The following is a 144,179-nucleotide window of genomic DNA, read 5'->3' on the forward strand; positions in this document are numbered from 1 at the left end:
TATTAAGATACTGATGATTGTTATACACATCTTAGTAATTATAAAATTGAGTATGAGTATTTCGATTGATGTTCGTGTTAAAATTTCATTCAACGGTGCTTTTTGAGTACTTCTCTCCTCTTTTGGGTGAAGAAACCTCGTCAACAAAAGAAGTGGAACTAAATAGATATCTAAATAATGGCTTCAACTAAATTAAGATGGAGGGGACGCACTATTATTCACATAGTTCCACCATTGCCATCACTCAATGATGTTGAAGGAATTGAGAATACTGAAAACTATATGTTCATAGCCATTGCTTGCGTGTAGTAGTATGCATATAAGGAAAGGAAACAATAATCATGTGCTGAGATCCATGGTAAGCTAGATTAGGCTTATTGAGATTTATTGAGAGATCTTGAATTTTTATGGCCAGGTCTGATAATTAAAGCATCTGATGATATGGGTACCGTCATGTAAATGCTCCCACATGATGCTGGCTTGCTTAAGAAGCCAAGCCTATATATAATTGTTGTGTGAGGTACGCTATAGAAAACAATAGACAACATATAGACCTCTAAATTGGGGTGATGGTCCATATGATGGTTGGATTGACCTGTTTTTAGAGATTCCACTTTCATGGTGTAATGACCTTAAAGCACAAGTTAGATGTTGTACACACTTCAAAGGCCCCACACACAATCCTTAGAATAACTCTTGCTACACAAACTTATATAAGAGCTAGTCTTTGACTGCATAATCCATGATTCTACAAAAGAAATAAAGTTTGGAAGTAAAACCCCATGGAAAAGGTGACCTAGATCATTAAAACTGTGTGCCTTGCTATATATGGGCTGTAACTAAAAAAATCCAAAGTGATAAATCCTAAATGTTCATTATCATCCACAATGATCGTAAATAGATGGCTAAGAAGAAAAGATAGCAATGGTCCACTTTTAATAGAGAAGGACCAAATAATGGGTGGTTGTGGCTATATTAAGAAAGGGGACCGTTTCGTGAATCATCCATCTATGATGGGTCCCATCACACAAACAATAAGGGGTAACTGATACCTGAGAGCATGTGAATCTTGTCTAGCCTAGTGCATGTTTGGGACACCGAAGTTGTGCATTTGTGAGCCATTGGATGATCTAGGATGTTAGCTCAAAAGGTGAGCCACATGTAACATTTGTAGAATGAAATCTATACTTATCTATATTCATGAAACACGTCTTGGCTGACCGAAACTAGACTAGCCTGATTTTTGGGCCATGTCATCACCATGGTAATGCCACATATGCACGAAGAAAACAATGGGCAGTAATATTATTATAATTCTTCGTGCCCATTGTTTTACTAATTGAAATTGAATGTAAACAAAACGCTCAATCCAACTTTCTTGCTTCCTTATATCCGTTCATGTATGCCGCAGACCACCAAATTTACAACCCTAGTCATTTAATCCAAGTGTCGTGCTTGCAATAAATATAATTGAACTTCTCCTCTCCACATAGCGAGCTTAGCAAGCGTATTCTTCTCCATAAGATTTAGGTTGCTTAAGATGTGACCTTTTATTGTATGAAACTGAGAAATAAAACCAGATCCACTCATTAGGTGGGCCACACAGGCATATTGAATGTAACTTGTGGTAAGCTTTTCCACTGCCTATTTCATTAACAATTGTAAGCCGCCATACTAGTGCTCTTGGGAGTTGACGCGATTAAGTTTTTTTTTTTTTTTTGTAGGTTAGCATGTTAGTACACACCCCACTGTTAGCTGTGGGATCGAGCTGGTAGACTTACAATAAGGAAGATTCGACGTCTGCAAGCAACACGACATTTAAAGTAGATTTCTTTGTTTTCTAAATTCTTTGTGAGAAGTGATTTTAAATGCCTTGTGGGCTGGTAATGTGCTGCAGAGCGAGTCGTGGACAGTAATTCATGGCCTAGATGAAATAGAAAAGGCTTGATCGGAAGCAGAGGTGATCCGAACCGTCAGAACTTAAAATAGACATATCTCGCAAACTGGAATGAGCTATCGGATGTACCATATATGATTTTGGGGTAGGACGAATTACTTTAGCCACCTAGCTTGCTATGTCGGGTTGTCCATGCTAAATTTGCAAAATACAATCAGATCGATAGTCAAAATCCCATTTTATTTTTGTTTTTACTATTTTTAGTAAGTTTTAGTTTGAGTACGACTCTTCATCCGTTGGGCTTTAGGAGTTGCGCCCAACATGAAAAGTGCTTAGAATAATTAGGAGAATATCATGATTTAGCCAAATAAGACACTTACAATTTTTGGCCGAAAATCATGCACACTAGTAGACATCATGACCATCTATAAATAGTAAGTCTACTATTTATAGTAAGTCACGATTTCTGAGAGTTTTGCTTGTAGTTTGATTCCGAAACTTCTCCCATGACTTAGTATCCCTATTTAAAGGATTGTGAACTAGTTTATTTCATTCATCAATCAAATTACGAATTTTATAGAATTTATTTTTTATTTTCCTTGCTTTTTTTTTCCCCCTCTCATAGATTCAAGAAATCTCTATAAGGAGTCTAGAGAAGCTCCGTGGATTCGGAGTAGTTATCCTTGAGGAAGACCGTGATTGACCTCATCACGTTTATCCTTGTGTCATAATGTACTGCCTATTTGGGAGTGCGGATTTGAAATCCCTGTGTTCCAAACTCCCTCGATTTGAAACTTCTTGGATTTGAAATCCTTCCATTGCGTTTTGCAGCCTAGATTTAAAATCTCCTATAATCTAAAAGTAGATATGCATAGTATATTTATAGGGTTTGAATTTAATTACTAAATCAACTTTAATATCTCTAATTAGTGTACATATGTAATATTTGATACAATGGATGTAATAAGCCCATTGAAATATATACTTTGCCTGAAAATGATGAAATTTCAATCTCGAATGGGCCCACAAGCAAATGATCACGTCCAAGAGGCCAACCAATGATTTTTAACTGTTGATTTATATGGACAGTGTTTGGATGACACATATTATCCTATTAAAGTAACTACAGTGATGTAGTTGATAATTTGATTATTTTGGGATACCATCAGTGGACCATGTGCCCAATAAATTATTAGCTTAGTGACATATATGTTACACATGCAACTCTTGAAAGGATTTTAGATGTAATCCAAGCTTTCACTTTGGATTTCAAATCCCCTCAAATCCTCCAAAATCCATGGTGCAAAAGGACCTTTTAAGGTGGTGCAACCAACTCTGCCAAAGCATTTCTCTCTCCTCACCATAGCCTTGCACTACACGGCTAGTGTTGCCACCAGGATTAGGTGTGCACATATGCTAGGTCGACCCAATGGGACATTAGACCCATTTCAACAGTAGGTGGGTCTAGGTCTAAATTCTGGATGCATGGAAGGAGTATTAAGTTCAAAAGTTCAACTAAACTACTAGACAGGTCAGGCGTGGGACCTATCAAAATTAACTATAACCGTCTTGATTTTCAAATGAGTTTGATTTGGGCTGCCTTAAAGTGGACATGCCATGGACTCTACCAACCTTAGACTTGACTCAGACTTGGGAAAGTTCAGTTAATTAATATAAATATAAAGATGTTTAAACATTTGATTAATTAATTAATATTAAGTGAGAAACTTAAAATGCCCATGAGAGTCATTTGTGGATACTAAATCCAAGTGGGTTGGAAACTAGAAAAGTCATTTTCGTCATGGATTTTTTCGTACTCGCAACAAAATCCAAGTAGGAAGTAAGTAGGAAATTGGAATAGATGTTTTGTTCATAGATTTTATTATCATTAGTCATATAGTGGAATTAGTTCATCAAAGTTAATTTATACCTGATATTTTACTTTCCAGTTTAGTCTCAAAGTTTACTTAAGATAACATAAGACCCTTTGCTTTTAGAGTTCATTTATTCAAATCCTAGTAAAACTTATATATATATATATATATATATATATATATATAATATATATATATATATATATATATATATATATATATATATATATATATATGTTGGACTGTGGGAGTAGGTCAGGTGCGGCTAGGTTAAGAGGTGTACACGAGTCAAACCGAGTCGAGCTTGGCACAGCTCGACTTGGCTTGGCCACCAGCTGACCCCAGCTTGAACTCGGCTCGGCTCGGTCCTCGAGCCTGACTGACCAACTCGACTCGGTTTGGTCAGTAGCTCGGGCCAGTTCGAGCCAAGATCAAGCCTATGCGGTATTTTCAGAAACACATGGAGTGCACTTTCAATTTCTTATTGTATGTAAAACAACAATAACAACTATTTACATGTATTTCATCAAATACCTTATAGGCAACGTCAAAATCAAGAATAAAATGGTATTTGTTTCATATACATACCTTCCTTACAACTAGCTGACACTTTGTTCAATCATTTTATCAAACACTTGGTGAGCAACATCAATATCAAAGTAACTGAATCATAGAATTGGTTCGATCCGAGTTTGATTCAAGTTGAGGTTCATTCCGAGTTGCTCGAACTCAGTTCAAAATTTTTCCGAGCTCAAAAAATCAGCTCGACTTGGCTCGAACTCAGTTTTGAACCAAGTTGAGTCGAGCGAGCTAACTGAGCTAACTCGATTTGTTTACAGCCCTGGCTAGGCCTCCTCAGACATAGTGCAACCCTGATTGTGGGGCCCACCTTGATGTATGTGTAGTATATCTATGTTGTCCATATGTTTTAACAGCTCATTTCAGGGCATACCCTAGAGCACACTAAAGGAAACAATGGTGATTGAATTCCGACCATTAAAAAAATCTTAAAGCCCACTATAGTGTTTTTTTCCCATTAAACCAGTAGATGAGGCCAAACCGACCTAGATGAAGGGAAAAAAAAAATATATCAGCCTGATCTAAAACTTGTGTAGCTCACATTAAGTTTTTAATGGTCATTCACTGTTGTGTGGTCCACATGAGATTTGAATTTGCTTCAATTATTTATTTATTTATTTATTTATTATTATTATTATTATTTTTTGTCTCATTTCATAAATTATATAACATGAAAAATCAGATGAACAACATAGATATACAACACATACATCAAGGTGGGCCACACTATCAAGATACACTGTGTTGGTGAAGCCCGGGTGGGCACCTAATCCACACCCTTGAATTGTATACACTTGTTTCGGACTAGTCCCAAACCCGAACAACACACTACAAACATAGGACCCAGACCCAGCACACTAAGTAAATAGGTTAGTGGTTTTAAATTCTGACTCGATTGTTAAATCGTCCGGGCCCATGATTCCCTTAGACCCGACCCGACCGGATCTTACCCGACCAATACGGTATGTATGTATGGGACGCGGATTGCGTCCTATCCCCACCCGGCGGGGCTCTGTGGGGCCACCGTGATGTATGTTTTTTATCCACGCCGTTACTATCTTTTCTCCGATCATTGTAGGATATGAAACAAAAAATGAGGATTGGACTTCCACCATTAAAAACTTCTTGGGAGCTAAAGGAGTTTTAGATCAAGCTGATATTTGTGTTTTCACTTCATCCGCGTCTACATGACCTTATGAATAGGTTGGATGGTAAAAAAACGTCACGGTGGCCCTTAGAAAGGTTTCAATGGTGGGTGTCATTATCACTGCAGCTTCCTTTAGTGTGGTCCACTGGAGCTTTGGACTTGATTCATTTTTAGGAAAATACCTTAAAATGATATGAGAAAATCTATGAACGGCGTGGATAAAATACTTACATCACGGTGGGTCCCACAGAGCTCTGTCTGGACGGAATACCGTCCGGGTCGGGTGCAGGACGCAATCCGCGTCCGTACGTATCCACCCCCGGTTAGAATCTCGAAAGCGGATTCCGTACTGAGTATGCCATAACGCACCGAGCAAAGTCTGCGGGGTCACCTTGATGTACGTGTCTTATCCTCGCCGTTCATCCGTATTATCAGCTCATCTTAGAGATGAAACCAAAATTGGAGCATGTCCAAAGCTCAAGTGGACCACACCACGGGAAACAGTCCGATAATGACGTCCACCGTTGAAACCTTCCTTGGGCCTACAGTATTGTTTATTTGTCACCTGTTCATAACGCCACACGGACACTGATGAAGGGAAAATTGTCCCCATAAGTTTTCAATGGTAGACATTCAATTAACACTATTTCTTGTGGTGTGGTCCATTCAAGATTTGGATGTATTCCAATTTTTCGATTTTATCCATAAAATGATATATAAAAACGAATGGACGGCATGGATAAGAAGAAAAACATCAAAGGTGGGCCCCACAGAGTTTACTCAGTCAGTACGCAATCCGCTTCCTAGAATCTTAACCCCAAGTCCTAACTCCTAACCTCGCGAATGGCTTTCTTATTTCTTGTGTACTTTTCCGAGCTTAACCCTACTCGCGCGTGTAGCCATCGCCATTTCTCCCTCTCTTTTTTAATCATTCGGTGTCTTGGACGCTTCAAAAGCAGTAGCGAACTGTGTCGGCGATTCCGGTCCGAGTTCGTTGCTTGCTAGGGTTTTCCTTTTCTGCTCGAGACCAGAAAATGAGGTGAAATTTCTCAGATTTACATTTCCTCTTTTATCCAAACGATATTATTCCATTTTCATTTCTCACTGATTTTATTATTATTATTATTTTTTTATTAATCTGTTTTCATTCATTTATTTATTTTTATAGACAATGCATTACTTTAATTGTTAAAATGACTCTCTGATGCCTTGAATGCTCTTATCAATGTGTTTTTTTTTTTGGTGTATCAGAAATGCTGCTTTTGGGTGTGAATTGGAATGGTCACAGGATTAGAGCAAAAACATTTAGGGTCGTTTGGATGCCTGTAAATGGGGCTAACTGTAAATGATTTACAGGTAAATGGTTTTACAGTCTGTGTTTGGATGCTGAAAAATGCCTGTAAATGATTTAAAGGCTGTAAATCATTTACAGCTTTCAACCCCACTTGATTTACAGGCAAAAAGCTGGGATTTCATTTACAGGCTCTCCATTTACAGCCTAATGGCTATAAATGGAAAGACCGGCCCTCCATTTACATGACTTGAACAATTTACAGGCTATCCAAACATAGACAATCATTTACCCGTAAATCATTTACAGCTTACTGCCAAACAGGACATGCGTGTAAATGATTTACAAACCTGTAAATCATTTACCACAGTGTCAGTCATTTACAGGTGTAAATCATTTACCACTTAAACTGTTTATAGGCACGCAAACAACCCCTTTAGAACTGGTATTTGTTCCATTGCATCAGTCTTTGAGTGGGCCCCACTGTGTCAGTGGCCTGGACCTAGAATCAGGCGGAGTCCACTTATCAGCTCGGATGCATGTGCAGTGTGAATGTGGATTGTTTGGAGTTTGTTACGGAAGCGCCGATTGTCTTTGTACTTGCTTGCGGCCCACCTGATGAGTTGGCTGGGCTAGTCTTCGGGCTGGTTCATATGCATGGTGGGGTCCACCTCTTTTGTAGTGCATGTAGGAAATAGGAGTAGCAAAGTTCATCTTCTTATGGCCATTTGATGAGATGGGAGATGTTTGCAAGGTTGTGCCGTTAGGGGAGATATGTTCGCCCATGCAGCTTTTGCTTTGGATATCTTAAGAAAATGGTTTCCTACGAGCTGGCTGCCAGAATTTCTAAGGTATAATGGTAATTTCATCCATGCAGCTGTTGCTTCAGATGTCCCAAGGAAATACTTCCCTGTGGGCGGTTGCCGGAGGTTCTAAGGTAGGAATGGCAATTTCAGACATGTAGCTGTCATGTCTTGAGAAAATGGTTCCATATTAGCTTCTTGCTAGAAATTTGAAGGTGGAAATGGTAATTTCACTCAAGTAGGATATGGACTTCTCTCATATTCTAAGGTAGGAATGGTAATTTCAGACATGTAGCTGTCATGTCTTGAGAAAATGGTTCCATATTAGCTGCTTGCTAGAAATTTGAAGGTGGAAATGGTAATTTCACCGAAGTAGGATATGGACTTCTCTCATATTCAGACCCTTTTGTCAGCTTTCATCGGCGATAGACGAACATCAGAGACCGCAACTTGATGAATTCCTCAATTTTCAAATTCATTCTTAATACTACATTCCATAATATCGTATTGCCTGTAATATCTGCGCAATCTCTTACCAAAAAATGTTTCTCGTTTGCCAAGGTATCCTGTTACGGCAAAGGTGGCTGTAACGGCCATCACTGTTACCTTTACGATATGTGTCGTAATGGCTGTTATGACCCCCATAACGGCCGTTATGATCTCTCTCTCTCTCTCTCTCTCTCTCTCTCTCTCTTTTAATTGAAATAAAAAACTCCAAAAACCTATATTTGCCCTGTAACGTTGAAAAAAATATTCCGAAAAACTTGTATCTGCCCCGTAATAAACCATTACGGGGTTGTTATGGCCTTTAGAGGGAGTGTAATGGACCATTAACAGTGGTTATGGGTCTTGTTTTCTATAACGGTTGTTATGGCTGTTACGACCTCGTAATGTGTAACGCTTGCCACCATTACCTTTATGTAATGACCTTTACAACACACCATGTCCCTTGCTAACCTGTAAAGATGGGGGTACCTGGATGGAATACTTTGCTATGGTGTGGAAATGGTAACTTTGCACTTGTAGCTGTCATGCCTTGAGGAAATGGTTCCTTATTAGCTGATTGCCAGAAATTTGGAGGTGGAAATGGTTATTTCACCCAAGAAGTATGTGGACTTCTCTCATACTCAGACTCTTTTGTTAGCTTTCATCGGTGATAGACAAATATCTTGTAACATAGAGAGAAGAGACCGCAACTTGATGAATTCCTTATTTTTCAAATTTATTTTTAATACTATGTTCCATAATATCGTATTGCCTCTAATATCTGCACAATCTCTTACCAAAACATATTTCTCCCTTGCTAACCTGTAAAGATTGGGGTACCTGGAAGCTGGAGAACAATTACCAATCTGAATGACCTCCTAGAACAGAATAGTGTGTCCACTATTAGCTAAAAATTTAAATCCCTCCAATGATGATTTGCCCCAAGGCTTCGAACTATCCCTATTCTGCTGATGTCTTTCCACATTCTTGCGCCGGGGATGTACAGGAGAAAGCTGGATGCCAGTGCTGTTCGCAGCTCCATACTTTTCCGCTATGATTTGACACCATAGAGCATCCCTTTCTCTACTGAAGCACTGCTACCATTTGCTCAGCAGGCTTCAATTTCTCTCCCTCACCTTGCCTATGCCTGATCCACTTGCTTTCTTAGCCTTTTGCACCTCTTTGAAAATTTTTCTTCCTGAGGAACCCATAAAAATTGCCTCTAAAATTTTCAATTTTTGCTGCAACTGATGCTGTAATCTTAAACAAGGATACAAAACTCCCAACAATATGTATCTGCATTTCCACTTGCTAACTTCTTCTCTATCATTTCAATCACTGGGCCCACAGATCCACGTGGTCCCTTATGGCAGGCCCAAGTAAGAGAGGAATGTCAGTGATTCTGCATCCTGGCAGATTCACTAGGATATTGATTTTCGAGGGTGATTTTCATGGTGGTGCTTATCATTTTCATGGTTCTTAAGCTGTACATAGAGTCATTTTGGTCGGAAAGATGGTACGGTTCCGCACATTATGGTATCATTGTCTGTAGATGATCAGTTCTCTTGTTAATAATGTGCGGACCCATATTAAAAATCTTGAAACTGGAACAAGAGTCAGTCTGGTCCCAATGATCACCTGGCACAACCAGGCCTACCAATCAGTTCCAACCATGAAGATCACCTGACGCAAAAGTCAGGCTGGACCAATGATCAGGTGGACCAGACCAGTGGCATCAGTGGACAACTGACGGTCTGACTCAAAATTTAGGTGTGGACCACCTAGTGAGTGGATCAGAAGAGTGATTTTCATGGTGAGGCCTATCATTTTCATGGTACTAATGCCCTACAAAAGAGTCATTTTGGAAGGAAATATGGTATAGTGTACCACACATTGTGGTATTGCTGCCTGTAGATGACCAGTTCTCTTGTTAATAATGTGCAGACCGATCAAACCCGTAATAAAAATCTTGAAACTCGACAACATTTGGCTGAAGGTACAGCACTAGATAGGCATTTTGGTGACATATGATTTATAGAGCTGATCCAAATACCGGGGATGAGGCTGTGATGATGACAGTGACTGAATTTCAGCAAACACATGATTTCATTGCTGATATGTTTTTCAAGTAAACTTCCAAGAGGTGAAATTGGTTCATCAGATTTTACTTTTATGGCACCATTGCCTGAAAAATTGGGGGTCTGTGACGGTTTATGCTTCTCTCTAAAACAAATTGCGTGAAAACTCCATTCAAGCTTACTTTCTTTTCCATGTTTTTTTTTTTTGGTCTGACTGAAATGATTATTTATAATGCTTTTATTTTGCAGTCGTCATCCTGAAGTGAAGTGGGCACAGGGGGTTGACAAAGTTTATATTACAGTGCTATTACCTGATGCAAACAATGTTAAAGTCAATCTTGAACCTGATGGAGTTCTTAATTTCTCTGCTACTGCTGGAGCAGAAAACCATTCTTACGAGTTGAAGTTGAACCTTTATGATAAGGTGAATGTTGAGGTAAGGCTTATTCCTTGACATCAGTTATAGCTAACATGCATTTGCTTTGACTGGTTAAGATTGTGTTTGGGCATACTGCCTATCATGATTTATTGGGCTTCTGTGACGGAGAAAGTGTGCTTGGCAATTGGAAATTGGTGAAAACAGTACCCATGTTGATAAACTGGACCCACATCATTGGGGCTCCAGTTTACTGCCTTGCCCAAATTGCATATGAGCTGAGAAACAGGTCTCTTTCTTATCCCCTTTACAAAGTGAGTGTGGTGCATCCCATCTGCCTTGGAAAGTGGGAACACCGAGCAAACCCTAAAATGTTATTTATTTTCTTTTTCTGTTTTCTTCTATATTTGTTTCTGAATATCTGACTGTATCAGGAGAGCAAAATAAGTACTGGTGTTAGGAACATTTTCTGCATGGTGGAGAAAGCGGAGAAGGGGTGGTGGAAGAAGTTATTGCATGGTGATGATAAGACGCCGCACTACGTGAAAGTTGATTGGGACAAATGGGTGGATGAAGATGATGAGAGTGGTCCGTGATTCTTCTACATTTTCTTGTTATTGGCTTCATATATTTATGTGTACAGTTTGTTTGTAGTTATTGACTTTCGTTATTGCTTCTACAGGTCCTAATGATTTGGACTTTGGAGGGATGGATTTCTCGGTAGAAATATTTGATGGATGTGCTATGTTCTTTCCATGTCTCAATTATTCAAACTGATTGTTTAATTTCTGGATTGGCATGCAGAAATTCGGTAGTATGGAAGGCATGGGTGATGACTTTGATGACAATGATAATGATGAAGGTAAGCAATCCTTAAACTTATAGCAGAAGATGCATTAGTTTGTGTTCATGCATCTATGAACTTGGTAGTGCATATCTTACCTTTGTTATGTGTCATAATTTATAGAAACTGAAAGAGGGTATGGTCACATACATCTTTATAATTTTAGTATAGCCCTGAAACATTAGTTTGTACACAAGATTGGTTGGATCGGGTTTGGGGAGGTAGTAGTTTTGATGTTGAGGAGGAGGATGAGGAGGAGATCGAGTCGCAAGACGAGACTGCACCTGCAACAACATCAACATGAATGAGGTTATAAATTATTGTTAATATGTTGAAAGTGGTGTATTGTATACTTGAATGTATTACACATCTAAAAAAATGCAATGAATCTTATTTTATTTTCTTTATATTATGTTTGTCTGTGTGTCATCATAACATGTTTAATTGTTGCTTTTGTTTATCATATGGTATCATTTTGTTTAGCTTTTGCGTCAAGTTGTTCATTTTTAATTTTTGTTTAATTTCTAACTGTGCCAAAATACTAATTTTTCCAAAACATGAAGTGTAGATATGTCGTCATCTGACCCATCGACCGACGTTTGGGACTACGGTTCCCTAGTCCACTCCCCAATGTCTGGAAAAATGAAGATTATGTGTCGTTTGTGTGGGGCAAAGTTTTCTAACAAAACTAATCGGCTTAGGTTACACTTAGCATGTCGGGGTGGAGATGCAAAACCGTGTCCTAAAGCCCCAAAGGAGGTCCAACTTCTTTTTCAGGCCCTTCTAGATTCAAATAAGAAACCTTTCACCCCATCCAAACCTTCCACAAGAGTTGTAATTGGCGAAAGTTCTGATACACGGAGAATAAAGAGAACTAATAGAGAAGAGGAGGAAGTCAGATTATTAGCATTGGAAGAAGAACAATTACAACTTGCCTTGAAACGTAGTATGGAAGAGGCTTCTAGACATAAACGATGTCCTCCAAGACAAGATGATACCGAAGCAGAATCGAGCACAAGCAAAAAGAAGAAGAGTTACAAATCGTCCAAGTTTCTCTCCAGTCTCGGTGCATTTTACCGAGTGTTGGGTACTCCGTATAAATCTGCTCACAAAGAAAGCTTGAAAAATCTAATTCGAATTATACAAGAGCACGATGGGAAACTCTCTTCACCTTCTAATTCAGGAGAGGTGAATGAGTACCTATATGAAGATTTAGATAGCAGCTCAAGCTCGATAAACGATTCTCCTGTAGTAAAAAAAGACAGAAATGCATCTAAGGATGGATCAGATGGCGAAAGTGATGGATTCGGTTCAGACGCAGGAGGTAACTATCATGGGCATGGCTATGGTTATATGCCAAGAAAGCACTCCTCCTATGGAAGATATTAAGTTGATGTTGTGAACAAGGTAAGTTCTAAATATTTTCACATTTCCCTTTATAAGTCGACTTCGATTTTCACTTCTACATATATGATGTTGATGAATTGGATTTTATGCATTGGATTTCATGTACAAACTCGAACTCGAATATGAACTTGACTCGAAAGCTCGAACTCCAACTCGGCTCAAAAGCTCAAGCTCGAACTCGGCTCAAGCTGGCCCGAGCTTCTGATTGAACCGAGTTGAGCTAGCCACTATGGTTCGAGGATTGAGCTAAGCCAAACTCGAGCTGAGGTAGGCTGTTGGGCGAACCGAGCCAAGCTGTGCCAAGCTCGACTCGGCATCCAGCTCTACCCAAGATATGTTAAAGAGAGCAAGGAAACTCAACCGCACCCTTACAACAAAAGGACAATGAATGAAAAGGTGATTGATCGACATGGCATTGTTCAGGCATATCATGCATGAGCTTTTGGGGCGTGGTCCATCTAGTGTGGGGTGCCTAATATTGACAGTGTGGATCAAGGTATGGGTCCACTTTGACATGCTGAGAACGGGAGGATCCCATGCATAACCACTCGCGGAGGATCATGTTGTTCCTCTATCAAATATGATATGGATCACATGGATACTAGAATGGGGAATGATTTGGTAGAGCCGTCTTTGGCATAATATTGTAGGTGCATCCATTCACTGCCCATGCAGCAGGATAATTTGTAGATTGGGATTGTACAACTAGTAGACTCTACGAAGGGTGGCCCTTTTTTCCAAAATGGACCTTTCGAAATATTTGATTGGTGGCCTCCAAATCATGGTGTGCCGTAAAGGCCGTTATGTAAAGGTAATGGTGGCAACCGTTACATGTTACGGGGTCGTAACGGCCGTAACAACCGTTATGGAAAAAATGACCTGTAATTGCCATTAACAACACGTTATGTCCCCTATAAAGGTCATAATAGCCCCGTAATGGTCTATTACGGGACAGATACAGGTTTTTCATACTTTTTAATCAACATTACGTGGCAGATACAGGTTTTTCGAGGGTTTTAAAATAAATAAATAAATATATAAGAGAGACCGTAAGGGCTGTTACGGGGCCGTAACAGCCATTATGCCCCGTATCATAAAGGTAACGGTGGTGGCCGTTACGGCCACCGTTACCGTTACTGAACACCTTGCTCCAAATGCATGGTAGAACACAAAGTTAAATGGCATTCAAGGGGAAAAGGTGAGAGCAAGGGAGGGATGCCTAGGATTGTCCTGTTAGTGTTTTTTCGAACCATGGGTCATTGAAGTTGGAGGCCACTAGGTGGATGGTCCTTTCCATGCAGAAGGTCGGAGGAGGCCCTATGATATCGTGCTAAGGACAGTTCTATCATAGCAGTTCTGAGTTTACAAAGGGCACATGAAAATTCATATTCCCTGCCATGACTGTAATACCACAAAACCTCTCCTATACTTATGTGGGTTGCATAGTACAAATCTTGGGAATTTCTCAAGAGATTTCCAAAGTTTGAGGGTTTTCTCAGAATACTATTGGGAAAACTTGCTAATGATGAATATTTAAAGTATTATTGTGAATTAATAAAAATGTTAAAAATTAAATATATCATTATATAGTTAATAACTTCAATTTTTGAATGAGTTTTGCATCAATATTGGGATGAATCATGAAAATAAAAATATGTGATATCTTGAAATCCTGCGCTATTATCCCATAGTATCCTCTCACTTGACTTTTCATGAAATTATCGTAACATTCTCATAATCTCAGCAATATTTGTCACAGCAGTGGGGTGAATTTGCTGTTCTTTTGTGTAGATCAAGAAGTGGAAAAGACGGAAACAACTGAAGTAGCAGAGAAGACTGAAGCAGCTCCTGTAGAGGAAACAAAGGAAGCTCCACAAAGCACATGAAGGGTGGCCTGTGCATGATCGTTTTCCATTACAATGGCGTCAGGCATTTTTTATCTGGTATTTTCTGTTCCACTGGTGTGGTGGTTTGCCAGTTCATCTGGCTTAGGGATGGTTGAATTTCAGTTCCTTTTTTGGCTGGGCAGATGCATTTGAAATCAGGTTTCATGGATGAGTGCGAAGACATGTATGCTGTTACTCATCTCATGTATCTCTTTTTGTTTGTTTGTTTGTTTTTTTCCCTGATTAGATGCCTGTCTTTAAGCCTTTCACATTTCATGATATTGCTATTGTGCTGATGATTCTCGATTCTTGAGGCATCTGTTTGGAATGTAGTCACACCATGGGACAATTTTGCTAATAATGAGCAGAGATAGTCGCTGCTGAGTAAGAACTGTTGTGGGGGAAATCTGTTGTACGCCATACTGTGGTCCCCACTTTGTACGGGTGGGTGTCATGGTTTGATGATGCATGTAGACCATTGAGCTGATGAATCCTGTAGCAGGTGGACCACACCTCAGAAATATCTGAATTTTTAGAGATAATTGCTATACAATCAGGATGATTTTGGGGCATGGGTCGCCTTATCAAGGGTCTGGATAAACAGATGATGGGAAATTGTCGAGAACCCAAGATTGAATAGAGGTTGGTGCCATCCCTCTCTAGCGCTGACAGGGTTAATGGAGTTGCACAGCTGCTGGGCTTATCTCTCATTGATGTTGTGTGGGGCCAGCGATGATGAACGGCTTCGAATCTTCATTGGATCTTGCACAACTGAGTAAATTGTTGGGTCGGTTCAGTGCTTCAGGTAGAAGCTTGCTGTGGACACCAGAGGATGGAACTGTAAATTGCACCGTCTTTTGGCTGAGGATGTGTTCTGTTGAACTTGTTTTGCTAGCTGAATTTGGGTCATGGCCTGTTATTCCTGACTGTTTGTTGTAGTTGCAATGCACCATTACCCTAAATCTCTCCTGAAAGAAACTTATCCCAAAGTAATGGCATGCAAATAGAGAGTAAACAGTCCCCAAAAGCATCGACCTTTCTGCTACAGGATTGCATGGTCTCACATGAAAACAGCAGCACTTGTGGGTGGAGCATGCTATGATAATTGGCTTTGGCACAGTGTATATTTCACCATTGCACTTTCGGTCAATACTTTTAAACCTTGTGCAGGTGTCACACTGGCAGAGCACGTCATCATTCATCGTGCTTGTGCAGACATCCCATTATGCATTTGACATTCATTTCATCCAATCTAGGCTATCCAAAGTGGGGGCCAGTTATAGAAACGATCTCCCAGCAGCTGGGCAGATTCCAATAGTCAGATAAATGGGCATTTTAGTTATCCGTGGAAACAGGCCCACATTCGTAGCTATCCATGCCACCATCAAGATTGGATTGGGATGCAACACGAGCCATGTGGAGGGAGCCCAAAACATCCCAAGCTGGAAGACCCCCCGACCCTTTGATACTGGCCTAGCTTTCCTTGAATGTGCAGACTGGGTATCGGATTCTTAACCACCTATCTGTAGGCCGTTTAACATCCCCCGCCAACTGTCAGCCCATCAGATCAATGGTCTGAATCACCAAATAAAAGGTCCTAGTGCAAAGGACCCCACCCAGCAGCAAGCCGTACATTCTGTTGAGCACGACCTTATCATTCCTCAGACAGTACACTGAGTCAATGTTACCTTCATGGCCCAAGAACATGTTAAAATCCAGACCACCATTTACTACTAAAGACCCTAAATATCCATCAACCACAGATCCATTGATATACGGTTTCTGTTATATGTTGCAATACCTTAGTTTTAGAGAAGATGGACAATACCTTGCGCTGGAGGCTCCTCATTCCATCACCAAATACATGCATATGTACGTGTGCATGCATGCGTGTGCGGATGTATGTATATGTATCTTATAAGATGATCATGGTAAAACAAAAGCAAACAGAACAAATCATCATGAAAACACCAAAGCCAAAGTTGCTTTACTCTCCATTTTTTTTTTTTGGCTAACTGCACCCAGTCCTCTGAAGAAGGCTTCCTTCCCACCCACATTCCAACTGATCTTGCTCTGTGAAATCCCAAATACATTGCAAAAAGTGAGCAGATCTTACATTCATTCACATAGGTAGCGAGAGAACTGCCTCAAAAAATGGCACATGCTTGCTTCCTCCCAAATTGTATCATCCACGCCCACGCCCTCCACCTGTTATTGTTCCAAAGACATTGAAAGTAAACACATCAGCTGCTTTCACAAATGAGGGGACACTGCCGAAAAGTTCACCAGCGAGAAGTGCGCTCTTAGAGACAAAATAAGTGCTGGGAGAAGGTGCCTGGGTACCCCGATGGCCCCACATTGGTGGATTCTGAGTAGAAAGATGGTGCCGTACACGGTCCCCCAGCATGTGGGTTCCACCACCCATGTGAACCAGCTGAAGGTCATGCAGGCGCCTTTTTGATTGTGCACGTGGGACTAGCATTACTATGTATATTAATACTTAAATAAGGTCTCAAGTCCAACTGGTTGGACTACAAGGTATGGTCCAACGAGTGGATAACTTGCAACCTATTAAGCGAATGTGAATGCAACCCTTCCAGTAGGTTGACTCCATAAGGATCACTTGATGCAAAATTCAGCCCTATCTACTAGTCAAATGGGCCACACCATAGAAAATAATGTCTAGCCATTAATAAATAGCAAGATACAAGTGTTGTCCACTCGATGAGGAGATATGGCTGATTTTTGCACAAGGTGGTCCTCATGATAGGGTCAACCTACTGGATGGGTTGGATGTCATGCACATATGAACGAGTGGAAGTTTTTTTGCTGGGTGGCTGCAACTTATATAGTCCAACTGGTTGGACCTAAGACCTCACACACACACACCCGCACAAATATGAGGCACTCTCCAGTCCAACCAGTTGGACTATACCTTGGGTCCAACCAACTTAGGAAGTGAAAATTAATTAGTGATTAGTTAATACTAATAAATGCAAAGGGAGAGATGGCAATGCCCATTCGGGCGGTCCCCACCATAGTGTTTACGTGTAGTCCACCTCGATCATCAGGTGAGTCACCCCCATGTTAGAGCAAAGGCCAAAAACTCAGCCCCATCCGTGCTTCAGGGACGACACAATTGGAAATAGTATACAGGGCAATGGTTGCCCTCCAAATTGTTTCCCCTTTTTCTAGCCCACTTGAATCGGGGATGGGCCTGATATTTGGGCTCCATGTCTAAGTTTTGGTTTGGCATTAATGGTTGGAGTGGATTTCATATAATCATCACGGTGGGCCCTGTAAAAATCAAGGGTGGTCGTCTTTCTCCTAATTGTCTCCTTTGGTGTGGCCCACCTGAATCAGAGGTCGACCTTTTTTTTTTTTTTTGGCTTTGGGCATAACATGGGATTACACATTTAATGGTTGGAGTGGATCTCATACACACATCATCGCGGGCCCCATGAAAAATCAAGGGCCACAATTGGTAAAATTTGTTGCTGTTTTAGTGAGGAAGTCTTAGGTCCAAGGTGTCCAACATGTTGGACAATAGGTTGAGGTCCATCCAATAGATAACTTCCAAGTTTCATGTATATACGGCATCCAACCATCTAATAAGTTTGCCCCATTATGAAAATCACATCATGGAAAATTTCTCAACATCCACTCATTGAGTGGGCCACACTTGTTTTTGGTATTTATCAATGTCTGGTGGATATTTTACAAGGTGTGGGCCACTTAATTTGTAGATAATACTAACCATTGTACTAAGAAATCCTCATGGTGGGGCTAACATGTTGGAAGGTCTGGATGTCACATGCACCAAATACATCGGAACATATCACATGGATGAACTATAGCTTATGGTCCACTGGTTTGGACTTAAAATCTCCTAGTTACTTAGAAACTCCTTGGAAAGATATCACTTTTCCTTGATTAGTGATAGACGGAAGCCCATCCTCTAATTTTGCCGGGGCCCATAGTGATGTGTATGTGAGATCCACTCTAGCCATTAGATGTGTAATCCCACATTAGGGCCATGGACAAAAAATTAGGCTAACCTATGATTCAGGTGGGTCACACCAAGGGAAACGGTTTTGGAGAAAGATGGGCACTCTTGATTTTTACAGGGCTTACCATGATGATTACATGAAATCCACTCCAACCATTAGATGCAAGACCAAAACTTAGGCTTGGAGTCTAAAAATAAGGCCCATCTACAATTCAAGTGGACCACAAAAAGGGAAACAGTTTGGAGGGTGAGCATTTCCCCATACACTTTCCAATTGTGTGGTCCACCTGAATCACGGATGGGGCTGAGTTTTTGGCCCTAGATCTAACATGGGGTGACTCACCTGATGGTCGGGGTGATTTCACACAAACACCACGATGGGGCCACCTGAGCGGGCAACCCCTTTTCCTTTCTCTACCTTTACATTTGTTAGCATTAATATACATTAATTAATTTCCAATTGGACTTGAGAGTGCCTCTCTCTCTATATGTATATGTGCATGTGTGTGTGTGTGTGTGTGTGTGTGTGGTTTTTGTCACTTCTACTCATTTTCTTGTTAGTGGCTTGCCTTAAATACACATGGCAAATGTGTACAATATCCAAATCAATCATTACAAAGGCTTTATCTTGGGTGGGCATGCCAAAAAATATGGTCTGATAATTTGAACCATTTGGTTGAGTTTTGGGGAAAGGACAATAGATTGTTATTATAAAAAAGGTCAACCAAAGTTCTTTTGACTTCCATTTTTAAATCCTAAAAAGAACTTCCAAGCCAATGTTTGGGATTGGTTGAGATCCTGTACATATTTACCATCTGTACACAAACTTTATAAGAAGAGAGCCACAAACGACATTGGAGGGGAATAAACGTTCTTAATAATTTCAATGAAAGGGCCCACACAGAAGATGCGGTTCAGGAGTTGCTAAATATGGGACAGAAGAGGTGTATTCAATAGGTAAAAGAAGAGAGGATTTGATTTAGTATTGAGGAACAAAAGAATTTATGGCACAAAATACCAAATGAAACTAGATCGATTATTACTATTATTATTATTATTTTTCCATTCCTAAGACTAGAAGGGCATGCCTATCTTTCCACTTTTCTGTAATATAAGTAGGAAAATGCAGAAATGCATACCTCTGCTGCTTCCGCTGCCTTTACCGCTAGGTCCACCCCTGCCACGGCTGCCTCCAATTCCTCTACCACCATCATCTTGTCCACGCCCGATGCCTTTAGCAGGCCTGCCACTGCCAGCCTCCTCTCTACCTCTTCCCCTTCCACGGCCCACACCAGGGGGCCTTCTGTCTGAAGAAACCAAATGAACAACAAGATGCAATCAGGATTTAAAAGTTTAGTCACTCATACATTTTATTCTTAGCTTCCTCGTTCATGCTTTCCTTCTTCTTCTTCATTTTTATTTATTTATTTATTTATTTATTTTTTTTGTAGTTTGGCAAACAATTTTCTGGAGGACAAATTCAAATTACACTTGACCTGCAAAGATGGAACCTAGGCCATGACATCAACTAGCACCATGTCAGGATGTAAGCAGATGAATCACATAATTATTGTACAATACAACCAAGGAAGTGTAGAATTTACAAGACAATTAGTCAGTAAATAACTGACAATCAGTTGTGCAAGTTCATGCCATGGCCTTGGACTTGTTCTTTCTGGGGCTTGTATCATAGGTGTGCATCTTCCTCATTCCCAGCCGTTTGGCTTCTTTTCTGAGTACTTCACATTGAAATGTATGAGATAGCCAGAAAAGAAGTTAAAGCACCCTGGTTAAAATTGCTCAACCACAGTGCTTTAAATTCTTTAGAACAAAATAACCAATGCATGCACACCATTGAATTCTTTTGAAAGGTCATGTACACCATTGAATTCATCAGTCTCTTCACTAGAACCAAGGCAGGTTCACAAAATATACCTGAGCGGCTCTTGTTGGTTTCTTCCTGAACTTTGTCAATAACCTGGAAAACAAAACTATCAATACCACCTCTCATGTAGGTCAATCCGAAAGCAAAAAGAAACACATTCAATAATTATCCGAGATGAATCGTGCACTATGAGTTTACATGTGTGTGATCATAAATGGCAAGTCTGCAAAACTAGCAAATCGCCTAGCCTTCCAATATGATCCTGAGACAAGGGAATCCATGCAAACACAACAGGCATAGATCCCCTGAGATGGGAAATCTATGCCAATAGCAAGCATGGAAGATTTGACATGAGGTCGACAACAGAATTGCCTCAAGGAGCACTGACTAGAGTCAGAACACCTGATTTGGAACTCAAAGCGTTACACCACTATAAAAATAACCCACAATGCATTCGATGTATTCTTGCTATTAAGTCAGAAATACAGCAAAAAATTTGAAGGATAATGGGAGATATCATTTGATTTGAAAATTGCAATAAGCTTATACATTAACTTTTTTAGTGATAAGTACCTTCCCTTCAAAACTAAGGATAAATACCTATGGGAGAATTAAAGGGCCCATCCAGATGCCTTCAACAATCAAACAGATGAATTTCGCAAGAAGAGAAACAACATGAATTCGTATAAGTTTTCTGATAAAAGATATTACTTCAAAAATCACTGCCACAATAACCTAGCCCAATGTAGAAATGACTACCCATATCAAAACCAACCAGGAAGTACCCACTCCCTACCTGGTTATTCTGATGGCATGCCCCAATGCGGCAATGTAAAAAAGATATTGTGACAAGCAGCCAAAGGGTGAAAAGACCCAAAAGGGCATTAAAATGTTTAACAAAAAAGAAAAGAAAAAAAAGAAGAGGAAGCAATGAAAACTAGTGACTCCAATTCAAAATAGGTCTGAATTGGAAAGCATGGATTACATACTGATACAAATGAATATCAGGAATCCAAGAACATGTCTGGTCAGCGAGCAACCAATCTCAATGGTATCATCAGAGATATGGGGGCTTCCACTAGAGGGCTTCTCAATGTAAGCTCAACAGAGTGCTTGGCAAAGGTCACTAGGTGCTTCTACCAAAGCTCCCATGGTTGAAGCTTACACGAGAATGCCTCAAGGAGCACTCAAATGTCTGATTTGGCTAATAATGCATCATCCCAGAACAGACTTACTTCACGACCTGGACAGCATTCAAATAACTGTTTTCTGCAAAATTTCACTCTGAAGTTCATGTAGCTCGACAGCTAATTACAGGGGCGACATTGGATTTGACATCAAAGGGCTCATAATTGCTTAAAATTTTCTTTCTTGGGTCGGAACATATCTCAATAACAGCTTAAGCCCTAAATCGTGAGAAACAAACACAAACAAACCATCAGACAGCCAGGGAATATAAATGTTAAAAAAAGTGCTTTGAGTGTTGTGAGGTTATAAGATCAAAATATTTGGGTTGTCTGGTCAGAAAGGAATAACCGTTGCTTCCGGAATCTTCGGGCTTCCTCAGCGGGTGTTTTGAGCAGGGTTCTTTTGTATTTTAGAGATTGGGCGCCTTGACCTTTGTTGGGTTCCTTCATGGGTTCCCTAGGTTTGGGCCCGTTCGTTGTATTTTTAGTTTTAGTTTTAGTTTTTTTAGTCCCTTGTTTTAGTTTAGTTTTGTTCTTGGCTACTGTTTGGACTGTCTGGTTGGAGAAGAATAACCGTTGCTTCCAGAATCATCAGGTTTCCTCAACAGGGGTTTTTAGTAGGGTTCTTTTGTATTTTAGAGATTGGGTGCCTTGACCTTTGTTGGGTTCCTTCGTGGGTTCTCTAGGTTTGGGCCTAGTTGTTGTATTTTTAGTTTTCTAGTTTTTTTAGTCTCTTGTTTTGTTTTTACTTTTACTTTTATTTTTATTTTGTTCCCTGGGTTTCTTTCTGTTTGCTTCTGTTTTTTTGGCTTGGCCTAATAAATTGATTCATCTTTCCAAAAAAAAAAAGAGAAGAAGATAAAGACAATTGGACAAGCTAACATCGAAAGGTATCAATAGAAAAAAGAAAGGAGATCCCAAGGAATACCTCATCAGGAACTCGAAGATATTTTGTTGTATTTTTAGTTTTCTAGTTTTTTTAGTCTCTTGTTTTGTTTTTACTTTTACTTTTATTTTTATTTTGTTCCCTAGGTTTCTTTCTGTTTGCCTTTGTTTTTTGGCTCGGCCTAATAAATTGCTTCATCTTTCCAAAAGAAAAAAAAGAAAAAGAAAAGAAAAGATCAAAATACTTGGACAAGCTAACTTCGAAAGCTATCAATGGAAAAAAGAAAGGAGATCCCAAGGAATAATACCTCATCAGGAACTCGAAGATACTTTATTGTATTTCCACGAATATAGCATTCAGGCATTCGCCAAAACCTGTCTCCATCCTACAGAAAAATATCTACTTTCAGCCCCCAACACAAAAACAAAAGACAACCTTCTTAAGCAAACTCTAGAATTCCATAAGACGAAAAAAAAAGTTACCTTTGAAGTACAGATAACTTCACGGAGATGAATGTTCATCCAGGTATCACAATTCACCAAGTGACCATTATAAGTCTCCCCATTCTTCAGCTCCACTAACTGTAAACCACCGCCAAATCCAGGAAACAACTAAATATGTACCAAAATGCCAAAAGAAAAGAGGAGAGAAAATGAAGGGCACTCCCAATTTAGCTACTCAGCTTCGCTCCAATTTGTGGAAATAATCCCAAGTGTAGTATGGGACCCACCTTTTTCCACCAAAGGGGGGAGCCAATTTAATAGAAATCATGGAGCCTAATCTGTTTCATCAGTCAGATGGTACAGAGTTGCCGTCTCAAGTCTCAACAACTACAATATCAGCTGTTGACTGAAAATATGATCCTGCTTTTGGAAAGGCACCCCCATTTACATACAACCTTATTGATAGAGATGCCCTTTTCTTTCCATCTTTGTTAATACAGTATTACAAAAGGAAAAAAGGGAATTGTTTTCAATGAAGGATGATGCAGACACCGAAGATCATTCTTATTCAACTTCTGGTTAAATAAAATATATTGTTATATCATATCAGCATTATCGGGATATTTGGGCAGCTTTTCCCAAATTTATTGTTTTTCCTCAATCTTTCTAATTTACTTGCTTATTTCTTCTATTTTCATTTTCTTAAGGATTATTCATCAAGAGATTTTTCCTGCATTATAACAGGGAAGCCCAAAATTTTAAAAAGAAAAAGAAAAAGAAAACGGTAAGAAAAAAAAAACAGTGAAATATTCACATGTCGGAACACATTCACGAACAAGATTACTCACTTTGTTGTTGTTGTCATTTGCTCCCATAAAATTATAAATTATATATGTGGCACAATACTCCAGTTGCCAAAACTCTTTATTTGGTGGGACTACCAAGAATGGGCCACAGACCAAAGATCTCATCAATCAGACAACATTCATAGTCCAAGGGTTGACCCCTAAATAGGCAGTACAAAATACTGTCAAATGCCTGCATTCAATAGGAATAAATTGACTGATTGTGCGCTAGAATGGTCACATGGAACATCCATGGTGAGTTCCACTAGAAAAATGGTCCTAATAACCCCCAGACCAATATGCCATGTCTAAATTTTCATCGGAGCACATGCTAAGCAATGTGGGATACTTGGATGCCCGTAAGCACATGGAGTGAAATTCACTGATACTCTGAGAGTATGACAATCTGTCCACTGAAGGTACCTCACTCCAAACAGTTCAAATCACGGGCCACGCTACATATGGTTCAGAACCCAGCAAACACATTTAATGGTTAGATTAGTGGCCATAAAACGGACAGTAGAAATGAAAAATAGTAAATGGTCCAAATTCTACAAACAAATGTTCATTAATCAGAGGTTAGGATTGTCCAACCACTAAAGTTTTGAGTAGGGGTGGCAACCAGGTTCCGACCGGGCTTGGACTTATTTGCTTAGCCTGTGGGCTGGGCTTGGGCCTGGCGTGTACAGCCCAATCAATTTTCAGGCTAGGCGTGCGATCAAGTCATTTTAGCCCAATTAAACTTGGCCCGGCCTGGCCCAACTTCATATGCACATGCATTCTCTATCCTACAAACGTGTTGTTCCAGTCTTCGGTTAGGCAAACATATGCATCTTGCATATAGACTGTTGGTTTCATTTTGTCAAATGTCTGTCTTTGTCTGTGTGGAGCACATTTGATCAATGGATGGATTAGGAACATTCAAGTGGGTAATAGGGATTCAATCAATTCTCGGGCCAGGCCCGAGCCCAATCAAAATTTCAGACTCAGGCTGGAACCTTATAGTGTCAGCCCGGGCCTGGCCTGGCTGGCCAATTGCAACCCCTAATTTTGAGGCTATGCCCCATTTACCATGTAGCCAAGGGTTTGGTTTGATGCATGTCTATGCCATCATTTACAGTGGTTGTGTGCCCTGAGGTCATCATACTCTGGTGTTGGATCAAATAATCATGGTTTCAAGACTCGAACGAGTCCCCTGTGACTAGTTCATGTCAAAATCATACTACAGTGGATCCAATCAGGTTTGACATGACGAATCACCCCTGACTTGGACGAGTCGGGCAATCGACGTCTGAGCCGCTTGACTCACGATCGGACGATCATTCTGTGTCGCTGAGTCTTAAAACCAAGCAAATAACTATATTTCTCAAACAAGCAAAGTAAAACCATCTAAACAGAGCTTTTTATTTTTATTTTTCTTTCGGATAAATGAACAGAGGTTGAAATCTCTTACCATGGGATGCCCTTGCGCTGTCTTCAACAGTGAAAGGGGAAGCTGTGAAACACCGCAGAAATTAGAAGAAAAAAAAAACATTTTCTCCACAAAAATTCTACGGAAACTCCGAAACCCTATATCAATAACAAAACCTAATGAAACAAAACCCTAAAAGCAGCACTCTGCTTCTAATCGAACTGAGTTCGGATTAGCCCCACAAGAGACATACCATTTTCGCAAGCCGAAGACGGATCCAGCGACGAACAGCTGTAAATTATCAGAAGAAACACAAAAGAGATTCAAATACAATCCATCGGAGGAATGTACGAAGTAGGTTTTAAAAAAAAAAGAATTCGAGAAAACTGAGAGAAACAAACCCTAATTTATGGATTTATAGCATCCTCGAGAAATCAAATAAATTCGTGAGATTATTCGAGGAACTCAAAACATCAGCAATGAGAGAGAGAGAGAGAGACAAACCCTAATTTATGGATTTATAGTATCATCAAGAGAAATCAAAGAGATTCGTGAGATTATTCGAGGAAGTAACTCAAAACATCAGCAATGCGAGAGAGACGTTGGGCAATCGGTCGAAACCGGAATCCCCGGTACGTGTTTTAAATAGCGTGATAAACGAGAGCGTAGCGTACTGAGTAAACACCGTGGGGCCCAACCGTGATGTATGTATCTTATCCACGCCGTCCATCCGTTTTTCCAGATCATTTTAGACGGTGAAACAAAAATTGAAGCATATCTAAATCTCGAGCGGACCACACAACAGGAAACACTGGGGATAATGACATCCACCGTTGAAACTTTTCCTAAGGCCCAGATCTAACCTGTTCATGAGGTCACGCAGCCATGGATGAAGGGAAACCCAAATATCAGCTTGATCCAAAACTTCCGTGGCTTCAAGAGATTTTCACCCGTTCGCATTCAATTCCCAATGTTTCTGTGCTGTGGTCAACTTGAGATCTCCATATGCTTCGATTTTGGGCTGATGCCCTAAAATGAGATGGAAAAACGGATGGACGGCGTGGATGCGATAAATACATCACAGTGGGCCCACAGAGCTTACTCAATACGCTGAAGCCTAGTGAGTTACTCAGACCGTAGTCCGCCCTAGTCGAAAACACCCAAGCCCTTTGGGGCCCACCATGCTGTGGATGTAAAATCCACTCCGTCCATCAGATTATATGATCGATTCTATATCCGGGAGGAAAAAAATCAGCGAGATATACAACTCAGGTGGGCCACACACACAGGGAACAATGGAGATAGGGGATCCCGACCATAGGCTTATGTATGGGGCCACCATGCTGTTTACCTTTCATCGAACCCGTTAATCAAGTGTAACTTATCTGAAGACAGCTTGGTGGGCCACACCGTCCGAACCTACAGGTATAGGAGCGGTTTTACGCTGTTGCCATTGGTGTGGCCCACCAGATTTTTTTGATTATCAGGGTGATATTTTGAATCTAAGGTAAAAGTAATGGTTCTCACGATTAACGGAATGGATTTACACCTAAATTTCAAACCGTCCATCAGGCAGGTGAGAAACATTATTTTCCTAATGCATGCAAAAGATCACCAGATAAGATTAAAGGGCCAAAACAAAGTAATTTTACGCCTGAAACCTCTAAGGGGGTGTTTGGCTCATGGCATTGGGAAGGATTTGGTGGGATGGGATTTAAAAAACATAATTATTACACATGGTAGGGATTGTCCCTGATACCATGGTATAAGCTTAATTCTATGTTTCTAATATTATGGTACATTTAATGGATATACCCACCATCATTTGAAATTATTGAGAATAACATATGTTATATCAAAATCGTTTGTTTGTTTTGTAACCTCATTTTATGGCATGGGCCTAAAATTGAGGTAGATCCAAAACTTATGTGACCCCGAAGAAGTTTTCAATGGTAGGTATTCAATCCTTGTTACTTTCTATGGTGGGGTCCACTTGAGCTTTAGATCTACCTGATTTTTTGTCTCATGCTCTAAAATGATCTTGAAAAATGGGTGGACGGTATGGATATAGCCCATACATCATGGTGAGACCTACACAACTTGCTAACATTGAGGAGAATTGGCACAAGACCCAGTGCAATTCCATCTCATCTAATTCTAAGCTATTCCATTCTTCCCAAACAGTGAGAGAATTTGGCACGCGACCAAATGCAATTCCATCCCACCTAATCCCATCTAATGCCATGCGCCAAACGCCCCCCTAAGTTCAGCAGGTGTGGCCCTTCTGAGTTTTGAATCAGGCTAATTTTTATATTTTCCTTTCATCCTTGCGATTTGCTTCTAATGAACGGGTTTGATGAAAGATATGCATCATGGGCCCCACACACGAACCTATGATTGGGCTCCCATCTCCATTGCTCCACGTGGTGTGGCCCATCTGAGTGGTCGATCTGTCTGAATTTTGGTCTCAGTACCTAGCATGAAGGATGCACCTGATGGACGGAGCAGATGTCACGAAGATAGCATGGTTGGACCCATAGAGCTCTATTATTGCACGCACTGCGTAAAATGGATGCCAAAGGTTTTGGTCCACCGAGAACCGTCGATCTCCTTGGGTCTTGCTGACTCGTAGGTATTTGTGCATTTTGAGACTGAAGTTTGGTGATCCAAACCGTGGATCAGATGGGAGCCACAGGTGATGGACGGATCCCAGAAAATTGATCAGATTGAAAATTTCTTACCACCCGATTATTGGAATTCCTACATCGAGTCGGTGACCTATCAGATTAATGGTTTGGATCACATAATTACGCTCTAATGTAAAAAATAAAATAAAATCATGTGGGCGTTGCTGAAAGCAGGGCAAAGGTCGCAATGGCGGGTCGGGTCCAGTCAGGGCTAGCAGATGCGGATTGGCTGCGAGTGGCCAGCTATGTGGGGCTCACCATGATGTATGTGTTTCATCCATGCCGTACATATACAATTTTCCAGATTATTATGGTATGATCTCAAAAATAAGATAGATTCAAATCTCAAGTGTACCACATCACAGGAAATGGTGTTGATTGAACACCCACCGTTAAAAACTTCAGGAGGGCCACAAAATTTTTGGATCAGGCATATATTTGTTTTTCTGCATGACCTAATCAAGTAAACATGACCTTTGGCCTTGAGAGATTTTTAATGGTGGACATTCAATCACTACTGTTTTCCTATGGTGTGGTCCACCTTCAACTTAGATCTGCCTCATTTTTTAAATCTAACACTAAAATAATCTGGAGTAATGGATGAACAGCGTTGATAAAACACATACATCGTGATGGAGCCCATGAAGCACTGACTAGTAGGCAATAGAGGTGTCAATGGGCCGGACTCGGGCTTAAAAAATCAGTTTTTAAATAGGCCCATCCCTTAAATGTTCGAAATCCGGGCGGAGACCTACACCAGGCCCGGCCCATTAACAGCCTTAGTGGTCAGGCGCGTGACTAGCCAAACCGCGTGGGCGGGAATCCGGCTCAAGGTTCTTTTGGGAGGTATATTAATATATATGCATTGAATCCAGGTGAATTGAGATAGATGTGAATTAGAATCACAGGATCTTAATGTGGTGAGGTTCACTCGAGCTTTGGATTTGTCTCATTCTTTGGCTCATGTCCTAAAATGATCTTTTCAAATGGATGGACGGTGTGGATACAAAACATCCATAGCGCTACTCAATCTGTCAGTGGCTAATCTGTTTCACGCCGGGCCTATTTAAAATTCTGATTTTCAGGCCCGAACCGCCCATCTGCCAGCTAACTTGTGTCAAAGCTCTGTGGGCCTACCACAATGTATTTGTTTTATCCACGTCTATCTATTTTTCCAGCTCATTTAAAGGTATTTGACAAAAATGAGGTAGATCCAAATCTCAAGTGGACCACACCACAGAAAATAGTGGGAATTAGATGCTTAACATTGAAAACTTTTTTGGAGCCTCATAAGTTTTGAATTGAGCTCATATATAAGCATTGAAAACTTTATTGGAGCTGCATAAGTTTTAGATTGAGCTGATATTTGAATTTCCCTTCGTCTAGGTCCGTGCAACCTTGTCAACAGGTTGGATGGCAAATAAACATTACCGTGGGCCCTAAGAAGTTTTTAACAGTCGACGTTCAATCATTGTTGGACTTGTTCCCTAAAATAAATTGAAAAAATGGATCGATGGTGTGGATAAAACACATACATCATGGTGGGGCCAACAGAGCTTTGGCACCAGCTAGCTAGCTAGTCACTAGTTAAATCTGTCCACCTATCACAGGCGAAGCCGGGCTTGCGCTATATTTTTCTTTAGTAGGCAGCTAGGATAGACCTCGGGCTGGACAAGCCCAACATAACCAATTTAATTGTAATATTGTCAGGCTTGGAATGGAATGTAGGGCTTGAAAGTAAGCCATATCTTTCCTAACTAACTAATGGATATGTATAAACACATAGAAAAATGATTAAGATATTTCAAAAAGTTGAAATATTTAAAAGATACATAAAAGTTTTCAAAATTTTATTTGAAAGACTTTTATGTATCTTTCAAATATATAAAGGACTTGGTTGTGAATATTTGAAGGATGTGGAAGCATAAAATATTTCAAAGCTTCTAAATTTTAACATTAATTGAGGATCCACATCTAGATACAATTAAATTCCAAAAATACATAAAACTAATGACCAAGATATTAACTTATATTTGTGTTGTATGATTGCATGCAAGTTTGATATCGATCTTTCAACATATGAAATCTCTCAAAGATTGTGCACCGTAATTTAGGACTTAGATCATGCACCTGCAAGCCGTCCACAAGGTGAACCCACACATGAGAAGGTGTGAACAATGGAGGAGGTGGGAATTTTTTCTCTTCTTCTTTTCTTTCTCTACAGTAAACATAAAAAGTCCTTCTTAGAATAAAAAATACTTATAAGGAGTTTAGGTTTTAGAGGGTACTCTATTATGGTGCTCCTTACTAATACATACTTTGATATTGTTCATATCATTAAAAGCATATAGGCCTTCCTTATCTGTGGACCCAAATTAACTCAATTCCTCTACAGTCCAGTGCAATCTACTCTTAACCATTATTGCATACTGTTAGAGTAATAAAGTCCCTTGATATACAGTGATACACCACACTTTGACAGCTTAAGCTTTTGGAGTAAATAATTGTTTGACATGGTATCAAAGAGGAAGGTCCTATGTTCAAATCTCAAGAGTAGTAAATATACCTCGCTAATATTTTATTCTCTTACAGAGGTCAGGAAAAATCAGGTCTGGCCTAGGGACCGAGAAATCAAGACTGACCTATTTATGGTGTGAGAGTCCCTCCACCCTTCTCGGTATGTTCCCCTGCGGAGTTTCCACCCCGCATGTGCTGGGGGGTATTAGAGTAATAAAGTCCCTTGATAGACATTGATACACCACACTTTGACAGCTTAAGCTTTTGGAGTAAATGATTGTTTGACACATACTAGTCTAAATAGTGGACCATAAGGTCTCAATAATCAGATGTTCATCAAGCACAATAAAACACTTTTAATAGTCAAAACAAAAGATCAATTGTTAAAAACATTCAACTACACATTTAAAATCGTTTGAGTATCGAGACCTAATTAGGAATTTATTTAATAAATTGTTCAAATACTAAGATTTAAGCCACTAATAAGTTTCTGAAGGTAACAAGTAGATCTCATGTATGTTATAACATATGAATCATGACTACATCTTTAATACAAGTACCCAACGACACTTATATGTCAGCTACCAGTATAACCTTGTAGGATGGGCCAAAGTATAACACATCAAGAGCTTACACTTTCCCTATATATCATATTTAAGGATGAATCTAAGCCAATACAAGATAAGTAAATTCAATTTCTGCATAATGGAGTTTTTAGACTAAAGACTTGAAGTGATTCTTCATTGCAAGTGCTTAGACAGGCCTAAACATAAGGACTTTTATTTCATGAACATTCATATTCCCATGTGGGTTGGGGCTATTGCTCAACTATTCTAATGGTGGAGAGCTTACATCCCAATTCGTCAGTGGTTTCCTTGTTAATGTATAAGCCCAAAAGCACCCGTATGGATAGAGTCGATTTATATTTGAATGGTTTGAAATTTAAACTCAATCAAATATTGTTATAACGGTCTCATCTTTATTGCTTTTAATGTGTTTATATATCTCAATGAGACCCAAGGGTCAGTGAGGATCATTTCATACACTTTCAAACATCTTACATGGTATCAGGCTATTGAGAGAGTTTTCTCTCTTTCAATCCTATCATTGCTGGGTTGATCTTCACCGTCTGGATTATTCCTTCATTAAGCATTATTTGTCCTCTCATTTACTGGACTGATTTTCATTGTCACTAGTTTTGTTTCTATTAAGTTGGATCGTGACAACTACTTACTATGAAAAAGCTAGTTTGTTTCCATCCTTTTTACAAACAAACTGTTCAAATTTGTTGATAGAAGATTTATTTGCCTGGTACAATTTCTCTTAGATGACAAAGGCGGGACCACTAATGTTGTTGATCCTAAATATAAAGAATGGTTGGAGTATGATTTTCTTGTCTTATTTTGGATCAATGCCATACTTACATCACCGGTCCTTCAGTGTGTGGTTGGTCTTTAGACTGTTCGTGAGGTGTGGCTTCAATTAGAAAATCTTCATCTCATTCAATCATGGTTGCAGGTTTTACAATTGAAGCAACAATTTCATATCTTAAAAAAGGGGGTTATCAATTACTAAGTATCTTAATAAAATAAAGAATCTTGCTTATGCTCTTAAAGCTATTGGCCAACCGGTCTCCGACTATGACCTCTGTAATTAGGTCATGAATGACTTAGGCCAAGAATATGATTCAGTTCACGCATCTATTGCTAATCGTATTCATTCAATGGTTTTTGAGAATTATTTGGCCAACTTATTGCTTTTGAACTGCGTCTTAAATCGCATTACTTCGACTTGAATTGCATCACTATGGCTCTTGGGTAGAATAACTTGTTGGGGACACAACAAGCCCTAACACAACTTATTCGGTGTAAAAGCAACCTTAGATGGAATCACAAAATGCAATAGGGAAAGAAAATTTTAAGTAAACACGAAGAACACAAGTTTAATGTGGAAAAAACATTGTGGGAAAAAACCACGGCACCAAGCGATAAACAATCCATAATAATAAAAAAGTTACAAGAGATGAAATAACTTACAGATAAGAAACCCTATCTTCTTTCTCGAAATCCTTGAAAATGTGCTAAGCTCATTTCATTCTCTTAGAGTTACCCTAATCTTGTATTAACACGGTTTATATATAACCCCCATACAGAATTAGAAATAAAATTTCGCACTTATGCATTCCGTTTGGTTGCACTTTCGGTTGACTGAGACATCAACAAGTCTCTCAGTTTACTGAAATAAATCTCAGTTGACTGGAAACATCACGACATACTTCGGCCAACCCAAGAATTCTTCGGTCGATCGAAAAACACTGCACTGGATTAAAGACACTCTATTGTCTCTACTCTCCTTCATAGTAGTACTACTATCGTCACTTCTTGTGCACACTCCATGTTCATTTCTTCTTTGCTAAGCTCAAAGAAGTCAAGCAAAATTTGAACTTCTTTGCAGGAGCTACCTTTATAAGCATATCGGTAGGATTCTCACTTATGTGAATCTTCTTAAGAGTAACATCACATTCCTCTAGTATTTGTTAAATAAAATAATAACGAACATTAATATGTTTAGTCCGGAAATGGTACACCCAATTCTTTACCAAATTGATTGCACTTTCACTGTCACAATGCACATGCACACTTTATGATAAAACCCCAACTCACTCATCATTCCTTTCAACTAAATATTTTCCTTGAATGCCTTCGTCACTACCATATATTTTGCTTTGGTTGTAGAAAGTACAACCACAGGCTAAAGTTTTGACATCCAACTAATCGAACCACCCACTAACACAAATGAGTAATCGAAAGTCGACCTTTTATTATTCGTATTAACAGCATAATTCACATCCACATAACTTACTACTTTCTCCTTTATTTTTTCGAAGTCAACCGTACATCGTATGTAACGAAGTAACCATTTCAGCAGCTTTCCAATATTGCTTGCAGGGGTTTGACATGTATCTGCTCACAACACCCACCGCATGTGAAATATCTGATCTAGTATGGATCATGGCGTACATAAGATTGCCAACCATGTTCGAGTAGAGCACACGAGACATATACTGCTTTTCTTTATTTAATATACGACATTGCTCCAAAGAAAGCTGAAAGTGGGTAACGTGGGGTATGCTAACTGATTTAGCCTTTTTCAGTTCAAATTTGACAAAGACCTTCTCAAGATACTCCTCTTGAGACAATCATAACCTACTCCTTCCTCTGTCTCTGTGTAAGTCAATGTCGAGAATCCTTTTTTTAGCCTCCATATCTTTCATCTCGAATGTCTTGGATAGACATGCCTTCAATATGTTGATTTTAGACATATTATGGTTGATAATAAGCATATCATTGACATACAATACTGAAATAATGAATTTTCTATCATTCGGTGATCTAAAGTAGACGGAACAATCGAATTTACTTCTGATAAACCACTAGCTTAAAAATGAAGGAATCAAACTTTTTGTACTACTGCTTATCATACAACAACCTCCTTAAACCGCAAACTTTATTATTTGCTCTCTGCATCTCAAACCCTTCAGGTTACTTCATGTATATCTGCTCTTTTAATTTTCCGTGTAGAAATACAATCTTTACATCTAGTTGTTCTAATTCTATATTGTATTGGAAAACTAATGCTAATATGAATATAATAGATACTTGCTTGATAATGGGTACAAATATCTCACTGAAGTTGATGCATTCTTTTTTAACACAATCCTTCGCAACTAGTCTTACTTTGTACCTATCTGATTTCTTATGGAAAATTTACTTGCACCCAATCACTTTTCACTAAACAGGTAACTCGTCTAGTTCTCACGTTTCATTCTTGTACAAAGAATCTATCTTATCATGCATCGCTGCCATCCACTTCTCACCATGTATGTCATTTAATGCTTCTTGGAAGGTAGGTGGATCCTTCTCATCCGTAATGAGGAAAAACGCAATATTTGAGTCATCCTTATATCTTAACGGTACTTCATGATCCCTTAGTGGATTTCTCATGACAGGTGATACCACAACATCTTCTTGTACCTTTTCTTACGACTCAACTTTTTCAAGTGTTTCAACTTCATCTGTTTCAACGTCAACAACTAAATTTTTTGTTTCCTTGTGCTCATCCTTGTCAAAACAAAGAACTCTCATCAAACTTGATGACCCGGCTAAATATAATCTTACATGAAATCCGGTCATATAGTCTTCACTCTTTTACACCATTACCATAGATGACAAAAGTATACTTTTCCCTCACTGGTAAGTTCTCTCAACTGACGGTACATGAGAGTAAGCATCAGAACCAAATATGCTCAGCGCTGAGTAATCAACTTCATGACCACTCCATACTTTTATAATCAATCGGTATAAATAGAAATTGATTCACTAAATAGCGGGCCTTATTAATGGCCTCAACCCATAGCTCATTGCCTAACCTAATATTACTCTACATGCTTTGGACCATTTTCAAAAGAATTTGATTCGTACATTTAACAACACCATTCTGCTATGGTGTATGCCTTACTGTGTTGTGCTTCATTATCCTCTCATTCTTATAAAGTTAATTAAACTCCATATAATTAAATTCTCCATCGTTATCCATCCTTAGAATTTTTACCTTTTTTCCTGTCTTCTTTTTTACCATTGCCTTTCATGCCTTGAAAGTAGTGAAAACATCGTATTTATTTTTTTAAAAATAAGTCATGCCTTTCTAGTGAAGTTATCAATGAATATGACAAAGCATGACGACTCTCCTCCAGAAATAATGGGCGACAACCCTTACACATTCGAGTGCACATAATTAAGTTAACCTTTACTAATATGTTTTTCAATTTTTAAAGATAACCTTGATTATTTCCCATATATGTAATGCTCACATATATCTAAATCAAAATTTTTAAAGATATGAATCAAACCACAATCAAGAAGTACTTTTATACCGCGCTTGCTAATGTAACCTAAGCACGATGTGGCTTATGCACGCATGCCACACATATGCTGACGTGGATTCCATTACAGGCATTGTAGCTCCACTCGATATAGTACTCCTAATCAACTTGTAAAGGTTTCCGCTTCGCTGTATCTTCATAACAGTGAGTGTCCCTTTCGAAACTTTCAGGATACCTTCATAGCTGATGAATTTACATCTGAGTACCTTAAGACCTCATAGAGATATTATATTCTTCTTTAAGTCTAGAATATGTTTCACATCGGTCAGAGTACGCTCCACCCCATCATACATTTTAATGCAAACCGAACCAATTCCTATCATTTTATAGGCATGATTGGTGCCTATAAGAACCAGGTCACCATCATATTTATTGTATATAGTGAACCAACTCCAGTGATGACAAATGTGGTACGATGCCCCTGTATCTAAAATCGACTCATTATACAAGTATCCGACTTTGGACATAAACAATATATCACAACCACTCGTCCCCTCGCTGGATTTTGTTGAAGTGACCTCCTTAGGCGAATCATTTGACTTCTCATCATTCTAGGTTTTAATATTTGTATAGTCATTCATATGCCCCGTCTTGCCATGATTCCAATACTTCAACTTCCCTTTGCCCTTTGACTTGGACCTCGATCGTGACTTCTCCTATGGTGATTGTTATCTTTATCTCTTTGTACGTGTTCATATATAACAACGAAACCTGAGGGTCTGATGAGGATAATTTCATACACTTTCTAACATCTTACATTCCTCACACAGGATAACTTATTAACTTTTATGAATTGTCCAATACTGCTATTTTTACAAAATATAACTTTTCTCTGGCGACAAAGTCTAAATTCATGTTCCTTTAGAATAAATGGAGTAACATATTTCTAAACCATAAAATTATAGGTAATAAGAGACTTCCCATACTTCATTATATATGACATCCTTGGTGTAAACTAAATGCACACGGCTATAAATATAAACGGTTATAGCTATCATCATTGACTTTCCAAGGCACACCATACCAATAATATCTATTAGAGCTAAAAGTCGGGCGGGTTGGTACTCAACCCTAGCACAACCCAAGGTTCCTATACCCCAACCCAACCCAACCTAACCCAACCCAACCTCGGGTTGGGAATTCTCAACCCAAGCCCAACCCAAGCAGGCTCGGTCGGGTTGGCCGGGTACATATATGCTAATATTTTCGTTATTACATTAGTCTATTATATTTTCAATACACACCTTATTTTTTATACCCATAAATTTATTAATTATATATGTAGTTATTTATCGTAAAGAAGTTCATTTTTTCTAAACAAACAAGCTAAAATATAGGACAACTACTCCTTTAAAAGTCGTATTGTGTATCGAGCAATCTATTAGGGAGAGAGAAATCCAACGTATCTTGTTAGCTGGAGTCATCGGAAATGACGTGGACCAATGAAACCCGGCGACATTGGAATTTCCTAGCCTTCAACATAGACGATCTGCACTCAGTTATAATTAATTTATAAGGAACTTATATATCGATCGGGTTCGGGTTGGGTTGAGGAACCCGAGACCTCAACTCGAGTCCAATCCAAGTTTTATCGAGTTAGTGTTTGTATGGCCCAAGCCCGAGACCAAACCCGATCCATCCTGCCCAAGCCCAACCCAATGTCAGGTTGGTCAGGTTGAGCCCACCCAACTTTCAGCCTTTATATATATATATATATATATATATATATAGTATATTATCTATTAATTTGTTTTAGGTTCTAGGGTAAGCCAGGTTAGTCATTTCCATCAGCACGGGCGGATCAAGCTAGGTAAAGAAGGGTTCAACCTAAGTCCAACTCATTTACTAAAAATGAGCCATATATATATATATATATATATATATTCCTTGTTTACTCTTGTCCTCAGAGTGGATCCAGTCAATTTGGTCATGATCGACTGTTGTTTTTATTTATTTTTTATTTTTAACTTTGTAAGGCAATGTGGCCCGTTCTGCTCAATTTGGATCTTGGGAGACGTCTAATCATTGAAAAAAGTGGAACCCTTGTCCTCTTTTTCTTTTTTGCCATGGCAATGTGGACCGTTCTGGTTAATTTGGATTTTGGGACCAAAGTATCCCAAACAGTAGTGATTGAATGCCCCGCTATTAAAAACTTCCTACGGCCCACCGTAATGTTTCTTAAAGTTTATTGTGATCCAACCTGTTGATAAGGTCACACAAACCCGGATGAAGGTAAAATCAAATATCCCCTTCATCCAAAAACATTTGTGGCCCATTAATGGTCAATAACCACTGTTTACTTGAGAATTGGATCTGCTTCATTTTTTTTTCATGCACTAAAATGATATGCAAAAACGGTTTGACCGCATGGATATAGAATACACACATCATGGTAGGCCCAATGGTAAGGGCTGCACCATACTGGGAGAGGCGTGGGCTGCACCTAATCCACTCTCAGTATCATTAAAAAAGTAGACAGCGATGGTGTAATTGCTTATGTTAAAAAGCAAAAGAAAAAAAATAAAATCCATTGCTGGAACACACATCAAGGTGGGCCAATGTTGTGATTGCTTACGTTAAAAAGCAAAAGAAAAAAATATTCCATTGCCGGGATTTGAACCCGGGTCGCCTGGGTGAAAGCCAGGTATCCTAACCGGACTAGACGACAATGGAAGTTGTACTTAAATTTGAAAAATATATATTTAATCTAGTATGATTGTAGGGCAAGAAAATTTTTTTTGCATTAGCTTCTTATTGCCTGTAACTGAGAACGTCACAATATCAACATTAAATGGGAAAATATTCAACGCTTGTATGTTTCTAATCATGGCATCATGTGCTCCAATTTCAACAGAAATTCTAGGGAAAATATTGCATATTCTGGTGGAACAGTGAATTCACCAAACAGCTCTACTAGAGTGGCCTGTTCGAGTTGAGGTGACATCTGCTCGCCCTATTATTGCCATTTTTTTCTCTATACACCTACCCCTTCGCCGAAACTTGACTTTTGTTGCAAACTCTCACTCCGTTAATTACCAATGGACAGAAATCCAATGACAGTGGGAGATTCAGGAACAAAATTTCCTAGGTTACTGCATAGCCAACAAGGTCTTAAATCGGTGTATTGGGTATCGTATCATTCACCAGTGATACAGCTCCAGGTTACCCCTGCATTGAGCTGTTTCAGGCCAGCAGCATGTACCATATTGTTCATGGGCGATTTGGGACTATGCTTTAAACCTTGATTGCAAATCGTTCAAGATTATGAACCAGTTCGTAGTTTGGTTGCTTGAGGTGGTGCAATTCCTTGATATCAACTGATTTGATTGTGTAGGGTGTATTGTGATGCAGATATGACATCTAGGGCTGCAATTTGGGTTCAGGCCAACCCAAAACCTAATTGACCCAATCAAGTTTGGGTTAGGTTGTCAAGGTCTTCGAGTTGGGTTTTGGTTGAAAAACTGCCAGGTCAAAACCTAATTAACCCAACCAAGTTTGGGTTAGGTTGTCAAGGTCTTCGAGTTCAGTTTGGGCTGAAAAACAGCCAACCCAAAACCTAATTGACCCAACCAAGTTTGGGTTAGGTTGTCAAGGTCTTCGAGTTGGGTTTGGGTTGAAAAACAGCCAACTCAAAACCTAATTGACCCAACCAAGTTTGGGTTAGGTTGTCAAGGTCTTCGAGTTCAGTTTGGGCTGAAAAACAGCCAACCCAAAACCTAATTGACCCAACCAAGTTTGGGTTAGGTTGTCAAGGTCTTCGAGTTGGGTTTGGGTTGAAAAACCAGCCAACTCAAAACCTAATTGACCCAACCAAGTTTGGGTTAGGTTGTCAAGGTCTTCGAGTTCAGTTTGGGTTGAAAAACAGCCAACCCAAAACCTAATTGACCCAACCAAGTTTGGGTTAGGTTGTCAAGGTCTTCGAGTTGGGTTTGGGTTGAAAAACAGCCAACCCAATTTGAAATTGGGTTAGGTTCAGGTAAAGGAAATTTGGGTCGGATTAGGTGGGGTTGGTAATATTCACGTGTATTTTGGTTGGTTTGGGTTGAGATTGGGTGGGTTGTGCCAAGTTAAGAGAAATTTGGGTTTGGGTTGGGCACCTCAGGTTGGAATTCAGGTCAGGTCGGGTTGTGGGTTGGGTCCTCTAGTTTAGGAGGACCCTCAACCTGACCCGACACAGATGCAATCATTCCTCAACTTGTAATATCACCCTTGCATTCAAGGAAGGGAAATGGCAAGACAGTTGAAGATGATGTTGGCATTTAGAACCAGCCTTGAAGTGAATGAATTAGAAGGAACTAAGAAAAGTAAGGAAATGAGAAGTCACTGGGATGTCCATGGGTACCCAGCCCTTGGTACCCTATGGACCTTAAGCAATTTTTATGGGTTTAGATCTAAAAAGTCGGACCCATTGAGAAATTAGGACATGTTTGGGTCTCACCCTTTATGCCCCAGTTAGCATTCAGGTCTAGCTAGGTCCATCAACTTGCACTTGGTTAAACTCAGGTCTAGTCAGGTCCAGTTAGTTACAATAGAAATATTAAATATCAAATAACTATTATAGCAACGGAATACCGTTTCCAAAGGGCCTGTTTGGATACCACCAAATAAGTTATTATTATTATTTTTTACTTAAACTTATTTGAAATAAGTAATTTTGGTTTATGATCAATAATAAGCAGCTTTTTTACTTTTACTTAATCACTTTAGCTTAATAAGTAGAAACCAAGATAAGTTACTTGAGGCATAAGTAGCTTAGGTAACTTATGTTCCAAACGCCCCCTAAGTGACTTGCCTGTAAAAGAGCATGTTTACACACCAAACACAAGTAAAAGCAGCTCACATGTGTGATTTAATCCATCCATCAGGAGGACACAACCATGTAAATACTATTATTTGACCAGAATACAACTAGAAACCTTACAACTGTTGGGGGACCGCGAAAGCAAACTCTGAATTCGAATCAAATAAGCGAAAGATAAATGCAACAAATCATATGCATAGGGACACAAGATTTTACGTGAAAAATCCTTGTGGGAAAAAAACTATGGCACGAAGCGAAATCAAAATTCACTATAAATAACAAATTATAAGAGATTAATGAACTTACAAATGCAAAACCTTTTCGAAAACCCTAGGCCCCCTTCAAAACTCTCTTAGAAATGTTTAAGCCCTCTTAATCATGTCTTAATCCCATATTACACCCACACACACACACACACACACACACACACACATATATAGTGTTACACCCAGAATAGAAAACAAATCGTGCAATTACGCAGAATCGTGCACCCCATCGATTTAAGCATTGATCAATCAACATCGATCAAGCAACCCTTGATCAATCAACAAGCACACGTTCAATTACTCGAACATGCTTAAAAGGGTCTAGAGAGTTCACAAGTAATTTTCGAATTGTCTCGATTACTTGAATCTCCTAGGTTGATTAATCAATCATATCTAACACTGTCCAGAGACCAATTTGTATAATCCGAGGCTCACTCCATCAATCGATAAGCCTGGTTGATCGCTTGAGACCCTTGCTTCACGTACAGATTGAAGACATCCTCAAAAAATCTCCACCATGGCTTCAATCATCATGATTAACAACTCCAAGCTCCATCCATAAGCGCTACCATCATAGCTTCCTCATCGCCGCCGCTTTTTGTGCACACTCTATCTTCATCAAACCTTTGCCAGACCTAAAGTAGTCGAACATAATTTGAACTTCTCAACATGAACCATCTTTATAAGCATATCCATCGGATTCACACTCATGTGGATATTCTCAAGAGTAACAGTACATTCCTGTAGCATAAAATGATGATGAACATTAATATGTTTAGTTCTATAATTGTAAACCGATTTTTTTTTTTGCCAAGTTGATCGTGCCTTCGTTGTCGCAATTAATAAACACAACCTCCTGCTGAAGCCCCAACTCATTCATGATTCCACGCAACTAGACACTTTCCTTGAAAGCCTCCGGCATTGCTATATACTCAACTTCAATTATGGAAGGAGCAACCGTAGATAGAAGCTTCGACATTCAACTTGTTAGTACGCTGATTTATGCACCTTGTTTGTCAATCATGTGAGTTTGTGTGTCATGTAATCGGTTGAGCTCTTAAAAGTTGAAGACTGAACACACAAGAGGATGTGAAGTATCAAGAAGTAAAGAACAAGTATATGAGGTGCCTTGGTGACCCTAACCTTGACAAAAAAACAACCCTTAAACCTCAAAATGATCATGGTTTAATAGGTAAACATTGTTTGATCATCCATTAGCCTCATGAGCCTAATTGGAACATGATAAGGTTAGTAGATGTGCTAAGTTGTTGTGAAATCATATGCCTAAAATAACAGTTTTCGAGTGGTTCTCAATTCCTCGATAGGCTGTCGATAGGACTCGATGGAATCGAAGGACCACTCGATCTGATCGAAGAAATAGTCCAGCAACCAAACAGATAAAATCCTGAATTTTTTCAATGGGATCGATAAAGGGTTCGATCCTATCGACAAGCCATTTTATAACCATTATAAATCGATTTTTTTATAAAAGGGCATTTCGTTCTTGGACAAAAGGATAACTTTTTGGTGTAATAGAAGCTTAAGAGATTCCCCACTCATATCTCACATTCCCAGCCTATAAATCTAGGAGATCTAAGTCATCTTTCTTGAAAGATGATTCCAACCTTAATAAAGAAGATAAACTTGGTTTTCACATTGTTCTAAATATTAGACTTGAACCGATAGGTAAATACCTTGTCTAAATCCTCCAGGACACTCATCTAGGTAAATCCTCTAGGCACTACAACCTTCCCATGAGTTGTAGGAGATTCACCTAACCTCCCATCACCTTAAATGAGCATCGTATGCAAGGTGTTTGATCTTGGAGCTCAAGCATTGGCAACGCATTGACATCAACGATCGGGAGAGCAAAATGAAAGTTGATTGAAATATGGAAGAGCATCAATCAAGCAACCCGAGATGTCACATCAAAAGGGCTCGATTCAACAAGAGACAATTAGTGAGTCCATATTATCTTTCCTTGTGTAGGATTGGGGTAAGAGTTTGTAACTCAAACTCGATAGGTTCTTGTGTAGGACGTACGCTCTTCTATAGGATGAAATTCGCCGAATATGGGCATGTACGTGTTAGTCTTCATCAGAACCTCTAGCGGAAGTAAACATAGGTCCTCGGACTAGGCCCGAAGTTATTGGTTAGCCGATAGAAAACTAAATTAGGTTTATTGCGGGAGCCTCCAACGGGAGTGTATGCCATGTAAGTCCTTGTGTAAGCCACCGACACGGGTGAGTACATGGTAAGTCATTGTATAGATCACTGACACGGGTGAGTACGTGGTAGGTCCTTGTGTAGGGTTGTAAAGGTTAGAGGTAAACTTGATTTAAAACCTCCGATAATGGAATCCAATATACTCAGGGAGAGTGCGTCCGCCGGGAGTGGAGTAGGGAAACCGAATTACTATACATGCTTGCGTTTGAGATTGTCATTTGAGCACTTCTCTAATTATGCTTAATGTGATTATTTTGTTGGATTACACATGATTAGATGAATACTAGGAGTTGATAGTTAATACATCCTACACATACATATACATTATCATTTATAGACTAGTTGCTTAGTATATTATATCTATTATAGTTTATGTGATTGGACCCACCATTGGCTTAGAAGCCTTAATGTTAAATTGTTTTACTTAGTTTAAATTAGCATATTAGTTTAATTAAAAAATTGTGCATTAATTGACAAACTTTTATTTGGTCCTAAACATGCCCATCTAGGACAACTTTCATTTCTTAGCTCCGCTAAGCTTCTGCGCGTAGCCAAGGTATCCTATTCCACGTGCAATTTCACAAATGATTGCTCCACCCGCTAGTGCAAATGAGTAACCGAAAGTCGACATTTTTTTGTCCACATTCCCTGCGTATTCAACGTCCACATAGCCTACCAATTTTCCCTCTAAATTTTCAAATGTCAAGACGTAGTCTGCTGTACCTCATAGATAACAAAGTAGCCATTTAATTGCCTTTTAATGTTGCTTGCTGAAGTTTGACATGTACTTGCTCACAACACCGACTGCATGTGAAATATCCGGTCTCATAGAGACCATGTCATACATCAAACTACTAATTGCGCTTGAATAGGGTACACGAGATATAAACTACTTTTCTTCATCTGTAATGGGACATTGATTTGAAGAAAGCCGAAAGTGAGGAGCATCATGGGGTGTGTTAACTTATTTAGCCTTGTACATTCCAAACTTCATCAACACATTTTCAAGGTATTCTGCCTGAGATAACTGTAATATACTCATATCTCTATCTCTGTATATATTTATACTAAGAATTCTCTTTACAACCCTCAGATCTTTCATTTTGAATGTCCTTGATAACTAAGTGTTCAACATATCAATCTTAGACATATTATGGTTGACGATAAGCATGTCATCAACATATAATATGAGTACAATGAATTCTCCATCGCTCAGTGTCTTAAAATAGACAATGATCATATTCACTTCTGGTAAATCGTTGACTCACTATGAAAGTATCGAATTTCTTATACCACTGCCTAGGCGACTGTTTTAGCTCGTACAATGACTTCCTTAATATGCAAATCTTATTCTTTGACCCTTGTAGCTCGAACCTCTCTAGTTACTTCATGTAGATCTGCTCTTCCACCTCCCATGTAGGAAAGCAATCTTCACATCAATTTATTCTAGTTCCAGAATATATTGGGCAACTAGTGCCAACACAAATTTGATAGATACCTGTTGCACAACAGGCGTGAAGATTTTACTGAAGTCGATGCTTTTTTTATGAGCATACCTCTTTGCAACCAATCTCATCTTGTATTTGTCCTGTTTCTCCATGTAAATCCACTTACAACCGATTGTTTTACGCCCAACGAGAAGATCCACATGCTCTCACGTCCCATTCTTATACAAAGAGTCAATCTCGTCTTGCATCGCCACCTCTACTCAATATATGGGTCATCTAGTGCTTCCTTAAAGGTAAACAAACCCCCTCATCAGTAATGAAGGTGAATGTAATATTAGAGTCATATCTGCATCTCGTTGGAAATCTGCGATCTCTTGGTGGATTTCTCCTTACAGATGGCTGCTCCACCTACTCCTGTACCTCTTCCTAATGCTCGACTTCTTCCTGTGTCTCACCTTTTTTGAATTTGACATCAATAACCATTGATTTTTCTGTTTCCTTGTGTTCATTCTTACGGAACAATGAATCTTCATCAAACCTAACATCTTGACTAATCGTGATCTTCCGTGTGACCCAGCTATATAGCCTATATCTCTTCACACCATCACCATAGCCAACAAATATGCACTTCTTTGCCCTTTCGTCTAACTTATCACTCTTAACTGATGGTACATGAGAGTAAGCGTCACAACCAAATACTTGCACCCTAAGTAGTCTACATCATGACCACTCCACACTTCCTTTGGAATTTTACAATTTATCGGTGTGGATGGAGAAGTAATAAGCTATATTAACGGCCTCAGTTAATAACTCATTGCCTAACCCAGTATTGTTCAACATTCTTTGGGCTCTCTATAGGAGAGTTTGATTCATTCATTATGCCACACCATTCTGCTCTACTGTGTGCCTAACTGTGTTATGTCGTACGATCCTTTCATATTTATATAATTGATTAAATTCATTCAAAATGAAATTTTCACCATTGTCTGCCCTCAACATTTTTAACTTTCGCCCTGACTATTTTCCTACCATCACCTTCCACACCTTGAAGCTGGTGAAAATATCGGATTTATACTTCATAAAGTAAACCTACACCTTTACAGAGTAGTTATTTATAAATTGGATAAAAAATGATGACCCCCCTTTAAAAATAACGAGCGACAACTCTCATATGTTCGATACACATAATTTAGAATACCCTTACATGTTTTCTAGATTTAAAAGACAAGCGTGATTGTTTACCATATATACAATGCTCACGTATATTAAGATCCATACTTTTAAATGCAGGAATCAAGCAATGATCAGAAAATACTTTTATACCGTGCTCACTCATGTGGCCTAGACGCGCATGCCACAAACGTGCCGATGTGTATTTCGCTATAGACGCTGCAACTCCACTTAATACAGTATTCTTGATTAGCTTGTAAATGTTGCCTCTTCATTGTGCCTTCATCATTATGAGTGCCCCCTTTAAAACCTTTAGGACACGATCAAATTTGGTGAACTTGCACCCAAGTGCATCGAGAGTCTATAGAGAAATCAGATTCTTCCTCGGCTTACGAACGTGTCTCACATCCATTATGATGGGCTCCATTCCATCAAACATCTGATACGCACCGATTCGATTCCAAAAACCTTATAGGAAATGTCATTGCTCATAAACAATTGACCACCATCACACTCGATGTAACTGGTGAACCAATTCCGCTGAAAGTCATGTGTTATGAAGCCCCTGAATCCAAAATTCATTTATCGCCGAGATACCCGGATTTAAATGCAGTTAGAATGTCACCACCGTCCACCTCCTCAGTGAATTCCGCTACGTTGGTCTCCTTTAGCGTTTCATATGATTTTTCTCCCTTCTGGGCTTTAGGATTCCTAAAATCCTTCTTTATATACCCGTCTCCCACAATTTCAACACTTTATCTATTGCCTGCTCTTAGATTTGGATAAAGATCGTGAGTTTTCCTTCTCCTGCCTAGAATTTTCCTAGCTACCAACACATCCGTAGATAAACTACTGTTACCGTCTTTCTTTCTTAATTACTTCAATTGAAGGGATGCGATAATCGTTTTGACGTTAATGGTCTCTCTACTGTGTCACATAGTGTCTACGAGACTTTCGTAAGACTCTGAAAGATAATTCAACATAATTAGGGCTTAATCTTCCTCACCGATCATCACTTCCACACTCGTCAATTTGCAGAGTGACTGACTAAATGCACCGATGTGTTTATTAATATTAAACCCATTCGTCATCTTCAGATTATAGAACTGCTTCTTTAGATGTAGATGATTTGATAGAGATTTCGTCATGTACAAGCTTTGTAACTTCTTCCAAAGCCTTGCGGTGGTATTTTGATCAAGGACATTATAAAAGACTTTGTCGAATATGCATAATTGAATCAATATTCTCTCACATCTAGTTCTTCCCAATCTTAATTGCTCATAGTTGTGGGACACTTTGCTATACCAAGGAATGTCTGTTGCAATTATTACTGAATTAGAAGGCATCTTATCTTCATATTCCATGGTTCAAAATTATTTTTACTAGTGAACTTTTCAGTTTCGTACTTAATATTACATTCATCAACATGTATCATATTCAAACTCAAATCCCAATGTATAGCTCTTATACCACTTGTTGGGGAATAGTGGAAGCAAACCCCAAATTTAAATCAAACAAGCAAAAGATAAACGAAACAAAGCATGCATTTGAACACACCATTTTACGTGAAAAACCCTTACAAAAATAAACCACGGTATAAAACGACAGCAAAATCCATTATGAATAATGAATTACAAGAGATTGATGAACTTACGGATGTTAAGCCCTTTTATATATATATATATATATATATATAATGTTACACCCGAAATAAGAAACAAATCGTGTAATTACGCAAAATCGCACGTCGTCAATCTAAGCATTGATCGAGCAACCCTCGATCGATTAATAGCCACATGCTCGACCGCTTGAACATGCTCAAAAGAGTTCAAAAAGTTTACAAGTATTTTCTGAATTGTATCGATTTGCCCGAACCTCCCAGGTCGATTGATCGATCATGTCCAAAACTGTCCAGAGACCATTTTGTATATTCCAAAGCTCACTTGATTGATCAATTAGCCTAGTCGATTGCTCGAGACCCCTGTTTCATGTACAGATTGAAAACATCTAGACAACAACCACCATGTAAATATTGTTATCGGACAAAAATACAACTAGAAACCTCAATTTAAAGATCAGATGAGTACTTGAATGCAAATTGATAAGGGTTTGGGTCTTCAAAAACAAGACCCAAGACCAGACAGGTACTTGAACCCAAATGGATTAGGGTTTGGGTCTTCGAAAACAAGACCCAGGCCCGGAAGGGGCCAGAAAGACCCAAACCTGACCTTAACCACGCCACTGATATGTGAAACATAAAAGGAGGAGACCTTAGAGGACATCACAAAACAGTTCAGTTTGCACGGCAACTGTTTTTCTTCAGCTCTATTCATCTTTTGATTTCTTTATGGATCCACACCCACCTAAATAACTCCAAATGGTTTCTATATCGTCCTTTGATTTCTTTTTGGATTTATACCAACCTCATCAGTCAAAACATTTCACCACTTCAAGAAGAAATGAAAAAATACATAGGCTTTTTACATCAATTACCATCCAAATGACTAAAATTACCATATGATGAATACAATGATGATAAGCATTTCCAGATGCAATCCACAACACTTTCAGACATTCACAGAAAGTTGATGATTCAGCAAACCGGATGAGGAAGATCCGTGCTCCAATGGGATTCAAAGAGCCACGGAAGTAAAATGGCAGACAAGCCCAATACTCCAAACAGACACGTTGCAAGGTTTACCACACGTTAGGTGGTTTCCTTCCCATTTCCAATTCCTTTCACAAGGTCCCTATTCAGGCTGACTTGCAGAGTATTATGCCACGGGAATAGAGTTCGGGTGACTGGAAGCTTCCTCCGAAGGTCCTGATTCATAAGCAAAATCAAGTTCCATAGAGTAGGAAAAGAGCAGCAGAATTCTGACATGAAAGGAAATAGGCTGGATGCATGGACTGAATGACACATGAGTTTTGTAAGTGGCCAAAATCTTCATTGAGATTACAAAAAATACCATTGCCAACGGATTTCAAAAGTCTAAAATTTTTATGGGTTTTATTTGAGAGGTTTGCTAGCAAGGTTCCCCCAGTTTGCCTTCCCCGTTTTCCCAACCACATGATTATCCTGATGTTAAATCTAGAAGGTCCCACACTGTACGTCCCCGCAAATAAAAACCTCAGTATCTGAGATCCTCGCCATCCTTACGAATGTTAGGAACTGATTTCTGGACTTTTTGTTTCTAAAGTGACATTTTATGGACAATGGGACATCTGATGGTGTTTTTTTTTTTTTTCCTTCTCCATACGGACCATCTACAGAAGGGAATCTCTAGATGAAAGGTCTTGATTATCATGGGCTGAGCAGATTAGGCGAGTCTTGCAAGGAAACCACATTATTAGGAACTTCTCCTGATACTAAAAAATATCTAAGCAGTACCTTGAAAGTGGTGTCGGGCAAATTCAAGTAGGACACCTGCAAAAGATAAAGATTAGGAGAGAGAGAGAGAGAGAGAGAGAGAGAGAGAGAGAGAGAGAGAGAGAGAGAGTGCAGAACCTCAAGAGATGCCATGTACTCATTTTCGTGGTGGCGGATCATTGCTGTTATAGAAGTTGCACAATCTTCAGCTGACTGAAAATACAATGCATAGTGTGAGCAATATCAACACGAACATCTTCATGTATGTAACTACAACAATGTAAATGCATGTAACTTCAGCTACAGCCGACTTGCAAATATTAGCAGATGCAGACATTTAGGTGAAGCAAAGGATTCACAAAGCCACTGTGAAAACTGCATGATGAAGAGACATAAACGTATGAGCTAGCAGGCCTGTTAATATCATCATCATCACATCTAAGCCTTATCCCAACTAATTGAAATCGGCTACATGAATCCTTCTCCGCCATTCCACTCCATCAAAGGCCATAACTTGTCTTTCTCACTACCTCCACCCAATGTTGCCAAAATTGTATGATATGATTCAAATGGTACATTTTGAATCGTATTGTGTATGTACGATATGAATCGCATGGCCAAATTGCAATGTATGATTCCTAGTTGAATGGTACGATATTATCGTGTGAATCGTACAATTCAATAACCTGCACAAATAATTTTCTGGTAAAAATTCTTCTTCTTTTTTTTCTTTTTTTCTTTTTTTTTTTTTTTTTTTGCAAAAAATAAAAATAAAAATCAGGGCTTTTGTTTTTAAAACATTTTTAGGGCCCACCCAATGTTATCATGTGCAATCGCATATGCGCACACTCAGCTGGAAATCGCATATGCGATTGCATATTTGCCAACGGTCAGAAATCTGACCGTTTTCTAATTGTTGGGAATATACATACATATATATATATATATATATATATATATATATATATATATATATATATATATATATATATATATATAATCTGTATGAAACTGAATTAAAGGGCATTCAAAGCACTCCTACATGTACTCAAAGTTTAAACTCTCTCTATCTCTATTTTCTACTCTCTTACACTCTCATTCTCTCTTACATAATTTCAAGGCCCAAGCTCCATCCATATTTCTTTCAAGTTTGAAGTTTCAATCAAGGGACAATGATTCAAGAATCAAGAAAGTAAAGCAAGCAAGATTTAAGATTACATTGAAATTGAACTCTCTTTCTAGTTTCTTCTAAGTTTTAAATATCATAATCATATTCACACACCCACCACTCTCTCTTTTTATCTCTCTTTCTTTACATTCAAGAGTCAAGAGACTCAACTTACAAGTTGCAAGTTAGTTTGTTATAGTTTGAGTTTCTTTCAAGTTTTAAGTTCTAATATTTATTTCTTTTTTTAGTTTGTTACTTACAACACAACTTACAAGTTACAAGTTATTACAAGTTAGTTACAACTTATAAGAGTACAATACAAGTCTACAATATTCTCTCAAGACTCAAGATTCAATACTCAAGAGTCAAGACTCAAGCAAAAGTGAAGACATGAAGTGAAGAATTTGTGTTTTTGTAAATTTGTAATTGTGTGGAAATCTCTCTCTTCCCTCTTTTACTACAAGTGTAAGTGTGTAACTCTCTTTCTCTTTCTCATTTTCTTTTCCCTCCCTTTCTACTACTAGTGTAAGTGTAAGTGTAACTCTCTCTCTCTCTCTCTCTCTCTCTCTCTCTCTCTCTAGTTTCTACCACTACTCTCTCTCTCTCATCTCTTTAGTCTCTTGACTCTTTAGTATTTACTCTTTACTTTACTTTTTACTTTTTAGTACTAGTTTACAACTTACAATCAATACACACACCAACATAATGTCTTCTTCCCAATCTACCTTTTTAAAACCCAAGTCGAATGACCCAAGTTGGAAGTATGGGCACTATCGTAGCGCTTCGGATAAGACTCACATAGTATGTGAGTTATGTGGGTATGTTGGTTCCGGTAGCATTACACAGCACAAGCAACACCTTGCACATTTACCGGGTTCAAATGCAAAAGCATGCGACATAATTACTCCAAAAATCCAAAAGGAGATCATGGAGTATGTGGATAACAATCAAGAAAGAGATGCGATAGTGGCTTACGTCATGAGAAATATATAGAACAAGACGCATATGAAGATATAAACGTAATTAATGTAAATGAAGCTAGTCCCACTCCACCTACTTCAATAGGCCGGTCTAAACCACAACCACAACCAACGGTCTTGAAAAGAGCCCGAGGGCATGGGCCCCATGGATAGATAGTGTATAACACACCCCGAGGATGTGGTCAACCAAAGGGGTCAGGGCAAAGGGCCGGCTCAAGCAACTTTAGAAAAACGGAATAAACAAAAAGATAGGAAAACCACTATTCAATATATTACTAAGTGGTTTTACCAAACCGGCATTACTTTCAAAGCCGTTAAATCGAGAAGCTTCAAAGTTATGATTGAGGCAATGGATCAATTTGGACCTGGGCTTAAACATCCTTCATATCATGAAATGAGGGAGACATGCCTGAAAACCGAAGTTGATTATACACGATCATTTATAACTAAATATAAGGAATCATGGAAAACATATGGGTGTTCACTCATCTCCGATGGATGGACTAATAGATTCGGTCGGTCTCTCATCAACTTTTGGTAAATTTTCTAGCTGGGACAATGTTCTTAAAGTTCGTGAATGCATTGGGTCATTCACATATTGGAGAATACTTGTTTAACATACTAGATAATGTAGTTGAGGAAATAGGTGATGAATATGTTATACAAGTAATTACAGACAACGCATTCTTATATGTAATGGCCAGTCTTCTTATGGAGAAGAGGCATCGTTTATTTTGGATCCCCTGTGCGGCCCATTGTGTTGATCTTATATTAGAAGATACAGGTAGGTTATTTATAAATGTGATTGCAACGGCTAGAAGAATCATAATCTTTATGTACAAACACACTCTTCTTCTCAGTTGAATGAGAAAACACATTAAGGGTAACTTGCTACATCTAACAGTTAACCATTTCGCTACAACCTTTTTAACACTACAAAGATTACATGCAAAAAAATCAGAACTTAGAAGCTTTGTATTGTCGGCCGATTTTACAAGTGGGCTTTGGTCAAAGAAGGTTGAAGGGAAACATGTTCAACAAACAATCATTTCGTAAAGTTTTTGGATACGAGTGATAAAGGCACTAAAAGCATCTGAGCCCTTAATCACTGTGTTGCAATTGGTGGACGGGGATGAGAAGCCTGCAATGAGTTACATATATGATGTGATGGAGAGGGCAAGAAATAAGATCATGGACCATTTTAACAATAAAGACCGTGATTACAAGCCAATTATAGATATTATAGATACAAGATGGGGTAGCCAAATGTCATCTCCATTGTATTCGGCTGCTTACATCCTTAACCCAGACTGTTTATTCACTTCTGCTGATCCAGTAGAGGCACTTACTATGCATATGGTTGGATTTATTGATGTGTTAGAAAAAATGATTTCAAATAGAGATGAACAGGACAAGATTGCAAGATCCTCAACTTTACTGGACTTTTATACAAAGAGTGAGGGCATATTCTCAAGGGATATCGTCATCACGCATCGGGCAATAAAATTACCTAGTAAGTACTATGAATGTCAGTCTTACAAATATTATTTTTACTATGTAATCTACAAAGTGACTCTTAACTTACTTAAAAAACTGTTTTTTTCAGTTGACTGGTGGGTTGCCTATGGAGTGGACCCGAACAGGAAGGATCCAACTTTAAAGAAGTTGGCAATGAGGATTCTTGGACTCACGTGTTCTGCCAGTGGTTGTGAGCGCAACTGGAGCAAGTTCGAGGTGGTAAGTTTAGTAATTGTAAACTTCAATTTTTTAGCATAAGGCGTAAGCTAAATTAATTACTTAAATAGCTAATGCCAAATATGCTTTCTTTCATACAATTCATATCAAGAAAATGAATCGCCTTGAGCAAAAAAAAGCTCAAAGACTTAGTTTTCGTCCAATACAATAAAAAATTGCAAGAACGATTCTAAACTAGGAAAGAAAAACCTGGTTTCTTTGACCCTATCTGCTTAGATGAGTTGGATGCAGATAACGAGTGGCTCGCAGAGACGGATGGCCCAGTATTTGCTGGAGAGGACCTGACATGAGCACAAGTTGAAGATGTCGTATACGGATCGGCACTTGGAGAATGTACCACTTGAAAGCGAAGGATGGGGAGAGGGGGGAGCGGGGGAGTGAGTAGTAGCAGTCAACCCATTGAAGAGATTGAGGAGATAGGAGGAAATGATAATGATTAAGTTGAAGATCCACCATTGGATGTTGATGAAGTATTAATATATATAAATGATGAAGAAATAGAAGAAGTGTATGTGGAAGAAGGAGATGACTCGGATGATGATGGTGATGATGACAATGGTGGTGGTGATCAAATGCCACAATGGCAAATAGATCAATGTATACAGTAGATGATTAGATCAATAATAAATAAATAGCTTATTCATTTTGTTTACTTACTAAGTGTGTTGCTGTTGATTGTTGATTGTATTGTTGAATGTTGAATGTTAAATCGTTGATTGATATTTGTTAATTATATTGTTGAATGTTGATGACTTAATATTTAATTCATTATTTAATCGGTTTTATTTTACTTAAATGTATTGCAAGGGCATATAAAATTATTTATCTATTAACTTAGGAAAGTTCCCCCTACTTTCTTATATTTTATTCTTTTTTTTCTTCTTATTTTCCCCTTATTATTATTATTATTATTTTTTTTTTTACATTTTTGAAAAATTTATATATATATATATATATATATATATATATATATATATATAACCACATATGCGATTGTGCGATCGCATATGCAATCACACACAATGGCATATACGATTTGACCCCCCACATTAGAAAATCACTTCTTTTTGTTTTTTTGGAGAGCGAAGAGTTTTGGATATTGTGGGGCCTAAAAAACTTAAGGAAATAAATTCTTATCTTTTTTCGTTGGTCAATGGAATCAAATGCCGCTTGTTTCATTGGATTTCTACACTAAAATAGGTACAAATAAATATAACATAATCATTTCTTTTTTCCTTTCTTCCATTTCTAAGGTAAAATATGCATGTTTTATGTCTTTTTCCCTTTGTTTTTCATTTATTTCAAAGTTCTTGTCATTTTCTTAATGATTTAAAAATAAATAAAACCTAGATAGTTGTTTTTTCTTAATGGGTAGGGTTAAGTAGTGATTCTTGTTGAAATCTTGGAGATGAAAAAGAAGTCAAAGTCCAAAAATAACGACACCACATGGGATTATTGTTCGAAGGTGAATGAGAACAATAACCTTCACCTAAAATATAATTTTTACGGGAAGGCTTATTGGGGAGGTGTATTTCGAATGAAATATCAAACTTGCCCGAACTAAGAAGAATCAAACAACGTGTTCCCAAGTGGACGATAACGCTGCGAATAAATTCAAGTTGTTGGATAATAATGTGAGTGAAACGAAGCAACAAGAAGAACGAGAATATGATGTTTGAAGAACTTTAATAATTGATGAGGAGGTGGAATTGGGTGGAGGAAAAAGGAAAATGACATCTATGCCCAAGATGAATTTGTCGGAAGAAAGAGTTAGTTGAAAGAATAACAACAAACCACTCTAAACAAAATTTGGAAGAAAGGGGATAGGGATAGTGTATGCCTTTCTATTTCTCGCTTCTTGCACGTGATTGCTCTACCTTTTAATCTTGTGAAGAAACCCTTCTCCGCACCTATGATGGAAGCAGTTGCTGCGTTTGGGCCAAGGTTGAAGCTTCTATCATATTATGAAGGAAAATTTTTTTTAAGTTGGAGGTTGAGTTTATAGAGAAGTCCATTGAAGTTTACAAGAAGGGATGGGCAAAAATTGGATGCATGATCATGTTGAATGGGTGGACCAATGGAGTGAATCGGTCTATTACAAACTTTTTGGTTAACTCTGAGTGGTTCATTTTTTTATTTTTTTTTTATTTTTTTTTTTAAAGATATGTTGATACGTCCGGTATTTCGAAGAATGCAGACAATTTGTTAGCTTCATTTGAGTCAATTATTGATGAGGCAGATGAAGAGAATGTGATCTAAATCGTTATGGATAGCGCATCTGCTTATGTCAGAGTGGGTCAAATGTTAATGGAGATGGAGAAGGTATGCAATGCGATTGTTGGTTTTTATAAAGATTTACTGTTTGATGAGGGCTGGAAGAGACCTTCATTGGATAATTTGAATTTTGATTCTATGAACAAGGAGGTTGCCGATTCTCTTGAGAAGCCTTTCTTGGAAGCTGAAGTCAAGAAAGCTGTGGACGATTTGGGGGAAGACAGCACCGGGTACGAATGGTTTCCCCCTTGCTTTCTCCAAAAATTTTGGGAGACAGTTAAGAAGGATGTGATGGGCTTTATGAATGAATTTTATGCCAAGGGAAGATTATCCAAAGAGTTAGGGGCTTCATTTATAGTCCTTATCCTGAAGATCTCGGGCAATAAGAATCTCAAAGACTATCAACCCATTAGTTTGTTTAGGAGCATTTACAAAATCCTTCCTAAGCTGCTTGCTACTAGATTTAAAGGAGTAATGTACTATCCTAAAAATTTCGCGCATGAATAGAATCACACATGTGAGTGTTTTTCCATGTGTGATTCTAATAAGTAGAACATGTGTGATTTTAGCAAGTAGAATTTAGAGAGAGAGAGAGAGAGAGAGAGAGAGAGAGAGAGAGAGAGAGAGAGAGATGCTTAGATGAAGCAGTACACTTGCTTAGACTCACATACATATCATCATGAACTTCGAACCCTCACATACCTTCATATGCACGAGACCACCTATTCAAATACATGTTCATCACTAGATAAGGATATTTGACCATCCACATCGCTTTGGTCTACTCGAACGTAGTAAACCAACTATGGGATTGTCAAAATCCGTTCATACACAACTCCAATTGAGATTCTGATCCGTTCATCCTTTTCGTCACCTAGGTATATGCTTAAACTACCATGAAATCACGAACTAAGAAAACTGCACACGCGTACAAGATACTTGATAATCTAACGGTGTACAGGCCTACCATGGATCACTTCAAAAACCTATTTTGTGCTTATCCATTTAGTAAACTGATTGTACATCCACCTACAACCACAATCAAGGTAGTAACCATCAAATTTTCTTCCTTAGCACATCATCTGACCGTCCATCACTTCCGAATCCATCAATTGGGCCATCCAAATATCAAAATAAACCGATCAATGTGAAATCAATGATGTGCACTCCAAAACTACCAGTAAATTTCCCTATAGGGTGCATACAAATGATGCTAGAGACCACGAAAAATCATGAAAAATACAAGTTCGTTAAAATGCAACTTGATCACCGTTGAGAGATCAAGGTCCAAATTAAGCCCATTGGAAGAGCACAAAAAATGTCGGGCCGTAGTGAAATTCTGTCTTGAACGGATGGTTTGAATGGTATTGTGCATTTGAAGATTTTATTTTAAAAGGTAATATGAGATACATGCGGTCTCTTGATGGTCTCTGGCTCTCTGTAAGATACTAATATTATATTATATTATATATGAAAAAAAGAAAAGAAACACGAGGAGTCTAGCCTTGGGTGTGGAAACTAGAAACGTGGGATGAATGGCCTTCACATATGACCATTCATCTTTTACCATCAATCCAGCTACATGTCAATTTAGACCGACCAATCCGTACTCCACGAGAGGGAGATTTTCATCATTCCAGACTATCCATCTAAAGCAATTTTAGCCGTCCATTTTCCATGCCTCTCAACTACATTGAATAGGGCCATGAAGGCAGCTTGTAAGAGCCAAATTCTTCGTCGCTTTCTTCGGTGTTGTGAGGCTCGCAGAATAACAAAATTTTGCATTGAAGCTCTTGATAACTTAATTCAAATCGTTCAAAGATTCCCTTCGAGAGATCTTAGTCATCCATAGCTATCATGTAGGATCCATAGCTAATTGTCGGAATGCTACCTAAAACGGCCAAGGTTTCCATTTGAATCCAACTTGAATCCTTGTGAATCCATATCAAACTATGGGAAAAAAAACTAAAGGATTAGGAACAATCCTAGCCATCTATCCTAATAACTTTTTACATAAGGAATTGAGCCAAAGTTGAAACGGTCATAATTGATGCCGTCTTCCTCGATGTTGTGCGATGGCGAAAAAGGGTCCACAAGCTCCTCTTGATCAATCTCGACCATCCAAAGACATCTGATCGAAGGAAAAACCCACGGTTGGCAATTCCTCATTAACTGCCATGTTTCTTCTCCGCCAAGAAGAACAATAGATGTAGGTTCTTGTATATCCAACAATACCCGATCAAAACCAATCAGTAGGTGGGCCATCTGATCGATATTCAAACACCATCCTTAAAAAATGTGATAAGACCAAATCCATTGATGCATTAAACCGACCAGTCAGATACGGGAAGTGTCGCAGGAAGCTTCATGTCGAAACTAAGCACTTTCTCTGAGTTTGTTCTGGAACTTGGTCTAGAGATTAGAGAGTGTTATAAAAAACCCTTAGTTGTGTAGAGAAACAAATCACAAAGAAAGAAAAATATATTAAAAAAAAAAAAAAGAAAAAAAAGAAAGAAAATCAAGAGCGAAAATGGAAGAGAAAAACGAGAGAGAAGCTGGTTCGGCTTTGAGTCGACTCATTGAGTCAAGACGGGCAGGGCTGAGCCAGCTAATGTTCGTGGATGAGGGGGAAGGCTAGGAAAGAGAGAAGAGAAAGATAAGGAGGAAGGAAGAAAGAAAAACGAGAAGGAAGGAATGATTCGAATCGAGTTGACTCGCCGGGTCAAGTCAATTCTAGGCCAAGTTCGTTGAATCTAAGCCGAATCTGAGCCAACATAATCAGGTGAGTGATCCTACTATCCCTTGGTCTTTTATTTGGTTTTTCATGAATTTTACCATCCATTGACACCGATGGTTAGATTTAGGTACCTATTTGAAGGCCCTTCTCTAGATTTGTTTAGCACTAGAAATTAAGTGGAATTTCTAGCCAAACTCTTCTCCAGATTAGTTAGGTATAAAATTTGGGAGAATTTTCTATTCGTAAACCTCCTCTAGATTGAAACTTTAGTCGTACGTTGAAGGTACCTTTGAATTAGAACTAGATAATGTAGGAAAAACTAGAACTTTAGAACGTTTGTTATTCTACTTTCCTCGTACAAGAACAATCATAAAATGTACACATGAAACCCTCTAACTTTAAACATTATTTACATGTCATGCTTGGGTGAAATTTTGGAATGCATTATGTGCTTGGATTATGCTCTCATATTTTATAATGCTTGGATTATGCTCTCATATTTTATAACATTAATATGCATCCTTTAATTTCTATTTTGAATTGAATGACAGAACGGTAGTGCATGGTTGATTTACTGTCTCGTTGTATTGGTTAGGTCAGCATGGTTGATTTGTGACAGGTTCCTAATCTCCAGAAGCAGCGGGATTTGGTCGTTGAGCATGGTTGATTTGCTCAATTGGATGGAGCATGGTTGATAAACTCACCTTTGCTCACCAGGAGGGCATGGTTGATTTGCTGCAGGTATTTATTTAATTTCATCATACATTGGACATGTGCATACATGAGATCATGCTTATCGTCATTAAATTACGCTAATTGGTGGAAAACATTGCCTAGAACATTATTTCATGAATACCTCACACACACTTTATTCAATGTTGAGTGAGATTGTATTGAAAAATCCCATGGAATTCCAATGGGATTGGACATGATCTCATTGGGATTTTAGCTCACCAAAATCACCACAGTTCTTGAAGGTTTTCAGGAAGAAAAAGACACAAGAAAAGCAGAGTACCCAGATGGTCACATTCTACTAGAAGCGCTACCCATAGTTTAGGTCAAATTATTTTTATTCAGCTGAAATTAATGTAATAAGACATTAGTCGAGTTTTTATTAGGAAGGAATTTAGTGAAATTAGTTGACTTTGAAATTTTAAGTTGTAATTAAATAATAGTTTAATGGAATTTTATTTGAGTTTAGTTAAATATACAATGCGTGGAATGGAATCTCAAAGAATCTATGTCTGAATTTTAATACACACTATGGAACTCGGGCTTTGGGTCGCCGTACTCGGGTTTCGAATTTCGGGGTATGATAGGTTATGCAAGGGATCATATCTAAGAACCAAGAGGCATTTATAGAGGGATGACAAATAATTGATGGTGCGTTAAAATGGGAGGTGTGGTATGCAAACTGAATTTAGAAACGGCCTATGGCCACATTGACTGGGTCTTTCTAGAATACATGTTAGAGAGAATGGTTGCGGGGAAAAATGGAGTAAGTGGATAAAGGAATGTATGAGATCCACCAAATTCCCAGTGCTAATTAATGGCTTGCTCAAAGTTTTTTTCCAAAGCTCGCGGGGATCAAGATAAGGTGATCCCCCCCCCCCCCCTCGTTTGTAGTGGTAACTGAGACCTTAAGCAAAATGTTGGAATGTGGTCAACAAATCGGTCCGTTCACCAGTTTCTTTGTTAGCAACTCTAGCCCTCTAGTGTCACATCTTCAATTTGTGGATGATACGTTATTGTTTTACGACGCGAATGCCAGCATGGTGGAGAATTTTTTTATTTTTTATTTTGGGAGGGGGGGGTCTCGGGACTGGAAGTGAATGCTTCTAAGAGTGTGATGTTAGGAATCTGCGTGACAAAGGAGGTGCTTGCAACGTGTTTCGGTTATAAGGTGGGTGAATTCCCATCTACGTACCTCAGCCTCCCTCCGTGTGTGGGAAACCGGCCAAGCATTTATGAGACAAAGTTTTAGAAAGAATGGAAAGTATGCTTGTCAAGTGGAGAGGTAAATATTTATCACTGGGGGGCCGCATCACAATGCTTAAAGCTATGCTATCTAGTCTCCTAATGTATTTCATGTCTTTATTCCGATGCTTGAAATCAGTTTTGAAAAAGATTGATAGGCTAAGGAGAGATTTTTTGTGTGGCAAGGGGCTAAAGATAAAAGAAAATATCATCTTCTGAAGTGGGTCGAGGTTTGTCCTATAAGGAGGGAGGTGTGGGCATTAAAATTTTGGATGATATGAATACAACTTTTTTGGGAAAGTGGATTTGGAGGTTTGGTACTGAAGATGGGGCTCTTTGCGAGGATATTATTATAAGAAAATATGGATACAATAAAGGTGGGTGGTCTACGAAAGAATCTTCTATGTATAGGGGATCACACGTGGAAAGGAATTGCTTTGGTTAGACGAAGTTTTGGGCAGAGTGTGCGCTTCGTGCTCGGGGACGACGAAAATATCCATTTTTGGAAAGACTAGTGGATTGGAGAGAAAACCTTGGAGTCGTGTTTCCTGCGGATCGCAAGGTTATCTACAGACTACGATGTGCTTGTGGGACAGTGTTTTCTAGAAGCGGGAAAGATGTGTCTTGGTTCCTTCCTTGCTGTCTCTTTATGACCAAAGAAGAGGTGGGGGAATTGACTTTCTTATTGGTCACATAAGATCTTGCTACCTAGTTTATGGAGTAGGACAAGCTGTGTTGGCAGTTAGAGAAGTCAGCGTGCTTCTCGGTCCGCTCTTTCTACAAGTTGATTCAAGCACGAGGTAGGGGTGATGATTCTAGTGGCGAAGTTGCCACCAATTTCATTTGGTCTTACGGCACCCCACCAAAAGTGGCGGCCTTCACTTGGTTGGTTGGCCGAGGAATGGTTTTGACAGTGGACGATCTTCGGAAGAGGGGAATGATTCTCCCAAATGTGTGCCTTATGTGCATGGCTGAATTGGAAACTGTTAGCCGCCTATTTATGCAGTGCTCGACGACATCCTTTTCGTGGAATGCCATCCTAACAATGTTCCGGGTTAAGTGGGTCTGCCCAAGTTCCATTGAGTTATTCTTATTGGCTTTGTGAGCCTTTATCATGTTCAGTTCTAGAGCCGAGGTAATCAAGGTTGTTGCCTTGTGGCAACCAATCGTAAAACTTGTGCAAATCTATCATTTAAAATCTGGCCCCAGATTGCTGGGAGAAAGGCGACGACAATGATGATAATGAAAAAGGCCTACTCAAACCCGAAATTTCAACAGAAGGGGACAAGCCTCAATAGAGAGCAATGACCAACCAATAACGAATGACCCCCTCGTCACTTCCTCTTTTGCAACAGTATTGGCTATCTCATTAGCTTCCCTTTAAACAACCAAGAACAAGACCACTCGCTCTAAGGTGATTCCTATCCTCGGAAATACAAGAAAATTTCCATAAGCACGGTGACTTTGAAGAAGCTTATCTGATGGCTTTGTCAAAGTCCCCTTCAATGACAGAGAGCCAACATCCCACAGCGAGGCAATATGCAAGCCCTCCAAGAGATTTCCATTTCATTTGAGCCCATAATGCCACAAGGACCAAAGAACATCAAATATCTCCACCTTGTTTTGGACCACCTCCCACGCTAGAGGACCTGGTTACCCAAGGGGATAACTAAGAAGGCATATTGCATACAAAGGTGCTGATAAATGACCAAAGAGGCATGCAAATTCGAAAAGAGTATTATCGTACAAGGATATGTAATATGGGCTTGGACATGAATCTCAACACTAAAAACCATGATGATCCCATGAAACAGAACATGATGACACATACATGCTGATATATGTACTACCCAAAGCAAGGAGAAAGATAATTTTAGAAAATTTCTTGACTATTGTGTATGGGCTGTCACATATGCAGCCCAGCCATTTATCTCATTGCAATTACTAGAAAATGAAGAATCATTTTTTTCACTTTGTCTGGATGGATAAGTGAGTTGAAGTGTGAACATTCAGTTTCAAAATGATGAAATCACAGAAATCAATGATGTTTCCTAGCATTCATAATGAGGAAGTTGCCCTCCCATTGCATTTCTTCAACTTCAATTTGGAGCCAGGCCCTCGACATGAATGTGATTGAATAAAAGTACAATTAGGTTTTTTCACACTAAAATAGAGTAATAACTCCAGTTAAGTTTGTTGGGCATCCAAGCATACCCTTGGACAATAATGGGCTTCAGTACTGTGGACAAAATCATTTAAGACAATTGTACTTAAAATTGTAGAGTGATGTAAATATGAGACCCAAGTAAAGTATCCTAACCTGAAAGATGGTGGAGTCCACGCACTCATTCTTTGCATCCAACTGCACATTTCCTTCCTCAAAATAGTGGGCATCTACCTGAGAAAACCGTAATAATTAAATATTGATTTTTGCAACATGTTCATAAGATGAGTTTAGCTGAAATGAGGATGTTGAGATGGATGAGTGGCGAGACAACAAAGGATAAAATTAGAAATGAATGCATTCGAGGGAACTTGGTAGCACCAATAGGTAATAAGGTGAGGGAAAGTAAACTGAGATGGTTTGGTCATGTGCAATAGAGACCAAGAACTGCGCTAGTTAGGAGTGAGTTGCTACAGGAGACTCTAAAAGGGCAAGGGGAAGGCCCAAAAGGATGTGGATGGAGGTAGAAAGAAAAGACTTGTTGGTCTGACTGATGTTATGGCCCTTGATAGAGTGGAATGGTGTAACATGATTCATGTAGCCAGCCCAACTAGTTGGGATAAGGCTTAGATGATGATCGTGATGATGAATTAAATATTGATTTTTAGCTGGTTTAAAACTTGAAACAGAGACAATTTTAAACAAGATAGCTGAATTTAATGAATTAGCCATTATCGATAAGTATTACCTTCATGCATAGTGCATAGGAATATGAAGCATGAGCTTTAGATACAAGTTCATCATACATTTATCCAGGATATTTGCTCTTATGTCATATTACCTACTCAAAAGCAATACCTGCATTTTGCCTCTTAGCTCCACTAGTTGCACATCATCCTTAAATTCAATATTCCAGACAGAGCGCCAACTTCCATTGCTGGATAAACAAAGAAAAAGGTAGTTATAACCTTACTTAAAAGCACGAATGCCGAATGTTATATCCTACATTATAGTGTGAATGGTCAGGAAAAATGTCAGGCTTGACCATCGTATGTGAACAATCTCAAAAGAACAGGATGGAAGTACTTTCAATTGGCTTTGTGTCCTTTATGACATCCAGCAGCATTAGTAAATGATATCAGTCCCATACCCTTTACCAGTGCACTTTGGTGGAGGAACCAAACATCAAATTAGTGGATCCCCACTTGGATTGGATGATAGTGAAAAAAATTGCATAGATTGGAAGTTTGCAACTACCCATCCATATTCTTTGATGGTCCAGAAATTTACAGAAAAACCCCAGAAAAGGCTATATATCACATGACTAGAAACATCCAATCATTGCCATTGGCCCATCCATCTAGTAGTCTATCAGTTGGTCAGCTTGGATTGATCGGCACATTTGCCAATTTCTTGATTGTAGGGTCGATACCTTTTACTAAATGGTACTGGACATGAACTAACTTGACTACTTTCTAGATACATCCAATGTAAGTTACATGTGGAGATGTTAGTCAATGTTGGACACTGACTCAAGGTTCCAGCCGCAGGCATCCCAAAACACAGGATATGTTGACCTCTACATACAGTTTGCACAATACTTTTTTTTTTTTGAGAAGCAATAAGATTTATTAAAACAGCCTACAGGCCAGAGTTAAACAAGAAATAAGCTGTAGCAAGCAAAAATATAACGCCTATGACAATCAGGGTGCCCACTCGCAAATATATATTTTAGCCCTCCTAAGAACATCAGAATTGGAGCCACTATGTGATGTAGGAACAATGCATGAATTCAAATACTGTGAGACATAAATCAGCAAATTTAAATTAATTAATGAAAACTACAAATCTTGCTACCATCATCACAAACATCAAGATTCTAAGAGGAAATCATGCATAGTTTAAGCCTAAGTTGCCAAGCATCATCCTACAAGACCATTAAACATGAGAAACTGTGATCTAATAGATGTAGATACATCCAAATAGCATAGGGTTAGGCCTAATGTAAAGGGGAAGGTCTAATACTACCTAAGGCTTACTAGATTTGGGTGTGGGTGAAGCTACAGTTAGGAAAGTTTGGGGAAAAAAATGTGAAATTAAGGTTAAAGTGAGAAATTAAATAAAGGGATTAAAGGATTTAGGTATTAGGAGATGGGAAATTAGGGATTTTAGGTTAATTGAAGGATTTGAAGATCTAGGGTTTGGAAATTTGGGGAAATTGGGAGATTTGGGATTCTAGGGTTAGAGTTAGGGTTTTGGACAAGGGAAGATAGGGTTGAAGGATTCAAAGAGCCAAGAAGGATTAGAGGTATGGTTGTACGGACCAGCCCGTGGGCTCGCACGTGTGTTCGTACGGTCACACGTGTGGGGTTTGGTCGGCTAGGGTTTGGTACGTGACCTTGGGGTTTTGATGGAAAGGATGAAGAAGAAGAAAGGAAAGTGTTGGGATAGGTTTTGGATGAAGAACTAAGGAGATTTTAACAAAATACATTGCACGAAGAAGAAAAACTCAAATATGGATAACTGGAAGCCTCGTACTCCTGTGATTGAAGATATGCATCACACCAATCTTCGTTCCAAATCGCATAGAGCAAGTCTTTACATCGCATAAAGAAGAAGAAACAAATGAATTTTGTGTTTTTTTTTTTTTTGAGAGAAATCCCTATCTTAAAAACTTATAAAAATTACAAAATTGACCATGTTTGATGACTTTTGACCAAAATAACCCTAATCTAATAAAAAAACAAATAAAACCACTCATAAGGTGTCCAAAGCATAAATCAAACATAAACTAAATCCTAAAACATAAATGTCCTATGATGACAAGAATGGTCCACAATCAACGACCCAATCATGTAATCCATGCGATCCAATGGCCCGATCGTCACGTCCCTCAAATCTAATGGTCCAAATTGTTCCCTCAAGCAACCCATGTGCACCTTCCCATTGTGGGGTCTTCTAGATGCTCGCACATGCACATGGGGTCTTCAACATGGCTACTCGCCTAGCCATAGAGAAACTGGGGCGACCCGCTTCCTCCTCTGATACGTATGCAAAGGCGTACGTGATGTGATGTGATGTCCTCATCAACTATGATTCCGAAAGCAACAATTATTCTACTCTCCGCAAAGGGTCTAAAGACTAGCAAGCAAGGCCAGCCACCAGCTCGACCTACCTCCTTTCTCGGAACCACCATTATGCCAAGCAGGAAAAAGACCCTCAATAGATCTCGACATCACCTAGGGGGCTTAAAAACAAACCAAGGATACATCCCACAATCTCCTAGCAAAGGGTCAGTGGATGAAAAGGTGGTCCACCAATTCTGCGTCTTTCATGCACATTAGACAGATATTAGAAATCGCCAAAGCTCTCTTATGCAAGTTATCGATGGTGAGCACCATGTTCCTTCCTACGAGCCAAGCAAACGCCACTACTTTGGGAGGAGCTCTATAATACCTAATTGGACTTGTATGGCAACATCTCTCACTGGCCTCTAATTGGGAGCTCAAGCCATAAAAAGATCACATAGAGAATCTTCCCAACTTATCTTTCAACCAAATCATCGAATCTTTCACGCTTGAAGAAGGGCAACTTCCTTAAAGATGGGAGAGAAGCTACACCAAGTCATCCACGTCGATGCCTATGAGGTTGTGCCTACAGGGAGGGGCCCAAACACCATCTGCACCCAGATCAAAGAAGCAGTGGGTGATTGAGATATCCGAAGAGGGAGAAGGCCTGATGAGTCTAGGAAACTCCGATCTAAGCAAGGCTTCCCTGATCGAAACATTGTCTCAAAACCAGATCTAGTTCCCATCTACAACGGAGAATCCAACCCCCTCCAAGACTTCGCTCACCACATAAGTGACCACCTTACAAAGGCTAGACGTTCTATAAAGGGAGGAGCAATGTTGTCAAATTGCATACAATTGCATAAGCCATCAGCCTAGACTGATCGCTTATGCCATCACATAATCGCATAAGCAATTGCTTAGGCTAATGGCTTATATATATATAATTAATTAATTTAAAAATAGAAAAAATGGAAAAATCGTAAGAAATTCTAAAAAGATTAAGGGGCTGTTTGGCATCTCTACAAACAAGAGCTTATTTGCTTACTCTTAAAAAATTAGTAATAAACTTTTTGGTAAAACTCTAATTTTACCACTTAGGGCCCTGTTTGTTAACACTGAATTTTTGTACTTAACGTGGAATTTGGAAAATATTCCATGTTTAGTGGTGTTTGTTAATGCATAGGAAGGAAAGCGCTCCACGATTTTATGTTGAAATTTTTCCGTGATGGGAGTCTAGCTTAATGGGGAATGGAGAATGCGCTCCGTGATTATTATTATTTTAATCCAAAATTATCCTTTGCGAGAAAGATTTTCTGCCTTGTATTATACACATCCCAACTTTTAACATGGGGCACTTCTCTAAGCCCACCATCTCATCCATTCCATTCATCCATTTTTAAAGATCATTTTAGGGCTTGGTACCAAAAATGAGAGGAATATAAATCTCAGGTGGACCACACCACAAGAAAAAAATAGTGATTGGATATCCACCATTAAAATTCTCCTAAGGCCCAATGTACTGTTTATTTGACATCCAATCTGTTGATTAGGTCATATAGACCCAGATGAATGGAAAAAACAAAGATCAGCTTGATCCAAAACTTTTATGGCCCCCCAAAAGTTTTTAATGGTCGACATTCATTCAACACTGTTTTCCTGTAATGTGGTCCACTTGAGATTGGGATATACCTCATTTTTGGTCTCATATCATAAAATGATCTAGAAACATAGATGGACGGCATGGATGAAACACATACATCATGGTGGGGCCCACATAGCACCAACCACCAGCCATTGGCTGGTGGTAGGGGAGTAACCAATCTGTTTCCACGTCCAGTTGAGTAGCGAGACTCGCTATTGAAGTGATTGACGTCACCAAGTTATGTGGGCCCCATCATGATGTATGTTTTGTATCCACGCCGTCCATCCATTTGGAAATATAATTTTAGGTAAAGATCCAAAGAATGAGTCAAATCCAAAGCTCCGGTGGACCTCACCATAGAAAACAGTGGGGAGAGTGACACCCACCGTTAAAAACTTAATTAGGCCCAAAAGTTTTTTATCAAGCTAATATTTGTTTTTTCCCTTCTTTCGTGTTTGTGTTAACTTGTGAACAGGTTGTATTTCAAATAAAAATCACGGTGAGCCTTAGGAAGGTTTCAACGGTAGGCATCAATCTCCCCACTGTTTGTTGTGGTGGGGTCAACTACATATTTGGACCCGCCTCATTATTTAACTCATGCCCTAAAATTAAATCTCCAAATAGATGGACGGTGTAGATAAACACATACATCATAGTGGGCCCACAAAACTTGGTGACGTCACTTCGGTAGCGAATCTCGCTATTCAACCTGTCAGTAGCTAATCCGCGTCCAAGTAGGATGCGGATTAGCTGGTGTACCTCACACCAGCTATATGGCTGCTGTATTGATGTCAACAAGTTCTGTGGGTCCCATCATGAGGTATGTGTTATATCCAAACCCTCCATCCACTTAGCGAGCTCGTATTAAGGCTTGAGACGAAAAATAAGACATCAAACTATCAAGCGGACCACACTGCAAAAAGCAGCGGGGGATTGAGCGTCTACCATTGAAACCCTTTTTGGGGTCACAAAAGTTTTGGATCAATATGATTTTTTTCCTCTTCATACAGGTATTTGTGACCTTATGAGCATATTGGATGGAAAATAAATGTTATGGTGGGCCCTACGAATATTTTAACGGTGAAAATCATTATCTCCACTGCTATTTGTGGTGTGGTCCATCTAATCTTTGGATATTATTCATTTTTGGATAATGCTCTAAAATGATCTCTAAAAATAGATGAACGGTGTAGATATAATAAATACATCACTGTGGGGCCCATGTAACTTTGATCTCCTTTGAACCGTTCGTATAACTTGGAGATCAAGGAGCGTTAGTGCTCGTCTTTGCACGACACGTACCTACAACAGCTATATAGCTAAGCCTTTCATGGGAACTCCCAGCGCGATGATGTGGTGGGGTCCACCGCAATGTTTGCAAGAAATCCACGCCGTCCATCCGTTTTGCGAGGTCATTTAAGGACGTGTGACTAAAATTGAAGTTTATAAAATACTTAAGTGTGCCATACAAGAGGAAACAACGGGCATTCAGTGAGCACCGTTGAAGCATTTATATGGCCATAAAAGTTTTGTATCAAGTTATATTTTAGGTGTTTTCACTTCATCCAATTGGGAATGACCTTATAAACGGTTTGGATAGCATATAAACATCAAGGTGAGCCTTATTTGAAGGTTTTTTTGCTAGTGGTACCCAACCCTACACGACACACAGTGACAATCTTCCCGTTAAGAGGAATTGAGGACCTTATGAATAATGATATTTTAGTTTTCTATTAAGTATTTTAGTTTATTTGAATTAAATATAATGATTTTATTTTCATTTAATAAAAAATAATTTCTTTATAATGTAAAACATTTCCAAACGGGAGATGGGAGCAAATGTGTCAAATAAACATATTTCAGACATTTAAGATGTTTGTTAACAAACAGATTGTTTCAAATTCAGTACTTAATTTTGAGACTTGAGCCATAACTATCGAACAAGGTTTTAGACTTCAGATTTCAAATTTGGTCTTTAGACTTCAGATCTAACAAACGGGTCCTTATTCTTTTAGCAACTAGCTAAAAAGCTCTTAAGAATAAGTAGAGTGGCCATTTATTTTTTATGAGCTTATTTGGCTTAAGTGGGTAGACATTTTTTTAACTAATTTTTGGACAAGTTTATCCTTAAACTTTTCAAGTAATTCCCATCTTGCCCTCTTCTCTTTTCTTTACATTCTCCGAGGTAGACCCACATGAGGAATGACCCGTATTGAAGGTGGGGCCCCACATGATAAATGGTGCACATCATGGTGGGCCCACATAATGCACGGTCACATCAAAGGTGGGCCCCATGCGATGGATGACCCACATCAAAGTCTGGCCCTACATGATGGATGATCCACATCAAGCAGGCCCCACTTGATGGACAGTCCATATCAAAGTTGGGACCCACATGATGGATGGTGGACATTGAATGTGGGACCACATGATGGAAGGTTGACATTAAAGGTGGTCCCACATGATGAACAACCCATATTGAAGATTGAGCTCCACATGATGGATGGTCCACAACAAAAGTTGGACCTACATGATGAATGGTGGACATCAAAGGTGGATCCCACATGATGGATGACCCACATCAAAACGTGCCCTTGCATGATGGACTATCCACAACAAGGGAGCCCCACATGATGGATGGTCCACAACAAAGTTGGGACCTACATGATGGATGGTGGAAATCAAAGGTGGGTTCCACATGATGGATGGCCTGGATCAAAATGTGGCCCCACATGATAGATGGTCCACAACAAACGTGGGATCCACATGATGGATGGTGGACATCAAAGATGGGCCCACATGATGAACGACACATATTGAAGGTGGGGCCTCACATGATGAATTGTCCACATTAAGGTGGGCCCACATAACGCACGGTTCATATCAAAGGTGGGCCCCACATGATGGATGGCCCACATCAAAGTGTGGCCTAGCATGATGGACCATCCACATCAAATGGGCCCCACTTTGGGCGGTCCACATCAAAGGCGGGAACCACATGCTGGATGATGGACATTAAAGGTGCGCCCACATGATGGTCGGTTGACGTCAAAGGTGGGCCCACATGATGAACGGCCCATATTGAAGGTGGGGCCCCACACAATGAATGGTTCACATCGAGGTGGGCCCACGTAATGGACGGAGTGGGCTTCACATGATGGATGACCCACATTAAAGTGTGGCCCCTTGTGATGGAGGTACACATCCAAGGTCTCTCATGATAGATGGCCCATATCCAAAGTGGTTCACATGATAGATGATCCACATAGAAGGTGCACCCAGTGTTTTAAATATCGACGATATCGGCCGATATATCCCATGATATATCTTATATCCCACCTGTGCGATACGAAATGCACAAGTAGTACGATATATCCCACATGTTCAATCTGGTGAGCATTTTCGAATTTCTATAATTTTATTTCCTGTAAATCATGTTAAATTAGTGTCAAATTATTACAAATCCATGATTTTTCATGTTTTGTATGAAAAATCATGGATTGGGAGCTTCGATTTCGAGATTTGGAGGAAATGGGCCGAGTTGCAAAAAATTGAAAAAAAAAATCAAAATTTCCAAATTTCTCGCAAATTGTTTGCAATCTGTGTCCAAACAAAAAATCAAACATGTATGTAACCTAATCTAGTGATTCTTCTTTTGCTTTTGAATGTATTGCTTGTGTTTCCACATGTCTTCTTACATTTATAAATTATATGAATGTACATTGAATATACTTGCATCAATTCAGTTAGACAACGTATAGAATAGGACCTTATACAAAGAAAACCTTTATGTGTACTTGTTTTTTTATAATGTTTTGATTTATAAGTTTATATTGATGTCTTTTTAAATAATCACTTAAGTTTCATTGAAAAATTCGACCAATTTTCTTATGTTTCCTGTTTCTGACAACAACGATACATTAAACGATACAACCGATATATCCCATGCGATAACCGACACGTATCCGTATCCCAAGAATGTGATACGTAATGCGATACCAATATTTCAAACATTGGGTGCGCCCCACACGATGGATGGTGGATATCGAAAGTGGGCCCCACATGATGGACAATCCACTTTGAAGGTAGGGCCCACATGATGGACACATCAAATGTGAACTCCACATGATGGGTGATGGTTAGTGGACATTGAGGGGCCCCACATAAAGGACAATTATCATTGATGGTGGGCCCCACATGATGGACGACCTACATCAAGTGGGCCCCTAATGATGAATGGTCCACACATCTAAGATGGGCCTTGCATGATGGACAACCCACTTTGAAGGTTTGACTCACATGATGGAAGGTCCACATCAAAGGTAGGCTCCGTATGATGGACAATCCACAACCAATGTCCGACGATGGCCTAAATGTCTTAAATCATGAAGATTGTAGCCATCCATTCTTTTGCCATTTTGGGTACAGTCCATCTATGGTGAGATCCACCAAAACAACCATTTGGATTGCTCCTATACTAGAGTTTTTGTAATCTTTAAAAATTACATCAACTACCCCTAAAAAAATTCTTATTTGAACGTTTTGCCAAACGTGCTTATTTCAAATAAGAGCTTTTTTCAGCTTTGAAAAAGTGATTTTACCAAACGAGCATATTTAAAACAAGAGCTAGAACAAAAAGAACTTGTAGCTCTTATTTAAAAAGCTCTTATTGAATTATAATAGAGATGCCAAACGAGCCCTAAGAAAAACTGTCTAATTACTACAAGTGATTGGATTAGGTTTTTTATTTTAACTTATCTCTTGTAGTTTAACTATTAGACCATCTACAAGTTACATTATATTATATAATATAACAAAACATTCAACAAGTTACACTAAGAAAGAATTAATTATTCAAACCTACAAATATAGAAATTTTATTGATAACTTGAATCTCGATGAGTTGATGTATGCATAACATAATACAATACAAGTTACAAGTACAACTCTACAAGTTACAAACAACCAAACTTACAAGGTACAACCTTAGGAAGTATGCCATCGCATAGGGTGCATGCAATGGCATAATCGCATGAGCCATCGCACACATTTCGCATACAAAAGTATGCCATCATATACACCCCAAACCGCATATGCCACCATGGCATATGTGATTTCAGTGGCCCATTTCGCATTATGCAATCACATATGATAGCACTAAGGAGTCCCTAATCCACTGCCCCCTACTAATAATACAATTCTTCTTGGAGTTGAAGGTCATCCAAAGGTTGTCTTCTCCCATCCCAAATCTCCAAACCCACTTACCCAATAAGGTAGAATTGACATTCTTCAAGTGGAATTTACCTTTAGCCATGAGACTGTGCTACAGTAAGTCCCTCCTCAACCTCTCCAACCTTGACTTCATGCACCTGAACAAGCATATGAAATATGGGGAAGGTTCGAGAGAGTGGCCTTAATGAGCATGATTCTTTCGCCTAAGGATAGAAGTCTACTCTTCCATGATGATAGCTTCCGATCTCCATCCTTTCAATGACCTTGTCCCACAATTGCTTTGCAGGTTTACCTATACAACGAGCGAGGCCAAGGTATGTAGAAAGGAAAGACCCAGCCCAACATCTGAAGACTTCGGCCAGCAAAGCCATTTCTTCCACAGACATATGAATCCTGAGGATTTCGTTCTTGGAGATGTTGACTTTCAATCCCGATACCACCTTGAAACACCTAACGATTTTCCTCAGGTTGTCCACCATGGACTCATCTACCTTGTAGAAAATAATAGTGTCGCCAACAAATTAGAGATGGGAGATATGTAGATCGACCCTCTCTACCCTGAACCCTCCGAAAAGATCCATGGACTAGCCTTTGTTCATCATTCTATTAGAGAACCGTCAAGACTACCACAAATCGAAAGGGAGAGATCCCCTAGTCAGAGGTAGGGGTGTACATTGAGTCGAATTGAGTCGAGTTGGCCTCAACTCGACTTGGCTCAGCCACTAGCTGACCTCAGCTCGAACTTGGCTTGGCTCGGTCCTCAAGCTTGACTGGTCAGCTCGGCTCGGTTTGGTCAACAGCTCGGGCCAGTTCGAGCCGAGTTCAAGCCAAGATCGAGCCGAGTTCACCATTGCAGCATTTTCACAAACACCTAAACTGCACCTTTAAAATCTCACTGTATTTGAGACAGCAGCAATGGTTTTACAGGTATTTTATCAAACACCTACTAAGCAACATACAAATCAAGAAAAAAAAAAGGGTGTTGGTTTCATATACATACCTTCCTTGCCACCAGCCACACTTCTTAGAGTCATTTCATCAAACACTTGGTGAGCAACATCAATATCAAAGTAACCAAGTCACCGAACTGGTTCGATCCGAGTCGAGTCGAGCTAGGGCCAACTGGAGCTCGGCTTGAACTCATTTTCGAGCTCAAAAAATCAGATCGACTCGGTTCGAACTCAGCTTCGAACCGAGGTTTTTCAAGTCGAGTCAAGCGAGCTAACTGAGCTAGCTCGGTTCATGTACACCTCTAGTCAGAGGCATCTGAGACCTTGAAGAAACCAAAGGGAAAGCCACTAAACAGCACAAAATTTGGCGGCCCAAACACAAGCTTGAATCTACCATCTCTAATAAGTCCCATAGCCCAACCGACCAAACATATAATCAAGAAATTTCAAATCCACATGATCGTAGGCCTTCTCCGAGTCCAACTTGCAAATAATACCTTTACGGCCTGCCTGATGACGAGAATCGATGCACTAACTGCAACCAATGCGTTGTCCAGAATGTCTACTGGAAATAAATACACTTAGGAGTGGAGATTACCTTCTAGAGGATGACCTGAAACGTTTCGGCCAGGATCTTAGCAATGATTTTGTAGACGCTGCTGATAAGACCGATGGGACTAAAATCCTCCAAGATCTCCGCCCCTTCTATTTTCGGGATGATTGCCATAAAGGAGTTCCCCATCTCCAACAACAGTCCAACTTGATTGAAAGAACTCGGCTGTGAAGCTCGTCAAGTCCAGCCCTAACAACCTCCCAAAACACTTGGAAGAATGCTCAAGAGAACTCATCCAACCGTGAAGCTTTGTCCTTACCAAGCGCCTCCACAATTTTTATTTTTATTTTACACACACACATACACCCCACACACTCACGCCTTAGTGGGATTTCACCACCTATGGACACTCAAACCCTTGACCAGGTGTTGAAACTCCTTAGAGTTTGCCACCGGAGCAAGAGTAAGGATCCAAGCGCCTCCACAGTTGCTTTAACTTCTACCTCTAGAAAAGGCACCTCGAGCATGGTTCTGAGTGTCGGTATCTAGTGACATATCAGTCCGGCAGAAAAATGATAAGATAGGGCGTTGCGTATCGGTGTTGTGACCGTATTGGCCCATATCAGTCAGAATTTTTTAAGCTAAAGAATTAAGGAAAATATTAGGAAAACATGGAATAATAAGATATTCAAGAATCAATCTTTCTTCTTTCTTTCTTTCTTTCTTTCTTTTTGTTTTTTTTTTGGATTTTGGATATGCATATGATGGTGTATCAGAACATTCTTTGATGAGAATGTTGTCTGTCAATTTGACTTGTTAAAGGTCAACTAAATGGGCTATAATTGAACACAAATCAAGCATGATTTGGTGACCTACGGCCCATTACATTGAAATATAACGAAAAGAAGATGAAAATATCAAAAAGAAAAGTGAACGTTTACCCCTTCTTTTCGACTTTTCCCATGATGGTCCACTTCGCTTTGATCTGTCGAATTCCATTCAAATCATTTTTTTTTAATCCCAAAATAGGTATAAATCTAGCCTAAAATGAGTTTTTAAGATTCTTCTATGATTTAAATGAAAAAAAAAAAAAAAGAGAGAGGAGATACGAGTGAAATTTTGGGATAAAAATAAAATAAAATCAAAATTAGGCTTTTATGGATGTATCAGCCATATCGATGCCGATATGGGTCAATTTTTTCATATCGGGCCGATACGACCTTGTATCTAGAGTTGTACATGAACCAGGCTAGCCCGGTTAACTCGCTCGACTCGGCCCGATCCGGAACTAAGTTCGGTCCGGGACAGGCCATTTTCTTTAGCTCGAAACTGAGTTCAGGCCGAGTTCGAACAGGTCCCAGTTCGGCCCGACTCGGTTCGAAACCCGACTCGGCCGTTTATATATATATATATATATATATATATATATATATATATATATATATATATATATATATATATATATATATATATATCCTAAATCTTTACCCTAACCATTTGAGACAGAGAAGTGAGAACGCCGTCCGACCCATGAACTTGCTGTAAGGTTCGAAACTGGCCCGAACTCGCCCGATTGCTGACCGGGCCGAGTTCGGGCTGGACATGTTGGCCCGGTGACCGGGCCGGGCCGAGTTGAGCCCAGTTTGACTCGGTTCGGCCAGATGTACACCCCTACCTGTATCGCATATTGTCTCGTATCGATATGGATACGATACGGCCGTATTGGCCGATATGATACCAATATTCATATATATGCCCTCGAGAGCAGTAACCTTAACATTTGATACTCTATCAAATACCAAGTTGCCAAGGCTCAGTCGCGCCCACTTCTCTTCCGATAAGAGGTTCATGTACTACCTTGTGATGGCATTGTAAATTTGGGATTTATCTTTGATTCTTCTACCATCCACTGGCAAAGAAGATAATCTGTTGAATCTGGCACAAGCACCAGCAATCCTACGGAAGAAGTACATGTTTTTATCCTCCTAAGCCAAGTTGCCATTGATCGCTAACGCCATTTGCTTTCCTCTTTGAACTGGTTTTTGTAATCAAAGGATAGTTTTTCCTTCGTTGCTCTCTCATCTTCAAACAACGCCCCTCACTCTTGTTTTACATCCAACTCTAGGATCTCATGTAAAATGCTATCCATTTCTTGCTCCCGCTACCCGAACACCTCTTGCTTCCACACCTTAAGCTTGTCTTTTGGCATCTTAAGCTTCTAGAAGAGCCTAAAGTCTGCAAAGCATCTACCTTGAAGGAGGACCACCATCCTGATACTACCTCATGAAAGCCCTACACCGCGAGCCACAACAACTCAAAATGAAAGAGTTTGGGGCTCCAGTTATCTTCGCAACCTCCAAGAGCACTAGGCAATGATAAAAAACAAGATTGGGAAGGCCCCTTTGAAACACCAACAAGAACCTCTCCACCCACGAGTGAGAAACCAGAAATCTATTGAGCTTTGACATAGCGACTCTCTTGGCCATTAGACCAAGTGAATTCAACTCCTCCCATTGACAGGTCCACCTTTAAACCCACTTAAAGAAGCCTTGCATGTTGCTTCAGACACAACCTCCACTGAGCTTCTCATGAGAGAATCAGATCACATTGAAGTCGTTGCCCACACACCACGGAAATTGCCACATATGAAGGTGAACGACGACTGCTCCCATAGTAGTGGTCGGAGAGTCGGTTGATCGGATCATACACCCCAAAGAAGATCCACCTAAAGCTAGAGGCCACCTCTTTTAGAGCCCTCAAAAAAAAAAAAAAAAAAAAAAAAAGACCGTTGTAATAATCTCCCCTTGCCCAAATGTTTAGATCCCATGAAATCATCACACCCCCAGTCAAACCCAAAGTGTCCGGCGCCTCCCACTCCATATCCCTATGCCCCCAAATTGACTCCACCACTCTTTGATCAATTGAATGGAGCTTGGTCTCCCCAAGGACAATCAACTAGGCTTTGGATCTCTTGCAAGTCCCTCACCTAGAGGTGCTTTTAATAACACCCAAGACCTCTCACGTTCCAGCTTAAGATCTTCATAGAGGAACCAACCTAACCTCTATTCCCCTCCTTTAACTCCTTGGGACGGCCTCGGGATTGCTACTGAGAGAGACCCCAAGGTCAGCTAGCTCCCTACCACCCTTGGCAGATTTTAAAGACTTCCTTTGGAGATCTTCTCTCGTCTTCAGGAGACCTACGAGCTTGAATGGGGCAATTTAGTCCTCATGACAATCACCAAAAACTATGCCAATGAATCTCCCCACATGATTGATAGCTTCTCCGATCCATCTCTTCCCCCTAGCCATTGCGACCAAACCCCCTTCACTTGTAGATGAGGAATCATGAACATAGAGATTCCTCTAGGAGCTTCTAATCACTTCATCGCAAAGGGGAGACGCCCAAAGCATCCAAGAGAAATTCAGGCTTGACAACTGTGGGCACTAAGGGCGTGACTCGATTATGAATCAACTTCGCAAGGGCTTCATCAGAAGGCACCGCAACCAAAACAAGAGAGTCGAACTTGGAGAATCTTGCCAGGCCACAAGCCCCATATCAACATCCAGGGAAGAGCCACTCGAGACGAGCAGCGGAAAGGATGACCTGGAGGGGGAATGAAAGTCATCTGAGGAGCACACATGGGGGGGAGCGCCTTGCAGTGTTTTAGGTATCAACGATATCGGCCGACATTTCCCACGATATATCTTGTATCCCACCTGTGCAAAACGAAATGCACAAGTAGTGGGATATATCCCACATGTTCGATCTAGAGAGCATTTTCGATTGTCGATCCTTTTTTTTTCTTCTTTAAAATGCAAATCAAGTTAAATTAGTGTCAAATTGTTACAAATCATGAAAAATCATGGATTGGGAGCTTCGATTTTAAGATTTGGAGGAGACGGGCTGAGTTGCGGAAAATTGAAAAAAAAAAATCATAATTTCACAATTTCTCACAAATCGGTTACAATCTGTGTCCAAATATAAAATCAAACATGTATGTATCCTGCTCTAGTGATTCTTCTTTTGTTTTTGAATGTATTGCTTGTGTTTCCACACGCCTTTATACATTTATAAATTATCTTAATAGACTTTGAATATACTTGCATCAATTCAGTTAGGTAGTGCATAGATTAGGACCCCATTCAAAGAAAACCTATTAAGACGTTATACAAAGAAAATCTATTATGTGCACTTGTTTTTTGCAATGTTTTGATTTATAAGTGTATTGATGTCTTTTTTAACAATCACTGAAGTTTCATTTAAAAATTCAACCAATTCCCCATGTTTCCAACAACAGCAATACATTACGTGATACAACCGATATATCCCATGTGATAACCGATACGTATTTGTATCCCAAGGGTGCAATATGTAACAAGATACCGATATTTCGAACATTGGCGCCTTGACCCCACCAACCCCCACTAAGGCCCAAGTCAACCACATGTCGCACAAGACAACTTCGAATTTGACAACCACAATCATAGGAGTTGCATCAATCGCCATTTTGCACCAGCACACCCCCTTATTGCAGTACTCCAGCCCCCACCCATCCCTCTCAACCTAAAAGATGCCACCAAGTAGAGGCTCCAAAGGGATGCATGGCGGGCTCAACTCCATAACAATAAGGCAAAGGACAGCTTGACTTTGAGATTGTTGTCTTGCCAACGCCTCGCGGCTGACACGGGTTGGGACGCGTGTCACCTCTACCGAAGCTTCTCCTCCACCTTCCACCTGCAAACCGATCTCTGTCGACCACATGACAATCCCATCAACCGAAGGCTTTGATGAGACGTGGGCGGCACAATTCCATTAATGCATTGGAACATTTGACAAACTTTCAACAAGATAGTTGCCCACCACCACCTCACACCTAATAAGATCCAGGGGGCGTGTTGCCCCTTCCAGGGCATCGACGCCACCCAACGACTTCTGAGTAGTCTCCACTAGAGGTGTACACGAGTCGAACCGAGTCGAGCTTGGCACAACTCAACTCAGCTCGGCCACTAGCTGACCGTAGCTCGAACTCGGCTCGGTCCTCGAGCCTGATCGGCCAACTCGGCTCGGCTCGGTTTGGTCAGCAGCTTGGGCCAATTCAAGCCAAGTTCGCCTCTACAGCATTTTCACAAAACATGGACTGCACCTTCAAATTCTCGCTGTTCGTAAAACAACAGCAGTGGTTTTATAGGTATTTCATCAAACACCTTGTAGGCAACATCAAAATCAAGAAAAAGGGATATTTGTTTCACATACATACCTTCCTTGCCACCAGCCGACACTTCATTGGGTCATTTCATCAAACACTTGGTGAGCAACATCAATATCAAAGTAACCGAGTCACCGAATTGGTTTGATTCAAGTTGGGGTTCGATCCGAGTCGAGTCGAGCTCGGCCAAGCTCGAACTCGGTTCAAAATTTTTTCGAGATAAAAAAAATCAGCTCGACTCGGCTCAAACTCAGTTTCGAACCGAGTTGAATCGAGCTTTTTCGAGTTGAGTCGAGCGAGCTAACCGAGCTAACTCGGTTCATGTACAGCCCTAGTCTCCACCACACACATAACCTTCCCATGGTCTAGTACTCCGTGCAAGCACTAAAATTGGAACTCCTCCCCCCTCCACCGCTCCTCTGCTCCTTGCAGAGGGACCGGTAGCCTCTCCTGGCCACCCGCCACCAACTTCATGGACTGACCGATCTCCTCCCTTCCCAGACAACACAAACCAGGGCATTCTCTTCTCCGACCATCACAAGATCCAGTCCTATACCAAGGCTAACTTCTTTAGACTCTTGCAACACTAAGTTACTCCATCACTTCGTTATCAAATTAATGACAACAACCAGATGTCAACCTTCCCAAACTCCAACCTCTCGGCCCATTTGCTAATGGAGGTAGCTAGCTCATTCCTGAACACATGTTAGGCAAGGATAAATCTCTCCACGTTCTCAGTTTTATGCAAGGAGATGCAAACCTCTGACCCACTGAGAGGGTGAAGAATCCTATCGTCTTCCTCCAGCCTGCAACATTGGTCGAGCTAGATTTCCAAGTCAGCAACGGAAGCACCATCCTTCAAAGATGCAACTAAACTCCATTGCAAGGCCCTCCAAGCATTCTTGATCACCTGGAGGTGGACCCTCACCTTTGTTTCGAGTGGAGATGCCTCCTTCCACACCCAACTACCATCATCCAACATGGGATCAGATTGACCCCCAATAACAACAACAATAGGTTCACCTTGAAGGACCTTGGAGAGCCCACCACAATGGCCTCTTTGTAGGACTTTGCCTATCCATTGACACGCTCCACTCTTCCTTTTGTCATCCTTGAAGCCTCTACTGACTTCCTACCTCCTATCTTCCGTACTCCCTACATCTTCCTCCCAACCGTCTTTTTGCTTCCTGATTCAACACTTCCAAGCCACAATGTGTTTCTGCACACGAAGTTTTCTTCCTCCATAGCTTCTTCTCTTTAGCCCTTTATCATCCTAGCCATCTCCTCAGACAACTCATTCGCATGAAGGCAAAACCCTGGATGGTCAACAACCACTGGACACCTCCCCCACATAATACCATTGAAATATAGTATTATACAAATTATTACATAGGAGCATAAATAGAGATGTATCTAGACAAACATATCATAAATTATATAAACAATACTAGATAATAAAAATGATAAATTGAAGTTTTTACTCTAATAGCCATCAAGATACATCTAACCCATTGATTTTAATCAACCAATGCAATTATGTATTGCATAGTGTGTGGGAGTTTTGTTCTCTCATTGTTGATGCCAAGCTCGAATAAAGAAGGGTTGTGTCGGGTTGGCAGTTGGCATGAAATTTTGGTGACAACTTTTATCATGATCCTGACAATATGACATTAGTCCGTCATGGAGTGGAACGGCATATCAGGAATCATGTATCTAATCCCAAAGAGTTAGGATAAGGCTTTGATGCTGGTGACGGCAAGGATGAGCCATTGAGATACGTGTATCTTATAAAAATATAATAATAATAATAACAACAACAATAAGAAGAAGTGATTTAGCAAGTTAACGGAGTCCTTGTTATGGTGGTTTCTCCATCATTAGCTTGTTCCTGCTCACAGTTATTCAACTTGTTCATTATCCCATTTTGTCCCACTAAGCCTTTTTTTTTCTTTCATTCTTTTTTTTTTTTCCTTTTGTATGGTCATTTACTAGAAAGGGTTTTCAAGCATAAGCTATTTCACATGGGCCCCCCAACTTTTTAAGTAATTTCAGCATCTCAAAGCTATATGATCATGGGCTGATATTTCAGTTGTAAAGTGCCTTCAGCAGAAAGCAAGAACTAAGATAGTGCAGGCCACCAAATGGATTGAACAACAAAACAAAATTACCAGCAGAAACTTAAAAAGAAAGTGCATAATCAGATCCGGTAAATGGTAATTCGCGCACCAGAAATTCTGAGGGCTATGTCTAGCTGCAGAAATCACCACTGCAAGCTCAAAGTTGGTCCCTGCTTCTTCTGCATCTTTCCCATTGATGCAATAAACTGAACAAACTCCTTTTGGGTAAGTTTCGCCAACATATTTGAAAAGTTCAGCATCCAAAGCACCTCTGCCATAAATTCACAAAAAAATTACCAAAAGAAACATGAAGCTACCACAAATCTGTTATAGTCTTTCCTACAAATGTCTTTCAGGCTGATAAATATAGCGTTTGACATGTAGTGACTAGTATGTATACACGCTCCCAAGTTCTCTCATCTGTCTGGCATAAGCACATGTTTAATGAAAACAACTTCAGCTTCCCAGCAAAAAACTGTCAAATTTTATGGGTCTTCATCGATTCTTCTAGGAGTTGATTTTCAAACATATGCATAAAACCTGGTGTGCATATGGCAAACATGTATGGTGATTGGGACCGTTGATCTTGTGAGGGCTGAACCATGGATGGGCTAGCGACTGGATGACTCCGACTATCTGATTGGCCAAAGATAATGGGATAGTCACACACTAGACAATTCTTTTCCCTGTGATGGAAGGCTACTATACACATGAAAGAGAAGTTAGAAGGCTTTAACGAGTTACCATGACGTAATTAACTCAATATCAAGAAATTGGAACCGTTTAAAGGACCATCAAAAGGAGAAAAACAGTAAACCTATTAAATGCAGATTTGTGGATCAGAAAGCAATAAAATAATGGTGAAAAATAACATATTTGTCACAAGAAGTAGCATCATGATAGGTAAGTAATAGCTATTCAAGAATAACAAACTCAGAGCATGACAACTTTGTTTTCAAGTACAGAATACAGAGTGAGGATATGGTTTGACACACTCAGAGAGATCATTGCAGGACGGCATAAAATTAAATAAATTAATATATCACAGCTCATGCCATACATAAGAAAGACCATAAAGGAAATGCAAAATATCACGTGCTACAGTTAGCGGGCACATGAACCTACCGAAAGTCCTCAATATAAGAGGATGGAAGCTCTTCATTAGTAGCAGGTCTCACCTCTGTACAAACCTGAAGCCATTTGTAACACTAGAATTAACCACTGGTGTACAACATCACTTGGTCACAAAAAGCAAATAGCCAAGGCAAATTATATCATCCATGGGCATGGCCAGGAGGATCAAATATATAAGGGATTTTCATGATTTTTATAGGGAAAAAAAAAAGAAAAAAAAAGAAAAAAGAAAAATAGAACAAACCAAACATGGTAAAAGTAAGTAAAGGAGTAAGCTTTCATCAAAGGAAAGGTTCCTAAAACAGACGGTCATGTTATCAATCCTTTTCTTTCTTTCTTTTCCTTTCTTTTCTTTTCTTTTCTTTTCTTTTCTTCTCTTCTTCTTCTTTTTTTTTTTTTTTTTTTGTGAGAGGTTATGGTAATTTTATTGAAAAAAAGGTGCCCAAGATGGCGCAAGGCTACAACCTAAAAAAAGGAAATTTACAATCTTTTAAAGCATCTATACAAGAGGCCCATTCTACTACATATAACTTTGCCCTACTAGAAATCCACTCCACCTTATAGCACTCATTCCGAAAGCACCTATCATTCCTCTCTCCCCAAATCGTGCAAAGTGCAGCCAACAAGCATAGCCTCCAAAGAACCTTAGCTTGTTTCCAAATACCCACTCCATGCCATGCCATGAAGAGGCTCCCGACTAAAGATAGCATTGTCCAAGAAATATTGAAGCTCCTTAGGAACTCATTCCACACCTAATGCATGAGGGGATAATTTATAAAAAAATGATCGGTTGAGTCAGCTTGCCATACACATGAGGCAAACATAGATATCATCATTGATCATTTTTTGAGACTGTTGACGAACAAAACCCATTCCCTTCCAACTAACCACCCAAAGGCCGCAATATTTCTTGAAGCACAACACATTCTCAGATCTTGAAGCACATAGTAAAGAATGATCAAACCAAGAAACAACTTGACTTTCCTTTCAGCCAAACCATCCACTCCTAGTCACCTCTCACTGGGTAACATAGTTGGAGTTGGAGATGACCCAAGGTAGCGAAACATACTCATCAACGTCTTCATTACAAAGGACCCGACAGCCTCCACCAAAGGAAAAGCACCTAGTGACCAAGATATTGCGATCCGAAGAGAGGTAAACCATATTTGGAAACATTGTTTACAAGGTTGTTTCTCCAATCCATACATCCTCCCAAAATTGGATCTTCTCCCCACTACCAAGAGAAAATCCAACCCCCTCTTTGAACTTAACCTTTATGCAAGAAATCACTTTCTAGATTGTAGATGCCCTATAAAGCAAGGAGCGCCTAGTCCACCACCCTCCCTCCTAGCACCCGTACTTCTCAGCGATGGTCTCCCTCTACAAGGCCCCATCTTCCGCCCCAAACCTCCACCACCACTTGCCCAGAAGTGCCCAGTTCATCAACTCCAAATCTCTGACGTTGGCTCCTCCCTTCTCATAGGATTTGCACACCTCTCTCCAACCCAGCAGGTGGACTCTTTTCTCTTCTAACCCTTGCCATAAGAATTCATGATTCAGCCTTTCCAAACTCACCAACAACAACTTCAGGCATCTGAATAAAGACATGAGGTAGAGGGGCAACTTTGATAAGGCCACTCTGATGAGAATAATCCGGCCTCCAAGAGACAAATATTGGCCCTTCCATCTAGTTAATTGCCTCTCAAATCTTTCCATTACTTTGTCCCACAAATATTTAGTCAACTTCTCAATTACAAAGGCGTAACCCAAGATAAGTAGAGGAAAACGAGCTTGCCTTGCATCCGAAGATCCCCGCCATTTGCTTGACTTACTTTCTTAGATATATGAACTTCTAGCATCGTATTCTTTGCAATGTTAACTTTAGCCCTGACACCACTTCAAAACAACTTGTAATCATTCTTAACTTGTTGACCATGATCACATCGGCCTTGCAAGAATCGTGACGTTTGCAAACTATAGATGGGATATCGAAGGGCTTGATCTTTCCACCCTAAATCCACAGAAAAGACCTACCTCCTACCCCAATCTAGCATTCTTCCCAAAGCTTCTGCTACCATCGTAGAGAAAAAGGGAGAATGCAAGCCAACTTATTTGATACCCTTCAAGCTTTTGAAGAATCCTTTGGGAGAGCCATCAATTAGAACTGAAAACTTTGCTAAGATTATGCACTCCATAATCCATAATCTCCATTTCCTTCCACATTCAACATGGCCTAGCATGTAAAGGAAAACACCCCAATCAACGTGATTGTATGCCTTTTTAATGTCCAGCTTATAGATGATACCATCCAACATGCCCTTATATCTTGAGTTTAGGCACTCGTGCGCAATGAGAGCATTATCCAAGATTTGTCACCCTGTAATAAATGCTAATTCTTAGTGATGAGAAATTGACACTAGCTAGAGTTGCATTGGATCTTAAAGCTAAAACTTTGGTGAGAATTTTGTACGGCCCTCAGGCTGATTGGTCTAAAGTCCCTCAAGCTTTTTGCACCTGTCACCTTCAGGATAATGGAAATAAAGGATGCCCAACGCTCTATTGAAAGACTCCCCCTTATTGAAAAATTCCAACATGAAGTTCAAAACGTAGCCTTTCACTACTTCCCTCAACACCTAAACGAACACCAGAGGGAACCCATCAGGGCCCAAGGCTTGATACCTCCCCAATGAAAACACTACGGCTTTCACTTTGTCCTCGAAAAAGGGTCTCTCAAACAATTTAGCTTTCTCCCTTGATAGGCTACTGAAATTCAAGTTATCTAGCTTTGGTCTCCTCCACCCTTCCCCTGCTAGAACCTTTATAAAATTGAGCCACCGATCTTTCTCTTGGATCCTTTTGTCCTCTACAACAATGTGGCTAATTTTGCTACACCTTGCCCCAGCACTCACAATAACATGGAAAAATCTCGTGTTTTTATCACCCTCCATAAGCCAAATTGCTCTTGAGCACTGCCTCCACTTGATCTCCTCCTTCTGAAGCAGCTTGAGTAGCCCTGGGCTAACTTTAACCACAAATACTTTTCTTCCTATGACAACTCTATCCCTTTTGCCTTTATGTTGAGAGATCAGATCTTACTAAGAATGCTTTCAGCTATATTCTCTTGCTTCACCAACACTAACCTCTTCCAAGAGTTAATTTCTCCTCACAAGAGCTTCAGTTTATACAAATGGAATCATGAGAATTCTAACCTTTTTTCGGTCAAATCTCTATTCTTCTATAGCTCCAAACTCCTCGAGGGAGGACACCTTCATGATGGGAAAAATCTGGTAATTCAAAGTTCCTCCAAAGATATTGGTTTTCGGCTGGTTAGTAGGGAAGAAGAGAGTCCTGACTGTTGACAGCTTAAGGAAGAGGGGCATGACAATAGCCAACATTTGTCTCTACTGCATGGCTGATGAGGAAACGGTCGATCATCTATTCGTTCATTGTCCATTCATTGTTCAAGTGTGGTCGGCTATTCTCAGCTCCTTCAATATAGCGTGGTGTTTCCCTCCCTCTTCTGACGATCTGATTAAAGCTTGGCTTGGGCCAAATTTAGGAAAACAGAGAACAATAAAGTGGAGAATGTGTCTGCTGGTAGTCTGGTGGTTGGTTTGGGAAGAAAGAAACGAGAGATGTTTTACAGGGACCGCTAAATCTTCGGAAGCAACAATTCTGAGAGCCCAACACTTCTTAGCTGATTGGGGCCTCGTTTAGCCCAATCCTTAGTCTGTTGTTTGTTTTTTCCTTGCTTTTTCCTTTGGAGTTTTTGTTTCGTTTTTTCTTTGGAGGTTGTTTTTCCCGCTACCTCAGCGGGAGATCTCCTCTTTCTCTTATATTTTGATCCTTTTAATATATCTTTGTCACCTTAAATTTTATTTTATTTTTTTTTAAAAAAAAAAGAGTTTCAGTTTATAGCTTAATTTGAATCGAGTGTAGCCATCGACATCTAAGGATCCCCACCACTCTCTTATCAACTTGGAAAACCCTTCCATCTCTAACAACATCAACTCAAACCTGAAAGGTTTGGGGCCTCAGTCCTCTACCCCAGCAGAATAGGACAATGATCCGACACGGGGTTCGGCAATCCACGCTTAAAAACTAGCGAGGACCTCTCACCCATTTGGCCAAGACAAAATCTATCGAGTCTTGACATCACAAACTGATCTTGACCATTCGACCAAGTGCACTTGCCACTTCCTATCAGAAGATCGATCATCTCGTGCGTTTCCAACCAATACGAGAACGTCCTCATGCTATGCATGATTTTCTCTCCGCTTGACTTTTCAAACAAAAATGTGCATGATTTTCCCTCCGCTTGACTTTTCAAACAAAAATCTGGTGACACTGAAGTCACATCCCACACAGCATGCATGGATCGCCAGTGTTTTCAATACCGGTATCAACGCATGTATCGCACCTTGGGATACAAAAATATATCCAGTATCGCATGTATCACATAATGTGATGTTGTTGATGGGAAACATTACGAAATTCGTAGGGATTTTCAATGAAACTTTAGAAGATGTTAAAAAGGACATTAATACACACTTATAACTCAAAAATATCACCCATAAAAAAAAGCACACATGATAAATTTACTTTGTATAGATCCTAAACTATGCGCCGTCTTATAGAAGTGATGCAACTATATTAAAAATCAGTACATATAATTTAAATCATAGAGGACATGCATAAAAACACAACCAATACATTCAAAAGCCAAATTTGTCTTACAATGCATAGTGCAATTATTTTTAAAAAATAAAATTTGAAAATATTTTTATAATTTTCTCAAAAACTAAATTTATTTCTAAAAACAAATAAATGAGTGTGATTGATGTTAAGATCAACATAAACTCGTAACTAAATAAATATAAGACATAAATGACATATAGTTAATGCAACTTCTTCAAAAAAATTATTTTTATTTATTTTACAATATTTTTAATTAAAAAATATTTATTTTCAAAAGTTCCAAAAAGTTCTGTTAGATTACCCTCTAAACACTCTCACATGATTTTTCTACACTGTAATCGCAAGTTAAATGGAAAAAAAAAAAAAAAAAAGAATTTTCCCCAAATTCCCCCATTTTTTACCAAATCGTAGGTCAAAATCCATGAACCATGATTAAGCATGAAAAATTATGGATTACTAACTACATTCCATAGATTCCTAGCAATTTAAATATGAGAACAATTTAAATTAGCAAAAACTCAACTCACAAATTGAGTTTCTGGTACCACATGCTCTCCGATCTCGATTTCCACACCCAAATCCCTTTCTCTCCAAACAAATGAAAAGGATTTGTTGAAATTCCCTTAGCAATGTAATTCTAGAAAAAAAAAATTCTAGAAAAAAAATCAAAGAAAATCAGTTTTATTAAAAGATTTTTAGCAAAATTTTCAAAATTTTCAAAAGGGGACCAATGCAAGTGCAATATCATCGATACGTGTGATACATATCGACGATATCAGGAAACTTATAATAGCAATATTTTCAAAATATTGTATTGTATCAATATATTGTCGATGCATTGCGATATATCGTGATGTATCGACCAATACCGGAAAGTTTTCCAACCACAGCTCAATTTCATATTGGCATTGTGCAAAATCAATAGTATCAGCTGAAATTATCAATACTACAATCATTTTGGACCACTGACCTTGCCACAAACTGAGCTCAACTCTACCCAAATTCATCCCTTTATCGTATTCAACATCAAGTACCTATATGATAGCATTCACTCAACAAAGGAAGCTGACGCTTCCTACCCACTCTATATCCAATTGAAAAATTGCTAAAACTCTTCCTTCCGTCCAGCTACCAAAATAGTAGCCCACCCATCTAATGATACTCTACATCACTGCCAAAAGGCGAGCCAGAAATCTCACAAGCCTCTCCGTAAGGACACGGAGAATAGGAAAGGATTCATAATGGCTAGCTAGCCTGTCACTTTGACCTTTGTCGTTACAATAGGACACCTACGGCCAAGGGCCACTCCTGTCCGTGTCGTTATTGGGATTGACAAAATTAGCATCCTAATAGTCTTTTGTCATTTCTTATATAAGATCCTAACGAAAATGATTGTTCATCATCTGGATTTGCTTCCACCTAAATTGATATCTGAGGAACAAAGCGCCTTCATTGAACAACATTCAAGACCACCTTCAACATCGCCAACACAAAATACTTCTCACGCCACAAATTCTCCTTAGCCTAGATGTTAGCATCCCACACAACCAAAATACCCCTTGCAGAACCAATAGCATTAATGACTACCCAATCCTTAGAGCTAAGATCCTATAGAGAGTCTAGTAACCTCCCATCAAAGGCTTGAACCTTGGTCTCCTAAAACGTGATCACCTAGGCCATTGATGTTCTACAGATATCCCTAATTTATCCCCTTACATTCCAACTCAAAATCTTCATTTGGAAACCGATCTCCCCCTTCAACCCTTCCTAGCCCTCCTCAAGAAACCTCCAGAACCATAATTGATATTAGAGGTGAGACTTGGCAACTCTTTGCTCCCTGTGAGGAATCGTTAAAGCTTCCTTTGTATGATAGGTTACTCCAATTTGTCTTCCCACGTGATTCAAGGCTTCCCTAATCCATCACTTTCCCCTAACTATTGCAACCAAGGTATTCTGCAACGGTAACGATGGCCATAACAACCACCACCATTACCTTTATGATACGGGTCGTAATGGCTGTTACGGCCTCCATAACGGCCATTACAGTATCTTCCTTTTTTTTTTTAATTGAAAGGAAAGATTTATAAAACCTATATCTACCCCCCATAACATTGAAAAAACCTGTATTTGCCCCATAACAAACCATTACGAGGTTGTTACGACCTTTACAGGGGGCATAATGGGTCGTTAACAATGGTTACAGGTCATTTTTTCCATAATGGCTATTATGATTGTTACAACGCTGTAACGTGTAACGGTTGCCGTCGTTACTTTTTACATAACGGCCTTTACAACACACTATGACTACAACGCGATTGGCCATCTTTATCTTCAACTTTCTTGTTCGAACATCTTGACAATTCATGATAAGTGGTTATCTCCACCCCTTCAGTGACTGCCACCTACAACACAACCATCTCTAGGATTTCCGAGAATAGGATTGCATCCCTTGCACCAACACTTAAAAGGGCCTCCCACATGCAGAGATTATAAGTCAAGACCACATGTGCCTCCACAAGGGAGAAAAACACATGAGCCATCGAGAGCACACACCTCATAGCTCCTGAGACACATGGAGCTATCTCTACATCAAACTCGGCATGAATCGACTCCAGTTTAAAACTCGTCATCTGGACCTGACACCACCATCTCGAGACCACACTTCGAACCATCACGCGCCATTCAAACTTTACACTTGAGCCCCTGAACCTTGTCGCCAAAGCTTCCTGCAATCCCGACCCTATAGTCTGGCACTCTACATATCCAATCTCTCAATTCCAGTGTGATAGTAGAAACGTCTCCCCTTGACATTGACCCAGACTTGTCTGTTGGCCAACCACATGTCACTGAAGCAGCCACCCACCCAGCCTTCGCCTAGCGACTAGTAGTGAGGCGATGGAGTACATGCATTCTCCTAATGATATGGAACTGTGCCAGAGTACAAGAAATGTGCTCTTCACCTTCCCTAGGTGTTGTTGAACCCAATGCATTCCTCCATTGCAGCTCCCTCCTTCCTCCCCCAGTCAAGCCACGACTCTCCCTTCACCACCCTTATTGCCACTCTGACGTCCCCTACCACAATGATAACCCTCTCCAACACTGGCAACACTTTCTTCCTCCACATGTACATCCTTGCTAGCCTCGGGTAGATTAGAGGTGTACACGAGTCGAACCGAGTCAAGCTTGGCACAGCTCGACTTGGCTCGGCTACTAGCTGACCTCAACTTGAACTCAGCTCGGCTCAGTCCTCGAGCCTGATTGGCCAGCTCAGCTTGGTTCGGTCAGCAGCTCGAGCTAGTTCGAGCCAAGATTGAGCCAAGTTCGCCGGTGCAGTATTTTCACGAACACATGGACTGCACCTTCAAATTCTCACTGTATGTAAACCAGCAATAGCGGTTTTATAGGTATTTCATCAAACACCTTGTAGGCAACATCAAAATCAAGAAAAAATGGTATTTATTTGATGAAACATACCTTTCTTGCCACTAGCCGACACTTCGTTGAGTCATTTCATCAAACACTTGGTGAGCAACATCAATATCAAAGTAACCGAGTCACCGAACTGGTTCGATTCGAGTTCGATTCGAGTTGGGTTCGATCCGAGTCGAGTTGAGCTCGAACTCGGTTTGAAATTTTTTCGAGCTCAAAAAATCACCTCAACTCGGCTCGAACCAAGTTTCAAACCGAGTCGAATCAAGCTTTTTCGAGTTGAGTCGAGTGAGCTAACCGAGCTAACTCGGTTCGTGTACAACCCTAAGTCAACTGCAGCCACCTTGCCAGTACACAATCCCACTATTACAAAAGCTTCCACGAACAAGATTTCTAATGGCATCCCTCACACTTGGTAACATGCCTCCTCCCACACGAACAACGACCACTCAGTCCATCTGCACAAACGCTTCACATGTCCATCCTTGAACAAGACCCCTATGATATGGACATTATCCACCTCCAGGTCCAGGCTCAAGGAGATACATACCTTGTTTTCGAAAAGGAATTTGAGGTGGCTTTGATCTTCTACCATACCACCACTCTCAGCTAACCAGTTCTTCACATTGGTAATGTAGGCCCCTCCCTTAACCTATGCCGCCAAACTCCATCAAAGCATCTCCCACACATTCTCAACCACCATTGGATGGACTCTCACCACAGGCTCATCGTCAGCATCATCCCTCCACAACCACTTCTCCTCCTCACTCTCACCACAAGCTCATCTTTAGCATCATTCCTCCACAACCACTTCTCCTCCTCCTTTCTCCCCAAAATTTCCACCTATGATTCCTCCCCTCCCTCCCTCCAAAAAAAAAAAAGGAAGTAAAAGAGGGTCCTTCACCGCAACATACATGTAAGATGTACCAACCCTCACACTATTATCCACCCCTAGCCTTGCCCCGATGCTCTTGACCCCATTGCCCCCCTCCTTCCCAGACATACCCCTTCCTTCTCCTACTTCTTCACTATCTGGTGGTTCACCGACTTCAGCCCATATTGAGTTCTTTGGATGAAAACCTTCAACCCCTCATACCTCCCATTCAAAGCCTTCACTGAAACCAAGAGTTCGTCTTCCTTCTCCAAACACACAAACCCTCCCTCCAACCCTTGAAACCACCACCTCCCTCACCAACGTGACTATCCCGAAGACCCTTTTGAAGTTTAACTCTATCCACCCCTCCAACCCCCCTAAATCCTCCTCGACATTGACAAATTTCCCCCAATTCCCCCGTAACTGTAGTTGACCCTCATTTTTCCTCATCCTTCCTCCCCTCTCCTACCATGCCGATAGGGCTTTCTCCTCTTTGTGCACCACTCATCCGAATTTTGTCCCCATCCACCCTCAATCTTTTCCCCACCTCTGCTTAGATCCCCGAACTAACATCGTCCCCTTGAATGGTGAAAGAACTCGGCCTCATCCCTTTGCCTTGATGGACACCTGGGATTCAACTCTGGGTCTCACTTCCTTGTGAAGCTGATGTAGATTTTCTCTCGAACTTCTCTTCCACACGATCGACCTCTAAAACCTCACGATCAACCTCTGAATCCTCCTATTGATCTACCTTGTGACAATCTCCTTACGAGCATCTTCATTTCGATTCACTCAGTCCTTTTCTTATTGTGATATTTTAGCATTGAATTTACAAGGTTAAGTATCAACCTCTAAAACCTCACGATCAATCTCTGAATCCTCCTATTGATCTGCCTCGTGAAAATCTCCTTGCGAGCATCTTCATTTCAATTCACTCAGTCCTTTTCTTATTGTGATGTTTTAGCATTGAATTTACAAGGTTAAGTATCAAGAGTATTGGTCCTCATCCATTGGAGTGGACAGGTATGCCCCAAAAAAACCTTTCAAATGCAAGATTCCAACTAATTGGCCTTTTGTGGACAGTTGCTATTTGGGCAGGCTACTAATTGAAGTCCCCTTTGAAATATCCAGGGCACCCAGAATACATAGTAGGACCACCAGACCAAGGTTCTGGATACTGAAACATGGACCACTTGTGAGGGCACATCAAGTCAATAGTCATGGACAGATGCATTGGGATCTCATAATTCCTTGTGTTTACTTCTATATCAATGTCATGTAAATTGCATCACTCAACTTCAAATATACATGGAACATGAATTCAAAACTTAAATTCAAAGTGTATTATCCATCTTGTTCCTATGAGTGTATGAGAAGATACGCAAATGAGCTTTGTTAGCCCTGTTAGTCATTACTTTTGTTCTCTATAGCTAGCCCTGTTCTCAACAGCTCTATTGACGTCTCTCCAAGATTGCCAACTAGAGCTGCGTTATTAAATATCCAAGATTTGGAAAGACATGCATGTATCAATATCATTTTTATCTCGATATAATAAGCATGCCTTTCGTAGATAAAGCAAAGGCTTCCAAATCCAGTATTTTCCTCATCATAGAAAGAAAAGATAAATGTAAGATAGCTGAACAAGAGTAAAGAAATTACTTGCTTGACATGGTCGACGGTGGCAACTTGACAAGTCCTGGGATCAAGATATTCAGTGTCACTAAGTTCCCCAAATGTTGTAACGAGCACCTGAAAGTGTATATAAAGATAATAAACATGTAAACAGAGATAATTTGGGAATAAATGCTTCATCATGTCACTCAGATAGTATGTCAAATTTAATAAATCGTAAAGGATCTCCTGTAAAATTTTGCAAGAATGTAGCAATACAAATATGTTATCTTGGGCCTGACATTGGAGCTTAGAACAAATCCAACAACCATTTCAAAATCATAGGATTTCCCATTAGAATTAATTCATAACTGTCTGTTGGAGTATTAAATACAAAATGTATGGGATCATGAAGTTAGAAACAAGGACAGCAACTCATAAAACAAATGAACTCTAAATGATGGTGATGTAGCAAATAGATGAAAATTGAATATCGTGCATAGATCATTGTGAATAACCCCTCCTGGGCAAATGGTTATTGAGTTTTGGGGAAGGAAACATTCGTGCCAATATAGAATGCAAGAAGGGGAGTGATATACAAAGTGTCCTCTCAATACAGAGCTTCACAAATATTCAAAGTGGTGTCTAGGGAGGCAAAAAAAAATCTCCAAGAGGGGGGTCCTTTAAAGAGGGGAATTGACCTTAGGTAAGGTTTTGGGAGGACAGGTGGTGTGGCAATGGACAACTTCAGTAGAAACCTATGAAGGAAGATAGCAACTGATGCCAGAATTTTGCCACTATTTACAACTGAATCACAATGAAGGAAGATAACAAAAATGCCTCTCTATGGTTGAGGAGAGGTGGCATGGGAACCTACTTTTGTAGAAACCTATCAGATGAAGAGGCTGATAAGTTCTTCAGCCTTCAGGAGCGGATTCACGTATCAGTACCTCCATTGATGAACAAGGACAGATGGCGATAGAGATTTGATGACACAAGGTGCTTGCCAATGAAGTTTTTCTATACCTTCCTCAAAAGTGATGAAGTGGAAAAGATGGAGGTCCCTACAACCATGATCGGGTCTTACCAGCGTCCAAAGGATGGAGGTCCATACGGGCATGATTTGGTCTTACCAGGGCCCATCAAGAGTCGTGGCTGGCTGGTTGGCAAAGACAAGATTCTTATTGCCTCATTTGAGTGGGAAGATGACAATTACAAATGGTTGTATCCCATGTTTGAGAAATGCAAAATTGGTGGCATACTTGTTTATTCATTGTCCCTTCGTGACAGAGATGTGGAGGAGGTTTTTTGCGTTTTTTGAGATGTCTTGGGTCATGGCAGGGACAATAACCACCTTTCTTCCATGCTTGGAACTGGAGCATCCATGCCTTCTTGGTAAGAGAAAAAGAAAAACATTTTGGAGACTATCTCTATTGTTGGGCTTTGGTTGAATTGAAAGAAACAGAACAATAGAACTTTAAAATCCACTTGGAACCATCAGAAGTGGTCTTCCCAAGAGCAAGTGGGGAGGTGATAGATTGGGTATGGGTCGTAAGACTTTAGTTAGATGTAGTAGAGACAAGTTAATGGGTTCCTCTTGGGGTGTGGAGTCGAGACTTTTAGAGCTAAGATGATTTCCCATCCTCTTCTTCTTCTTTTCTTTTCTTTCTTTATTTTCCCCCTTTTCCTTTTACTTCTTCCGCTTCTTCTTCTCTCTTTTTTTTTATGCTTTGTGGAAAGATGACTAAATTTTTATTAAAACAAACTAACACCCATTTGGCACCATGGAATTGGGTATAATAAGAGGTAATTGGAGGTAAATGCACCAAAATCCCACATTTGGCGCCATGGAATTGGAGGTAAATGGAATCGGAGATAAATGAAAACACACTTTTTGGTTTATTTTGAAATCACTTCTTTTCTTTTTTTTGAAATCCCTTTATTTTGTTGTGAATTGGAGGTAATTGGTACGAAATAGCTTTTTTGCCCTCCTTTTTTAAAGGTAGGAGAGTCGCATAAGTAATAAAGGTGTCCCTAGGCTACTAATATGCCGTACACTTAGCACTCCAATGATACCCCAAAACATACCAATTATTGGTTGCATCATTAAAATTACACTACTAGAATGATTCGAACTATCCAAACGTTGGTCATCTAAATGGATGGTTAAAATTTTTTGACCGTTTGTGGCCCACCCGAGGCTCAGAATTTCCTCACTTCTGGTGAAAGTATATTTCAATGGGCTTGTTACAATCATTCTATCAAATATCACATATCTACACCAATTTGGGATATTAAAGATGAATTAGTTAATCAAATTCAGGTTCCTGTGAATATATTAAAGAAATCCAATGCATTCTAATTACAGGGATCCAAACACAATTTTTTGGATTCCAATGCATTCCAATTATAGGCTGTCAAACAAAACTAAGCATTCCAATTCACATGGATTCCAGTGTAATTGTGCATTGGATTCCAATGCATTCCAATTACACGGTGCCAAAAGAGCCCTAACAAACAAGAATACACAAACACTGAGGGCTAAAAGCAAGTGACCCTCTCATCACTCCACCTCAAGCCCCCCAAGGGCTATACAACAAAAACAAAGAAAGAAAATCAACAAATAGTAAAAACCACGGTAAAGGAAACAAAATGAGTGATCTCATTGATACCATGCCATTTCCTTAAATAGAATATAAACATGCCTTTGAATTCAAGCCTAGCCATAGCTGATCCAATTCCTACCGCCATGAAATGAATTTTCCACACCATCACTTCAATTAGCACCTGCTTCTCCACAAAGATTTTTCCCTTTTTTTTTCCTTTCCAAATCCCCACAAAATTACAGAGGGAAATATCCTCCACATAACCCTCCCTAGAGCATGGTGAGGTCCCGTTGGCCATCCATCAATGACCTCTTTTTTCTCACCGAATGTGTCTTTTAGTGTCCATTTGTATACCGCTGATCAAATGGTTAGGATTGTCCTATCGGTATGACCTCATCTTCTTGGTCCATTCACTACTAAACCTGTTGAGTGTATGGTCCGGATCTCATTTATATGTGCCATCTATATGAGAATTGATGTGGAGGTACCATTCCACAAAGTAACACCCATGCCTCCAGAGGCATTGGATCAGTTCCCCTACTTAAATCATCATTACAGGAATCTTCATGAAGACCCAATGTCTCTAAGCATGGGAATTACTGCACCTCCTCATAGCTGACCATACATGTGCCACACATCGACATGATCCAGAGCTGCATCATTGATTCACCACTAGCCAGAAAATCCCTTAATCAGGCAATCCTAACAATCCAACCTATAAACTCTAAAACTGAAGGTGTGTCCTCACTACTAAAATTTCTACCCCAGTGATTGAACGGTCAGAATTTTCGATTTGTTTATGGTTCATTCTTTGTTGGACCAGCTTGATGAGCAGTCCGGATCATGTCCACCCAACAGCATGTGCAGTACATGATGTGGAGCAATGACGACAGAAGTATCCAAAAAAAAAGTCAAGAAAATCATAGAAATCAGCTACAGTCCGGTCAATAGAAGGGAATTAAAATACGGATGCAGAACAGCTCAATGCAGATCGATGATAAACTTACATCGCCAGTTCTGTTAGGGAGTTCAAGAGAGATCATGTGGGTTTTGTTGTAGGAAGGGAATGCTTCTGAAACCGCTGCCTTGTAAACGTCTTCATCCGATATAACCGATCTGATGTCTGGAATTCAATTGCAAGATTTCAATCCACACGGAGAAAATCAAAAGGAGAGAGAGAGAGAGAGAGAGAGAGAGAGAGAGAGAGAGAGAGAGAGAGAGACCTTTGGAAATGTATTGGATTTCTCCGGGAGGGGCGTTGGTAAGGAACCATTTGGCGATGTCTTTCTTCTGTTTGGGAGTCAGTTCTTCCATTTCTTGGGAATCGGGATCTGCCATTGATGGAAGGAATCAATGGCTCAGAGAGAGGCAGGGAGATTTCAGAGGGAGAGATTTCAGGGAGAGGGATTTCAGTCACTCTCTTTTCTTCTTTTCACGGCAATGAGGGGAAGGAGACGAACCAGGGTGTGCGTGTGACGCACACGGTCTATCGGACATATGCTGAATCCCACACGCGTGTAGAATGTACTGTACAGGCAACTGACACGGATTAGCTACTGACAGGTGAGTAGCGAGACTCGCTACTTTGACGTCACCAAGTTCTGTGGGCCCCACCATGATGTATGTGTTGCATCCACACTGTCCATCTATTTGGAGAGATTATTTTAGGCCATGAACCAAAGAAAGAGGCAGATCCAAAGGCTGGAGTGGATCCTACGGTATAAAACAGTGGGGAGAGTGACACCCACCGTTGGAACCTTCCTGAGGTACACCGTGATGTTTTTTTGAGATTTAACCTGTTCATAGCTTAACACATACATGAAAGAAAGAAGGGAAAACACAAATATCATCTTGATCTAAAACTTTTCCGGCCCTTTGAAGTTTTTAATGGTGGCCGTCACTCTTTCCACTGCTTTCTGTGGTGGGATCCTCTAGAGCTTTGGATCTTAATCATTCTTTGGATCATGTCCTAATTTGATCTCTCCAAATGGATGGACGGTGTGGATACAAAACATACATCATGGTGGGCCCACATAACTTGGTGACGTCACTTCAGTAGCGAGTCTGGCTACTCAACCTGTCAGCAGTTAATCCGCTTCCACAGGCGACGCGATTCCTACGTCCAAAAGCTCTTTAGGGGCCGAGCAATGTCTGTGTTACATCCAATCCGTCCATCCGTTGCGAGGGAACATCACGCAGTTTCAAAACTCAAGTGGGACCACGCAACAAGAAACACTGGGAATTTAATGCTCATGTTCAAGGAAACGGATTGGCTACTCCCCCTTCACCAGCTAATGGCTGGTGTTCGGTGCTCTGTAGGCCTCACCATGATGTTTGTGTTTCATCCATGCCGTCCATCTAGTTTTCTATATCATTTTATGATCTTAGACCAAAAATGAGTTATATCCTAATATCAAGTGCACCATATTACAAGAAACAGTGTTGAATGAATTTCAATCATTAAAATTTTTTTGGGAGCAATAAAAGTTTTGGATCAGGCTGATATTTGTTTTTACCCTTCATCTGGGTATGTATGACCTAATCAACGGATTGGATGTCAAATAAACAGTACATTGGGCCTTAGGAGGATTTTAATGGTGGATATCCAATTAATATTGTTTTCCTGTGGTGTGGTCCACCTGAGATATATATTCTTTTCATTTTTCTGATCAAGCGCTAAAATGATCTTTAAAAATGGATGAACGGAGTTGAGAAAACACTTTCATCGTAGTGGAGCCCATAGAGCACCGACCAGCAGCTGCGGGGCTGGTGGCAGGGGGAGTAGCAAATCCATTCCCCGTGTTCAAGCCTTTCTGGGTGCCACGGAGGTTTTGGATAGGCTGATATTTGTGTCTTATTTTTGTCGGAAGCCGATTGCGTGGTACCGTGTGCCACACTCCAAAAAGTGTTTTGACGTGGAAAGGTTATCCTACTTCGTACGAATCCACGAACGGAGTTGAGCTTGGCACAGCTTGGCTTAGCTAGGCCGGTAGGTATCCTTGGCTTGAACTCAGCTCCGCTCAATCTTGATCTTAATTGACTAGCTCGAGTTAGTTCGATCAGCAACAAGGACCAATTTGGGCCGGATTCAAATCCAAATGTGTGCAACGTTTTCTCAAACACATATAATATATTTTTAATTTCTCATAGAATAAAAAATAACAACAATTTACAAATATTTCATCAAATGCTCGACAGTTAGCATCAAAATTAAAATATGATGATAGTTTTAAAACATAAAGTTTTTTTAGTAATGATTTATTTCATATATATTCAATACTCACCACCAACTGATCTCACAAGAAATATATGCACCGAAACAACACGTTATTAAGTCATTTCATTAAACACTCAAAGAGCAATGTCAATACAAAATAATCAAGTTACTGAGGTGATTCGATCTGAGTCTATCCGAGTCGAGTTGAGCTCAAGCAAACTCAAGCTCAGCTCAAAATTTTTCGAGCTACAAAAACCAACTTGACTCGGTCCAAATCCAATTTCAAGCCGAGATGAGTCAAGTCAAGAGAGCTGACCGAGTTAACTCGACTCGTGTACAAATCTAGTGGGAACAATAACGTTCGCCGTTGAAACATTACTGAGGTCCACCGCCATGTTCATTTGCTATGTAACTTGTTCATAAGTTCACATAAACTTAGATAAAGGGAAAACACAAATATCAGCTTGATCTAAAACTTTTATAGCCTTTAAGAAGTTGTCAATGGCAGGTGTACCATCTCTATTGCTTTCCGTCGTGCGGCCACTTGAGGTTTGGATCTGCTTATTTTTCAGCTCATGCCCAAAATAATATCATAAAATGAACGAATGATGTAGACATAATACATATATTGTGGTGGGGCCCACACAATCTTTGTATGTCAACATACTATTCAATCCACTTCCATCTTTGTCAGGCATGGATTTGGATTAATTAATTGTTGTACTCCTTGTATGAAGCTCGAGCACACACAGGTAAGATGAGATTTGACTCAATGGTTGGCTGCTATTAAATATGGCACTAATTGAGTTTAATCTTAAATAGCAGCATGTAATCCAACCAAATTCTATCATAACATTACTTTATTCAAGTACATCTTTTTATAATCACCTAACATTGGATGGTATATAAATATCAATGTAGACCCAAAAGGCTTCAATTATGGGTATTTCATTTCCACTATTTTCTATGATGTAGTTCACTTGGTTTTGACTCTGCATCATACTCTTATGTCGTCTCCTAACATGATCCAGAGAAATCGGTGAATGGAGGGGATATTAGAGGAACATCTCCATGAGCTCCATGAGCCCCACAGAGCACCTTGAGCTAATAAGAAATTCGCAACCATCCACAGCCCGCCCAACACGATTGAGTATGGAATAAGGGTGAAAGTTGCCAGATTTCCATCGATCTGTTGGACCAGGCTATGTAGATCGAGCAAGAATTCAAATATGGCAGATCCACCTCTCTACAGTGTCGACTAAAGTGGGTCCACCTTATGTAAGGCCTATCATGAATGATTTATGTCTCAAAAATCACACCTTTAAGATGGTCCAATCCATCAGACCATGGGCATATAATTGACGGTGGAAAACAAAAGAACTTAAATGAATTAGAAGCGGAAAAGGTAATGAGTGAGATTATCCCATGAATTTGAACCATTTATATTTTCTTTTTTATAATCATGATTAGTTTATAATCTTAAACTTTGATTCTAAGAGTTGAATGTGCCCATTTATTGTTTTTATTATTTTGAATTTAATGGAATTATTTGAATTGATGGAATCTAAAAAGTAGATTTGGAAAAGAAAATAATACCACATAAAATGCTATTAATTAAAAAATTGTAAAAAAAATAAAATAAAATCTAAAATGCATAGCCGTTTATTTTAATAAATATGATTTTTGTAGGGGAAAAATAAGACAAGTCTAGGGATTCAGCTATGGAATGAACCAACTCTATTGACACCGCCCAGGATCTCGGGGCAACAAGCCCGACTGAGTCAAGTATACCAAATGCTTAAAGGAGAGACTTAGCTCAGATTGTAGGAAATGAATCCCGACCAAGACTTACAAAGTCCAGAGTCATAAAACAAAATATACGAGATGCATAAAGTTGACTCGATGAACGAGGTAGTAACATCCGAAGAGGCCAATCAAGGCTCAAAGCTCCGAAGCCACCCAACCGACCTATCTTTAGGTCGCTTACTGTTCACTCCCCAAGTATAGGGTTGTGATGTAGTAATAAACTCGGTAAGACCGAGGTCGAATCCACAGGGACTGATACCTGTACGTTATCTGAAGCCAAGTAGAGTTAGAACTAGACTAAGATGTGATCTAACCAAATAGAATTTTAAGGAATAATTGTGGAATAATTATCTAAAACTTCAAGGAATTCAGAGGAAAGAAACTAGGGATTCAGAGGATCCACTTGTAGAGATCAGGGAGATCTTATGCCTGCATCAAGAATTATGGAATTTAAACTGAACTTACTTGGTCTGGTTTTCAAGAGATGAAAGGTGTATGAATTAGAATGGATTCCATCACCAAACCTTGCCCAGGAGACAAAGCAAACAACAGAATTAATCTAATCACCAATCAATCAACATGCCATGAAAGTTAGGCAGAGTACCGTCATCCGACCATGCCCATGAGACGATGGTGAACAATAGGGCTTCCTGACTTCATAAACATGAAAAGGAGAAAAGGAACATGCTCAAAGCTATCACAGACCCATTGTAATTTCAGTCACAATAGACCATTAAAAACTACAAACATTCCCTTAATAATTAAACCATAATCAAGTTCAATTCACGATCAAATAGTTAACCCAGCAATTAGAGTCTCCCATCTCACTACAAGCTTCACCTCTTAGCCCTAGCTGAGAGGTTTAGCTAGACATAGATGGCTAGCGCTCTTAAAAATAAAAACAACATAAAACAAAAAAATAACTCAGAAGAGAAAACGAACTCTCTATTGCCTTCCTCTCTCTCCCTTGCAATCGTCCAAGCAAAAACCGACTAATCCTGTTGCTGCCCCCTGGTTCTCGGCTGCACACTCCAAAAAAAACTTCAGCAGCACCTTCAGCAGACCGTCCTTCCCTTCTTTTCTCAAAGCCAAGACCGAGCCCAACTTTCCAAAGAATCCCACAGCCTCCGTTTTTCTCCTTCCTCTCTAGCTCTTTATAGGTGCCAGGGGCTGTGCAGAGAGGCCTGGCCGGATTGCGAAATCCTTCGCGGCAGATTCCTTGCGGAACTGTGGTTCTGCAACATAACTGATTACGTTTGGACTCAGTTTGCGAGGAGGAGTCTTCCCCTCTTTGAAATCTGCCAGCGTGGCGAGTGTAAGCACCCCTTGTATGATCAAATGGACGGCTTGGATCGTTGATCCGTTCACGGACGGCGGCCCACAACTTCCGGTTTTCCCGGACGCGCGTAAGGCGTACGCAGAGGCGCTGACGTGTTCGGTGGGCCCCACAGAGGTGTTTTCGAGGAAATCCACCCCGTCCATTAGATTGCCCTCGAAATTTCGGTCAGAAACGGATGATTTTTCATGTCCATTGGCTCAGAATCAGAGAAGAAATCATTCAAACATCAATTTAAACGTTGCAGGGCAGTCCACTTATGGCCTCTGTATCGCACACGTGTGCTTGCATGGGTCCAAAATTTCAGCATGGGTTTGAATATTTCATGGCCCTCTACAAGATGGACGGCTTGGATCATCCACTGGGACAATGTGTGGGGCCCACTAGCGTCCGAAAAAACGGACGCCGTCCGTCCGTTATACGGCGCTTAAAACAGAAATTTCTGTTTTGGAAGAAGACGCGGGTCAGCGCTGCTGACCCGCCTAAGTTGGTTCGATGCACCGCGGACGTGTATAGCTTATGTACACACACTGTGTAAACGGGGCCCATTGTGATGTTCCTACAAAATCCAAACCATCCATTTGTTTCCTCATCTTATTTAAACCGTCGAGACCAAAGTTGAGACAGTTCCAGATATCAGGTGGGCCCAGAATCAACAGTTTATGGGCTGATCTGTCAGTTGGGGTACTTCCATAGTGATCCAAGGGCTGAAATTTGATATGTACGGTTAATTTATGGCCCTCAGGCTATTATAAAGTTTTGAGCCAATCAGATGATGAGAACTATGTGATCTTGCATTTTTTATCAATTTCGGGCCTCTTTAACGTGAATGGTTTGATTTCCTCGGATCCCTGGTGTGTAATTCCATCGATCTTGGTCCCCTGGAGTCCGTCCCTTGCCTTGGGTGTCATCAGAGCGTCAAATCCATGGTTTAAGCACCCTTTTTCAGTTCATGCTTGTAAATACACTCTGCATCACAAACACGATTAAATCAGGCTATTAAACGGTATCAATGATTGTAAATCCATACAATAACTGGGTCTGATATGCAATATTTGACCCTCAACACTTACAGAGTCGGTTATCGGATCAAGAAAGTACACTGATTACGGATTAGTCTGATCTCATCCGACACTAGGCGAATAGCACTACCCTTGGGAGCTGGCCGAGACTCACTCATCAGTAGAGTCGGCCTGGACTGATCTAAGAAAGGTAGAAATGGTATAAAGTGAAATACTTTGCCGAAAATCTAGTAAAAAGATCCCTGATCCCGAAGATCTCAGGATCGGCTGGAGTCCAAAAATGAATTGACGCCGAATCTCCAAGATATCAGGGAAAGAATCTTGGCACGATGGGATTCTCCCTTTCCTATAAATACAGGAAACCTCCAAGATGAAAGGTACACAAAAAGTTGTCCCTGAAACCCTTTCGCACGGTCCTAGCCCTGACTTTGGCATCGGAGGGTCCCCGGCTCTAGCCAGGGCCTCCTTTGTTTTCCTTTTGTGCAGGTGATAGGTCGGCGGAGGGGCGCATCAGATTTTTGCATCAACAATTTTCACGGAGAAAAGACAATGTGCAACTATCCGTTGTCAAAAAAGTGAGTACCATCTCCTAGGAACTGAGAAATAAATAAAAAAACAAGTGGAAAACAAGATAATTGAGTTTTATGTAAGGAAATGCAAATCACCATTGTTTTTAGGAAAATCATGAAAAGCATAACCATTTCAGCATGTCATTTTATTGTTACAGTGGGTGAAAAACATTGTATTTGTGAAAAAAAATTCCATAGTTTTTCAATTTTATAAATTCAAACAGTCATGGGAAAAAGAAAACAAAGCATCTTGAAGAATCCGTGAAGGAAAGATTATTTCATTATATATTGCTTCTCCAAAAAAGTTTCTCGAGAGATTGTTTGAATTTTTAGAAAAAAAAATTAAGAAAATGGTTTTTTTTTTTTTTTTTTTCAAGGAATGTGTCGTTGTCATTGGTTGTTTTTCACCAAGTTACGTTGATATTAATGCCAAGTCCTTGCAACAAGATTGTGCTGGTTGTTGTTGCTTGTGTTCTACTTGTGGACCATGCAAAGCATCATGATCTGCAAGTTTCTCCCATGGAAAAAGCGGCCTGTTGATGTGAACACGTCTAGACTTGCCTTATGACACACTTGAGCAAGATCCAGGCCATTCACCCAGCACCATGGTTTTGACCCAGATAAGTCTGACTCAACTCGTCTGACTCGAAGTCGGTCGAACTGGATTTTGATACCACAAGTTGCCCCCGAAGTCACTCTGGACTCAGATGAGTTGGGTTTTGATTCAGCCCTGACTCCACACAGGATCAAGCAAGTAGACTCATAACGAGTTTCATCACAAGGTGATGGGTTCAAGTACCCTTTGTGGTGAAATCCTACTGTGGTGTGAGTATACGTGGAAAAAAGAAGAAGAAAGAAGCGAGTCAATCTCGCAAAGTCTTTAAACCATGCTCAGCATGATCTAAATGAGCCAGTCCCAAGAAAATGGGCTGCTTGGGTGCTCATCATGTGGGCCACACAAGTGGGAAGAAATTGACAGTTATAGAAGCTTGCCAAGTACTCATGTCCCACACCAGTGGAAAGAAATTAACAGTTGTACAAGCTTGCCGAGTACTCATTTCCCACACCAACTATTTTGCCAGTTGGGTCAGATCGCATTTGCGTTGCATCGTTACACATGAGGTGAGGGTGAACCTTGATGCTCGGTCCCAATCTCCAAGCGTCAAGCAGAACCATTCCACCGATCCTGCATGCCTTCCACCTATCAGCTCAGCTCATTTGACCGTTATTGGGCTCAGGTCATTTTAGCCCTACAGTTCTATCCTGCAAATATCCGTTGCTCATCTGTCAGGCAACACATTCATCTTGCATGTAAACCCCTAGTTTTCTTTCTTTTCTTTTTTTTTTTTCAAAGTGTTCCCAGTATCTTTATGCATGTCTGCCCATGTGATCCATAGATGGATTAGAAACCTTCACCTTCGTAAATAGGGATTTCAGTAATTTCCAGTCCAGGTTGAGTCAGTTGCAGGCCTAACCATTTTTTCTTCCCGGCTCAAGATTAGGCCAGCTGTGCTAGGCACATGCCAGGCTCAGGCATTATGCCTTATCGGACCAGGTCTGTTGGGATGTTGGTTCAGGTCAGGGTTGGATGTGCTTCAGCTGGTACCAAATCTCCCATGCGTTTGGTGCGGATCAGGAAAGGAAACACATCACGCAGCCTCCCATTCATGGTTTAAAGACACTGACAACTAGGATCCAGTCTCGAGTCAATTCATGAACCTGGGTCATCCCTACTCGGCCGAGTCAAGGGTTGCGACTCATGGTGTCAAACCAGATTGGGTCTGACCGAGTCGACCTGTCTTAAAACCACCTCCTATCTCCCCACTGGCAGCTCAAGCTTTGTGGAAATTGTAATTTAGAAGTAGCCAACGGGTCATTCTCCAAATATTGTTTTGAAACCTGTTTGGGGTTGTACCTAATGTGCTTGACCCAGATTTGTGCAGCCTAAACTAATGTCGCAAATTTCAGGATTTCCTCTCTTAATTGCAAATTTTATTTTATTTTTTTTCAAAATCATGCAAAGATACTCAGATTTCCAGAATTTGAAACAATGTACGTTTCCAACAAGCAAGAGCCTCATTTCAAGATTGCAAAAAATTCCAGCAGCCGGCCCATTGTGAGACCTAATAGCCATGCGCCAGATGTACACGAACCGAGCTAGCTCGGTTAGCTCGATCGACTCGACTCAAAAAATCTCGATTCGACTCAGTTCGAAGCTGAGTTCAAGCCGAGTCAAGCTGATTTTTTGAGCTCGAAAATGAGCTCGAGCTGAGTTCGAACAGGCCCCAGCTCAGCTCGAATCGAACTCGGATCGAACTAGTTTGTTGACTCACTTACTTTGCCATTAATGTTGCTCACCAACTGTTTGATAAAATGACTCAACGAAATGTGGCTGGTGGCAAGAAGGTATGTATATGAAGCAAATACCTTTTTTCTCCTTGTTTTTTTTTATTTTTGTGTTATTTAGAAGGTGTTTGAGAAAATACATGTAAAACCATTGCCTCTGTTTATAAAAAGTAGAATTTTGAAGTTGCAGTTAAGGTGTTTGTGGAAATGCCTCGATGGCGAACTCAGCTCGAACTCGACCCAAGCTGGCCTAACCTACTGACCGAACCAAGCCGAGCTGGCCAGTTAGGCTCGAGGACCGAGCCGAGCTGAGTTCGAGCTGAGGTCACCCACTGTTCGAGCTGGCCTCAGCTCAACTCGGTTCGACACGATGTACAACCCTAGATGTAAGCCATGACCAATTGCAGAATCAAGGGCTTAAAAAAAATGAAAAGAAAAGAAATATGGGGAGTTATTTGATACAAGTATAGCCATTGATGTGCGGTGCTCATAAGTTATACACATGGCATTCATCCACTGAAATAAAGCGAGCAAATTGCAGAACCCATTATTGGTAGGTCACAGTTCCAACATCAGATTATTTGAATTATCCTAACCCGTGATTCATGAACACTTTGTTTGTTGAAATTAGACAGTTGGATTTCTTTCATTTTAACCAATCCAATTGATGTCCTTCAACCCAATTGTCAGGTAATCAAAATAAGCAACTAGTTTTCGGTCACAATACATCTAAACTAGGACCCATAATTTGGAAAGTTTAATAGAAGTTGCATTCCATCTGTCCGCATATCATCCATGACACCACCGGAGTATCAAAGTTCTCCTGAAATAAAGGCCAAGGTAGCTGGATCATGCCTTCAAGTCCCAACGGCCATCAAAAAGATTATTGTAGATCACAAAGGTGAAACATAACCAAACACTGATAAGTTAGATTTGGATGTGGATTGTGATAGATTTGGGACATACGAGTCATCTGGAAATGATGGTTTTGTCCTCCCACCTTCTATCAGTCCACATAGAATGCTCGTGTATGTTGCAGATCATCATACAGATGCCACGTGTAAGGAATACAAGTACAGATGGAAACATGAAAAATTTCACCTGCCCAGGTGAACTAAATCTCCTCCCACTTTCATTGAACTTGGAAAATTCAGAACTTACAGAGAGGCCATGCTCATTCTCCCGCTTGTATTTACACAAACTCGTGCTACTCGGCCATAAAAATAAAAAAGTTACATGCAATTCCATTGCTGGAATATGTTCCCTTCCAAGTACTGCTTCCATGCCTTCAAGGGACGAACTTCCCGGATGCTAATAGGATTTTCCTTCGACGTTCTGCCGTTCATGAACAAACCTTTAACTGCAAATCCCATCAGCTCAGACGGATTCATGTAACCACGGATCCTTGACACAATCCCACCTTCATACGAGAAACCCATCCTAACATGCCAGTTAGGAGGGGCAGCCCCTTGTGACTGGTCAAGATGTGGCTTTGTTAGGGTCTGGATTGCCTGTTTCAAGGAGGGGGAATTGACGTCTGTGAATACATAGCTCCCCATGCCAAATGCTTCCCAATCAACCTGCTGCAGAATGCCATTTGCGCGTTTTGTGTTCTGTAGAGAATAGTCACGGACTTCAGATAATTGTTCAAGAGCTAGTCTTTCGACTTGGATTTTTAGCTCATGGAGTCTCTGACCGATTCTTGATGATACGACATCGTATAAAGTTTCCCTTGAAATATGCTGGGCATCATCATTAGTGAGGAGTAAATCATCAAAATGGATCGGATCACCAATGAGCACTGTGACCTGCATGTACCCAAATCATGCACTAGGGTTACACAAAATGTAGTTGCAAGTGACCCACAGGAAATGAGAAAGTACTAGAGAAAAATATAGTCATATTTCAGTACAGCCCAAGTGGCCTATCAATCTAATCGCGCAATAACACAGACCTAGGATAAATTGCAAAGCAAGAAAAAGGGGCGAGAGCAAGGTTCTGAAAATCAGTTTTGGGTCCACATGGTGGCCGTGTATTGGAGCAATTTTTATAAACCAAAAAAATTGCCAAAAATATCAGAAAAGGGGAATCACAGTAGTCCTTTTTTCCTGTAGTGTATGGCACCATTTTTTTCAGAGCTGAGCTTTCCACCTGGTTGAAAATAATAGTTAGATTTCTGCATAAAAAATGAGGTAGTTTCACACTTGGGCGGGCTAAAATGTAGGAAGTAGACTGACATTCAAACAAAATTTTCTGGCAGTCCATTTGTGTTGTATGTTGTCAGCACCACCACAAATACATCATAGCTGCCAGCACCACCTCAGAATTTTCTGGCAGTTCATTTGTGTTGTATGTTGTCAGAACCACCACAAACACATCATAGCTGCCCGCCCACCTGAGGTATGAAGTGGCCTAATTTTTAGGCCAGAAGATCTAACCTATATTGGAAAGATCTGCAGGAATGCTTGCATGTGGATGGGCAGGCAGGGCTCCTACACACGTGTGGAATTACCACACCTCAGAAGAGATAAGAGTTAGTTGATCAAGGGGCCTTGGACCCATATTAGATGTTTTTCAAGGCGCTGATTTGCTCACTATCCCCCAGAGTAATTAAAGATAATATAACAAACTCACGTGAGTGCTTTTCAGTGAGATTTTCCTTGAATGTTTTTCTACCCTTCTCAGCATTAGAGAAGCAAATCATTGATTACATGATACAAAGAGATGAGCCATTGAACATGTTTTTAAAGGTAAACAGTTACTGCAGTTATTGGCACCAGTGTGACAGAGTACAAACACAGCACAATCAGTGCAACTACAGTTAAGAACTGAGCACTAGCACTGGTGTGATGAAGAGTACTTACCATCTTGCCTATTTTTGGGAAGTGCGTTCCTATGGGCATAATATCTTCCATCCCTGTGTGCACAAAGGGGAGAACTATCGGGATGTTGTCTGCATCCATCACCAACCTGTAGTGCAATGAGAAGAAATTACAATAGAAGAAAACACGATATATTCCGTAATATCAAAAGCCAATAATAGAACTTCTCTTAAGTGTATCCAAGCAATGTGCTTTTCGAGCAGGGTCAGGAGACACTGAGCTGTTTGCATTTGTGTGATAAAAAAAGGATATTATTATAGGAATCCTTTTTTTTTGTTTTTCTTATCACCAACAGGTTCCGCTGCAGCAACCTTGGCATTTAGCGGAACAAGTTGGATTTGCAATAAGTTAATTTCCTTTTAAAGAATTTGGCGGTGTTGTTTCCACTAAATGATCAGAGCACCAGTAATGGTGCCCTTGTAAGAATTTGTCAGTGATATGCTTGAATGCAAATCGGCATTTAACTAGTACTAGTGAACAGTGATAGGCCTCAACCGCTTACTTTACAAAACTCTTATTGAATAAGTATGGGCCCCTGTAGAATACTCAGGCATTTCTATGCTTCTATGGTTAAGTTAAAACAGGTAGGGGTGACCCCAAAATGGGTCTGACCAGGTTACTAGGGTAGTTCAAGTACGGTCCACAAAGCCTTTTTCCCACAAACCAATGGAGAGATCCCTGAGGCCTAACTACCTTCAAGCACCTGATATAAATTAAAGTTCAGATACTAAGACATCAAGATTGTGTTTGAGCGATGGATTTTAACTAAGGGCAGCATACAATCTCTCTGAGTTTAAGATCTAAGATTTTGCTTTGATGAAGTGCCAATTTTGGTTGTATGACTGATTTGTTCCTATTTTCAACTGCTCAAGGCGCTTTAAGTTAGAATTTACAAGAATTTTATAGCAGACCTAACTTCAAATGGGGAATCATTCCATTTCTTCTTTTTTGGACATTCTTCAAGTTCAAATTGATTTTTGCTTTACAACAACATAGCAGTTCAACCAGAGAAGAATTTTCAGAAGAAATACCACATGTGAAGGTCTTGTATCTTTCAAATCTAAGCTTTAGTACCAATTATCATTAGTCATTCTAGTCATCTGAATATAGCCAGCTAATTTGAGGCACCAAAGCCATAAAATTTCGATAGATTAGGAAGACAAGCATGAGCAAAGGATTGTCACATAAAAACATGAAATGATATGATATTGGGGATGCACAGTTTTACATCATTTCTCACCTTCCAACACCTCTCTTGGCAGACCCCATGGTTCTTCCCCCATCCCGAGAACGACTTCCCTCTGGGAATATATGAACCCACCCACCCTGGTTCAATTTTGAAAGAGCCATGTCCATTCCCTGCAAAAGGTTAAAGATGTAACATGAACTATAAAAATGCACATAGATGAGATGGATGAATGCCAAATATATACTGCATGTGTTGAAAACTTTAAAACTACAATTGAATGGCCCATCTGCTTTATCTTTATTTTCTTTATTCTTCCTACTTTCTTTTAGGGTCTATTTTAGGGAAAGGAACCACTGACGACAAGGCCTTCAGAATGATTAGCAAAACATGGTGTAAAGCCAACCCAGAAATAGCAACAACAGCAGCAGTGACAACAACAATATGAGGTTGTCTCACATGTAACTAGTTAGATGCTAACTTACGGTGCAACCAGCATATAACTGCAAATATATCATGTTGTATATGACATCCAACAAGTTGGCTCTGCCATGAAGAAGATCAACTAGCACAAAAATCAGGCCGATCCACTCAACAGGACGGCCATGCATGTACTCTGGATTAGATTGGTGGTCATCCACTGTTTTCTATACTTCTATGGTGTGGCGGACTGCCCACATGATGAGTGGACCAGCCTAATTTCTGCATCAGGTGTGCTTCATGGTGGGCCAATATTTTGGATAGGTTGGATATTGTACATGCCTTGCCCATTGCATGCCCTAGTTGGACTGTAACTGATCGTTCAAACTAGTTGCATGTGAGGTTCCCTCTAAACAACAACCACAAAAACAAAAACAGAATTAGCAATTTCTTTGCTGCTAATAGAAAACAACTATATTGCTTTTAGTGTCATTCCCTCACAAGTATTGCAAGTTCCAAATAAAACAGCACGCTTATAAGTTATAACTAAATAAAACTTCATCACTGATTTCACATTTGATATGATCCTGAACTGATTGGAGTATGCAAACAACTGACAGGCTTCCAATCCCTGCTTCTAGTAAGGTTGGCTACTTGAATCAAATCAAATTGTGGAGTCATACAAAGGATGAATCAAGTTGGACATTGAACTTGACAAACATGTCAATGGAAGAAGACCAGCAAGTGGACGTACTCATTGACAATGGATTAGCAAGAATCGGAACTGGTAAAAAGGCACTGAAACAGGCTCAGAGGCTTGACAACCTACTCATCTCCCTTGCAGGCTTTTAATATTTAATCCATTACTACATCACATGGGCACGAATGCGATCCCACAACTAAGTATGATTGCAGCTGAGATATCAACAATATAACACTGGCAAGAAGTTCCCGGTCTACACTGAAAAGATTAAAATAATAATAATAACTCTCCTTTTAGAGGCTAAAAATTGCAACAGAATGGTAGCAGAATTTCAATATCAAAGAACACGTAGACTAACAGCAAATAGATTGCTCATAAAATATTCAACAGGTTCTGTAAAGATGAAATAGAAATGGGTAAATAGGATACCTTTTGGTAAACACCATCACCACGAGAAACAGGTAAAACTTTGACACATCGAAAGAATGCAGACGTCACTGGATTGCTAAAACATCGGTCTGTTGCACACAGTGTCCATCTCAAGCTATTAGCATCCAATAACACACTTGGTGGCAGAAGAGAAGCAATCACAAATGGGTCATCTACAGCAGCCACATGGTTGCTTACCTGCAAGATATAGCATCATAATAACGGATACAACCATAAAACAGCGTGCAGGGATTTAAGACAGTAGAAAGCATGACATAGAAGTGTAAAAGAAAAAGAAAAGAAAAGAAAAAGCCATCCAAATGACCAAAACAATAGAAAGTTAGAAACTAATCAACCGATCACTATCTACGTTCCACTTGTAGCCAATACAACCACAAACTAACTTGCACAATATTCAACAACCAAAGTTACTGGTAGTCCCAGTGGGACGGCATCCTCCTATAATAGTTAGTAGTATTGAACAACTGAGTCATCAGTCTGGGGAAAGAAAAGCACTGCCTTTGGCCATAGGAAAAAAAAAAAGGAACTCGCTTTACACCCCCTTCTCAGTGTGACAATGTATTGCATATAAAATTCACCACCTCTTACCAGCAGTCTGGCACACATGCAAGTGCCCCAAGCTGCACCATCTAAACCATTGAATTTTACAAGTGAGTTAAGTTGATCACAAGTTGTGTGCAATCTTGCACTAATTATTACCAGTACTCTATCCATAAGCCAAAGGACATCAGATGCACTCAACCCAGAGCACAATGATGAACTGGTGAACAATTCAAAAGCATAAGCAAAGAGTCTATGAAATAATGACCACCATTTAAAAAATCTAATATTGTAGACATCCCTCACATTTACAAGCCAAAAAACTTGTGAAATTTGATTATTTGAAGTCAACAGAAGGTTAACAGATGCAAGCAAAAGGAGTAAACATTGGTAATGCATAAGGGAAATCGTGAAAACAATTGAATATGGAATCAAAAATAAAGCGTACATAATGTATGGGAACAATAGTCTAACACACTGCAATGGGAAAATTATAAAATTTCCAACCAATTTATCCTTCATTAAAGAATGACTACTGACCGTTATAAGAGGTTTGCCTTCTGATCTCTGTAATAGAGCCTGATGTAGTTTTTCTGCACCATATATCTGGCAATAATACAGAACAAATCAAGCCCATACCTAAAGGGAAATTCTAAAATTTAAATAAATGCACAAACTTCAAGCCAGTTATGTCCAAATACCTGGACACGGTTGAGCCCGTGCATAAAGACATGACAAGCATTTCCAAGAATAGGAACAGCCAGACCTTGAAGCATGCGAACAATGATCGAGTCTTCAATTGCATCAACATCCGTGCTGACTGCAGTCACATGAATTTCAAAGGGAAGATTTAAACCCAGTATACATAGAAGGGTTCCACCTCTAACTAAGAGTAAACCAAAAGGTGCAATCATTACATATAGAAAGATTTCTAGTTAACTTGAATAGCTGCATGCATCAGCCATTCACTTGTTCTGGTTACCTCAATGGGCAAAGGCAGGGTGATGCTTTCTCTACAGATGAATTATTGCATCCTCCAATCGAGAATATGCAGTGCATTAGGTTTTCAGTTTGGCCAAGTGGGGCCATAGTTCAGAATTCTGGACTATTCGTCTGTTGGGCCTCACTCTGGGTGGCCCATGCCCCAAAAGTCTCCTTGATAATATTTCAAGCGGTTGCCTGCAGATAGGTATACAGCAGCGGCACACATGCAACTGAAACAGGGCACAAGATTGGTGGCTAGGATGTTCCACTCTAGGGAATTTTCGGGCATGGTCCATCCATGCTGGGGCCCAATGTGCTATTGGTCTTGATCAATGAAAAATGTGAACCCACTTGTAAAAACAGAAAAAAACTGAGTATTCTGTGTATATCCTCAGGTTGAGGATTCTATAGTTTTTCTCTATACTGATCATTCTCTAACTCGTTAACATGGATCACCTACAAGCACTTTTAGGTTAGCTAAGGCGATCGTTACTCTTTTCTAACTTCCCCCCTTAACAAAATTAAAGCCAGTGAAGGCATTTCAGTATCATAGTAATATTTGCTAACTCGTTTGGATGCTTGTAAATTTTGTACGTGGTAAATGATTTGCAGGTGTAAATCATTTACAGTCTATCCAGTTTGGCTTTAAGCTGCAATATGTTTACAGGTAAATAGTTGTCTATATTTGGATAGTCTGTAAATTGTTTAGAAGGATTTCATTTGCAGCTAAGGGGGTGTTTGATTTGTTAATTCCCATTGTAATTCACCATACAGATGTGACATTGATAATATTTGGTCTCTAAACCTGAGGTCAAAAATGTAAAAACTGTGGGGCCCACCGTGATGTATATGTCTTATCCATGCCATCCCTCCCGCCCACCAGCTCATTTTAGGGCATGAGCCAAAAAATGAGGCAGATCCAAAGCTCAAGTGAACCACACCACAGGAAACAGTGGGAATTACACCACAGGATGTATGTCTTATCCATGCCGTCCATCCCGCCCACCAGCTCATTTTAGGTCATGAGCCAAAAAATGAGGCAGATCCAAAGCTCAAGTGAACCACACCACAGGAAACAGTGGGAATTACACCACAGGATGCATGTCTTATCCATGCCGTCCATCCCGCCCACCAGCTCGTTTTAGGTCATGAGCCAAAAAATGAGGCAAATCCAAAGCTCAAGTGAACCACACCACAGGAAACAGTGGGAATTACCATTGAAAACTTCCGTTTATCCATGTTTGTGTGACCTTATGAACAGGCTGGATGACAAATAAACATCAATGTGGCCCCTAGGAAGGAAACAGCCATCAACAGTGGACGTCTTTAGGACCACTGGTTCCTGTGGTGTGGTCCACTTGAGATTTGGATCCAAGTCATTTTTCGGTTCATGCCCTAAAATGTGCTGGTAAAACAGATGGATGGTGTCGATAAGTCACGTACATCACGAATTAAAGTCAGAACTCAGTAACACCCTTTCTGGATCCCTTTTTGAGGTGGAAATACTCATCAATTTCCATATCTCGCAGGCATTCGTTAGAAGTCATTATTATACTTTAACCACATCTTACCAATACTTAACAAAAAACAAACACCACCCAAAAGTTCAAAATCATACCCGTTAGTCTGTTAATGATTTGCAGGTAAATGAAATCACAGCTTTACAAGAGGGACTTCATTTGCAGCTAAAAGCTAAAACGATTTACAGGCTGCAAATGATTTACAGGCATTTTTCAGTATTCGAACACTGCCTGTAAATCATTTACCTGTATTTCATTTACAGCTAACCCAATTTACAGGCATCCAAACGACCCTACGAAAAGGGAAATGATATTTCCACCCCACGACCACAATGTCATGACGACACAACAACCATCAAAAGCAATAGCAGAAAAGGTTCACGATGACCAAATCAACCAGGTAGGGGCCGAGCTATCACTTTCAAGGGGGTGGAAATCAAATTCACTGTCTGAGAAAAAAGAAACGCACCTCTCTTGCGATAGAACGGAGTAGGCGGTAGGGAAGAAGCCCTCCGGAGGCTGCGGAGTCTAAGAATCCAACGCTGCAATAACGATGAATCATTCGAATCGGAGAACCTCTGCCAGCGCCGATGCCGATCGACAGCTACACGGAATCGATCACGGATTCGGAGCTGCAAGGCTCGAAACTTGGATTTCCAGCGATCACTTCTTCTATCAATCAGATCATACTCTGCCATAGAGGCTTCCTGATAGATTTCCAATGACGATTAGGATCTATCCAATGGGTTTTTCTGCAGAGAGAGGAAGAACGGAGTGTGGAGAGACCTCCAGGGCGACCCATGTGATATTGCATTTTATATAGTCTGCCGCGGGGACTAGAATGTACGTAGTGCGCAGTGCGCACTGCTTGTTGCCCTAAAGTTGCGTGGAGGGCCCACATACTACCGGCTAGCGCACGGTAGCACAAGTACGTATGTGCTGACGTGGAGTGCGGAGGCAGCTATGGGATAAATGGTTGTCCCCATATGATATTCCGGGGGAAGCGGATTGGCTAATGTGTTGACGTCACCAAGTTTTGTGAGTCTCATCATATGTTATATCCAAACCGTCAGTTCATTTGGCGAGATCGTCGAAAGGCTTTAACTAAAAAAATAAGATAAATAAAAAATCAAGTGGACCACACTGAAAAACGTAATGGGGGATTAAACGTAAGCCATTGAAACCATTTTGGGGTCATGGAAGTTTTGGATCAATACGATATTTGTTTTTCCTCTCCATCCAGTATGTGTAACCTTATTAACAGATTAGATAGAAAATAAACGTTATGGTGGGCCCTAAAAAAGTTTTAACGGTGAGAATCATAGTCTCCACTGCTACTTGTGGTGTGGTCCAATTACGCTTTGAATATGACTCATTCTTGGTATCATGATTTAAAATGATCTCACCAAAGGAATGAACGGCGTCGATGTATAAATACATCATTTTGTGGTCCATGTAACTTTGATCTACATTGAACCGTTCGTACAACTCGGAGCTGGAGGAGTGTCAGCGCTCTTCTTGGCACAACACGTACCACATCAGAGGTGTGTGGTACACCAGCCAATCGGAAATGGATTAGCTACTCCCCCTGCCACCAGCCAATGGCTAGTGGTCGGTGCTCTGTGGGCCCCACCATGATGTATGTGTTTCATCCATGCTATCCATCTATTTTTATAAATCATTTTATGTCATGAGAGAAAATTTGAGGTATATAGAAATCTCAAGGGGACCACATTATAGGAAACAGTGTTGAATGAACGTTGACAATTAAAAATGTTTTGTGGGCCATGAAAGTTTTGGATCAAGCTGATGTTTATTGTTCCCTTCATCAACAGATTGGATGTCAAATAGCCTCAGCAGGATTTTAATGATGGATATCCAATCGTTATTGTTTTCATGTGGTGGGGTACACCTGAGATTGATATCCCTATCATTTTTTATATCAATCCATCAAATGACCTGTAAAAATGGATGAACGGAATGTATGAAACAAATACATTGGTGGGACCTACAGAGCACCGACCATCAGCCACGGGGCTGGTGTCAGGGGAGTAGCCAATCCGTTCCACTTCCCGAGGGAGTCCGTTTTCCTCCATCGCGAGCTACGATCCAGCGTGTGTCACCGCCCATCAGGCCCACGTGCCTAATGGTCCGCTGATCAGAACCGTTCATATTGTGGAATATTTGCCACAGTACTATTGAAAGGAATAACGCTGAATGGATGATTATAACTAAATGGAAATTTTCAATAACGGACAGTAAACTCGAAGGGCCGGTTTGGATTAGCTATTATTGCAGTGTCAGGTAGCTGTACAGGAGTTTCAGCTCGCTTGTTCTATGAACCTGATTGGCCAGCTCGACTTGGCTCAGTCAGCGGCTCAGCTCGACTGAGTCAACAACTGGAGCCGAGCTCAAGCTCTTATCTTTCGAATTCACTTTGGGTTGGAGCATACCAGTTGAGTTCAAGCTTAAGTCAGTTTTTAATATATAAAATATATAATTGATTTACATATATAAACATTTACAAAATGTTTATATTAAGTAAATTGAATTTGAGTCAAATCGGTTTGAACCGAGTCAAGTTCCAAGCTGAGTCGAGTCAAGCTCGATCTAGCTCGAACGAACACAAAAAAAATCAGCTCAACTCAGCTCAAACCCAATTTCGAGTCAAGTCGGGTGAGTTAACCTGGCTAACTCGGTTTGCATACAATTCTAATCACAAAAACAGCTATGATGTGTGGTAAAAAAGTAACTATAGTTCCAAGTGAAACAAAATAAGGACTATGAGCAATACTTGCCTTTTCACATGAAAAGTAATTTTGTTGGATGGATACATGTGGATGTGTTTTACTCAGGATGATTATATCTACACTATACATCCACTCTGCAATATCATTTTAGAGTGTGCCTCTAAAACTGAGCTTAATCCAACACTTTGTGGACCCCAAAAAGTTTATAATGGCAGGTGTTTAATCGCCGTGCTAGCCGTGGTGAGGCCCATTCTTTTTTTGGATATGCCTCGTTTTGTACGTCATTCCATTAAATGATCACACAAGAGGCATGGATGGTGTGGATAACATATATATCATGATGGAGCTACGAAACTTTGCTATCTCAATACATAGATCCCAAATATTACCATGATTTGATGGCTTGTAACATCCAATCAAAGGTAAAGAGTAATGATTTGAGTTCTACACCAGTGTAGTGGTCCATGATCCAAATAGACCTTAAAAATCAAAGGTTGGGATCATTAATATTATGGGATAACTGCTATTATAGGTGCAAGATTTGAATTCAGTGGCATTTGTTTATGTGTGTGTTATGTTGGGCATGTTAGATCTAATAATAGCTCAACTCAAACCAAACACCATATGACCCTATACATCGAAATAGTTGGATTAGAACTAAATATATAAAGATCAACCTGACTACTCAGCTACCAATTGCACAAAATCAAACTATTTGCAAAAGAGAAGATTCATCCTTCTAATGAGCATTTTTTACCTTTAGAGAATTGACTTTCAATTAAGTGCATATATAATAGCTTATACTTGTTCAATACAAAGTGAACATGTAGAGTTGGGAACAAACCGGGCCCGCAGGAAGTTCGGCCTAGTTCGAAGTGGAGTTTAAACCAGCGATGAGCCTCTATAAAGCGACCCATTTTAATAAATGAGCCGAACCTAAACTCTTGCAGTGCTAGCCCGACCAGACCCGAAGCTCAGCTCAGCCTAGTATGGATCAGCCCGGCCCCATCCGACCCATAGAATACTAGTTATAATAATTTAAAAAACTCTAAACTCTTCCTTCCACACCCAATCCCTAAATGTCTCTCTCTCTCTCTCTCTCTCTCTCTCTCTCTCTCTCTCTCTCTCTCTCTCTCTCTCTCTCTGATTGAAACCCATTGCCTAACGATGTCGCCCTAATCAGCTTGCCATGTCGTTTTACCGACACCATCCATTGTCCACCACTCAAACCCCTATCCAGCAGCCCTTGTCTGACCACCCCTAATTCATCATTAAAAAAAAAAAAAAAATACACTCTAAAGGTAAGGACGATAATTATTTAGAAGTTGCACTCCTCCTTTGGAGGATGCTAAACAGTAAGATACTTTTTGCATTTTTTTTCATGTTATTTCTAACTTTTTAAATTCTTTTATATTTAAATAAACAACAAAAAGGGTTGCCACCTGTTTGAACTTGGTCCAACTCAGTTTGAAACTTTCGACAAAATCGATCCCAGCTCGAACTAAAATTTTCTAGAGCAAACCAAACTCGGGCCGCATGCATCGGCCCGAAACCCAAACTAAGTCAATCCACAAACTAGGGTGGCATAAAAATGAGCCAAACCAAATTAGGGTTAACTCAGTTAGGCCTAAATCATTGCCCACCTCTAAGTACATGACTAAAAAGAAAAAAACTAGGCTAAAGACGATGAATTAAATAAATGAGTTTTAATTACACTCGACTAGAAAAATAAATGAGAAAATGAGAAAGGAAAAAAGGATAATTAACAACAAATTGTCTATTACACGATGGTTGTTGAAAATGATTGTCTATTCATAGCAAGAAGGTCATCAGGCATGAAAGCTGGATTGCCTGCTCAACTAGCTTTGTGACTGAACGGTCATCAAGAGGACAATTTATTCATCATGGGCTAAACTTTGTTATGCGAAACAATCATGATTCATAAAAAATGGTGGATATCTATTCATTCCATAGTTGACTTCGTGGCTAGATAGTCGTTGTAGCAATTAGGGCTGAAAGTCGGGCGGGTTGGGTTGGGTCGGGTTGGTGCTCAACCCTAGCCCAACCCAAGGTTCCTATACCTCAACCCAACCCAAGCGGGCTCGGTCGGGTTGGTCAGGTTGATCGGGTGGATACATACTAATATTTTCATGATTGCATTAGTTTATTATATTTCAATACATGTCTTACTTTTTATATCTATGATTTTATTAATTATATATGTAGTTATTTATTGTAAAGAACTTTATTTTTTCTAAACAAAAAAACTAAAATATAGGACAACTACTCATTTAAAAATCGTGTTGTGTAGCACCCAATCTATTTGGGAGAGTGAAATCTAGCATATCTTGTTAGCTTGAGTCATCGGAAATGATGTGGACTAATGAGACCCGACATCACCGAAATTTCCTGTCTTCAACACAGACGATCCACACTTAATTATAATTTATAAGTAACTTATATATTGATCGGGTTCAGGTTGGGTCGGGCAACCCAAGACCCCAACCCGAGCCCGACCCAAGTTTTATCGGGTTAGTGTCTGTATAGCCCAAGCCTGAGACCAGACTCGATACATCTTGCCCAAGCCCAACCCAATGTCGAGTCGGTCGGGTTGAACCCGCCCAACTTTCAGCCCTAGTAGCAACTACCCGCTCATCACATAGGACTTCGTTATATGGCTAGAAGGTCGATGATGGGTAGATCTTAAACAACCCATTGGTATCACGATTGGTCTTCATGCTAAGGCAGCAGTAGTTAAACGATGTTTGTAATCTCGTATAGTTAAGCTTTATGGCAAGTTAATCATTCGGAAAACTATCGACCGTTCATCACTCAACCAAGTATGTCGTGGCGGGATGGTCGATGGGATGTCAACTTATTTGTTGTTTTAGGTCCTCACTTCATGACGAGATAGTCTTGGAGCGATCATTTGTTCATTACTTGGATCATGCATGACTCCACGAGCAATCCTATCGTGGGGGATGACCACCTGTTTATCGCTAGATTGGGTTCTATGCTAATGCAGGCCTAATTAAACGATGACATATTCGTAACTTGGTTGAAATTCGTGGCGAGATTGTCGGGCGGAATTCTTAGGGGCATAGCAAGATGATCTCGTTGGCCATCTGTTCAAGATCTAGAGATCTTCTTAGGTCCAACAACACGATCGCAGATATAGGGTGCATAATTGCCTTATTCTAATCTACTCAATTCAGATTGGTTTTTGTAGCATTACACTGGCTTGATAGTGGAGGAATTAGATTGTAAAATAATAATAATAAGTGTCAAGACCCTGATCCATAGCTCAAGTGGTAGATTGAGTGAAAGATACCTTGTTTCAACACTGAGGTCTTGGTATCAATCCCTAGTGGGGTGGCTAACAGTGTAGTGTCAACTGACAGTGGGGTGTACTAACAAGCTAACAAAAATAATAATAATAATAAGTGTCATGGCGGATGAAGGATAGGCATCGTTGCGATAGAAAAAGCAATGTTGTGTTGTTTAGAGTGGCATGGCTCCCAAGCTCTTCATTCTCTATTAAATTTATAGATGTGTAAGGTGGTTTGTTGGAGGCTCTTATTAAAATCAACCCTAAGATCTTCGCTTAATTGATTGGTCAATTAACAGACATGGCCGATTATGCTTCTAACTCTATATGAGTTTGCGAGATTTTTTTCCAACTAGCCATTCACCTAGTAAGCATAGCTAATCACATTTCTATTTTTGAGAGATGCGATCGTGATCTTCGGGTAATCAACTCGCTAGCTTTTGGATGCACACGACCAATCACACTTTGTGAGGTGTTGTTGTTGATCAGCACCTTAGTTAATTGTATGTATCAGTCTATCAGAGCTTTCCACTTACGGCTTTATGTGTCTATATGCATCATTGCCAACTAAAACTATTGGCTTTACAAAGCCTTAAGAGATGATTCAAACACCTACAAGAAGGGAATTAAAAAAACACAGAAAAGCTCTCTATATTGAAAAAGCTTTCAAGCTTGATTTTTTTTTCCTATATTGAACGTGCAACACAACACCTCCTTATATAGTCACTACTACTTATGTGAAATACCTAATATGCCCTCATTAACTACATTTATTCTAGTAGTTTCCAACGTTTGGAAATCCACCAGCCACATGTGGAAAATGTGAAAATTCCAACATAACCGTCCATTTGGTTTGGACGTTCCAACACTCCCCTTCAAACCAAAACAGGCTTTATTTCAAGCATCGATCTTAGTCGTTTGAATGCATCTATTGATAGTGCCTTGGTGAAAATATCTGCCACCTGTTCAGTAGTATGAAAATATTCCAATTTCACTATTTTATGCTTTACTTGATCTCTTAAGAAGTGATACCTAATATCGATATGCTTGCTCCTTCCATGTTACACCAGATTTTTGGCTAGCTCGATTGCCGACTTGTTATCCACATATATGACCGCGGATTCTTCCTGCGGATGCTTCAGCTCCTTTAGTAAGTTTCTCAACCAAATTGCCTCATAGACCGTGGATGATACTGCCACGTACTCTGCTTCAAATGTGGACAAGCAACAACACTTTGCTTCTTTGAGTTCCATGTGAAAGCAGTCGATCCAAGATAGAATACATAGCCAGTGGTGCTCTTTCTTTTATCTTGGTCACCTCCCCAATCACTGTCTGAGTATCCATACAATATTGCTTCATCATCGTATGGATAGAAAAGATCGGATTCCATTGTTCCTTTGACGTACATAGTCGAGTTAATGCTTCTTCCTTCTCCATCCTTTGTCAGTTTTAAGCCCGTTGCTACACACGTGTTTACGGCATTGCAATCAGCCATGTTAAACTTTTCAAGCAATTCCTTGGCATACTTCTTTTGAGATATATAGATGCCACCATGTTGTTGCTTCACTTCAATGTCTAGAAAAAAGGACATCAGACCTCCGTCGGTCATCTCGAACTCCTTAAACATGGCCTTCTTGAATTCATCAAACATCAGTCGGCTATTTCCTGTAAGTAACAAATCATCAACATACAGGCATGCTATAAGCATATCACCATGAGCTAGCATTCTTCTTGATGTAAACTGCATGCTCATATGGACATTGGGCGAAGCCGTTCTCTTGAAGATAGTTGTCGATACGTGCATTCCAAGCACGTGGAGCTTGCTTCAACCCATAGAGAGCTTTCTTCAGTCGATACACTTTGTGCTCCTCCCCTTGAACAACAAAACCTTTAGGCTAGTCAACATAGACCTCTTCTTCCAGAATTCCATTTAAGAATGCAGATTTCACATCCAGTTGGTAGATCATACAACTGCGATGGGCTGTAAGGGAGATAATCATCCTCAAAGTGTCAAGGCAAGCAACAGGAGTGAAGACTTCTTCATAGTCCACCCCGTACTTCTATTTGTAGCCCTTTACTACGAGCCTTGCATTGTAGCGATCGATCTCACCATCAGCACTTTGCTTGATCTTGTACACCCATTTAACGCTAATAGCTCTTTGGCCTTGAGGAAGTAAAGTTAGATCCCATGTTTAGTTCTTCTCGATGGCCTGGATCTCCTCTTCCATAGCCGTCCTCGAGCATTATTCTTCTACAGCCTCCTCAAATGTAAGAGGCTCATGGTCTGCATACAAGTAGAACAAATTTACTTCCCCAGTTTCGGCATAGATATCGTTGAGGCTCCTTATTTTGATAGGAGCCAAGGGTGACGGAGAATTGGATGATGACGTGCTGGTTGAATTTTGATTTGATGGAATACTTCTAGATGAGATGGAACGTATTGCTGGACTTTTACGTGCAGACGTTTCAGCGGAAGAGGGTGTTGCAGGTGTCTACTCTTGGTTCTCATGCTTCTCTTCTTCATGTTCTTCAACCTCGACTTGATTTTCTTTAGTCGAATCTTCCTCATTCCATTTTCAGCCTTCTTCCTCGCAAAATACAATAGCTTTACTTACCACCACCTTGTTAGTTAGTGGGTTGTAGGGCTTGTACGCCTTCGATACTTCACTGTAGTCGATGAAGATGCACTTCTCGCCATGATCATCAGGTTTTTTCCTTCTCGCTTCTGGAACTTGAGCATAGGCGACACACCCAAAGATCTTAAGGCGCGCCACACTTGGCTTGTATCCACTCCATACTTCCTGTGGTGTTTTGAATCTGACATTCTTGGTCGAACACCTATTGAGCAGATAGGCAGTACATGAAACTGCCTCTGCCCATAAATTCTTCGGTAGACTTTTCTCCTTCAGCATAGTCCTTGTCGTGTCGAGAATGGTACGATTTTTCCATTTCGCAATTCCATTCTGTTGTAGCGTGTAAGCTGTAGTGTGTTGTTGCTTGATTCATTGATCTTTGTAATACTCTCGAAAGGCATTTGAGGTGTACTCTCTACCTCTGTCAGAACTAAGGGTTTTGGTTTTAAGACCACTTTCTTTTTCAACAAAGGCTTTAAAAAATTTTAAAATAGTAAAAGCAGTAGATTTCTCTTTGATTACATACAACCACAATTTTCTATTGAAATCATCAATGAAGGTAATAAAGTATTTATTACCTCCAAGAGAGATTGGCTCCAATGGTTCACAGATGTCAGTGTGAACTAACTGCAATGGTTCTCTTGCTCTTCGGGATACTCCACTCAGAAAGGAGTTCCTTTGCTGTTTTTCAAGTGTGCACGCCTCACACACTTGTTCTGGAGCTTTAATGGTAGGCAAGCCATGCACTATTCTTGATGACGACAGAAGTTTCAGGCCACTGAAAGTTAGATGGCCAAAGCAAAGATGCCATGTCCAATAATCATTCTTTGCTTTTCCATAAAAACACTTCTCGAGCATTATATTTATATGGAGCGGAAACATACGATTCTTTGTCATCTGGACTTTCGCAATCAAATGTCCATGTATATCTCTTATGGAAAGAGATGAATTCTCTATATGTATAACATACCATTTTTTGAGGAGTTGTCCGAGACTTAGTATATTACTTTCATGTTGGGCATGTAGTACACATTGGAGATGTAGTTTGGAACACCATTCTTCTGAAAGATTTTGATTTCCTTTACCTTTCACTGGTGTCTTTGACGAGTCGCCGAATGTCACATCACCATAAACTCCTTCTGTGAGTTCTTTAAATAGGCTTTTATTCCCGCACATGTGATTGCTCGCACCTGTGTCGAGATACAATACATCTGGTCGATCACATCCTTTCTCTTGTGCAAGGAGTACTGTGGAGTCTTCCTAATCATGACTCAATGCTTCAACATAGTTGGATCGTTTATCGTGATCTACTGGCTTGCTCCAACAATCCGAGGCATAAATGGCTGAATTTGTTGCAATTTCGACATTGAATATTTCTCATATTTCCGCGACCGCGTACGGATCGACCTCTATCATTCCCTCTTCTACAGAAATTGGTAATTTTCTATTGATTTTGTGGATGGTTCAGATGATATCCACGTGCCCTTCCTCTTGCATTAGTGTTGGTGCCGCGACCTCTACGATTTGTATGACCACTACTTTGGTTAGTTAGAGTCAGCTTAGATTCTAAGGCATGTTCCAACGTCGATGTGTTATTTTTCTGCATTTGTTATTCATGCACTTAGAACGATCCCATCAACTCTTCGACGGACAAGTTTTCCAAGTCCTTCGATTCTTCAAGGGCCACAACCACATGTTCGAATTGGGTTGTGAGAGATCGGAGTATTTTTTCTACTACCCGAATATCTTCAAACTTTTTCACCATTTCTTTTTAAATTGTTAACTATAACAAGCAATTTTGAAAAGTAGTCTGAAATGGACTCACCTTCCTTCATATGTGCAGCTTCGAACTACACTCTAAGGGTTTGGAGTCGAACCCTCTTGACACGATTAAAACCCTTGAATATGGTGCTGAGACTCTCCCATGCTTGCTTGCATGTTGTAACTTCGGCGATTCGTTCAAAGGTGGAGTCATCCAACCCTTGATATATAAAAAATAAAGTCTTCTTGTCCTTTTTCTTTTGATCTTTGAGAGCCGTCTTTTGTTCGGCAGAATAGGAGGCTTCTTGCTCCGTTGTGGGTTCTACATACCCATCACTGATGATATCCCATAGATCCTAAGATCTGAACAAAGTTTTCATCTGGATGCACCAGTTTTCATAGTTATCCTTAGATAACTTTGGAATCTACGGCTGGATCGAGGACGCCATCACTTCTTCACACCACGAATCAACAAAAACACCTTTTTCTTGACGTAGCAGTGACAACACCTTGATCACACGATCTGCACCTTCAAACTATACCTAGTCCCACGAGATTATCTCGCTTTTATACCAATTTGTTGGCTTTACAAAGTCTTAGGAGATTATTCAAACACCTACAAGAAAGGAATAAAAAAAAACATTGAAAAGTTCTCCCTGTTGAAAAAGCTTTCAAGCTTGATTTTTCTTTTTTCTTTTGTTTTCTATATTGAATGTGCAGCACGACACCTCCTAATATAGTCACTGCTACTTACGTGAAATACTTAATATGCCCTCATTAATTACATTTATTCTAACAGTTTCCAAGGTTTGGAAATCCACCAGCCACATGTGAAAAATGTGAAAATTCCAACGTAACCGTCGTCCATTTAGTTTGGACGTTCCAACAAAAACAACAATCATTACTTCTTTTCTAGGCCAGTAAGGAGCATATGCTTCACCCTACCAAGTGCCATGCAATGGCTTTTACCTAGGCACGATGACATATTTCTCGAGGTGACAATGTTCCCTATGCTTCGTAATCTCTTCTCGTTGATTGCATTAGTTGTGAGGATGTCATCTTGATCTTCCACGCAATGATGCTGCGCATGTCGGCTTAATAGCTGCCAGATGAGGTGTAAACAGAGATGGAAGTGGATTACCAAATGACCTGTGATATCCTAGTGACCAAACTTTGTGGAGCCCATCGTAATGTATATGTTTCATCTATGCAATCCATCCAATTTTCAAACTCTCAATCCCCATTGTTTCCTCTGGTGGGGTCTACTTGACCTTTGGATAAGTTTCATTTTTGGTCTCATGTCCTAAAATGAGCTGAAAAATTAGATAGACGGCGTGGATGAAACACATACATCACGATGGGCCCACAGAATTTTGTCATCAGGGATATCGCTAGTGACCAGATCAACGGGCAATCCACTTCCCTATTATATGGTATTAACTAGATCATGGACGGTCCATACCATCAGACCATCTTATCATGTGCGTCCCAGTGCATGGCGACACATGCTGGATCCTGAGATCCTGAGTCGCGATAGTGGCAAAAAGAATTCATTTCCAATGTTTGTGGCATGGATCTCGCCCACGGGCCCACCCCTATGGCCCACAATCTCTTATGATCAGATGGTTCATCGAGAAGTTACCGGCCTAGATGATCCATAAGGAAAGCATATACTTCATATGAGAGATAATCATTTATACACAAGGTATATTAGAAAAAAAAAAAAAAAAAACAGTGGAGAAAATCAAAATTTCTCACCTTCCATGAATGATAATGGTCCCAGATCAGTGAGATTCTTTCATTGTAGACCATATTCCCTTTGGGCTTCTAGATGATCGGTACATATGTATGGATCTTATCCCCACCGTCCATCCATTTTCGTATCATTTTATGGTATAAACCCATAAATGAGGCGGATCCAAGTTTCAAGTGGACTACACTATGGGGATTAAACTCTTACCGTTGAAAACTTCCTGGGGGCTACATAAATTTTGGATGGAGCTGATATTTGTGTTTTCTCTACATTTAGGTATATGTAACTTTATGAATAAGTTGGATGGCAAGTAAACATAACGGTGGGCCCTAGAAAAGTTTCAACGGTGAGAATCATTATCACCCATGCTTCCTATGGTGTGGTCCACTTGAGCCTTTGATCTGCCTCAATTTGAGCTTACATATTAAAATGATAAAAAAAAAAAAAAAAGGATGGACGGTGTGTATAAGACCCATACATAACGTTGGATACTGCCCATTCCCAGCCGGAGATGGGCGGGTTAGGATGCAATCCGCGTCCATAAAATGGGTCAGGTTAGGTCGGGTTGGGTCACCAAGGCACTGAGTCAGGTTAGGGCTAGATTTTTTTACCTTTGAAATAGGAGTCGGACCCATTGCCAGGCCTAGTGATCGTGCAAGGGTTTTAGACAGACACTCCCCTCACTCTTGCTTCATTTTCGTAAAAGCTCCTCTACTCATTTATGATTATTCTCAATAAATCCCTTCTTTTACGCAAGCCCATTTTTAAAGTAACGAAAGTGCCCTATACCGACATGGTACTGTTCCACCCATGCAACCAAAACCTCTCTAAGCCTGTTGTGATCAGTATACATTTACTCTTTTCATCCAATGTGCTAGCTTATATTAGGATGCGAACCCAAAAATCAGATAAACTAGGCGGGAATGGGGATACCCACCATTAGAGGTGGGCACCGGACAACTCGATTCGGCTAACTCAACCCGTTCGACTCGTTCAGATCCGACTCAACCTGAACCAAATGGGTTAGTCAGTCTGAACCGAGTAAGCTTCGCCTAATCCGAACTCAAACCGAGTCGAGTTCGAGTTACCTAGTAACTCGACCTGAAACTCTATCTGGTTAGACCCAACTCGATTTGAAACCCAAGTCTCTAACCCTACCCGCAACACCCTATCCTAACCCGATCTCAAGATTTGTCTATCCTTCCCTCATCCTCCTTATCTTCCAAGCCCAGCCTCTTTCTCTCTCTCCCTCATCTTCCTCATCTTCCAAGCCTGACAACCACCCACCACCATCACCCTCCTCCTCCTCTTCCTCCTCCTCTTTCTCTCCTCTCCACTCTCTCAGTCTCTCCCTCCCTCATCTCTCAATCCAACTCAGTGCCAACTTGACTCGACTCAGTACTTCTGACTGGATCAGACTCGGATCGAGTTCGGGTCAGGCCTATTTCAAAACTGGATCGAGTCGAGTCAACCCTAACTCAGTCCGACTCAACTCAATGCCCAGCTCTACCCACCATTGAAACCTTCTGGGAGCACTTTGGAACATTTGATCATGTGAATATTTTTATCTTTTGGTGGGTTCAAAAGTTACTTTTGTTTATGTTATTCCTTTTTCTTTTTTTTTGTTTCAATTTTGGTCACTTGATTTGTGCAGGCATGCTATATTTGACTGTGCATCTCAATTGAAGCCGAATAAGTATGACCCCTAGCGCCAAGATAGGTAGGACCATCAAAAATCGACCGTATATGATTGAGATGGAATAAGATAGGTCGCCTATTCAATCAATTGCAGAGTGTTGCTTAAAATGATTAGGCGATTATCAGAGGGTGGAGTTCGTCCTCTGAAAATGTGTTATACCTCTGCCTTATGTTAGCCATAGAGAACAACTACAAAGTACATTTCTAAATGGAGAACTTTGCTTGATACTCGAACTTAATCCAGCATGTGAGTATAAAATCAAATTACAGCTAAAATTAACAACTATTTGATTACTGCTACGAATTACACTAAGGAATATATATTATTGATAACGGTAAGGAGTATAGGATAATTGAAAGATAGATTTAATTTGGTTTTGTTGGTATTAGACATCCTCTTCTATTGAATTCATTCGCTATTTATAACATTAAATATATCATCTGGATGCTTCCCATTTTCTGACAGTTGTTATAACTATTTTAATACTATTGATCTTATAGAGCCTTTCCTTCTTAGCTTGTCATATGTCCTATAACCGCTATACTCTAGGCTTCCTTATCGACTTGTCCACATTCCGCTCAACGACCCTTGCTTTGTGGATGATGTGGCATTGCTTAATAGACGCCAGCTGTATCACCATAAAATCCTCTTCAGGTATCTTTGCAGATTTTGAATACACCATACAACTCTCTTAAAATTGCGTATGTCCCTTTTTTATTGGCTCTCGTAGGAACATATAGAAATATGGTAGAACAATAGTAGTTGAAAAGCCTTTCTAGATCATTCTCTTTTCTAGATCCTTCTTTTAATATGTTTCTTCTTTTCTTTGTTATATTTTTTCTTGCTGACTATTCCTCTTTTCTTGACCAAGCTCTGTTTTTAGTCGCTAATTGATCATTAGCCACACATCGGCCGCATTTCTTTTGTCACTCACTTGCCTACGCTCCACTTGACTGCTATTTGCATCTTTCCATTTTGACCGCTCAACCAATCTTCTCGGCTATATTCCATTTCTTGGCTTCCCTCAGCTGCTCAGTTTACCTTTGGACACGTCTCGACCGCTCGATCTACTTCTGGACGCTTATCAGCCGCTTTATATACTTCTATACAACTTTATCGACCAAGGTTTTATCTTAATTGCTCTTTCAGTCGACCTTTTGGATGACTCTCAGTCATTTGACTTGCTTTTGAATTCTTTTCAACTGCTCCATGTCTTATCATCTTGTTAACTGTAATTCCATAAAAAAATACTTTAAACATTCTTGAAGATCTTTAATATACTATATCTTTCCCTTGATATGACACTCATCCTTTTCAATTAGGTTGCCCAATAACGGTAAAAAATAGGATACAACAGTTTTCCCTAATCCTCCTGGTGGGACTCACCTCTTGGATGAGTGACTACGAATCACCTATGCTGCTCCCCTAACTTGGAAATTGTGGAGCCCATCTCGATTTCAGCATGACATCCACTCCTTCTATTAGTTTCTCCAACTCATGAATCCAAAAAATGAGGTAGATCCAAAACTCAAGTGCCGCACACCAAATAACTGCAGCCCACCTGAATTTTGGATGGGCTTATTTTTGGCTAATGCACTAGGTGCATGAGTGGATATCACGTGCATATCACGGTACGTCCCAAAGGTGCAAGTGGCAATTCCCCATCATTTCAATGGTACCCAAATGGACTGAATAACACTGTTTGATTGGAATAGAGAAGCCCGTAGCAAGCTCCTTTCCACAAATAGAGCACAATCGCCATATAAATGCAACTCTAAAAAACCTACTGTTGGGATCCACAGTTTTCCATTTCCACAGGAATCTTTGTTCGTTTTTCATTCATGGGAGCGGATTGGATGTTACCCGGAGAACACCCACCCTAACCGTGTGGGGCCCACCTATATATATATATATATATACACACCCACACCGTCCATCCGTTTTTCCAGATCATTCTAGGACTTATCCCAGAACTTGAGCAGATAAAAATCTCAGGTGTACCATTCTACCGGAAACAGTGGCGATTGACCATTAAAAACTTTAGTGGGCAACAAAACTTTTAGATCGAGAGACGTTTGTATTTTCCCTCCCTCTAGGACTGGTTGACCTTATCAATAGGTTGGATGACAAATAAACATTATGGTGGGCCCTAGGAAGTTTTTAATAGTGGGCGTTTCTTGTGGTGTGGTCCACCTGAGATTTGGATCTGCTTAATTTTTTGGGACAACGTCCTAAAATGTGCTGGAAAATCGGATGGATAGCATGTATATTCCACAAATCATCAAGGTGGGCTCCACAGTAAGGGTAACACCCACTAAAGTGTTACCCTGGTAACACCTAATCCACTCCCTTTTTGCTTTAGTTTTCCTCCATCCAAACACAACCTAAACCACACCACCATCAGTCTGTAGCTAATGGCAGACACAACACTTGCATTTTGAAATGGGAAATTCCACCAAACGCGGCAAGTGTGATTGCACGCCCATCACTGTTGCCTTTTTTCCGTCTATCTGGGGTCAGCTCTATGAATCAGAATCAGCTACCATTAATCCTTGCCATGTGATGAAGCAATGTCCCTTCCCACCACCGCGTCTGTCCATCGAAGTCCTTTAAATAATTCTTCGAGGGCCTTTTAACCTTAATCAATGTTCCCTTCCTTACGTCCTGCTCCTGCTTTGAGCAACGATGCATGCGCCAATGCAACCTGCTTTGAAAATGCATACCTTTTATGCATGTAGGATGATACTATAATGTAATTACATGGATTCATGCCAACTAGTATCATTCAACAAGGATATTGTTTGTAAATGGAATTGCCAGTTACAGTAAAAAGGAATCTATTGATGATAGTAGATGTCATATTCAGTTGGGACAAGTAGGCCCCATGATTCAGTGGTCAATGTTTTTGGGAGCCATTATGGATAGACCATGAAAACCGAGAGGAGCTGAAAGCTTTTCTGTATTTAAGACAACCCAAAGGGGTTGAATATATAGAGATTACAACATTTATATAATGAAGGAAATAAAATCAGAATCATCTACCTATGGAAAACCAACTATATAAGGTATGCTAGCTATACAAGGTATGTTTCAGCCTGTCTTACATCCCCCCTCAAACTAATGCGGGTCATCGACAAGTAATAGTTTGTCAACGAGAAATGAGTGACGTGCAGAAGTTAGAGACTTGGTAAAAATGTCTGCAATCTGATCATGGGATGCAACATGTGGTAGAGAAATGAACCCAGACTGAAATATCTCACGGATAAAGTGACAGTCAACTTCAATATGCTTCGTCCGTTCATGAAAAACCGGGTTAAAGGCAATCTGAATGGCACTGAGATTATCAACATGGAGTGGAGTAAGATTCTGCACAGGAATGCCCAAGTCGGAAAGAAGTCCACGTAACGAAACAAGCTCACTACACGCAGCAGACATCGCTCGATACTCGGCTTCTGTGCTTGATTTGGAAACAGTAGTCTTTTTCTTACACTTCCAAGAGATGAGAGAAGTGCCGAGAAAAATACAGTAGCCAGTGGTAGATCTTCGTGTGAGAGCGCAACCAGCCCAATCAGCATCCGAATAAGCACGAAGGTTCAGAGTCGCCGTGGAGGAGAAGAACAGTGATCGATCTAGAGTTCCACGTAGGTACCATATGATGCGTAACACCGCAGTCATATGAAGAGTCCGATGAGCAGAAACAAACTGACTGACGACTTGGACAACATAGGCAATATCAGGGCGAGTTATAGTTAAGTAAACCAGACTCCCAACCAAACGACGATATAAGTCGGGCTGTGCAAGTAGATCACCATCGTCGTGGCCATAATGAATGTTAAGTTCTAAGGGAGTCTGAACTGTTTTCTAATCTATCAATGATGCCAAAGCGAGAAGATCCTTGGTATATTTACGCTGGCTGACCAGGATCCCACGTTTAGAATGTGAAATTTCAAGCCTAAGAAAGTATGTGAGATGGCTGAGGTCTTTCATCTTGAAGGAAGATTGCAGAACTTCCTTTAAAGCCGAGATGCCAGCAGTATCGCTATCAGTCAGTAGGAGGTCGTCAATATAGACCAGAACAATGATAATTCCGTGAGTAATGATGCACAAAAATAAGGATGGGTCATGACCACTTTGAGTAAAGCCAGCACCCGTAACAACATCGTGAAAGCGTTGGAACCATGCCCGAGGTGTCTGTTTGAGGCCGTATAGGGCTTTCTTTAGGCAACATACCTTATTGTCAGGGATCAAAGAGCCAGGAAGAGGTTTCAAATATACGGTTTCTTGGAGATCTCCATGAAGAAAGGCATTTTTCACATCCATCTGAGCGAGTGGCCATGAGCGAATATAAGATATAGCCAGAAGAGTACGAACAGTTTTCATCTTGGCCACGGGAGCGAAAGTCTCATCATAATCAATTTTGTATTCCTGTTTGTATCCCTGAGCGACAAGTCGAGCCTTGTATCGATCCAATGATCCATCAGACTTGAGCTTGACAGAATAAATCCATTTGCTACCAATTAATTGTTGGTCAGCAGGTCGAGTGACAATGTCCCACGTATGATTATCATCCAATGCTGCAAGTTCTTCTGCCATAGCCTTCTTCCAACAATCATGAGTGGCTGCCTGAGAGTATGAAGAAGGAATAGAAACGGTATCCAGAGTAGCATTCATGGTAGACATAGAGCATATCAACCGATCAGGCACTCGATGTTCATAAGCGGAACGACGGATCGAGGTAAGTTTGGGATCGGCAACAGGTACAGTAGGTTCGAGTTGAGTAATAGGTGGTGGATCTGTATGTGGTCGACGTGAATAAACCTGCAACGGATGAGGGAGAACACTTGAGGCAAATGGAATTTATGGAAAGACAGTTAGACCAGGAGAGTTTGGAGTGTGCAGAGGAGGAAGAGATGAATGAAAAGCAATGTGTTCAAGAAAAACAACATGTCGTGAAACCCGAACACGACGAGAAACCGGATCATAACATCGAAAACCCTTCTGAGTTTTTCCAAATCCCAAGTACATACATTTGACTGATTTTGGAGATAGTTTGTTACGTTCACGTGAAGTTAGGTGAACATAACAGATACAACCAAAAACACGAAATGTGGAATATGCAGGAGGTAAGCCAGTGAGAACAGAGTAAGGAGATTTATTGTTCAGAATGTTGGTTTGCATCCGGTTAATCAAGTAGACTGAATATAACATTGCTTTCACCTAGAAAGGACGAGGAACACTCATAGCAGTCATCAGGGTGATGGCAGTTTCAACAATATGACGATTTTTGCGTTCAGCCACCCCGTTCTGTTGTGCAGGATCTGGCGACGGGGAAGGTACTTGGAAAGGATAGGCGGCATGGTCGTCTGTACGTGCTGGATTTTGATCCATCTGTCACTCCGGCTCGTTGTTTCTTTTCTCCTTCTTCATCAGATATTTATTCGTCAAATAAATTGTAGAAACTATGACACTTTCGCCTGGGTCATCCACATTCCGATCGGTTACTTTAGTTAATTTCCTCTGGCATGTTAGGGAATATTTCTCTTAATAAAAATGATTTGGATTATTCTTGTTCTTCCTGTTGTCTTTCAAAAAATAAGTGTGTTCCATTTTCCCTAAGTACTACAAAATCATCTTCTATGTTTGAACTTGTGCATACGGATGTCTGGGGTCCTTCACTAATTATGTCTCTCTCTAGGTTACGATACTATATTATATTCATTGATGATTTCACACGTTACACTTGGATTTACTTTCTGCAATCGAAGTCACGGGTTTTTGAAAAATTCAAGTTATTTCACTCTATGGTGAAGACTCAATTTCGAGTTTCAGTTCAAACTCTCCGCTCTGACTTAGGGGGGATGGTAGACAATGATCCAACAAACTGAATAGGTAATCTAGTGCCATCCGCAGTAGAAATAGCCTGATTGCCGGTGTAGGGACGAATGTCACGAAGATGGGATACAACACCAGTCATATGATTGGAAGCACCCGAATCGAAGAACCATGTAGAAGATGGGGATATACCTGACATACCAGCCGCAGAAAGGGCCTGAACGATTTGCTGGAGCATCGCAGAATTTTTAACGGAGATGAAAGACCTTCAGCAGAAACAGTAGATGTAGAATCAGTAATAGTCGGCTCGGAAGAAATAGTGGCAGCAATAGCAGAAAGAGCACGACCACGGTCACAGCCACGAACGGAAGAAGATGCATATGCACGTGTACGGCAGTCTTGAATACCATGACCAGTTCATTGACAATAAGCGCACCATTATTTGCATTGAGCGACAACATGACCCACCTTGTTGCAGCCGCGACAGGTTAAAGAAGAGGAGCCACGTGTTGGTGTAGTTGTGGACACAGCAAACACCATATCAGATGATCCCGGAGTCGAGGAAGGAAGTGATAGAACTTTCAGTCGTTGTTCCTCAGCCAATAGATCATTAATAACTGAATTCAATAAAGGAGTAGGGCTACGGTTCAAGAGAGCAGCCCGACAATGCTCGAATTTCGGACATAGTTTCATAAGAAATTGGCGAACTTACGCACTCTCGCGCATAGTTTGGAAAATCCTAAAGTCATTAGGAAATATTGGATCCATCAAGGCCATCTCAGTCCAAATTATAACAATCTTAGAATAAAATGATTGAATACTGTCATCACCCTGAGTAAGATTAACGAGATCCTATTCCAGACGATATGCATTACTTTGTTGATAAATTGTCTGAAGATGGTCCCACATTGCCTTAGCCGTGCGATGAGGTGTGAGGCTAACAGCAATGGATCGATCGACCGAATCGAGAATCCAGGTAATAATCCGTCCATTGTTCATTTTCCAATCAGCTAATTTATCGGCATCCGTGGAAGTGGGAATAGTAACAGATCCATCAATTAGTCCCCACAAACCACGACCCTTCAGGAAGTTCTAAAAATGGATGGCCCATAGTGAATAGTTGGTACCATCAAAACTACACCTTGGGGCCTCTATACGTGATGAGTTCTTGTCCATTGATCGGAATTAATATAAAGCACGCAAAGAGTTGCAACAGAAGAATGTTTTAGGTGTACCGTACAGCAGGAGATATCCAACGGGTAGCAGTATCTAGATCTTGGCGGAATAGGATCTTGGCGGAATAGGAACAGCAACAGCAATAGGTCTGGATGGGAGCAACAACAACAGATTGTCAACCGATCGGGATGAGAGCAACAGATCTGGACGAGCAACAGATCTGGATGAGCAACAGATCTGGATGAGCAGATGAGCAACAGATCTGGATGTGCAGAGGAGCAACAGATCTAGATGAGCAACAGATCTGGACGAGCAGAGGTTGCTGGAACTCGGAGAGAACGAGTGACCGGGCGACGCTGGACGAGCAGAGGTGGTCGGACGGGCAGGGGGTGGTCGGATCTTCAACAGGGGATGGTCGAACGACGCAGGGTGGTCGGATCTTCAACAGGGGACGGTCGGACGCGCAACAGATGGCGCTGGACGAGCAGAGGGATGATCGGACGACGCAGGGATGGCCGGACGACGTAGAGATGGTCGGATCTGACAGGTGGTGCCGGATTTGGATCAGTGAGGCTCTGATACCATGAAAACCGAGAGAAGCTGAAAGCTTTTCTGTATTTGAGACAACCCAAAGGGGTTGAATATATAGAAATTACAGCATCTATATAAGGAAGGAAATAAAATCAGAATCATCTACCTATGGAAAACCAACTATATAAGGTATGCTAGCTATACAAGGTATGTTTCAGCCTGTCTAACAAACCATGCCCAGAAAATCTCCTTGATAGAACAATCCTAAGTTCTGTCCCTTCAATTTGTGGCCAGAGAATAAACACCCAAACGGGAAAAATGCAGCGACATCCATATTTAACTAAAAGGACTGATAATTGGTGGCCAATATCCTCCAATCCAGGATAGGTTGGGGACATGGTACATCCAGTGGGGCCCATCAGAGCAATGGTCCGGATCACTCAAACTACAGACTGACATCTTGGGAATATTATGTATATCCTTTACAGTGGAGGATGATATAATTCCTGTCAACAAATGAAAATCTGGTTGCCCGCAGTTGCATTTTCCACATTGAAGTAGTTCACATCAACCACAGCATCCCCAAAATCCTCTGCACATAAGACAAATGCATCAGATTGGAGGCTTTTCAGAATAATGATAATCTAGACTAATTCCCAATGTAAAAACAGTAGCTGAAACAAACATAATCCCAACCTTCATAGATGGTTCTCACAAAATCGACATATTCTGGTACCAGAGTTTTATAAATGATCCCTTCTGGACGAGCATCCAGGACCACCAGCACTCCTAATCAAATAGCAATAAAGCAAATCACATGGAGTAAGGAAAAGTAAATACTAATATCTAATCTCCTGTCAGTTTCAGACGTTGAATTGAAAGTCTAAACAAGCATTCACTAACACATAGCTGTATAAATAGCACCCACTCTGACTGCGAAGCACATGCATCCTTTCCAATTTTGGTAATACAACAGTGCAACCTTTGTACAATTGAAGAACCAAAAGTCGTAAGGATGGGTGTATTTAGTAGTCACAGTGGGTGTAGATAGTGGTTCCTGTTGAGATGGCTGACGTCTCTCTCTCTCTCTCTCTCTCTCTCTCTCTCTCTCTCTCATGCATCTCCTATAGAGAGACTCTCTCTCTCTCTCTCTCTCACTCATGTACGATAAAGCCTAGTTTCACCAGGTTTGGGTTTTCCTCTCCCGTGATGTGATCTATATAAGGGGGATCACAGGCAGAAAGAGTGCATTCTTCTGGGGTTCCTTGGTATGATAGTTTTTGTGCAGAGGAAAAGTGAGAGAGAGGTAAGCCTTATATTTCTGAATTCTCTTATTTAGTGAAGAAGAAAATTTCATTTCAAACCATGTAAATCTCTATGCCCATTGGATTCAAAAGGTTCCCAAGGAAACTTGGTTGAGAAAGACGATTTATTCGAGGAGGGAGATCCATGAGAGAATTTGAACCATCAATGGAAGTGGTGGGGAGGCTCATCACCTCCCTCATTTGTTCCTCTCCCCACTTTATTAGTTAGGTGAGTACATATTCGGGCTTCATTCCATATGACTCCACGAATGGACTGTTTTTATACATCGATTATGTGATGGTGGCATAGTTTACATTTGTGATGACAGCACATGTAAAATTACGGGGATTGGAAATGTCAGAATTACTATATTTGATGATATCACATGTACAATTTCGAGTGTGCAGCATGTACTTTGTCTATGAAAGATTCTTCCATCATTCAGAAAATTTGATGAAGATGGCTACAATTTCTAATGAAAAAGGTCTACTGAATATTGTAAAAGGGGCGATGGTGATGGCGAAAGGAGATTGATTGGCAGATTATATTGGTTGAATAAAGATATTATGGTTGGTGATGCTATTGTTGCCAATATCATGAAAAAGACTCTACTACAATCTGGCACAGGCGGTTGGATCACATAAGTAACCAAGAACTAAAGGTGCTTCTTGATTGAAATTTACTTCTTACCTTAAAATTTATTAATTTAAATTTTGGTGAGGATTGTTTATTTGAAAAGCTCCATAAAACTCAATTCTCCTCTTCTACTGCTAAAAATATGTCTTAAATCTAATTCATTCTAACACTTGGGAAGCTCTTGTCAAATCCTTATGAGGTTCAAACTATTTTATTTCATTATTGATGTTTTCTCCAAGAAGGTATGGGTTTACATGCTAAAGAAGTGTGATACTTTTACTTATTTCATTAAAGTTTAAAGCATTAATCGAAAACTAGAAGCGAAAGAAGATTAAGTGTATGAGAATTGACAACAAAGGAGAGTATACCTTAAAAGAATTCAAGAATTTCTATAGTGAGCATGGTATTGAGAGGCACCACATGGTCCCTGGTACTTCACAATAGAACAGAGTCATTGGACGTATGAACTGTACGCTTATGAATCATGCTAGGAGAATGTTGAGTCCAACTAGGCTAGAACAATGTTTTTATTTATTTATTTATTATTATTATTATTATTATTTAAATTTTTTTATGGAAGTTATTAACATAGCTTGTTACTTGGTAAATTGTTCTCCTATGACTGCACTAGATTACAAAACCCCTTAAGAGATATGGTATGAAAATTTGTTAGTGATTTGCTCCCTTGTGCTTTTGATTGTGTTACTTATGTATTAATTCCCAAATAGCAAAGGATTAAGCTGGATGTAGGTCCAAAAAATGTATTTTTCTTGACTATGCATATAAAACAAGGGGGTATGCATTGTGGAACCCTACTGCCCACAAGTGATCAGCCAAGATGTCATTTTAGTGAAGATTAGATGGCGAGAGACAAGGAATTGCCGAGCTCAGAGTTGCGAAAGACAATGAAATGGAATTTTCAAAATAAGCCTATTAATTCAGAAAATCAACAAATTGATGATATCGTGGAAGATGAAGCTGATGGAGAGCATGCAAATGATACACCCAGTGCTGAAACTCAAAATGATTAAGGTCGACTGAAAAGAGCTATAAAACCCGTTTGGTTCAAGGATTACGTTACAGCTTATGCTTGCATGATAGAAGAGCGAGATCCTTGTTCATACTCAGAGATATGTCAATCTGTGGAGGCTAACCAGTGGAGAGCATCCATAGAGGAGGATATGAAAGCTTCGTATAAAAACAAGACTTGAGAATTGGTTGAATTACCCAAATTGCAGAAGGTTATTGGTTATATATGAATTAACAAGCTAAGAAAAGATACCAACAGGGGTGTTGAAAGATGCAAAGCTTGATTAGTGGTAAAATGATATGCTCATAAATCAAGTATTGACTTTAATGAAATTATCTTTAGTTGTCAGATTGAGTATTATTCATATTGTGTTGAGTATGACAATAGTGATTGACTTGGAGCTTGAGCAATTGGAGGTAAAAACTGCCTTTTTGTATGAAAATCTTGATGAAGAAATTTATATGACTCAACTTGAATACTTTATTGAAAAAAATTAGATGAATCTCTTTGTTGGCTGAATAGATTGCTTTATGGTTTAAAACAGAAACTAAGGTGTTGGTACAAATGGATTGTTCATTGTAAGTTTGGAATTCTGGGGATGTGAGGCAAACCATTGTGCCTATCTTCGTAACTATGGTGATGATGGCTTTATTATCTTGTTACTATATGTGGATGACATACTAGTTATAGGTACTAGTAGAAATACTACTTCGATATGCAGAATCCTAATTCAATCAGTACTCCATTTCCTACTCGTCGTAGGCTACCTTCTCCTAGCACAAGAGTGGGGAAGGCAAATATTCCTTAAGTGAGGTATTAATTGGCAGTAGGGAGTAGACATTGTGTAAGCAGTAGGAGCAATCGGTAGGGAGTATTCAATCATTCGTTACTTGAAGGGTAATCGATTGGGAGTAGACATAGCGCAAGCAGTAGGAGCAATAAACAAATATTTCTCAAGTGAGGTATTCATTGGCTTTATTATCTTGTTACTACATGTGGATGACATACTGGTTGTAGGTACTAGTAAAGATACTACTTCGATAAGCAAAATCCTAATTCAATAAGTACTCCATTTCCTACTTGTTGCAGGCTACCTTCTCCTAGCACAGGAGTGGGGAAGGCAAATATTTCTCAAGTGAGATATTCATTGGTGGTAGAGAGTAGACATTGCACAAGCAGTAGAAGCAAGCGGTTGGGAGTATTCAATCATTTGTTACATGAAGGGTACTTTTGAGGCGACTATTTTTTATAGTGGCCAAAATTTAGAGTTCGTTGATTTTGTGGACGTAAATTATGCAAGAAATCATGGAAAAAGAAAATCTACCACAGGTAACATTTTCTTTTTGGCTAATGGTGCGATTAGTTGGATGTTGAGATTATAGTCCGTGATGACCTTGTTCACTACAGAAGCAAAGTACATGGGAGTTACACAAGCATGCAAAGAAAGTATTTGGTTGAGGATGTTGCTAGAAGAATTGAAATTCAAGTAGAAAGTGGTGGTGACTCACTATGATAGAGCGCATTGCACTTGGCTAAAAATTCAATATTTCATGCTTCGACCAAGCACATCGATGTTCAGTATCACTTTATTTGCAACGTGGTGGAAGATGGACAGATTCACACAGACGACAATGTAGTGAATATACCGATGAATCCTATTGCAAATGAAAAGTTTGTTTAGTGCAAGATTTCTCTTGAGCTTGTTGCTACTTAGTAATTGGTGACGTTTGAGCATTTATTATTGAAAATGTTTTTCCCACTATTAGAGAAACAAGTCTTCAAGTGGGAAACATTGAGGTGTGAGACATCTCCAACATAGAGACATCTCTCTCTCTCTCTCTCTCTCTCTCTCTCTCTCTCTCTCTCACGCGTCTCCCGTAGAGAGACATTTCTCCCTCTCTCTCTCTCTCACTCATGTACGGTAACGCCTAATTTCACTAGGTTTGGGTTTTGCTCTCTTGTAATATGGTCTATATAAGGGGGATCACAGGTAGAAAGAGATATTCATTGGTTTGATAGTTCTTGTACCGAGGAAGAGTGGGAGAGACGTAAGCCTTGTATTTTTCTCTTGTTCTAGTGAAAAAGAAAGCTATGTCTCTTGTTGTTTTTCCCTTTGCCTCGAGGGTTTTGGTTTTCTTTTCTTTTTAAATTATTTTTTTTTTAATTTATATTTTGTTGTTTTGCTTTGCCTACATCGATTGTGTGCGGGTGCTTTTCTGCAATGGTTCCCACATAAAGAAACCAAACAATGGAGGTGGTTGATCATCCTGTTATGAGCAAGGTTTGAAGTATCATTCCAAACCCAAACATATCGCTCAAAACAAACCGGTTTTGTCTCTAAACGATATGGCTGTATTGGCTCGATATGGGTGGATATGACCTGGTTTCAGTGGTGACCGATACAATACACACCGAAATGATTTTCAATCCTTGATTATGAGTATTATAGAAGACAGATGAGAATAATTTATTACTATACAGATTGTTTGACAGAATCCTGGCAGGGAAATAGCATGGTTAGCAAAGACAAACGGGCCATTTGGGAAGGGAGAATACCATGCTCTTCCCTGATGTTTTCTCTGCACACAGCATTTAATGCAGTTTCTCAGACAGTATCTCCTATTTGATGGAAACACCCTGCCAATAACCGTAACACTATATCCTTGGGATTCAGTCTTCCTCCAAATGGCCTCAGTCCTCCCATGAAATTATATGCGTTAATCTATGCTGGTGATATGTTATGATGCTTGTTTTGTGTCAGTTATCTCAAGACATCACCTACACACACTGACTACGAGGCTTCAAATATCTCATTTGTGCATCTAGGAAAGACATTTAAATTTGTGTAATAAGCTGGAAAATTTGAATTCTGTTTTACTTGGGTCCACATCAAACTAATTTTAGACGCCCTTTGTGTTGAGAATGCATGCCCGCCATCTAGACACACAGAATGCAGTCAATACAGAAAGAATCACACTCCACAGTGTTTTATTTTCAATTTGGGTTATATGAGAGAGCTATTATATGCTCTTGTAAGCCCTAGATTCTTGTCTTTCACCATCAACATATTCTTACACAGTGGGTTTAAGTGGATGTAAACTAAGGGATGCCGCACGAGGTTCTTATCAGGCAGCTGATGCCTCTCCATGCTAATAGCATGGTATGACAGCCAAAATTTCCTCCACCAGATGTCAATACATTATATGATCTGTAAGCTTTTAGATTTTATATTTTTTTAGTATCTGATCATGTTATTCTCCTTGATCAATTATAGGGTAACTAAATCCAGCTTCCATGTGTTACCATTCTCCTTGACGAACAAACACAATCACATAGATAGAGAAAAGCATAAGAAAATGTAAGAGCTTATCTCAACAGCACCATAACTGAATTAGATGGACTAAAAATGATATAATACTCTCAGAATGCATCCTCTACTCTAGCACCGAAGAAAATCAGGAAATCAAAATATAGGTTCCAAGAGGGGAAAAATTGCCCACATATTAATAAAAAGAACAATTAAATGTGTGAAGATATCATTCTCAATCTGAAAAAAATGTAAACCATTCCATAGAAAGCTTGGAAAGAAACTCAATTTGTAAAACAGAAGCATGCATAAAAAGGACATAACAGACTGTAAAGAGAATGTGTAGTGCAGAAAACAAGTGAAACAACATCATGATGAAGAGCTCAGAAATTATTCTGTAACCAGGTGGTAGCTGGAACATTTACCAGGTGCCAACCAAGCTTTTGTGACATCACTGGGCAATGGAGCCAACCAAAGAATGTTCCTTAGATTCATTGAGTCATCATACTTCACATTAGATCCTGAAAGTATCAGAAGGTAGGTCAGAAGTTAGAACAGCACACAAGTTATGCACAACTGGTAGTTGAAAAGGCAGAATTATTTTGTTTTTTAAAATCCCATTTAGAGATTCGAAAGCAAAAAGCGGACATCAAAAATCAGAAAGAAAAAACAAAAGAAACCACACATAAAACAAACATATGTCTACATTTTTTTTAGAAACACAAACACAAGCGTAGAAGATTGCTTCCGACCATAGTTTACCCGTTTGGCAGTATCCCATTTGATAAGGGAACACTTCCTTTTCATAGGCTGGGTATTCTCTGGCATGGAACCTGGAAAATTGGAATGAATAAATCCCAACCATGGCAATAAATAGTATTAATAAGAATCAGATTTTCTGGTTTAAATGATGCATGCACAGAACTTAAAGAGTATCAGAATATCCAAACTGATACTCTTTTATGTTTTACAAACACCAGAATCGATTTGGTTATGATTTAAGGCCCGGAAGAATGCATGCAGAGCTCCATGCAAGGAAAGAAGCATACATGCAGAGAATATAACCGAAAGGCATCTGGTGGTTATATTTATTTCGGACCAAATTCATTTTTTCTGTCCATCCTCAGTCCCCCATGTTTTGCAGAAAATATTAGCTCAGGGGACTGACTCTTTATCGCTGCAGTCTATAGTAACATGTGAATTAGGAATGCTAGCTCTGAGATATTGTTATTTCAATCCTTGAGGAAAAAAACAAAAGAAAAGAAAAGAAAAGGAAAATGAGTAATGGACCATTACCTTTAGACTCTGATGAAAAAAATATGTCATTCATGTGATTAACAAGATAATGCAAACAGGACTCACTTGCATGAGATGAAGGATCTTCTTCGCAGCACGTCTGCCATGCTAGCATGGAATGTTTGCTAGATTGGGGTCATTCATCAAGTGGCACTTAATTGTGAAAATGCCCTAGCCCAAAAATCAGTCTGGTCCACGTATATGTAGAATATGAACCCTCGGTCATATTGCTCCAATTGTCTTTACTTTTCATGCATGTGGCGAGCATTGGATGAACGGAGAAGCATGATATTTGGGCCAGACGATGTTCACAGTGGGACGACCTGATGAACGTCCAAGATCTAGCACACTCATGCTACTTTGGCACGTATGCCACAAAGGCAACCCCTATCTCTTGCAAGTTGCAACCAGATGTGGTTCTCATCGCTCACTAAACAAAGCATTCATGGAACTTCAAACTAAATTCTTTTCAATTAAATGATTCACTGAATAAGGATTCCTGAACTCACAATATGCCAAGCCTTCCAGAGTCCGTGGCGAGGAAGAGGTGACCATGGAACAAGTCATAGCGATTCAGTGATACATTCAATCCAACTGAGGGACCGCGAGTAACAATTATTTCAAACAAGAATGCAAGGTATGAGTTCAATTCCTGTACATGGTGTTCAATTGCAAAATGTACCTGAGTTGATCATCAATAATCAATATGATTGAGAAATGAAAATTGCTTTCAAGAATGAATCATTTGACGTAAACCTCATTAACGAAGCGCCGCCCATATGGAGTTCTTGTGAGCTCACATCGGTCCTCCTTGCATCCATCGACGTCAGGTACCTGTTATATTACGATATAATTTAAGCTTTAAGTGGCTACATTACAGGCTCTTTCAATGGGGAGACCCAATCTGAGTCCAGCACACCAATTTCCATTTCATGATCCAATCCAGATTGTTGATCAGTTGGGTCGCACGGTGGAAGTACCACTTCTGTAATTCATGTAGATTGGATTCCTCGGTCCAACTCATGGGACTTGCCCTTTCAATGGTTACTGGTCATTACCAATATTGCTTTCTAATGTCATTTGTAAGTCAGTGATGGGCGGTTAAAATGATTCAATTCTACAGACCCTGATCATTGGTGAGACCCACCTGATTAGTGGTCTGGATCATGGACTGCTGTGTCATGTGCCTCAGTGCCTGATTTGAGTGCAGAGTACCATATA

The 144,179-nt window shown here is 40.0% G+C and overlaps 5 protein-coding genes and 1 non-coding gene across 9 annotated transcripts in view; 1 reads left to right on the top strand and 5 right to left on the bottom strand.

Annotated features, from left to right (window-relative positions):
• The first annotated feature begins 6,382 nt into the window (after window positions 1-6,382).
• LOC131224866 (uncharacterized protein OsI_027940-like) lies at window positions 6,383-14,972 on the top strand. Of its 2 annotated transcripts, XM_058220298.1 has the most exons (7): window positions 6,383-6,536; window positions 10,405-10,591; window positions 10,966-11,119; window positions 11,214-11,251; window positions 11,336-11,393; window positions 11,944-12,782; window positions 14,574-14,972. In XM_058220298.1, exons 1-6 carry the CDS (start codon window positions 6,532-6,534, stop codon window positions 12,762-12,764), a joined length of 1,263 nt encoding a protein of 420 aa, XP_058076281.1. In that variant the 5' UTR covers window positions 6,383-6,531; the 3' UTR covers window positions 12,765-12,782; window positions 14,574-14,972. The 2 variants fall into 2 exon arrangements, with proteins under 2 accessions (XP_058076281.1, XP_058076282.1); XM_058220299.1 differs by lacking the exon at window positions 11,944-12,782 and having other exon boundaries at window positions 6,384-6,536.
• A 1,407-nt stretch (window positions 14,973-16,379) lies between these two features.
• On the bottom strand, window positions 16,380-25,973 carry LOC131224867 (probable U6 snRNA-associated Sm-like protein LSm4). Of its 3 annotated transcripts, none has more exons than XM_058220301.1 (8): window positions 25,839-25,973; window positions 25,588-25,625; window positions 25,377-25,418; window positions 23,118-23,216; window positions 22,943-23,020; window positions 20,613-20,655; window positions 19,817-19,984; window positions 16,380-16,876 (listed from the first exon to the last, which is right to left on the bottom strand). In XM_058220301.1, the coding sequence occupies exons 2-8, from the start codon at window positions 25,588-25,590 to the stop codon at window positions 16,854-16,856; spliced, it is 456 nt and encodes a 151-aa protein (XP_058076284.1). In that variant the 5' UTR covers window positions 25,591-25,625; window positions 25,839-25,973; the 3' UTR covers window positions 16,380-16,853. The 3 variants fall into 3 exon arrangements, with proteins under 3 accessions (XP_058076284.1, XP_058076285.1, XP_058076283.1); XM_058220302.1 differs by having other exon boundaries at window positions 25,909-25,959; XM_058220300.1 differs by having other exon boundaries at window positions 25,736-25,873.
• A 12,106-nt stretch (window positions 25,974-38,079) lies between these two features.
• On the bottom strand, window positions 38,080-38,153 carry TRNAE-UUC (transfer RNA glutamic acid (anticodon UUC)). Its single transcript has one exon. It is a non-coding gene; the product is annotated as a tRNA-Glu (tRNA).
• Window positions 38,154-47,818: 9,665 nt separating this feature from the next.
• On the bottom strand, window positions 47,819-96,421 carry LOC131225305 (F-actin-capping protein subunit alpha). Its single transcript, XM_058220818.1, has 10 exons — window positions 96,164-96,421; window positions 95,948-96,063; window positions 92,383-92,472; window positions 81,714-81,778; window positions 80,698-80,859; window positions 62,675-62,753; window positions 61,973-62,050; window positions 48,900-48,974; window positions 48,783-48,818; window positions 47,819-48,215 (listed from the first exon to the last, which is right to left on the bottom strand). Exons 1-10 carry the CDS (start codon window positions 96,276-96,278, stop codon window positions 48,099-48,101), a joined length of 933 nt encoding a protein of 310 aa, XP_058076801.1. The 5' UTR covers window positions 96,279-96,421; the 3' UTR covers window positions 47,819-48,098.
• A 9,925-nt stretch (window positions 96,422-106,346) lies between these two features.
• Window positions 106,347-114,654, bottom strand: LOC131225243 (uncharacterized). Its single transcript, XM_058220734.1, has 7 exons — window positions 114,391-114,654; window positions 112,119-112,237; window positions 111,958-112,023; window positions 110,857-111,054; window positions 109,359-109,477; window positions 108,101-108,206; window positions 106,347-107,044 (listed from the first exon to the last, which is right to left on the bottom strand). Exons 1-7 carry the CDS (start codon window positions 114,617-114,619, stop codon window positions 106,469-106,471), a joined length of 1,413 nt encoding a protein of 470 aa, XP_058076717.1. The 5' UTR covers window positions 114,620-114,654; the 3' UTR covers window positions 106,347-106,468.
• Window positions 114,655-135,696: 21,042 nt separating this feature from the next.
• The window catches only part of LOC131225177 (uncharacterized), a 12,001-nt gene continuing 3,518 nt past the window's right edge, over window positions 135,697-144,179 (bottom strand). The window contains exons 2-7 of the mRNA XM_058220641.1: window positions 143,715-143,792; window positions 143,468-143,610; window positions 142,425-142,495; window positions 142,088-142,183; window positions 136,081-136,173; window positions 135,697-135,976 (exon numbers count right to left, since the gene is read on the bottom strand). Of these exons, the coding sequence (XP_058076624.1) occupies window positions 135,894-135,976; window positions 136,081-136,173; window positions 142,088-142,183; window positions 142,425-142,495; window positions 143,468-143,610; window positions 143,715-143,792 (564 nt within the window). The 3' untranslated portion in view covers window positions 135,697-135,893. The remainder of the gene's footprint in view (window positions 135,977-136,080; window positions 136,174-142,087; window positions 142,184-142,424; window positions 142,496-143,467; window positions 143,611-143,714; window positions 143,793-144,179) is intronic.

This window comes from Magnolia sinica, chromosome 14, assembly GCF_029962835.1.
Source record: "Magnolia sinica isolate HGM2019 chromosome 14, MsV1, whole genome shotgun sequence".
Taxonomy (NCBI): Eukaryota; Viridiplantae; Streptophyta; class Magnoliopsida; order Magnoliales; family Magnoliaceae; genus Magnolia; species Magnolia sinica.

What these genes read in the sequence shown, in the direction of transcription:
- LOC131224866 (XM_058220298.1), top strand. An exon ending in TTGGAGGGATGGATTTCTCG is followed by an intron (nt 11,252 to 11,335) that starts GTAGAAATATTT and finishes ATTGGCATGCAG; the next exon opens with AAATTCGGTAGTATGGAAGG. An exon ending in TGACAATGATAATGATGAAG is followed by an intron (nt 11,394 to 11,943) that starts GTAAGCAATCCT and finishes CATGAAGTGTAG; the next exon opens with ATATGTCGTCATCTGACCCA.
- LOC131224867 (XM_058220301.1), bottom strand. An exon ending in CAGCGCAAGGGCATCCCATG is followed by an intron (nt 23,217 to 25,376) that starts GTAAGAGATTTC and finishes GGTGGTTTACAG; the next exon opens with TTAGTGGAGCTGAAGAATGG. An exon ending in ATCTTCGAGTTCCTGATGAG is followed by an intron (nt 20,656 to 22,942) that starts GTATTATTCCTT and finishes TTTGTTTTCCAG; the next exon opens with GTTATTGACAAAGTTCAGGA.
- LOC131225305 (XM_058220818.1), bottom strand. Translation starts at nt 96,278, where the DNA reads ATGGCAGATCCCGATTCCCAAGAAATGGAAGAACTGACTCCCAAACAG. An exon ending in TCCCTAACAGAACTGGCGAT is followed by an intron (nt 92,473 to 95,947) that starts GTAAGTTTATCA and finishes ATACACTTTCAG; the next exon opens with GTGCTCGTTACAACATTTGG. An exon ending in CCGTCGACCATGTCAAGCAA is followed by an intron (nt 81,779 to 92,382) that starts GTAATTTCTTTA and finishes AAATGGCTTCAG; the next exon opens with GTTTGTACAGAGGTGAGACC.
- LOC131225243 (XM_058220734.1), bottom strand. Translation starts at nt 114,619, where the DNA reads ATGGCAGAGTATGATCTGATTGATAGAAGAAGTGATCGCTGGAAATCC. An exon ending in GCCAAGAGAGGTGTTGGAAG is followed by an intron (nt 108,207 to 109,358) that starts GTGAGAAATGAT and finishes ATTGCACTACAG; the next exon opens with GTTGGTGATGGATGCAGACA. An exon ending in TCCCAAAAATAGGCAAGATG is followed by an intron (nt 107,045 to 108,100) that starts GTAAGTACTCTT and finishes GGGTACATGCAG; the next exon opens with GTCACAGTGCTCATTGGTGA.